Source organism: Ctenopharyngodon idella, chromosome 17, assembly GCF_019924925.1.
Source record: "Ctenopharyngodon idella isolate HZGC_01 chromosome 17, HZGC01, whole genome shotgun sequence".
NCBI lineage: Eukaryota > Metazoa > Chordata > Actinopteri > Cypriniformes > Xenocyprididae > Ctenopharyngodon > Ctenopharyngodon idella.
The window spans coordinates 5916083-6055825 of NC_067236.1; the positions used below are offsets into that span (position 1 = coordinate 5916083).

Sequence of the window (139743 nt, forward strand, 5' to 3'; positions counted from 1 at the left end):
TGCTGGACTGCCGGTAGGCTAATTATACATTATTGAAAGCTATTTTCTGCTCGTTAAAATGTAAAATGGAACTGTTATTGTCAAGTAAGCTTCATTTGTCCCCTGTTGCGAGACTGTGCGCGCTCTGTTCTTTGTTTCGTCAACATCATATTAAAAGACGTTTAGAATTTCGATTTTTGAAATTTATGAATCGATTCGAATCGTTTAGAAGATAGAATCGCGATTCATATATATTTTTTTTACCTCTTATTTTATAAAAGCACTTAAACTGATTGTTAAAATGTGTATTTTTTGAGCAAACAATGTGACACCTAAAATGGCCGTAAAAATGATTTATACAAAGTTGTACAATTGGATGTAACTACGCAGAAATGGTTAATAAGTCATTTTGCTTTTCACACGATCATTTTAAAAGTCAGCATGAATGAAAATTGGCCGTTTTTTTTTTTTTAAATGCATCTTAATGATCTTATTGTGAACAATTTATATATATATATATATATATATATATATATATATATATATATATTTTTTTTTATATATTTTTTTTTTTTTTTTTTTTTTTTTTTTTTATTGACCTTGTAATTTTAATATCATAACTCGATCTTCTGGTGAAAACATCAGACTTCTCTTTGGTGATATACTCCAGATTTTTCCAATCATTTAGACCCCACCTCTCCACAATGGACTGCAAACTCACATTCATTTTTTGACTGCGAACCCCACATCTCAAAATCCATTCAACAACTGATAGATAGAACCAATTCACTGCCCTACTTTTTTCCATAAACTGAAAAAAATGGTAACCTAAAAATGTGCTTCATGTGGCAACATCTAAATTAATTGGTTTTATTCAAATAAATGTTATTTGACATTTCTGAATCAACCTAAATATATTAGGTTACACCAACAAAACTAAATTTTAGGGTAAGATCAGGTAGAAATAGCTTTTTAACATAACAGTGGTAGGTTTCCACTTTTTACAGTGTAGTCTATTACACATTTGCATGTACATACAGGAGAAAAGTTGTCACTACTTCTGTTTCATTGTGACAACACTCATTGTTTGCATCTTGTGGCTATAGCCTACTGTTGAAACAGTGAATATTTTTGCTTTCTTTTTTTGTTTGTTTATTTGTTTACGAAGGTAGGGACAAGTGGAAATTAATTTTAGTGGTAATCAGCATAACACCACGAGTGCTGTCGATTGAGTTTAATTTCTGTTGAGCCAGAAATAATCTTTAAGGTCTTTTAAGCTCAGACATTATGGTTGTTTATGGACAGCACACATATCTCCAGTATCAACCTCTTCAGGTATCTATGATTAAATCAAATAGCTTACCTGAAAATAAACAATACAAATGTAGACACTAAACTGAAATGTCTTGAAGTGTCTGAAGGAAAATCTCAGCACTGTACTTGTAGAAGAGCTGTGGCAGATTCTGAGGGACAAGAATTTGCAATGTATGGATGTTTGTATTCAGTGTGTGCGCTCTTTCATTTTAAAGAGCGCTTGATTAGACAGAATCCGAAAGGGAAAGGATTAGAGGATTATGGCGTGTTTTCCCTAGAGACGATCGGCCACGCTAGACCAGGCTAACATCCGTCACAGCCAAATTAATATGGGGCTCAGAAAACAGACACCAACACTTCTCGTATCAGTGCTGAGGAGTGTGTCCTCTCCATGAACCCGGCTTACTGTCACACATCTCATATGCGCACAAAGGCGATCATAAAGAGGTCTGAAATGGCTTAAAGTCGACCCCAGATTATGAAAACCCCAGAAACCTTCTCGGTCTTTGTTGATGTGACACATTAGCACGTCATGATGTAAACACACACACACAAGGATAAAGATAGCACTAACACTGCACTAGACGGGCCTATGTGCACACGCAGTCGTTCCCATGCAGCTTTGTTTAAAACCACAGAAAACTTCTGTAGGTGCCGATAGCTAAAGAGAATTTATGAACATAAACAAGCATAAGAACAGGAATTTATTGGGTTATGATGACTGCGTAATATTTAAGGACTTTCATAAAAGAGGAAATGGGTTGTCTTTAAACACTAAGCACAAATTAAGGGCGTCCGAAAACTGGAAAATGCTGCCTTCGGAGGACACATTTCACGGTAAGGCATCAAGACATGTCCGAATCCAATGTTAGCTTCACTTCCTGTTTCCTGAGATACCTTCATCTGATCGATTTTTGAAGGCAGCAGATGTATCCTTCGCTGCTTTTGATATCCCACAATCCTGTGCATTCCATTCTGTGACAGTTGCACTAAAAAGAAGAAAGATGGCGTCCGAAAGTTGCATTTGCTGGTCAGTTTGTGTGTAAATGTACGTTTTTGACCAACATTTTCCACTTTTGATAGCGAGAAATTACTACTGTAGTAATTAAATATTTGTTTAGTTCTCACCAAAGCTTGTGTTATTTTGCTGTAGATCATTAAACAGTTACGCTGCCTCAGAAGTCACCTCAGTTTCGTGAGGTGCCTTCATGCACAAACGCTGCCTTACAAGTCATTGCCTGATAAGGCAGCGAGGCGACAAGTCAGCTGCCTAGGTTTTCGGATGCAGCCACGATTTTTAATGTAAAACTAGACCGGAGATTGGTTTTGTTTTGTTTTTGGGTCTCTAACCAGTAATGCTAGTCACGTAGGAAAAAGCTTCACCTGACAGTTCTCCACTCCAGCAGCTGAGAATGACAGAAAAAAGATGATAGAAAGCCAGCTGAGTCGAGGCTTAATGTAAGTTTTGTGGTTTTCGTGTAACCAAGAAGGTGAAACATCAATGAATGTGTCAGATTTATGGTCTACAAAGGTGTTACTTTAGTACTGTGAAAGCGTTGACATAATAATTGTTGCTTAAATGTTTGTTCATATCAAAATAATTATCTCCTGCACTCTTAAAAATAAAGGTTCCAAAAGGGTTTTTTTGGGGTTCCCCAAAGAATCTTACAGTGAACAATTATAAAAAAATAAAAAAATAAAAAAAGGTTGTGAAGTGTGAAGAACATTTTAATAATCTAAAGATTTTTTCCACTATAAAGAACCTTTTGTGCAATGGAAAGGTTCCGTGGATGTTAAAGGTTCTTCATGGAACCATAGATGCCAATTCATAATTTAAATGTACTCATTTTCATTTGTTCATACTGTGAGCCACATAAATATTTGTTAGAGTGAGAAATATGTGTATATTGTCTTCTGGTGCCATCTGCCAGTAACAAAGCAGAAGTAAAACATCCCATAATTTACAGCAGGGGCTCAACCAATAAGAAAATAACAGAAACTGGGTCACACAGAATCCATCTATGAAAGAATGCGTGTGGCCACAGTGTTACGTAAGAACTCAGAGTCAGACTTCCAGGCTGCTGAGAAACTTCTTTTTGTTGTTCAGGTATGAAAGGGTTGATCTGAAATGGCCATCTCGCCCTCCTCCCTCCACCTGCGCCTAATAAGTGTCACCTTCCTCTGTGTGTCTCAGGAAAAAAAGATGGTGCAACATTGTGGTAACACCCAGACAAAAGAGCGCTCACTCGTGTGCAGTGAAACTGTTAAGAAATGAATTGCCCTGACATGTCCTGGATTCACACAGTGTGATAAGGGGGAAATGACAAACTTTGAGTAACTGGCATTGCATCGAACAGTTATTTGAATCAGTTACTGTAAATCACATGGCCAGTTCCCTTGCACCTGGTACCACGAATCGATTCTTTTGGGCAGTTCGTTTCAATGAACCGATTCAAAACAACGTTTTAGTTATTCATTAACGTCACACCGCATTCAGGAAATCGCGCGCTCCCTGTGGTCTATACAATAAATACTACTTATTAAAATAAACTCTTTTCAGTTCAATGAGTCTGTGAGTAGCTAGTTAAAGTATCGAGAACAGCTCGGATCGAGATTGGCTGGTTTTGGTTCAACCGATTGAAAAGATCCGGTTCAAAAGAGAAGTTTGCTCACGAATCGGACTCCAACACTTCCTCGTTTCATTTTCTTCACTGTACAATGAGTAGTTCAGAACTAGGTGGAAGGATTTGCCGCGATTCTTGTTGTTTGCCTGTTACTCTTTAGACATGTACGTTTATAGTCTCATATTTCTGTGCTGTGTGGTAAGTAATGCCTTTAAACCTTATTCAATTTTATACTGTATATCTGAAAAAAATATAGGTCTACGCTCTACATCGACTAAAATCACTAGAGGATTACGGAAACGTATAGACTTGGTTTGTATCTTTGTCGATTGTATTCAAATCAGTATAAAAAATAGGCAATTTAAAGCCGATCTGGTTGAGAATAGTAGGCTATAAATTATACTAAACATTAGAAGTAGTTTCACTTTCGATTTCGTTTTATCGCTATCTGAGGTCGACACCCAACTGGTGGTTAACAAAACATGCTTGAAAATAATTTTAATAAGAAAACGTAACTTGAATTTCTTATTTTATCTGTTAAATGCATCTTCCGCGTTTCAGATATTCGTATCAGACGGCAGGCGCCTGCGTAAGAGAAGCGTCGACTGTACAGACGGGATTTACCAACATGAAGGGGAAACCTGCTGCCTCTGTCCCAAAGGTAAGATCTTGCAGGCTATAAAGTTTGTTATCGAGGTTCGTGTCTTATTCCGCATCAAAAGTGTAGAGTTAGATTTTGGATAGCGCTATGTAAGGCCAAGGTTTATGTAGGCTACTTTCAGCAGGGGTTTATTTTTCTCCAGTAATCGCCTAGATTACCCCTTTTATTACGTGGTTACTTACCAGTTAAATATACACATGGACTTCAAATATTGATTTGAGTTTAGATGGATTTATAGTAATTGCAATCGAAGTTACTTTTATGGACGACTTAAATAACATATTTAAGTACAGTACCTGCATTTACCTGCATTTTTTTAAAACACACTTTGTTTCCCCAGACTGCAGTGATATGAGATGAATGGAAGTAGAGCTAGTACTGTTAGAAATAAAAAGTTTAGCAGCCAGTAGATATTTGAATCAGGTATTTCAAAGAACCAATTATCTTGATTTAAAAGGAATTGGCGATAGGATATTGTCAAGATTATATGCAAACAATTGTATGTATTTGTATGTCACAGGTTACCGGGTCTCGCATCACTGCACAAGCAGAAATGGGACGACATGTCAGCTGTGTGATTCTGGCACCTATAAGGACCACCCGAACAGTGATCAGTTCTGCTGGTCTTGTAAAATCTGCGATCCTAATGGTAGGTCTTAACAACTTAGCCTTGTTAGTTTAGTCAGTTTAAAGGAACAAAATGTACGATTTTTTTTAAATAAAATATCTAAAAACCACTTGAACAATGTGATATATATTTGTTGACTTGTGAACTTGCATTATCCCAAATGTTGTATAAGTCTGTTTAGATACCTTTATCAACAGAAAACTAATCGTTATAAAGTTCAACACGGTTATTGTTTGAGTTTCTTCTTGAATTTCTTGAATTTCTTGATTTGCTGCAAGTGACATGTTTGTACCCAAAAAGTAAATCAAACAACACTATTTTGTCAAGTGGCTAACAATATAATCAGAAAGAGCTTTATTTGTAGTAAAGCATTTTCTCCACCATACAGTGTTTTAAATTAATTGCATGCCATTTAGCAGTCATCCAGCTTTTATTCTAATATCGTTCTAGCTTACTCCAATGTGCAACAAGTGTCTCATACCAGCCACTGAGCGAACACACAGAGTAACATTAACATAACTTTCAACACACTCTAATGTGTTTTTAGTATGATTGTTTTGACCAAGTAAAACAGCTCTGCATTTCCCCACAATTTTAATTCTTCAAATAAAGTGACCTGTATGAGTAGAAGTTCAGCACTTGCGGCTGTTTCATTAGAATGAAATAATAAAATTATGTGATTTTAAGTGATCAAATGTAACTGTAACATTGTTCAAGTTCAGGGAAGAAGGAGGTGGATGTTAAACGTAACGTTAATCATAAAATATGCATAAACAACAAAACGATAGGACATTGGCTTACTGTGGCATATAAGCGTAATAAAACCAGCAACGTAAAATGTCCCAGGCTCTCGGTCCCGCCCTGCTTCATACCACAGTAACGTTAATATAACTTTAATACATTAGCTCATCCATGAACATGATTTCTGCCTGAGTCCGTCGGTTTGCTTTCCAAGACACTAACTCCCATGATTCCCACACTCATTCATGGCATCATCAAGCTACGCCTTTATTGTTTTGAGTAAACGACCTCTAGTGGCGAAACTTTAATACTGTGCCTTTAATTGTTATTTTCTGCAAATGTTTTTGATTGCTTATTTGATGATGCAATGAGGAAAAGAATGGCCATTTTTTGCTATTATGCTATGTAATAACCATTCAAATTTAACAAATGGGCAGTAGCCAGTCAACCACTACTAAAATATTAGTCAAAATCTCTGATGCCAGAGGTGGGACTGTTTTCAGTGGGTAGCATGATGCTTCTTGAAGCTTGAATGGAAGGACAGACAAAAAGTCTAATTTGTGCTTTGTCTCCCTGCAATAGCAAACATGGAGACGAAGGTGAGATGTTCTCCATACTCCAACACTGTCTGCAGGTGCAAGGAGGATCATTACTGTAACAGGGGTGACAATTGCAAGACCTGTAAGCCTTGTGGCAAGTATGTAGTCAGCCAAAGACCCTTTTTTTTTTTCTCTCTCTCTCTGGACAGAATGACAGATGTGTGTGTGTGAAGAAAGTTATAATGTAAGCTGTAATGGAGACCAATGTTCCCTCTAAAAAGCCGTGTGTAGACGCACACTTCTTATGTTGCTCTCATGCAAATCATAAAAAGTCCATGCAGAAGCCAGTCTCTGAAATGTGTGGGGGAAAAGCATGTCCATTGATTTTCACTGTGAAACTGAAGCTGTGAGAATTAGCAGTGCTAATTCCTCAAAAAGTGGCTGCATCCATCCAGATTTCAGTGACTGTTTACAAAAATAAAAAACCCTGTCTTTTATTTATTCATTCATTCATTTATTTATTGAGATCATAACTTCTTTTTCCTCATGATCTCAGCATATTTTTTTTTTTTAAATCTTGAATAAACAAGACAGAAAATTTAACAAATTAAGTCCTGGCAAAATTGTCCCAAATATTTGAATATTAAATATTGTTATTTGTTCATGTGTAAAATGAAATATGCTTAAAGATGGAGTATGCGAGAGCTTCACATTTCTGATACACTGGGTGCCCGAAGGATATGCCCAATATGGATTTATTTTATAAATGGTTATTTAATTTATAAAGAGTTTGCTAAGCGAGAGCAAAAGTTAAAGGGAACATTGAGGACCCAGTTCCTCCAAGCTCTGTATTTTTTTTATAGTGTTCAGCATTTAATAAACTTTATATTTTGAACATTTGCTCTCAGCTCAGTATTCAGTCTTCTCTCTGTCTTTGTGTTTATCCAAAAGGTGTGAAAATGAAGTGAAAACAAAATGCACCGAAACCAACAACACAGTGTGCGAAGATGCCACTCCAAAATCAAGTGGTACGTATATCCACAAGCTACAAGCATCCACAGGCATATCTAAGGGATAATTTGTTAAAATGCCCCTGTTCCAAGTACCCTTCTGTATACACACACAGTATAGGCAGTGATTGAATATGTACTGCAAAGCTTATGCAGTATAAACAAAGTACAGTACAGGGGGTGGTAATTAACAATTATCTATGATTGCTTCTGTGTTTCAGAGACCGTAAATATTGTGGTGCCAATTGTGGTACTCATCATCGTCATCGGGGTTGGTGTGGTTCTCTTTATCATCTATAAATGGAGACAGAAAACGGACAAACCAGTCTCAGATACAGAGGTAATTTCTCTTTTTTTCTAAAGTACCACCTCGGTTGAGGTTCCAAGCGTGCCGTACCGATACTAAAATGTGATGAGTAAACACTGCAGATCACTGATTTGTCAGAGATTAGCAGCATCCACAGAGAGCCACTACCAGTGTCATTGGATTTGTGACAGGAGACACCAAACCTGCACGATTTAAATAATCCACAACAGCCACAGCAATATATGTTTGCTCAACTTTTTAAAATGACTTGCTTTAAAGGACCGCCGTACTCAACTTGAAAAAAAGAAATGTCTGTATCGTGGTCAGTAGACGAGGTGGCGGCACAACTATAACGATCAGTCTACAATCCCACCCACTTTAAAGCAGTACTAACTGCAGTGGAATAGCAAACCGAGCCAAGCAAGTCGTACCACGCAATGGAAAAGCACGTCGTCATGACTGTTTATTTGCGTGTCTTGCCAGTTCAACATTCAAGCGATTTTAAATGATTTAGGCGCAAGGATATGTGAACTAAATTCAGTACTTGTGCGCTGTTTTCTGTGTGCACACAGAGAGACAGCGTGCAAACACAGAATTGAGATCTCTTTCATTTCTTTTTGCACTTCAAAAGACAAATATAGGCTGCACAAAATTGTCAAAATGCCAGTCTTGGTTATGTCGTAAATGAATGTTAACAGTTGAGAAAAAATATCGGATGACTCGGGTTTGTATCATTGCATTGAATCCATGTATTCAGTCTTAAATTGACAGTCTGCTGTCTGTATCATTAATGTCTCTTGGCTAAAGATCTTTTATAGCTTTAACAAGGGAAGGATTGCTCTATATTTCATTTATACAGTCATGATGAGGGGTGTGCCGAAGGCAAAGACCTTATTCAGAAAGGCACGGATAATGGCTTCAAAAACCTCTAAAATAAACCTCTAAAATCTCTACGTATTTGAGTGTGAATCGAATGCGTGTGAACTTTATGAATGAAATGTTGCGTCTCTCCGAAATCAGAGCTTCACAGGATTAATATTGACTAAAATACTACATCATACACATGTTCTACTGTTCAGTATATTTAATTGATGTAAACCTTGCACGATATGAATGAATGGAATCAGCACGGCACAAACACAAATCAAATAGCCGCGCTCTGTCTCTGCACGTCTCTGAATAGGGGAAATAGTCTTGAAACAAATATTTTTCCATGCTGTTTTTTTTCCCCCACCTTAATTTACAACTATATTTAGATAGGCCTACAAATTACACACATTAATTCAATTGCTATAGACCCCGTTTTGTTCTAAAGTTCCTTATGTATAACTGTGCATAACTCGGGAGCCAAGCTAAGGCTCCAGACTCCTGGCGTGGGGGGCCCACTAGGAGACCCCCAAAAGCCCAGAGTATGGAGCCCCAACTCGGCTGTGCTCCCGAGATAGACCCAGTCAAACTTCCAGCTTCAACTCCAGAGTCAAGCCGACTTAAGGCTGCAGACCACCGGCCTCGACCCCCCAGCCACTAACACCTACCCATCCCACCCAGGGCTCTAATCAGACATTAGTAAAAGGAATTTTTTAAATACTTCCCCATCACTGAATAAATATATTGATGTTTTACTTCTTTAAAAAAAATCAATATTTTTATTTTTTATTTTGTGAATCAATCTTGATGTGGGCTTATTTGGAACACATGTGGGCTTAAATGGTGCCAAAATACTAATTAAGCCCATTGCCAGACTTCTGACTTTATTCATAAAATAAAATATCTTAATTTTATATTTTAAAATGTACATCAACTAATTAATACATTTTCAAATGAGAGAGAAATCTCGCATTTTAACAGATTTTCGTATATACCATGTCAATATATATGAAAAAACACCTAAACTTAGATTTTGGTGGGCTTAATAGGTACACTTACACAAATTTTTCAATTTCTGTACCCGAATGCTACTTTTAGAACCTGAAAAACTTACAGCACTGTTTATTTCATTTGTATATTTGTCCTATTGTATTTATTTGTGCTATTACTTGTAGTTTGTAGTTTATTTGTTATTATTTTATCACTGACTGTTCACTTACTGACTTTAATAATTTTTGAATTTTTGGCAAACAAAAAAAATGCTTGCTGATTGTTTGTCTTCCTTTTTCTCATGTAGGTTGAATGCCTGAAAGGTAAGTTTCCATGTAAATATGGTCGCATGAAAAGTAGATTATTAAAATGCATCAAATATCTGTATCACATCTGGCCCCAAGAAGTCCTCAAAATAAAAATATTTAAAAATAAACATATTTCCCATAAATGAAAGAGAAATATTTGATCAACTGCAAATTAACAAACTTGCCCCTTCTGAGTGAGTAATTCAAGTTTGTTTAATTCCAGCTATATGAGCTGGTTTTTAAGTTTTAGTACATTTTTAACTATTTAATTTTGATGTTTATTCAATGTATGACTTTGAATATTACGAAGTCGCACAAATCAATTTTAACATTTGCAATCCTTGGGACAATATATTTTAAAATTTCACATTAAAGGGGTCATGCCATGAGAAATCAAATTTGCCTTGATCTTTTGACATGTAAGACATGTAAAACATCCTGCAATTTTCATAGCTTAAAACATCCTCCTCTTTATAAACAAAGTATTCATTTTACCAAGCTGTGGGCTCTGTGAGATCACACAGGCAAATACATTTTGCATATGACTGCCTCTAGAGCAAGACATTGACGAATCATCAACATCGCCGCACCATAAGCCACGCCCACTGCCAGACACAGACACAGGTGTTGCGTCAATTATAATCGTCCATTATAATCACTGATGCTGTCTACACTGGATGCACATTCAATCTCTTACATTCTCCACATGCTGACAAGTCAAATGGAAGTGTAAACAGACATTCACTTTGACGTGTCCTGTTTAAACAGCTTGTTTGCGTCTCTGTACAGATGTCAGAAGGACATCTACGTGGGGTCCCAGATCACGTCAGAGGATTTTGTTTGTCCTAAGCATTCGACTGCAGGTTTTTTTGTATTGTAAACGAGAGAACTGTCAACTGTATTGGATCTGACAGCAGCCACATCACAAATCCTAAGTAAACAATTTGATAATGCTTTGTCGGTATTATATGGAAAATGCTGTCAAAACACGTGCAATATCAAGTTGGCGTTAATGTTTTTTATTCTATCACATTAGCCAATCATAACAGTGTGTGTGCAATAAACTTTAACATTATAAGTGAACCTCAAGGAACATTAAAATAAAAAAAATTTTCCATGTCATGACCCATTTAAATGAAGAAAAAGCAGAATTTAAGAATTTATTTTTTGTTGAAAAAGAAAAAAAGAACTGTTAAAAAAATACATTATTTTGTACTGTGTTCCTGGAAAGTGCCTGGAGGAACAAAAAAAGACATTTAAATCAGTTTAAATCAGTGGTTCCCAAACTGGGGGGCTCAGAATTATAAAAAGAGGGTACTGAAAGCCTAAGGGATGGTGTACATTCAGCAGATTATGCAAAAGAAACCTCTTCCTGGTGATACAAGACCCCACTGCAAAATTATCTCACTTGTGTGGCTACTTGCCATATAAGGTGCTGAACAAAATATAAATTTGATATTTTATTACCTCAAGATGACACAATACCTGCTTGAGCGGTCTGTTATCAGTTGTAGCGGTTGTTGTTGTGGAATAACAGATTGCTAGATGGCACGATTTGAAGAATCAGAATTGAGTATTGCGGGGAGCCGTGGATAGTTATAAATAATTGATGCATGTTCTGCACTTGAAAATATTTTTCTCTATAAAAGGGGGCCCGGCAAAAAAGTTTGGGAACCACTGGTTTAAAAAAATAGCAGCATAAGAAACTTAAATCTGTGATGTCTTCTTTTTTGTGTAGATGTAGACATTAACAAATACCTGACAGAAATTGTTGAACATCTGAGTTGGAAGGTGATGAAACGTGTTGCCCAGCACAGTAGCATGACTACAGCTACTATTGACAATCACGAGATTAGCCACCCCACTGATCTGAGAGAACGGACCTATGGACTTTTGCGGGATTGGTCCCAGATGCAAGGTTTATATAAAGCCTACCCAGCTCTCATCAAATCTCTTAATGCCATAAAGGAAAGAAGAACAGCAGATGAGATCAAGAAAATCGTTGAGAAAGGAGAGGCCAAAGCTCAGACATAGACGGAACAGATGTACAATAAATATGCACAATGTTAAAAATTGTCATAATAACATTTCCTACAATATTAATGTTAATACAGAGAGTACCCCCATATGTCTTTATTTTGTATTGTTCATTTGGATATAGTTAGTATTCTAAATTTATGATGGGATTAAGGCATAAAATGTGTTTAAAAAGGCATAAATTCCTGCTTAAAGGCACAATATGTAATTTTTCACCACTAAAAGTCGCCTATTCAAAACAAAGGCATAGCTTGATGATGCCGAGATTGAGCACGAAATCATGGGAGATGTCGTCAGCCCTTGGAAAGGAATCTAATGGGACTCAGGCAGAAATCATGTTCATGGATGAGATTATTAACGTTACTATAGTATGAAGCAGAGCAGGGCCGAGTGCTGTGGGAGTGGAACGAGGCCGCTGGAGCGAGACAATGAGAGACAAGGGCGACAAACGGCTTGAGAGCCGTGGAACTTTTATTATGTCACAGTCCCTGCTTCCACTTCTTCCGGTCAAGCGTATGAGGTAATGCAGCGCTGTTTTATCATACTAGATATATTTGAGTGTGTTGAAAATGATGCTATAATGTTACTCTCTGTGTTCGCTCGGCGGCTGCTGTGAGACACTTGTTGCACACTGCAGTAAGCTAGATCGATATTAGAATATCATATTAATAAATCCTGGATGGCTTGTGTTGCAATTAATTTTAAAACATTGTATGACAGAGAAAATGCTGCATTACTGTTACTAAAAATAAAGCTGCATCTGATTTTCTATGAGGCATGGTACAAATATGGCCCTTGCGGAAAATCAAGAAAACGAGATTCAAACAATAAGACTAAACATGTTTAGCTATATAACAATTAGTTTTCTGTCTATAAATATATCCAAACAGTTGTTCCCTTGTCTAATAAAACAATATATTAAAGTGTCTTTGGTGTTCCCATGGTTTCTACAAAATAAAACCGGAAATCAAATTTAACGCGGGTATGATATCATTGATAGGCGACAAACAGACATGGTCTGTGTCCTGGTTAAAATTGCTTATTTCTCTGGATTTAAACATTCTTGGAAACATCTGGGATAATGAATATAAGTACACACGTCAACAAAATATATAACACTCTTCTAGTGGTTTTTGGATATTTAAATCCAAAAATCTTATATATTGTGCCTTTAAATTATTGTGAGTAATGGTCAAGTGGGCATGTTGTTTTAGCGATCTTACAGGAGAGGGCGCCCGCGGAAGAGAGATGCGGGTGTGGAGGAGAGAGTTTTTGCGATGGTTGTGAATCCACGTTGAGTTGTTGTGTACTGAGAATAAGTTAACAACATTAAACGAACCCATCAAATTAAGCACGTCTGGAATTCATTTACGCATGCAACAGAAGCACTTTACCCTGTCAAATTTAACAATTATAAATAACAGCTGTATTGTGAAAAAAAGAAAAAAATGAAAACACTTTTTTTTTTATAGACAGTGGAAGTGCTAGATAAGGATTGTTTACTATAGATTTGGTAATTGACAGTTGATGACCAGCATGATGCCCCAAAATAGGTCAATTTAGACTGATCTGCAAACGAAGTCAAACAGAGTAATTTAATCTTATTTCCATGTCAAATTTCTTTTTTACTCAGTAAACCTCCACCCTGACTTTATTGTATTATAAGGTAATGTTGTTTTTAATGACTTCAAGTGTTATGCTTATATGCTTTCAGAATGAATTGCATCCTTGTTTAAGATGCTACAGTATGTAAGTGCTGAGTAACTTCACTTGAAATGATGAAAGGTGATGTTTCAAGTATGTAGCCCTGTTTGCTGGGGACATCAGCTGTACAAAATAAAGCAATTTTAACTGTTGTCAAATGTGGCATATTTAGAGCCACAGTGGCTCAAACTCAATCAAATTCCTTCAAATTCTAATTAGTCCAGCTCCAGCATATAGTGCAAAACGATTTTGCAATTGTTATTTCAGCTTTCTGATAAGGTTATCATCACGTTTCAATGGTTTTTATATGTAGATCATTAACAGTCCACCCTATAATAATAAAGAATCTCATAAAAAGCTTTGTCCTTATTCATACATATTACGTATAATAATCCTGAAATGTACTGTGGACCTTGTGCATGTTCATTTGCACGAAACAAAACCTTGTGAAGAACAGAAACTTATACGAGGAGGAGCCCATGTTGACTGACCTTGTTTTGAAGATAACATTGTTTTCTCCATTATGAATACATCCGTGAGCTCATACAAAGTGCAGATTGCCACTGCTGGAGAGAAAACAACATCTACCACTGCTGTCCATCACAATGGAGTAGGTATTTAAAATTAATTTATGGAAACATTGTGATTTACAATGTGGATATTTTAAATTTTAGGGAAATATGTGGATATTTAAGAATCAGAGATACCATAAAAAGTTTCATAAAAATACAAATTACATCCTTTTCTGTTTCTTATGTTACATTTAAGCTTTTAATGCTGTAATTTTTAGACTTATTGTAATACATTTTAATTTTATGGTTCCTTACCATGACTTGCCGCCTCCTCTTCTCTTTAACTGAGGATTTATTGTCAAACAGCTCCATATCCTCGGATCTAAATGTGTCAGCAGTAAATTACCTCATAAGGTCAATTTCTCTTTCTCTGTAACTCCAGTTCCCCACTGAGAAGCAGCCTTGAGAGGCTGGAGTGCCACTTCACCTGGGATCTGGGGCAACATCGAACTGAGCTTCAGGGGATGAAGAGGAACATGCTGGATGTGGACCAGGAGATGTGCACTTGGCCGGTTCACTATTACAACCTGCTGGCCTACATCCATCAGGCTCTTGGCTCCAGCACAAAGGCGCTGATGAACCTGGACAAAGCAGAAAGTGTGATCCAGGAGCAGGGAACAGAAGAGGCTGGAGTCCGGCTGCAGGTCAACAAAGCTAACCTGGCTTGGGTCTACTTCCATTTGGGAGAGATGGAGAAGAGCAAAAAATATCTAGAAGAGGTGGAGAGGCTTCAGCGAATGCATCCTGCTCCACCTGGATGCACTTTACACCCTGAAGTCAGTGGAGAAAAGGGCTGGATGCTGGTGAAGTTTAACAAGTCCAAGAAGCGCCAAGCGATTGATTACTTTAAAATGGCTTTAGAAGCACAACCAGATAGGAAGGAATGGGCCAAAGGACTTGCTGTAGCCATGAGCAGGGCGTATTTAAAGTCTGAACTCACTCCAGAGCTGGAGGCTGATATTCTAGAGGCGGTGAAAACAGCATCAGAGATAGACTCAAATGATTTGTTCCTTCAGTCCCTCTATATACTAAAAAAGTCTGAGGTGCAGGCCGAAACCAATGATGAGAAGGTACAAAGATTTCTAGATAGAACCCTTAGTACAGGAAACTTGGATGGTTTGGGTTATATTCTTGAATACTTTAAAATAATTTCTGTTGAGAGAGCTATTCAAGAGGGACAAAGGGTTCAGGAAAAGTTCCCCACTTCCACTAAAGTTTTGAAAATCCTGGCAGATGTGTACAGATGTAAAGTGTTCTCCATGAAGGAAGACAGTCGGGAAAGGCAGGCTTGGGCTCAGAAATGCATTGAGCTTTTTGAGGAGGTTGTCAGAAATTACCCAGATTGTGTCAGAGGAAGGCTTTCCCTTGCAGCACTGCACCGTTACGCACACAACACTGAGAGAGCCGATGAGATGTACTGGAAGCTCCTATCAGAGGAAGATGATCTCCCTCCTCATTCCCAACAGTTACTGTACTATAGTTACGCGTGCCATCTATATCAGTGTAGACAGTCCAGAGACCAATCAATCTGCTTTCACATGAAAGCAGCAGCAATCCAAAACACTTCACACGACAAACAGAAAAGCATAATGACTCTTAAAAAAACTGTGGAGAATGGCAGAAACTCTCGCTGTGAGTTGATTTCAGAATTTCTAAACATTGCTCTCAAAGAGGAGTAAATATTATCTTTATTTCACTTCATTTATGCAACATTAATAAATAACAATCACTCAAACACACAAAAAATCACTCAACCTACTATAAATAATGTCTCAATAGGTGTTATAGGTGTAATAGGTGTCTCAAAGCATTAAGTGTAAAAGTGCAGTCACATTTATCATTGTTTTGTGAATCTTCAGGGGTGAAAATCAGTCATTTCAATAAGAATCCATGTGATCAAAAGAATTTGCAATGGGTTCAAGTTGATCATTGATTCACTGTGTTGACCAAGAGAAAGCTGCTTGGTTAAAAAGCGCCTTGTGTGAACTGCTTAATACATCTTTAAAATAAAAATTGAAATAAATAAATAAATAAAATTGACCATGAAATTTCACCAACATTTTGGACTTTTATGTTGAAGTGTATTCTTAGTTCTCATTGTTTCTGTGTACACTTCCTGTGTTTGGTTCCTGTTTTGCCTTGTACCTTGTGTGTCGCCATAGTTACCTTCATTAGTTACCATGACATCAAATCACCAACACCTGTCCCTTGTCAGACCCTTGATAGCCTATCTATCTAAACCTGTGTGCTTCAGTTGTTGCTACTGTATGCAGTTCCTGCTGTTGTTCTCCTGCCTTCTGTGGATTACTCTTGTTTTGGATTGTCTGCCTAAATTTATGTTTTTGTTATTAAATGTTTGTGCTTGCATTTGGATTCTCTGCCTCGTCCCTGCTTACACTTTACATATATAACAACTATACATTTAATACCAATAGCAAGAAACAAGGTAACTTAGGAAAATTATATTTTTTTCATAGGTATATTAATGTTGCGGCTTTGCTTTTATAATTAAGAGTATTTTGTCAGTAGCATGTGAACAATGGTGTCTGTAACAATTTATATTCGATAATTCTTTAATTTTTCTGTATAGTGTAGTGAAGATCTATTTAAGAACATTTTTAAATGGCATTTTGTAAGGCACTTGGGGGGGTTAATAAAGGCCTTCTGAAGCGAAGGAATGCGTTTGTGTAAAAAAATATCCATATTTAACAAGTTATGAAGTAAAATATCTAGCTTCTGTCAGACCACCTTCCGTATTCAAGTTACGAAGAAAGTGTAAACTGGCGTCACGTCAGTTACACTTTTTCCATAAGTTGAATAGGGAAGGCGTATGACGTAGCGTAAGCTTTATAAACTGTAAGAGTTTTTACACTTTCTTCGTCCGTTGAAAGAAGAAAGTCATAGGCTGTACACTTAAGATGGCTTGAGGGTGAGTAAAGCTTGGGCTAATTTTCATTAAAAAGTGAACTAAACCTTTAACTGATTTTAAATATACACTGAATCTGATGAAGAGAGATCTAGCAGCAAAATCAGCTGGATACAACAAAACAAATGTTTTAAAGACAATGGGCCTCATTTATAAAATGTTGCGCAGAAACCGTCCTAAGTTTGATCTTACGATCATTTTTCAGATGTGTGTACGTGTGATTCATAGAATGAACGTACACACAGAAAACGAGCGTACGCCTCTCTTTCAGATGTGAAATCTATAAATCGCAAATGATCTTGAACTTAAGCGCAGCTGAATGGTTTCAGTTCCCTGCGTTGTAAACGACACCTAATTAATGTAATTTACATATAAAAGATCAACAGTCATCGTCCAAATCCTTGGTGAGCTGCAAGAATAGCTTAGATTTCCAAAAACCTGCAGTAATCTGACCAGGAAAAGTGCGTACATCTGCTCAGACCCTGACGTGGCACTAAGCACTTTTCCACGTCAAAGACCATTTTTATAAATATGAGCGTTGGCGTGGATTTAAGTGTACGCACACTCTAAGATCAAATCTTTATAAATGAGGCCCAATGAGTTTAACTTTGTAAACAGTAGCACATATTGAAAGCTGAAAAAATGTTTTGGTAACACTTTGCAGGTTGCATTTAGTTAACTACATTAGTTAACATGAACTAACAAGAAAAAAACATTTACTGATCTTAGTTAAAGGGCTAGTTCACCCAAAAATGAAAAATCTGTCATTACTCACCCTCATGTCGTTCCACAGTTGTAAGACCTTCGTTCATCTTCGAAACACAAATTAAGATATTTTTCATAAAGTCCGATGGCTCAGTGAGGCCTCCATTACCAGCAAGACAATCAACACTTTCATTTCCCAGAAAGCTATTAAAATTAAATTTAAAACAGTGACTACAGTGTTTCAACCTAATGTTATGAAGCAACGAAAATACTTTCTGTGTACCAAAAAAAAAAAAAAAAAAAAACGACTTTATTCAACAATATCTAGTGATGGGCGATTTCAAAACATTGCTTCATGAAGCTTTACGAATCTTGTTTCAAATTGGTGGTTCAGAGCGTGAATTAAACTGCCAAAATCAGGTGAACCACTGAAATTTCGAAACGTTTCAAAAAACTTATGACATAACAAAGCCTGTTTCATTTTTAACATATGGCAATTATGCAAATCAATTCAACCATCTGAACAGCCTGCTAGAAATACAGGTCACTCCCAGTTGTAAACAAAAATTCAGAAAAATATGATCTAATAATTATCCATGTCACTTAAAACCTGCATCTAAAGAGTTTATTCTTGAGGAAGAAGGCAGGCTCTAGACTTCATCACTGTCATTACATAAACTACACTTTATTGATGTAAAAACAAAACCTTAGACAGAATAGAAACTTCAGAGTAAAGAATCTGGAGCTGACGTGTTTAATACTTTGTTCAGGTAGATAAGAGCTTGATGATTATAAATACAGCATGATCTTTCAGCAACTCACATGAAGCTCAAATCAGCATTGCTAGAAGAAACATATCTCAGACCAGACCACCACTAACTGTTATTATGGAGTAAGTACTTTTCCAATTCAAATATGAAAAAATCTAGTCTTTAGTGATTTACCAGACTAAACTCAAGATTGTGTAAAAATGTTGTGGCTTAGTTGAAATTGTTGATTATCTGTCCCATGCCTGCTATGATATATTTGTACATAAACAAAAAGACAGCATTTGTAACTCTTCATTAATAGATCTTTTTTTTCTGAATGTGTCTATAACTCTAGTCTAAAACAACGCCTTAAGAAGCTGGAGTGCCACTTCACCTGGGATCTGGAGTACAGTACAAATGAACTCCAGGATTTACTGAGCAACCTGAATGATGTGGACCGGGAAACATGCACTTGGCCGGTTCACTATTACAACCTGCTGGCCTACATCCATCAGGCTCTTGGCTCCAGCACAGAGGCGTGGATAAACCTGGACAAAGCAGAAAGTGTGATCCAGGAGCAGGGAAGAGAAGAGGCTGGAGTCCGGCTGCAGGTCAACAAAGCTAACCTGGCTTGGGTCTACTTCCATTTGGGAGAGATGGAGAAGAGCAAAGAATATCTAGAAGAGGTGGAGAGGCTTCAGCGAATGCATCCTGCTCCACCTGGATGCACTTTACACCCTGAAGTCAGTGGAGAAAAGGGCTGGACGCTGGTAAAGCTTGACTTGTCAAAGAAGTGTCAGGCGATTGATTACTTTAAAATGGCTTTAAAAGCACAACCAGATAGGAAGGAATGGCACAAAGGTCTTGCCATGGTGATGAACAAGGATTGTGTACAGTCTAAATTCACTCCAGAACAGATTGTAGAGCAACTGAAAATCACACATGAGAAAGACCCAAATAGTTTGCTCCTTCATGCTCAATATTTACTAGAACTATGCGATCAGAAAAAGGTGTCACCAGAAAACATTGAAAGGGAGATGCAAGATTTACTAGAAAGAAATCTTGAAACTGGAAACCTGGAGGGTTTGCCTATTATTCTCAAGTATTATAGAAAAGAGATTTCTTTTGATAAAGCTATTCAAATAGCAGAGACAGTTAAAGAAATGTTCCCCTCTTCAGTTAAAGCATTGAATCTTTTGGCAGAATGCTACAAATCGAAGGTTTACAACATGGAAGACAGTGAGGAAAAGGAAATTTTTGCTAGGAAAGCCATTGAGCTCTTTGAGAAGGTTGTCAGACGTAACCCTCACTCATACAAAGTAAAGATGTCCCTTGCATCAATGCACAGATATGCACACAACAGGAAGAGAGCAGATGGGATTTACCAGCAGCTCCTGTCAGAGATAAATTATCTTTCTCCTGATAGGCAACAGTATATTTACTACAATTATGCCTATCATCTACATTACTGTGGACAGTCCGAAGAATCAATCAAATATCACATGAAAGTAGCAAAAATCCAAAGTGATTCAGTTCACAAACAGAAGAGCATAAAGATCCTTCAAAAAACTGTGAGAAAAGGTAGAAGCCCTCAGTGAGGAAATTCTGCTTATTCTGGAGAGAAATTAATATTTCTGATTAAAATGTCATATTTCATCAAAAAACAAACAAAAAAAACTTCCATTTGTATAAATTTGCCACAATTTTGAAAATTTTAGTGGAGGTGGGAAAATTTTCTCCCTCTTGAAAACCATTTTCTGTGGAATCTTTTCTATAATATCGAAAAATACCAGGCTTTTTTTTAGTTTACAAGATACAAGCTTCATTGGTTCTCTCTAAAATTTTTACCTCCTCATTGTTTTCAGCCTGCACCTCAGACACTTTTTTTGGGGGGCATATAGAGGGACTGAATGTACAAATCATTTGAGTCTGCAATTTTGTTTACAACAAGTAACATTTAAAGCATGTGATATTGATAATATTGTGTGGGCTTGACCTACTGTAATTTGATTGGCTGTTCAGATGGTTAAAGTGATTTGTATATTTACCATATAACAGTGAGGAAAGGAAGACTTTGCACTGTAAAAAATATTCCGTAGTTTTTACAAAATAATTTTGGCAGCTGTGGTTGCCAGAATAATTTTGTAAAAAACACAGAAAAACTGTAAACACATTTACAGAACAAACTGTCAATTTTACAGTATAAAACTGTAATTTACAAACAAGAAAATTTGAATGTAAACAAGTAAATTCAACAATGCACACTACTACTAAAATCTGTTTTGTACCTTTAACATATACTGACAACCACCATAATAATGCAGGTGGTAAAAGAGAAAGCCACATAAAGAATCAGAGTTCATCACAAATAGCTTTTCCACGAGCTGAAGTATATACTAATGTAAAGAGGGTGCAAAGAGTCATTCACGCAAACGCAAAACACCATCATGGTAACCCACAACACTTACATAATGCAATAAACATTCATTAAACAACAGAAGATGTAACATAAAACCCTAATGTACATAACTGATAACAAAAACTATTAAGAAACATGATTTTTTAAACAAAATACTTTCAAATGTGAAGTGTCACACAGGGAATTGTGGGAATATCAGTTTACAGTTTTTGACTGTAAATTATACATTGATTTGTTCTTTTTTACTTCTACAAATTGTAAAATTTACAGCATTTTACTGTGAAAATTACATAAAATGTCTGGTAAGAGCTTTTATAGTTTTTCCCTGTATATAGTACTGGAACTTACTGTTAACCTATTTACAATTTTTTTCCGTAGTGTTTTTACAATATTTCACTGTTAAAATCACATTCATTTTTTACAGTGCAGGAAAGAGTTAACTGATTTTAAATACACACTGAATCTGATGAAGAGAGATCTAGCAGCAAAATCAGCTGGATACAACAAAACAAATGAGAGTGAGTTTAACTTTGTAAACAGTAGAACAGGAGAGGCAGAAAACAATTTTTTGGTAACACTTTACAGGTTGCATTTAGTTAACTACATTAGTTAACATGAACTACAAATAAAAATACTTCTAAAGCATTCATTAACCTTATTTAATATGAACATTTAATACATTATTAAATTCAAAAGTTGTTTTTGTTAATACTATTTAATGGAACTGAGCTAACATGAACTACAAACTAACATTAACAATTCTTAATAAACACTGTAACAATAAACACTGTAGCAAATGTATTGTTAATGTTTAATTTTTAACATATGGCAATTATGCAAATAAATTCAACCATCTGAACAGCCAGCTAGAAATACAGTCACTCCAACATAATATCAAATGATTCAAGTTGTAAACAAATTCTGAAAAATATGATCTAATAATTATCCATGTCACTTAAAACCTGCATCTAAAGAGTTTATTCTTGAGGAAGAAGGCAGGCTCTAGACTTCATCACTGTCATTACATAAACTACACTTTATTGATGTATAAATGAAACCTTAGACAGAATAGAAAGTTCAGAGTAAAGAATCTGGAGCTGACGTGTTTAATGACTTTGTTCAGGTAGATAAGAGCTTGATGATTATAAATACAGCATGATACAGCATGATCTTTCAGCAACTCACATGAAGCTCAAATCAGCATTGCTAGAAGAAACATATCTCAGACCAGACCACCACTAACTGTTATTATGGAGTAAGTACTTTTCCAATTCAAATATGAAAAAATCTAGTCTTTAGTGATTTACCAGACTAAACTCAAGATTGTGTAAAAATGTTGTGGCTTAGTTGAAATTGTTGATTATCTGTCCCATGCCTGCTATGATATATTTGTACATAAACAAAAAGACAGCATTTGTAACTCTTCATTAATAGATCTTTTTTTTTTCTGAATGTCTATAACTCTAGTCTAAAACAACGCCTTAAGAAGCTGGAGTGCCACTTCACCTGGGATCTGGAGTACAGTACAAATGAACTCCAGGAATTACTGAGCAACCTGAATGATGTGGACCGGGAAACATGCACTTGGCTGGTTCACTATTACAACCTGCTGGCCTACATCCATCAGGCTCTTGGCTCCAGCACAGAGGCGCTGATGAACCTGGACAAAGCAGAAAGTGTGATCCAGGAGCAGGGAAGAGAAGAGGCTGGAGTCCGGCTGCAGGTCAACAAAGCTAACCTGGCTTGGGTCTACTTCCATTTGGGAAAGCTGGAGAAGAGCAAAGAATATCTAGAAGAGGTGGAGAGGCTTCAGCGAATGCATCCTGCTCCACCTGGATGCACTTTACACCCTGAAGTCAGTGGAGAAAAGGGCTGGACGCTGGTAAAGTTTGACTTGTCAAAAAGGCACCAGGCGATTGATTACTTTAAAATGGCTTTAGAAGCACAACCGGATAGGAAGGAATGGCACAAAGGTCTTGCCATGGTGATGAACATGGAATGTGTACAGTCTAAATTCACTCCAGAACAGATTGTAGAGCAACTGAAAATTGCACATGAGAAAGACCCAAGTAGTTTGCTCCTTCATGCTCAATATTTATTAAAACTGTGTGATCAGAAACCATCAGAGCATAAAAAAACTGTGTCATCAGAAGACATTGAAAGGGAGATGCGAGATTTACTAGAAAGAACTCTTGAAACTGGAAACCTGGAGGGTTTGCATATTATTCTCAGGTATTATAGAAAAGAGATTTCTTTTGATAAAGCTATTCAAATAGCAGAGACAGTTCAAGAAAAGTTCCCCTCTTCAGTTAAAGCATCAAAACCTTTGGCAAACTGCTACAAATGGAAGGTTTACAACATGGAAGACAGTGAGGAAAAGGAGATTTTTGCTAAGAAAGCCATTAAGCTCTTTGAGAAGGTTGTCAGACGTAACCCTCACTCATACAAGGTAAAGATATCCCTTGCATCAATGCACAGATATGCACACAACAGGAAGAGAGCAGATGAGATTTACCAGCAGCTCCTGTCAGAGATAAATGATCTTTCTCCTGATAGGCAACAGCATATTTACTACAATTATGCCTATCATCTATTTATCTGCAGACAGTATGAAGAATCAATCAAATATCACATGAAAGTAGCAAAAATCCCAAGTGATACAGTTGACAAACAGAAGAGCATAAAGATTCTTCAAAAAATTGTGGGAAAAGGTAGAAGCCATCAGTGTGAGGAAATTCTGCTTATTCTGGAGAGAATTAATATTTCTGATTAAAATGCCATGCTTCATCAAAAAACAAACAAACAAACATACAAACCTTCCATTTGTATAAATTTGCCACAATTCTGAAAATTTTAGTGAAGGTGGGAAAATTTTCTCCCTCTTGAAAACCATTTTCTGTGGAATCTTTTCTATAATACCGAAAAATACCAGGCTTTTTTTAGTTTACAAGTTCTAAGTTTCATTGGTTCTCTCTAAAATTTTTACCTTGTTTTCAGCCTGCACGTCAGACACTTTTTTTGGCATATAGAGGGACTGAATGTACAAATCATTTGATTCTGCAATTTTGTTTAGAACAAGTAATATTTAAAGCATTTGATATTGATAATATTATGTGTGGTTGACCTATTTTGATTGGCTGTTCAGATGGTTGAAGTGATTTGCATATTTACCATATAACAGTGAGGGAAGGAAGACTTTGGTTATGAAATCCATTGAGGTGTTTGAGGAGGTTTTCAGACATTACCCTAATCTTCTACATGAAAGAAATCTCAAAAATGAAAAACAAAAAGAGTATAAGTCTTTAAAAGTATTATGAGGAGGGGCAGAGACCCTCGCTTGTAGGGCAATTCAGCATTTTCTGGAGGGAATTAAGACTTCTATTATAATGTGCACGAACGCAACAGTCAAGTTATAAACAATGTCCCAAATCATACAACAATCATTATTGGAGGTTGTTCTCTTTAAATTTCACACTATGCAGAAACCACAATGAAGAAATGGTGAAGAAAATTAAGAAAAACATATAAAGGGATGTGATGGAAATTTTGAACTAATTAATAATGAACTAACATTTCTTTTCTTCTACAGGCCTAATAAGCTAACTTTGAAATAGAGAAATAGCAACTAGGACTGAGTGTTGTAACAAATGGGAAAATTCTGCTGTGCTGGCTAGACGGCATCCTTCTAAGGATAAAAAATAGTCTTTGAAAAATTGTTTTAACCTATTGAGTAATCTGAACTATTAACCTGGTGATATTTCTTGATGATCTTGTGATTCAGTTGTTCTAATCTAAATTTACTCCGCCAGTAAGCGGGACAGAGGAACTGAGATGTTTTTCTTAAATCTGAACCAACCATATTAAGACTGATGATAATGAGTAATAGATCATGCTATACTGACTGTGAAATGTACCTGAAATCCTATAAAACCTGCTGTATTCCTTTGTTTGGAGAGAGATTCTCTAGGATTGATGGGAACTCTCCCGGCCGTGATTAAAGCTTTGAAGGACAAAAACTGGAGTCTCAGGTTATTGCTGTGCAGCAAGTCAGGTTAGGGAACACTAGGTTTTTGAGGGTCAAGACATTGACCGAGATATTATTGAGTGTCGATTAGGAGACGCTCCGAAAGATCATATATTATTTGAGTATTGATTTGGAGACACTCCGAAAGATCAGGAAATTTATTGAGTGTCGATTAGGAGACGCCCCAGGAACAGGTAAACTTAAGTCAGGTGCGTCTTGGAAAATCTACCACAGGGACAAATATCTTAATTCTCAAGATATTGTATATTCATTTATATTTTGTTATGCAAATGGACTGTAGATTCCACAGTACCTGTTTATTGTTTCCATTGATGTAAAAAAAAAAAAAAAACACTTCTTGGAGCTGGATCATGTGCTTATTGCTTCTGATTATAACTATTGTTCACAGAAAACATGTTCACAACTGCCTTCCTTTGAGACTTTCATTTCTGAAATGTGGATATACAGATGTGTTGCTTACAGTACATGTTTCTATTTCAAATACAATAATAAACATTTAATTATAAAACACTGTTTTCTCCCATCCATTTTTGATTAGTTTTTTTAGTTTGTTGATTAGATTTACTTGACCTGCTCAGACCTGACCTGCTTGACCTGTTGATTTTGTAACTTTGTTTTCAGTGTGCAGTAACATAAAAATGAACGCCCTTTTCCCAGTGTCTCACAAGTTGAGTGCATTTCATACATGATTTTCTGTTTTTACATTTTCTTAAGGGAACTTTGTAGCTTGCCAGTGGAAAGACTGAAGATACATTCAGACAAATTGAATATTATCTACTGTAACAAACACAAACACAAGGTCACGTACAAATAAATGCGTATTGTTGAGAATCACAAGGTATTTGATGTATTTTCTAAAAATGTAAAACAAGAGATTAAAACTGTGTAATTTGTTCCCATTCTTGTCAAAAACTCATAATTCCCATCAAAGGCACAGAATTGTTCATGACCTTTATATGAAATACAGGCTATCTGATACTGCTTACATATAGTATCTTATATTATTATTGTTTCCTTGGCAATGATTTAGCCATATTTTTCATGAGAGTCCAAAGTCTATTCACCAAAGCATTATCTGAATGGTGAGCAGCTCACGCAAAATATTATCTCCTAAGTCCAAAGAAAGCTCTGCGGATTGAAATGTGTGTGTGTGAGACAGTGTGTTTGTCAAACACATTTGCAGTAACAAAAAAGCTGAAATGAAATCAGATGATGATTTTTAGCTATTGATGGTTTTATAATCATCATGAAACAACCTGAATCAATGATGTCATTTGAATATAATAATTGCTGTGCCAATAATACATTTAAATTTAAATTACAATTGCTGTTTTACTGCAACATGAGACAACACTGTATTTCAGAAATCAATAATTACTAACCAGATTTACTTTATTTCTGTCAGATATCTACAGAAGTTCTTATTGAAAGTTAAAAGAGGTTTAGATGACGATGTTCTTGTTTGAAGTCACCAACATTGTGATCAGTGTTTGCTTTAGTTGCGCAGTTTGACTCTTGATTAAAGGGCTGGTTACACAACACCATTTCAACTAAAAACAGAAAACTTATGTGTTTTGGCCGTTCATTTACATGATAATGGTGTTTTGCTGGCCTGAAAAAGCAAACTTTTGAGAATGGGTTTCAAAGTGGAAGTTTTTGAAAATGTTACTGTTAACCGCAAAAATCCTAATCTCTGAAAAAGGTGACGGCATGCACATGTGTATTATGTGTTCAGTCTATCCAGCGTACTTTTCAACGCGGAATTAAAGTGTTTTCTGTGAATGTGCGAGCCGTCTCTCACCTCTATCCCGCGACAAGTTTCACAGCATCCCTCCACCACCCCATCACCTCACTCTTGGCTGGTTTCTATCCCAGTTAAGCAGGGGGAGTACTCTGGGTTCGGGCCAAATTCTGAGCTCAGAGCCCTCCCCCGGACAGCACACTAAATACGCATAAATTACTATACAAATTACTTTATTTTGATTTCATGTACGTTTAAACTCGTGAATATGTGTATGTGTGTGTTTACTTTTTCACTAATTTTGTTGTACCTGTCACTTTTTCGTCAGCATCACAACTGTTATATAACTGTCTCCACCTTGTTGTGACCACCTCATTGTAATTTGTTTGCACATAATATAAATTTTAGTTAAATTTAAAGTATTACATTACGACCATGTGTTATTGTTTTATCTTAAAATTAATACTCAGATTTAACAAACCTATATTTTATAAATTGCCTATGTCACAGCCCTTGGCTTCCTTAATATGAGGCAGAGAGTCTCTAACGGGTGCAATCATTTTTATTATTCTGGAACCAGCAGATTAATATTTGTTTAAGCCTCTACAACTGATCCAGAATGCTGCACAAGACTGGTCTTTAACGAACCGAAGAGAGCGCATGTCACACCTCTCTTCATCAGTTTGCATTGGCTGCCAATAGCTGCTCGCATCCAATTCAAGGCTCTAATGTTTGCCTACAGAACATCCACTGGCTCTGCACCACTATACCTAAACTCACTACTTCAGACTTACGCGCCCTCCAGAAGCTTGCATTCTGCAAGTGAATGGTGCCTTATGGTGCCATCCCAAAGGGGCACAAAATCACTCTCGCGGACCTTCTCCTGGTCTGTTCCTGGTTGGTGGAATGACCTACCATGCTCTATCCGAGCAGCTGAGTCTTTAGCCATTTTCAAAAAACTGCTAAAGACATAACTTTTGACCCAGCACTTGACCCACTTGACTTTTGACCCAACACTTAACCCAGCAATATTAGCACTTTTTATTTTACTTTTCTTTTTTCGATTTTCTATTCTCTTTCTCCATCTATTTGCATATATATTTAAAAACAAACAAACAAACAAACAAACAAAAAAACTCGCTACGAACACTTTACTGATGAAACTGTGACTTGACACGGCACTTACATACTGTTGTACTCATGTTGATTTGATTGCTTCTACTATTCTCATTTGTAAGTTGCTTTGGAGAAAAGCGTCTGCTAAATTACTAAATGTAAATGTATAAGCACCGTGAAATAATAATAATAATAACTTTATTTTATATAGCGCCTTTAAAAGCAGCTTCTCAAAGTGCTGTACATAAGAACATAAAATCACAACAGAATATAACAACAATTTCAAAAAAAAGAAAAAAAAAAGAAAACTTTTTTCAGAAAAGAAAACGAGAAGTAAACACACAAATAGCTGGTTAATAAGCCTTTGGCATAACACAAATTTACAAATAAATCCTCATACCTTTCACAGTGCACCATCACGCATTTGTGTGTATGTATATATATATATATATATATATATATGCAATGCACATTAAATGACCTTTAAAGCTATTAAAAATAACACATAAAACAATAATTGGCTCAGTTAACATGTGAAACTTTCCTGGTACAGGATACACAACAAAACATTTTTCAGTAAAAGTCAATGTAGACATTTTACATCCTTAAAGATTTTCCGTCTCTTAAACATGGAACTAAAAAATACATACCTCGCTCCGCTCACCAAGGGTGCAAACTTTAGACTTGCTGCTTCCTGAGTTAGTTGCTAGCTTTATGCTAGCTTTAACAATGTGAAAAAAGGGAATTATATAACTACTTAAAGTTACAGAATGAACAGCACCAGGATTACACAACCTGTGTTAACTTACATATGTCACTGAGCTTCTGAGACCAGTGAAACCTGATGAATGAAACTGCTGATCAGCTATACAGGTTCCTGGGCTCACAGCCTCAAACCCAGTCACATGAATGACCTGACTGTGAATGAATTACCTCTAGCGGTTTCTATAGTGGCCACTTACAGCCTAAATGTCAAAATTAGTACAATAACTACATCATGTCAACATCTTTATAGAAAAATCCTAATACTGAACATGTTATTGCATTGTCATGAGTCATGTTTTCCCTTACGAAAATTAACCAACCGTTTTATTATAGTAAAAGTATAGTAACCATGTTTTTTTTGGCGGATTGATTATCAAAAATCTTAGATATTGTGCTTTTAAATTATTGTGAGTAATGCTCAAGCTGTTTTAGCGATCTTACAGGAGAGGGCGCCCGCAGATAAGATTATCATCACATTTCTGATAAGGTTATCATCACGTTTCAATGGTTTTTATACGTAGATCATTAACAGTCCACTCTATAATAATAAAGCATCTCATAAAAAGCTTTGTCCTTATTCATACATATTACGTATAATAATCCTGAAATCAGTGGCGTGCAGTGGTGTTCTGAAATGAGGAGGCACATTTTTTATTTATTTATGAATCAATATAAATTCATGTGCATTACTCTTAACGTTGACACATCTTCCTTGTTAAATGAACATTACTTTACATTACATTAAAAAAAAGAAGAAAAGAAACCAAATACAATTCTATTTTGTAATTTTACATTAACAATGTATTGTAATAAATGTTCTATTTATCAAAACCAAGTCAATCTCATCAAGTTAGTGTTTTAAGCATTTCTACGTTCATTCCAAAATAATAACTAAAGGCAATAATAATTTAAACAATATTTTATTTGTGTATTGATGTTTTTCTTTTTACTTCTCAACTATTTTGGATCATCAGTCATGTTCCGTAAACACCGTCTGTCACAGACACGCATTGTATTTTTAATTTCACCAAGCTGATTGCACTTAAAAAAAAAAAAAAAAAAAAACCGCATTCATCATGCTTTCAGTCCATTTCAAGTTTGATTTTGACATGACATAAAGCAGTGATATCTAACTGGGTGATCTGTTTACTTACTTTTCAGTTAGTCTTCCCATTGACGCCATCCTTTGTTCATTTAAACTGACGCGCGGAACGCACACGTAAACAAGAGGCGGGATTTATCGCACAAACCAATCATATCCAATTACATCCAATCATAGCGCGATGGAGACATTGCCTCCTCTCACGTGACTTTCCCCCATTCATTCTCAATTACCCCCCACAAAACCCACCGCACGCCGGGGGTCTAATGATTTTCTATGGTTTTCTATGAGTGGAAAGGGAGGCATGACTCTTGCTGTAACTTTACCTGCGGGTGTCGCTGTTGGGCAGTATTCCTTAAGAAATACGAGTGACTTGCGCTCTTTTTAATGTCATGATTTGTAATATTTGTGTTGTTTTATATGTAATATGGATTATTTTCTCAGCCTATTTTTTTAAGGAGGCACTGCCTCCCTTGCCTCCTCGGAGGAAACGCCCCTGCCTGAAATGTACTGTGGACCTTGTGCATGTTCATTTGCATGAAACAAAACCTTGTGAAGAACAGAAACTTAACATTGTTTTCTCCATCATAAATACATCCGTGAGCTCATACAAAGTGCAAATTACCACTGCTGGAGAGAAAACATCTTCAAAACCAGACCACTGCTGCCCATCATGATGGAGTAAGTGTTTAAAATTAATTTATGGAAACGTGATTTACGTGGATGTTTCAAATTTATGACGTGGATATTTAAGAATCAAAGATACTATAAACATTTTCATAAAAATACAAATTACATCCTTTTCTTTTTCCTATGTTTCATTCAAGCTTTTAATGCTGTAGTTTTTAGACTTACTGTAATACTTTTAATTTTAACCCATTTGTGCCTAAATTTTTCTAAATGGTTTCATGCATATTGTGTTAATAGTGTCCCATGTGAACATATTCTGCATTTATTTTCCCCAGGTTTTTGTTTTTTCTTAAAAATTGTATTTGAATGTGCGGCAACTATAGTTGCCGGTGGGCAAATATGTTGTAAGCACCCTTTCATTGTCAAATTTGAATAGGAGGAGAACATTTGGCATCTAACTCAAAATAACTGCTTTCAACAGATCAATCTCTATTCATAAACACATTTATTATGTATAAAAGTCGAAGAACATTCGATGCAAACCCAAAAAAGCTGCATCAAGCTTATAATCTCTTGAATATGAAAACACAAATCCATTTGTTTTAAAGTGGTGGAACACAGTGCAGAACAAAGTGCAGCCCATTAAGTTGCCCCAACCGGGCTTCACGAGTTCACACTTACAAATAATCAGATAGCTAATAGTATGCGTACCGGATAGTAATAGTATGCGTATTTTGTGTGCTGTCCGAGGAGAGGGCTCCAAGCTCGGTATTTGGCCCGAACCCAGATTACTCCCCCCGTATTTCTGGTTCACGAAAGTAACCAGGCGAGTGCGAGGAGACGGGGTGGTGGAGGGATGCTGAAAACGGTCAAAAAAACATAGGTGAGTCGACTGCCTTTATATATAGGTCTCCACTCATGCTGATTGGGTAGACATGTTGATTGCTGATTGATGACTGCTGGTTGGAGTGATGTGATGATTAGTTAGATCATTTGAATGTGTTCCTCCCGAACTTTGTTAATAAAACATCATATTGTGAATCAAAAAGTTAAATGAAAATAAATAAATAAAAATAAATAGAATGAAGAAAATGTTCGTTCTATTTACAACATCTATATGTGAAAACATCTATATGTGACCCTCTACCACAAGACCTGTTATATGTTGCATGGGTATATTTGTAGCCAACAATACATTGTATGGGTCAAAATTATTGATTTTTCTTTTATTCTCAAAATCATTAGGAAAGACCAGTTTGCCTTCGCCATGCTTCCTGGAAGCAGGAAGGAAGTGAATACCTTTTTTTGTTCTTGAAATCCTTTATTTGGTTGTTTTCTTGCATGTCATTGAGACATAAAACATGGATAAAACGGGTTAAGGTACCTTACCATGACTTGCCTCCTTTTTCTTCTCTCTTTAGCTGAGGATTTATTGTCAAACAGCTCCATATCCTCGGATCTAAATGTGTCAGCAGTAAATGACCTCGTAAGGCTAATTTCTCTTTCTCTGTAACTCCAGTTCCCCACTGAGAAGCAGCCTTGAGAGGCTGGAGTGCCACTTCACATGGGATCTGGGGCAACATCGAAATGAGCTTCTGGGGATGAAGAGGAACATGGAGGATGTGGACCAGGAAACGTGCACTTGGCCGGTTCACTATTACAACCTGCTGGCCTACATCCATCAGGCTCTTGGCTCCAACACAGAGGCGCTGATGTACCTGGACAAAGCAGAAAGTGTGATCCAGGAGCAAGGAACAGAAGAAGCTGGAGTCCGGCTGCAGATCAACAAAGCTAACCTGGCTTGGATCTACTTCCATTTGGGAGAGCTAGATAAGAGCAAAGGATATGTAGAAGAGGTGGAGAGGCTTCAGCAAATGCATCCTGCTCCACCTGGATGCACTCTACACCCTGAAGTCAGTGGAGAAAAGGGCTGGACACTGGTGAAGTTTAACAAATCCAAGAAGCGCCAAGCGATTGATTACTTTAAAATGGCTTTAAAAGCACAACCAGATAGAAAGGAATGGGCCAAAGGACTTGCTGTAGCCATGAGCAGGGCGTATATAAAGTCTGAACTCACTCCAGAGCTGGAGGCTGATATTCTAGAGGCAGTGAAAACAGCATCAGAGATAGACTCAAATGATTTGTTCCTTCAGTCCCTCTATATACTAAAAAAGTCTGAGGTGCAGGCCGAAACCAATGATGAGAAGGTACAAAGATTTCTAGATAAAACCCTTAGTACAGGAAACTTGGATGGTTTGGGTTATATTCTTGAATACTTTAAAATAATTTCTGTTGAGAGAGCTATTCAAGAGGGACAAAGGGTTCAGGAAAAGTTCCCCACTTCCACTAAAGTTTTGAAAATCCTGGCAGATGTGTACAGATGTAAAGTGTTCTCCATGAAGGAAGACAGTCGGGAAAGGCAGGCTTGGGCTCAGAAATGCATTAAGCTCTTTGAGGAGGTTGTCAGAAATTACCCAGATTGTGTCAGAGGAAGGCTTTCCCTTGCAGCACTGCACCATTACGCACACAACACTGAGAGAGCCGATGAGATATACCGGCAGCTCCTATCAGAGGAAGATGATCTCCCTCCTCATTCCCAACAGTTACTGTACTATAGTTACGCGTGCCATCTATATCAGTGTAGACAGTCCAGAGACCAATCAATCTGCTTTCACATGAAAGCAGCAGCAATCCAAAACACTTCACACGACAAACAGAAGAGCATAATGATTCTTAAAAAAACTGTGGAGAATGGCAGAAACTCTCGCTGTGAGTTGATTTCAGAATTTCTAAAGATTGCTCTCAAAGAGGAGTAAATATTATCTTTATTTCACTTCATTTATGCAACATTAATAAATAACAATCACTCAAACACACAAAAAAATCACTCAACCTACTATATATAATGTCTCAATAGGTGTTAAGCATTATGTGTAAAAGTGCAGTCACATTTATCATTGTTTTGTGAATTTTCGGGGGTGAAAATCAGTCATTTCAATAAGAATCCTTGTGATCAAAAGAATTTGCAATGGGGTCAAGTTGGTCATTGATTCACTGTGTTGACCAAGAGAAAGCTGCTTGGTTAAAAAGCGCCTTGTGTGAACTGCTTAATACATCTTTAAAATAAAAATTGAAATAAATAAATAAAATTGACCATGAAATTTCACCAACATTTTGCTAATGTGACCACATGCAGCTTAAATAAAGGGGGAGATTTATTTGTATATTGTACATGCATCATAAAATATGATTTCTTCATTTTTTTTATATTTTCTTTTTTAATATTTGCTTGATATATTGTCACGATCCCTGTATACTGTCTTGTGTTTTTCAGGATTTTTATGTTGAAGTGTATTCTTAGTTCTCATTGTTTCTGTGTACACTTCCTGTGTTTGGTTCCTGTTTTGTCTTGTACCTTGTGTGTCACCATAATTACCTTCATTAGTTACCATGACATCAAATCACCAACACCTGTCCCTTGTCAGACCCTTGATAGCCTATCTAAACCTGTGTGCTTCAGTTGTTGCTGCTATATGCGTGTTCCTGCTGTTGTTCTCCTGCCTTCTGTGGATTACTCGTGTTTTGGATTGTCTGCTTAAATTTATGCTTTTGTTATTAAATGTTTGTGCTTGCATTTGGATTCTCTGCCTTGTCCCTGCTTACACTTTACATATATAACAGCTATACATTTAATACCAATAGCAAGAAACAAGGTAACTTAGGAATTTTTTTTTTTTTCATAGGTATATTAATGTTGTGGCTTTACTTTTATAATTAAGAGTATTTTGTCAGTAGCATGTGAACAATGGTGTCTGTAACAATTTATACTCGATAATTCTTTAATTTTTCTGTATAGTGTAGTGAAGATCTATTTAAGAACATTTTTAAATGGCATTTTGTAAGGCACTTGCCATATTTTAAAACAACGTCAATCAAACAGTGTCACACTTCACCGTTATTCACCCCTGAATTTACAACCCCTGAAAGTACTAGATATAAATAGTTTTCCCTGTATTTGTAATTGCCACAATAACTGGATCAGCTGATGAGGAGTTATCTCTATCCAATGACACACTGTAAAACTGCAGCAATTTTCCATCCCATTGCTTGTAATAAATGCAGTTAAATGGAACTTGTGAAAACGTTTCATTTCCTGTTTCTGTTAATGTAGGAAAGAGTTAAAGGATTAGTTCACTTTCAAATGAAAATTAGCCAAAGCTTTACTCACCTTCAAGCCATCCTCGGTGTATATGACTTTCTTCTTTCTGATGAACACAATTGAAGATATTTTAATAAATATCCTTACGCAGGGGTTCTCAACCTTTTGCAAGCTGGGCCCCCCCCAAAGCTGGTTCATTGCAGTTGGGGCCCCAGTGACCCATATATTATATATATATATATATATATATAAATACGACCTCACGTTTTATACGTTTGCAACTGAAACTTCCGTCCGTCATAAAAATTAATTCAGATGGTTCGATTTTCTGCATTTTTCGCATCCGTAGCAAATATCTTGAGGGGTGTTTTTGACAATTGAGAGCCACCAAATGACGAATATGAAAAAACGAATACAACAGTTTCGGACTCAGTCAGGGTGCAAGGACCTTAAACTTCTGAGGCTTGCGCAGTTTCTCGAGGAGAAATCAAACAAATGCGCGCCGTTTTCTAAAGTCTATGAGCGCAGCACACACAAATAAACTAAATTGACATACTGCAGTTATAAATATAAAAACACCACATTTTGAAATATAACATTTGAATACAGTTCAGCAACATACATCACACGACCTGACGACCAAGAGAGCTGACAATTGATCACTTAATTTACCATCACCTCGCGATTGAAAATGTGACACTGATATGACAGTTCAACAAACAAGTTAATAATATTAAGTCACTTACATTTTAGACGAAATAATTACTGTTTTGGTCTATTTTAGCAGCGAAAATAGATCCGATGAATCCAAACAAAGATCACAACATAGCGCATCTCACAGCAACACTCAATCGTGTTTTGAATGATTCAGTGTTTTGAACAAATCGTTTGAGTCAAAGATTCAATGACCCATTCACAAACATCTGTCTCATTCTTGATGAACCGGCCGTTTGAACGAATCGTGAATGAACGACTCAATGACTCGCTTAATAAAACCGCTTATCACCTGCATTTGCGCTCACTATCGACAAACCAATCAAATTTGTTCAAAACTTTTTTTTAAAAAAATCAGTCCAAACACATTTTAATTTTATTCAGGAGTTATGTATAAACAAAACTATAACTTTTTATGACAGTAGTTTAGTGATTAAAAAAAAACTTGCAAATTTTTTTTTTTCAGGTTTTTTTTCCTCCCATCCTGTAGCCTACTCGCGCCCCCCTGGGAGAGTGTCCGCGCCCCACCGGTTGAGAACCACTGTCCTTACGCATCCGAGCTTTATAATGGCAGTGAACAGGGGTCACGATTATGAGCTGAAGAACGTGCTTCCATCATCCATCCATCATAAACACACTTCACACGGCTCTGGGGGGTTAATAAAGGCCTTCTGAAGCGAAGCAATGCGTTTGTGTAAAAAAATATCCATATTTAACAAGTTATGAAGTAAAATATCTAGCTTCTGTCAGACCACCTTCCGTATTCAAGTTACGAAGAAAGTGTAAACTGGCGTCACATCAGTTACACTTTTTCCATAAGTTGAATAGGGAAGGCGTATGACGTAGCGTAAGCTTTATAAACTGTAAGAGTTTTTACACTTTCTTCGTCTGTTGAAAGAAGAAAGTCATAGCTGTGTCTCATTTCAAAGGCTGCGTCCTCCGGAGATCGCATTTGAAGGTTGCATACGTCATTGAGGCTGTATCATTTCAGAAAAGTAAGTAGGACTCTCGAAGTAAATACGACCTTCGAATGCGCCCTTCTTTCACAGGAATTCGGAGGATGCATGAGGTGTAGGCCTATCCTTCGCTGCTGCAGATAGCCCACAATTCTTTGCGTCGCTGTTAACCGTCATTTATTTGAAAAAAAAAAATGGCAGCGTCGGCAGATGTACATGTACAAGCGAAAATGTGGTGTTTAAATGTAAGTAGTTTCAAGCTTGTTTTTGTTTGAAACTTCGTTCTTCTTAATATCCTCCTTTGTGTCTGTAACAGATATCTGTTGTACATACACCACAGCTCCTCAAGCATTAACCAAAATAAAACAAGTAAATACATTTTCTTTTCAAATTACTTTCCAAGTTTATAAATAATTATCATTCATTCGACTGTTGTGAGAGCGCAACGACACTGTCGTGAACGTGTTGGCATAGCAACGTAATACTTCCTGTTTCCTTTCCTGCCCGTGTGTCCTACAAAGGACGTCTCGTTTAATTCTGGTTAAGGACACTCCATATACTGCATCCTTCACAGGATGCGTCCTCTGGAGGATGCAGCCTTCGAAATTAAATGAAATGAGACACAGCTATTGGCTGTACACCTAAGATGGCTTGAGGGTGAGTAAAGCTTGGGCTAATTTTCATTAAAAAGTGAACTAAACCTTTAATTGATTTTAAATATACACTGAATCTGATGAAGAGAGATCTAGCAGCAAAATCAGCTGGATACAACAAAACAAATGTTTTAAAGACAATGGGCCTCATTTATAAAATGTTGCGCAGAAACCGTCCTAAGTTTGATCTTACGATCATTTTTCAGATGTGTGTACGTGTGATTCATAGAATGAACGTACACACAGAAAATGAACGTACGCCTCTCTTTCAGATGTGAAATCTATAAATCGCAAATGATCTTGAACTTAAGCGCAGCTGAATGGTTTCAGTTCCCTGCGTTGTAAACGACACCTAATTAATGTAATTTACATATAAAAGATCAACAGTCATCGTCCAAATCCTTGGCGAGCTGCAAGAATATCTTAGATTTCCAAAAACCTGCAGTAATCTGACCAGGAAAAGTGCGTACATCTGCTCAGACCCCGACGTGGCACTAAGCACTTTTCCACGTCAAAGACCATTTTTATAAATATGAGCGTTGGCGTGGATTTAATTGTACGCACACTCTAAGATCAAATCTTTATAAATGAGGCCCAATGAGTTTAACTTTGTAAACAGTAGCACATAGTGAAAGTGAAGCTGAAAATAATTTTTTGGTAACACTTTGCAGGTTGCATTTAGTTAACTACATTAGTTAACATGAACTAACAAGAAAAAATACTTATAAAACATTTACTTATCTTAGTTAAAGGGCTAGTTCACCCAAAAATGAAAAATCTGTCATTACTCACTCTCATGTCGTTCCACAGCCGTAAGACCTTCGTTCGTCTTCGAAACACAAATTAAGATATTTTTCATAAAATCCGATGGCTCAGTGAGGCCTCCATTACCAGCAAGACAATTAACACTTTCAATTCCCAGAAAGCTATTAAAATTATATTTAAAACAGTGACTACAGTGGTTCAACCTAATGTTATGAAGCAACGAAAATACTTTCTGTGTACCAAAAAAACAAAAAAAACAAAACGACTTTATTCAACAATATCTAGTGATGGGCGATTTCAAATGCTTCAAATGCAAATTGCTTCATGAAGCTTCGAAGCTTTACGAATCTTTTGTTTCGAATTGGTGGTTCAGAGTGTGAATTAAACTGTCAAAATCAGGTGAACCACTGAAATTTCGAAACGTTTTCGAAAAACTTATGATGTAACAAAGCCTCGTTTACTGAAATCACATGACTTTGGCAGTTTGAATAGTGCTCCGAACCACCGATTGGTAACCACTGATAATAGATTATTAAAATCAAAAGTTGTTTTTGTTAATACTATTTAATGGAACTGAGCTAACATGAACTAAAAACTAACATTAACAATTCTTAATAAACACTAACATTAAACAATGTAACAAATGTTTTGCTCTTTGTTAATGTTTCATTTTTAACATATGGCAATTATGCAAATCAATTCAACCCTCTGAACAGCCTGCTAGAAATACAGTCACTCCAAGTTGTAAACAAAAATTCAGAAAAATATGATCTAATAATTATCCATGTCACTTAAAACCTGCATCTAAAGAGTTTATTCTTGAGGAAGAAGGCAGGCTCTAGACTTCATCACTATCATTATGTAAACTACACTTTATTAATGTAAAAACAAAACCTTAGACAGAATAGAAAGTTCAGAGTAAAGAATCTGGAGCTGACGTGTTTAATACTTTGTTCAGGTAGATAAGAGCTTGATGATTATAAATACAGCATGATCTTTCAGCAACTCACATGAAGCTCAAATCAGCATTGCTAGAAGAAACATATCTCAGACCAGACCACCACTAACTGTTATTATGGAGTAAGTGCTTTTCCAATTCAAATATGAAAAAAATCTAGTCTTTAGTCATTTACCAGACTAAACTCAAGATTGTGTAAAAATGTTGTGGCTTAGTTGAAATTGTTGATTATCTGTCCCATGCCTATATTTGTACATAAACAAAAAGACATAATTTGTCTCATTTCATTTCATTAATAGATCTTTTTTTCTGAATGTCTGTAACTCTAGTCTAAAACAACGCCTTAAGAAGCTGGAGTGCCACTTCACCTGGGATCTGGAGTACAGTAAAAATGAACTCCAGGATTTACTGAGCAACCTGAATGATGTGGACCAGGAAACGTGCACTTGGCCGGTTCACTATTACAACCTGCTGGCCTACATCCATCAGGCTCTTGGCTCCAGCACAGAGGCGCTGAAGAACCTGGACAAAGCAGAAAGTGTGATCCAGGAGCAGGGAAGAGAAGAGGCTGGAGTCCGGCTGCAGGTCAACAAAGCTAACCTGGCTTGGGTCTACTTCCATTTGGGAGGGATGGAGAAGAGCAAAAAATATCTAGAAGAGGTGGAGAGGCTTCAGCGAATGCATCCTGCTCCACCTGGATGCACTTTACACCCTGAAGTCAGTGGAGAAAAGGGCTGGACGCTGGTGAAGTTTGACTTGTCAAAGAAGTGTCAGGCAATTGATTACTTTAAAATGGCTTTAAAAGCACAACCAGATAGGAAGGAATGGCACAGAGGTCTTGCCATGGTGATGAACAAGGATTGTGTACAGTCTAAATTCACTCCAGAACAGATTGTAGAGCAACTGAAAATCGCACATGAGAAAGACCCAAATAGTTTGCTCCTTCATGCTCAATATTTACTAGAACTGTGTGATCAGAAAAAGGTGTCATCAGAAAACATTGAAAGGGAGATGCAAGATTTACTAGAAAGAAATCTTGAAACTGGAAACCTGGAGGGTTTGCCTATTATTCTCAAGTATTATAGAAAAGAGATTTCTTTTGATAAAGCTATTCAAATAGCAGAGACAGTTAAAGAAAAGTTCCCCTCTTCAGTTAAAGCATTGAATCTTTTGGCAGAATGCTACAAATCGAAGGTTTACAACATGGAAGACAGTGAGGAAAAGGAAATTTTTGCTAGGAAAGCCATTGAGCTCTTTGAGGAAGTTGTCAGACGTAACCCTCACTCATACAAAGTAAAGATGTCCCTTGCATCAATGCACATATATGCACACAACAGGAAGAGAGCAGATGAGATTTACCAGCAGCTCCTGTCAGAGAGAAATGATCTTTCTCCTCATAGGCAACAGCATATTTACTACAATTATGCCTCTCATCTACATTACTGCAGACAGTATGAAGAATCAATCAAATATCACATGAAAGTAGCAAAAATCCAAAGTGATTCAGTTCACAAACAGAAGAGCATAAAGATTCTTCAAAAAACTGTGAGAAAAGGTAGAAGCCCTCAGTGTGAGGAAATTATGCTTATTCTGGAGAAAATTAATATTTCTGATTAAAATGTCATACTTCATCAAAAAACAAACAAACAAACAAAACTTCCATTTGTATACATTTGCCACAATTTTGAAAATTTTAGTGGAGGTGGGAAAATTTTCTTCCTCTTGAAAACCATTTTCTGTGGAATCTTTTCTATAATATCGAAAAATACCAGGCTTTTTTTAGCTTCATTGGTTCTCTCTAAAATTTTTACCTCCTCATTGTTTTCAGCCTGCACCTCAGACACTTTTTTGGGGGGGCATATAGAGGGACTGAATGTACAAATCATTTAAGTCTGCAATTTTGTTTACAACAAGTAACATTTAAAGCATGTGATATTGATAATATTGTGTGGGCTTGACCTACTGTAATTTGATTGGCTGTTCAGATGGTTAAAGTGATTTGCATATTTACCATATAACAGTGAGGAAAGGAAGATTTTGGCTATGAAATCCACTGAGCTGTTTGAGGAGGTTGTCAGACATTACCCTAATCTTTTGAATAAAAGAAATCCCAAAAATGACAGATCACAAACAAAAACAGTATAATAAGTCAATGCAATTCAGCATTTTCTGGAGGGAATTAAGACTTCTATTATAATGTGCACTAACGCAACAGTCAAGTTATAAACAATGTCCCAATGTCATAAAAACAATCATTATTGGAGGGTGTTCTCTTTAAATTTCACTTTATGCAGAAATCTTAATGAAGAAATTGTGAAAAAAAAAACTAGGAAAAACATATAAAGGGACAAATATCTTAATTCCCAAGATATTGTATATTTATTTATATTTTGTTATGCTAATGGACTGTAGCTTCCACAGTACCTGTTCATTGTTTCCACTGATGTGTAAAAAAAAAAATAAAACACTTCTTGGAGCTGAATCATGTGCTTATTGCTTCTGATTATAAATAGTGTTTAATAAAAACACCTGCTTTCCTTTGAGACTTTCATTTCTGAAATGTGGATATACAGATGTTGCTTACAGTACATGTTTCTGTTTCAAATACAATAATAAACATTTAATTATAAACACTGTTTTCTCCCATTCATTTTTGATTAGGTTTTTTTAGTTTGTTGATTAGATTTACTTGACCTGCTCAGACCTGACCTGCTTGACCTGTTGATTTTGCAACTTTGTGAGAAAAGGGTGTTAATTGTTGTTACTGCACTCTGAAAACAGTGTCTCACAAGTTGAGTGCATTTCAAACATGATTTTCTGTTTTTACATTTTCTTAAGGGAACTTTGTAGCTTGCCAGTGGAAAGTCTGAAGATACAGTAGATAATATTCAATTTGTCAGAATGTAACAAACACAAACACAAGGTCACGTACAAATAAATGCGTATTGTTGAGAATCACAAGGTATTTGATGTATTTTCTAAAAATGTAAAACAAGACAATAAAACTGTGTAATTTGTTCCCATTTTTGTCAAAAACCCATTATTCCCATCAAAGTCACAGAATTGTTTGTGACCTTTATATGAAATACAGGCTATCTGATACTGCTTAGCTTACATATCTAATATTATTGTTGTTTCCTTGGCAATGATTTAGCCATATTTTTCATGAGAGTCCAAAGTCTATTCACCAAAGCATTATCTGAATGGTGAGCACAGTCCAAAGAAACAGTCCAAGACTCACACAGTCCAAAGAAAGCTCTGCGGATTAAAAATGTGTGACAGTTTGTTTATCAAACACGTTTGCAGTAGCAAAAAAATTGAAATGAAATCAGACATTTAAATTACAATTCCTGTTTTACTGCAATATGAAACCATATCGTCTTTCAGAAGTCAATTAGAAGATTAAAGATAAAAAAAATAAAAAACATGAGCAGAAAATACACTTCAACGACAAACACAGATATGAGCAATCAGCGTATGAATCTCAACAATAGTGACTACAAAATATTCAGACAATCAGATCAACTCTGGACATCACAAAAAGCTACTAAAAGACAGAACAAATAACAGCAAAAATAAAAGCAAATAGTTAGAATTAAAGATAATAATAGGACAATTCAGCTGCATAATTTATTCATGCTGTGATGCATGCTGGGAGTTTTGTACTATTGTTCCCAGCATGCATTGCGCCATGACACTTTTGATTGTCACCATTGTTGAGATTCATGTGCTGACTCTTGATGTCTTTGTGTATCATCTTAGAATTTTTGTGTTTTTTTTTTTAATCTCACTGATTACTGCAATATAACATGATCTCATATTGCAGTAACAGGGTTTGTAATGTAAATATACTACACTGTAAAAAAAATTCTTGTTTAGTGCTTTTGTTTTTTTATTTTTAGATGCATTTACTAGATAAGTAAAATGACAAGATATTTTTTCTTGTTTTCTGAAAAAAAAAAAAAAAAAAAAAATCAAAATGAAGTGTTTTTTTTTTTTTTTTTTTAAACAAGCAAAATTATCTGCCAGTGGGGTAAGAAAAATAATCTTGTTTCTGTCAGATACATCAAAGTAATCAATTTATATTCAAGAATTCTTTCATTTTTCTGTATAGTGCAGTGAAGATCTTTATAGGAACCTTTTTAAATGGCATTTTGTAAGGGACTTGCCATATTTTATAACAGGGGTGTCCAGACTTTTTTAAAAGGGGGCCAGATTCGATGTTGTGGACACACCTGGGGGGTGGTTCCTTTTCTATTATATATATATATATATATATATATATATATATATATATATATATATATATATAACATGTTTTGTTTCTTGAAAGCATGACAGATTCGACAAAAGCTTGAGTTGACAGTAGAGTAGCTTGAGATAGGACACAGATGTAAATTTAATACACAAACAATATCTGTAAAACTTTTAACAACCTTGTTTTTAAAAGGTGAAATTTAAATATTATTACTGAGTTAGAGCTCTATTCTTATTTAAATTAAAAAGTACTCTAGATCACTGCAGATAAAACAACACATCGCACCTCACTGCATGGCAAAAGGTAAAAATACTGTTTCTATATCTAGAATGGCTTTATGGTATTAAAATACATTTAATACAAATTCGAATGCACAAAACTGCAAGTTTATGACTGTAATTTCTGTAATTTGGCCAATTTCAAAACACTGCTTCAGGAAGCTTCGGAGCGTTATGAATCAGCATGTCAAATCATGATTCGGATCGTGTGTCAAACCGCCAAACTGCTGAAATCACGTGACTTTGAACCGCTGATTCGACGCGAAGCTTCCTGAAGCAGTGTTTTGAAATCGGCCATCACTATAGAGTACCTCAGGGATGACGTGTTTTAGTAGGCAAAACCCGGAAGCGAGTTAGCATTTTAGGACTTCCGGTTCCATCGCCCCGAAGTCAATGGGTTTTTTGAATGGGTTTTTGCTAAATCGGCTGAAATAAGGTCTGTGGTTAACAAAGCCTCTAAATATTTACACGTTTTGATCTATGACATACAACACATCAGTTATAACTCGCTTGTGATTTTTTAAACCTTTATCGTGTCTTAAAAACAGCGGTTGCTAACAAATTGCTAAAAGGGACTACTTCCTTTGCCGGGGACTTTAGATGTCATCATGACAAACAGGACATTTGGACAGCATTTCTCATGAAAAAGTGGATAAGTATTCATACACAGCGCAGATCATAATCAGCGAGCATGTTTTTTAATAAAGTTGTTTTCTAAATAAAGTTTGAGGAAGCTTGGTGGTGGTGACGTTGATCTGTGACCATGGTGTGCTGTAATCCGTTTATTTGTTAGCTTTTTATATCTGACGACTTTTTTTAGGCTTCAAAATGTATAAATGTTGTGTTAACTTGTAAAGATTATCTTGATAGACAAAACGTGTAAGTGTCATAACCCTTTGTTAAACACAGAGCTTATTTTTTGCGATTTTCCAAAAGTCTATGGGAAAAATGCATAGGCTTTGGATCGAGGGAACCCGTGCGCCGCTAACTTCTGGGTTGGCCTACAAAAACACGTCATCCCTGAGGTACTCTAACAGCTCTTCTTGCCTTATGCGCCGTTTTTCCTCCTCCGTTTTCCCTCAAATAAGCAAGGAGTAAGCACCTTTGGCGAGAGAAATGATTGTAAATGAGCATGAGCCCCGTACAGTCTGCCATGCTGGTTTGTTTACACTCAGGCAGTTTGGCGTGACTTGCCTGGAACGCTACAAAGTCGTGAGTTGTTGTCTGAAGTCGTGACTTACGGGCTCAAAAACCTGTCTGGAACGCAGCATAAGCCTAGTCCTAGAATAAAATGGCCCTTTAAACCAGATTAACAGAAATCTGCTTTCTCTGTCATGGTTTAAAATAGTCCTAGACCTAGTCTAGTCCAGAGTTTAATAAACTGATTTCCTGGAGGAAGACTAGAGCTACTCCAGGACTAAATTGAAGCTTAAATTAAACCTACCAGGAGGCAGGTTTAACTTCAGATTAATGTTGTGTTTCAACGAAGACTCATGTATTACTTGGATATATATCGATATTGATATACACTGGATGTATATGTGTGTGTATATATATAATTTTTTTTGATGCTGTTCACTTTTAAACAATTTATTTTGATTTAACACCATTGTTTCTGGTTCAAATGTGATTGCTTCATGTTAAATTGACTTGAAATGGTTACTAGAACTCACTTGATGTTTTCATTTTGAAATAAAATGTTTCAGTCAAGTAACCCAATCAAACAGGACTTTCACTTCCCATCATGCTTTGAACTGGGCTGAAGTGGGAGAGTAAATGTTGAAAAAGTGTTATTTTATGCATTTTTTTTTTAGAAAGATGAGAATATGGAGAGACTTCTTACTGTTTAATGTTCTATTATGTAAAAGTTTTTCTTATGTTAGTGTTTTTTGGAGATTACCGTTGTGGTGAAGTGATGAGCTTGTGCTTGGGTTGAGGACCTGCTAACAAGAATTGCCTTTTTTTTTTTTTTTTTTTTAAATATATATATATATATATATATATATATATATATATATAATATGAAACAACCACTATTATAGTGCTTTGGATCAAACAGTATCATTTCTAGACTGCCAACACTGATTATCACATGTGTAAATAGTTTAGTTTGTTGCTATGTAAAGAACAAAACATATGATTATTATATAGGCTATATATAATAATTCATCTATTTAAAAAGAATTCATTACAAACAGATTTCCAGACATTTCTTTTTTTTTTTTTCACAGCTGATGTATTTTGCTTGCTTTAAAATAAATGTATCTTGTTTAGTTTTTATATTGGAGTCTTTTTTGCTGCCATTGTTTTTCTTGGATTTGCTTCTCAGTTCCATGCAATTTGAAGCTTTGAAGCTTGGTTCATTCCATGTTTTCTAGGCAACCTCTCTCATGCTAATTCAGATTAGCACAGTTGGTTTTAAATTAATCTGGTTTATTTTAATTCAAGACTCCATTGTCCAGGTTTTAGTAATCTATACTTAATCTGTGTTTCAGAAAGCCATTTTTTAAACCACGATTAACTATCCTGGCTTAATTTAAACCCTGTCCGGGAAACCGCCCCAGAGAGATTTGCAGCTTGTACCTGAGACCTCTACGCCGAACTCGAACACTTCTCACTGGCTGTTTAGTGGTCGTGTGATCGAGACTCTCAGCAAGTAAACACATTTGTGAGCCTGTGAGTCGCACAAGTAGTGCTCTTTCGTTCCGCTTTTGGCGCGTTAATGTTTCCCTGGACTGAAATATCTTTATGTCTATAGGTTTTGGCCTCTGTGGTGGACATTATATTTTAGTGATTTTCTCTGACATCATACATGTCACCGTTTTAATGTCACCGTTTTTCTGGATGTCCTGTAAAGAGCACATTCAGGGCTTTGCAGAGATACCAAATTTTTAGAGGTTTCGATATGACAACAACAACTTCTTGGTCTTTAAATATGACTGAAAATGAAAATTAGCACTCTTATGGAAATATGATAATATTTTGTAATTATCATTTAAATCGGATTAATTTTCAAATTGTTTGTTATAAATCAACATCTCAGGAAAATGTTATGGGGTTTCAAATCAAAATATGACTTTCTGTTACGAAACAGGAAATCGATTTCATACATGACCTCTGTAGAGACCAGGACTTAAATCATGTTTATCAGGCATTTTAGTAGATACAACAAGTAAATAGGGAAATAATTTATATATCAATATTCCTATTAATTAATAGATATGTAGCGTCTGGACCAATCAGGCACACAATTATTCATTATATTTAATGAATTACCCATAAACTCACTCTATCAAAGTTCTGTGAACCCATCCCCCTAAAACTGCAACTAGCATCCCAAACGTAGCTAACACACAGGCAGAACTAGGTGTCCTGTTACAGATACATGGTACTTTTACGATCAGAAAGAATTTTCTTTCTGAGAAGGACAAATAAACTCTCTTAATCCTATGTATTCTCTATATAACCACTTGGAAAATGTATAAACATGTATCCAATTTTCCCATCTCATGACTTTCCTTTTCATAGGCTTTATTCTATGTATTAATTCTCTCCTTTGAACTATTTTGGTATTAATGTTCCAGAGTTGCAAATGTGCAGTTAACTGAAATTACATGTTTGGTATCTACGGACTCCAACTTCCGTTTCCTATTTGGTAATTTATGTTACGTTACATGTTACTAACTCTGTGACACATTAGTATTATAAGAATCTAGAAGGTTCTTCTCTCATTCATCCAATCCAGTTTCTTATGCTAATATCCTGCCAAAGTCACAAAGACTCGTAAAGTTCCCTCCGAGGGGGCAACTCCTTATTGGCTCGGACACCTTAAGAGGGTGTGACATCTTCACCCCTTATATTCACTGATCACAAGATCAAGCTCTCTTCTCTTTTACTGACAAATGCTGATGTTAAGATGAATCTGTGAGAAGCTAGAAGCTTCTAAGGAACCCCCAAGCTTGTGCCAGGCTTCGGCCTAGACCTTCCATTCACCAAAGATCCTCTGAATCCAACTGGTTCTCTTTCATCAAGACAATATCAGCAAAGATTCAATGGGAGCCTCCACAAATCGCATCAGGACAATTTTAATTTAACTTGGAGAGACATGCAAAAATCAAACTTAGTCTCATTATCTGATACATTGAATATCCTTACCCCTTTTAAAGAAGGGCCTGTTAAAACTAAACTGATGGTTTGCTCAAGGCTGTTGATCTGCTGAATTTCAAACAATGCTGTAACTTCTTGCTTTCCTATACTCTGCTTCAACTCTCTCTTTCCCTTGGTAAACTGTACGCATGTATGTGTGTGAATGTTAGAGTAATTAAGTGTTTAGTCTAGTTAATAAAGTCTTGTTCATGTCACACGTAAAGTTGTCCGTGTTTCACGCTCATATACTGGAGTCCCTATTCATGCAGATCCTGACTACAGGCTCTGAGTAGTACTGTACAATAAGATTGTTATTTCCTATAACCTGGAAATGAACATTTCTTAGAATTAATAAACAATTAACAATGTGTGTTCATTGGACAACAGGTTAATTGATTGTAATATTAATTTTATTACATTAAGTTAATTTTATTAACCGATCCAAATATTTATAATTAATTAGAACTAGTTATGATTAATTATTCATATTTATTTTGAGCTAATTTGCTACAGATATTATTATGAAAATGTTGCCAATTATTACTCCCATTATTACACTTCTTTTTTCATTGCATGTTGCTCCAAGAACACATTAATATGCAAATTAGATACAGTGTATAGTTGTTTCGATTCATGTTTCGAAACCGTAGTTTGCACAGCCCTGTTTTATAATAATGTCAATCAAACAATGTCACACTTCACTTTTATTCACTCCCTTAATTTACGACATTTAACTAGCACAATATGAAGTACTAGGGGAGAGCGGGGCACAAAGTAACACTTTTTGACTTTCTCAGTTTGTGTAAATTCACTTGGGGTTCAGAGTATTTATTTTTCCCACATTAATTTCACACATGTCTAGTACAATTATGTGGTTTTGTTTCATTAATACAGTGTAGGCCTATTTTCTTGATTTACCCTAAAAGAATGGAAGTGAAATGTGACAACATGCCCCACAGGTGGGGTACATTGTAACATGACCATACAACAGCTTAAATATTATCTGATCTAATAAAAAAAAAAAAATATACAAGACAAACTAAAATATTTTGTCAATAAAATACAATTATTAACTTTTTCATATAAAATGACATTTTTTAATAATTAAAAATAAATAATTTTTTTTGCGTTTGACAACAAACACCGCAAAACACAGCTAAACAGCATAGTTCAAAACATAATAATTAATAATTTCTGAACATTGACTCTCAGTCTTTATTCATCTTTTTCTCATGGTTTCTCAATAGAACTCATAAAAGTATAGAATAGAATAGCATAATTCCATAGGGGCACATTGTAACGCAGTGTTACAACGTGCCCCATCTGAGCAACTGGGATTTAAACCCGGCTCGTGTCTTCTGCTGGTTAGATCAGCATTAAAGAACTATCTAAACTGTTAAATAACAGAAATAAGATTAAAATAATATCAGATTTGTCTAATTTTAAATAAACAAAAAATAGAGATGGAAAATTAACTTAAGAAATTTACTTTTGCTATGGTTAAATAAATGTTTAGTGATATCTTCCAAAGATTTTTTTATTTTGGCGCAATTTTTTCCTTAATATACAGGTGCATCTCAATAAATTAGAATATCATGAAAAAGTTTTTTTTTTTTTTTTCCTGTAATTTAATTCAAAAAGTAAAACGTTGTTTTCACAGTATTATAGGCTACTGTGTTCTCAACAGTTCCCTACTGTAGAATCTGAGTACAGCATATTACCGTAGATTTTGTCGTTTTCACAGCTTGTTACAGTATTATTAACAGTTTCCAACTGTATAAGCTGTGTACAGTTACTGTAGATTTTCAATGCATTCTGGGAAAATATTAGCCTACTGTATATCTAAATACAGTAGGCTAAATGACCGCAAAAAACAACCACACACCTCCTCACGCATGACAGACTCATCATGAAGATGAAAGCCCAAAAGAGTATGGAAGGTTAACTTTTCTTTTTTTTTTTTTTTTCACTTTATGTTTTATTCTGGTGTTATTTGCAAGATATAAAGCTACGTTTTAGTTAATACGTTTCCATAAAAATACGTGAGCAAGCGTTCATTTTCGTATTAAAGCGTATTAAATTACCATTCTCAGGGTATAAATACTGGGTTTAGGTCAGTAATCCCAACAGCAGTCATGGGGAAGTCTGCTGACTTGACAGTTGTCCAGAAGACGATCATTAAGACCCTCTACAATGAGGGTAAGCCACAGAGGGTCATTTCTGAAAGAGCTGGCTGTTCGCAGAGTTCTGTGCCAAAGCATATTCATGGAAAGTTGACTGAAGGAAAAAGTGTGGTAGGAAAAGGTGTACAAGTGAAAGGAATGACCGCAGGCTTGAGAAGATTGTCAGGCGAAGCCGATTTAAGAACTTAGAAGGAGTGGAGCTTCAAAAGGAGTGGACTGAAGCTGGAGTCAGTGCATCAAGAGCCACCGCACACAGACGTCTTCAGGAAATGGGCTAGAACTGTCACATTCCACGTACCAAAACACTTCGGAACCAAAGACAACGTCAGAAGCATCTTACCTGGGCTAAGGAGAAAAAGAACTGGACTGTTGCTCAGTGGTCCAAAATCCTTTTCAGATGAAAGTAAATTTTGCATTTCATTTGGAAATCAAGGTCCCAGAGTCTGGAGGAAGAGTGGAGAGGCACAGAAACCATGTTGCTTGAAGTCCAGTGTGAAGTTTCCACAGTGATGATTTTGGGTGCCATATCATCTGCTGGTGTTGGTCCACTGTGTTTTCTGAAGTCCACAGTCAACGCAGCCATCTACCAGGAAATTTTAGAGCAATTCATGCTTCCTTCTGCTGACAAGCTTTATGGAGATGCTGATTTCATTTTCAAGCTGGACTTGGCACCTGCCCACACTGCCAAAGGTGCCAAAAGCTGGTTCAATGACCATGGTGTTACTGTGCTTAATTGGCCAGCAAACTCGCCTGACCTGAACCCCACAGAGAATCTACGGGATATTGTCAAGAGGAAGATGAGAGACACCAGACCCAACAATGCAGATGACCTGAAGGCCGCTATCAAAGCAACCTGGGCTTCCATTACACCTGAGCAGTGCCACAGGCTAACTGCCTCCATGCCACACAGCATTGATGCAGTAATTCATGCAAAAGGAGGCCCAACCAAGTATTGAGTGCATAGAAATGAACATACTTTTCATACATACTCAGAAGCCTGACATTTGTTTAAAATATCCTTTTTTTATATATTGATCTTATGAAGATAGTGAATTGGTGGGTTTTTGTTAAATGTGAGCCAAAATCATCACAATTAAAAGAACCAAAGACTTGAAGTACTTCAGTCTGTGTGCATTGAATTTATTTAATACACGAGTTCCACAATTTGAGCTGAATACTGAAATAAATTAACTTTTCCACGACATTCTAATTTATTGAGATGCACCTGTAGTGTTGATATGGCAACTAGTAAATACACTAAGTTTCATCATGATGGCATGTGTGGAAAGTTTTAAGCCATGTATGTTACAACTAGCCCCATGTTACTTTGTGCCCTGTGCTCCCTTAGATATAAATAGTTTTCCCTGTATTTGTAATTGACAGAATAACTGGATCAGCTGATGAGGAGTTATCTCTATCCAATGACACACTGTAAAACTGCAGCAATTTTCCATCCCATTGCTTGTAATAAAAGCAGTTGTTAAATGGAACTTGTGAAAACGTTTCATTTCCTGTTTCTGTTAATGTAGGAAAGAGTTAACTGATTTTAAATACACACTGAATCTGATGAAGAGAGATCTAGCAGCAAAATCAGCTGGATACAACAAAATAAATGAGAGTGAGTTTAACTTTGTAAAAAGTAGAACAGGAGAGGCAGAAAACAATTTTTTGGTAACACTTTACAGGTTGCATTTAGTTAACTACATTAGTTAACATGAACTACAAATAAAAATACTTCTAAAGCATTCATTAACCTTATTTAATATGAACATTTAATACATTATTAAAATCAAAAGTTGTTTTTGTTAATACTATTTAATGGAACTGAGCTAACATGAACTACAAACTAACATTAACAATTCTTAATAAACACTAACAATAAACACTGTAACAAATGTATTGCTCATTGTCAATGTTTAATTTTTAACATATGGCAATTATGCAAATCAATTCAACCATCTGAACAGCCAGCTAGAAATACAGTCACTCCGACATAATATCAAATGATTCAAGTTGTAAACAAATTCTGAAAAATATAATCTAATAATTATCCATGTCACTTAAAACGTGCATCTAAAGAGTTTATTCTTGAGGAAGAAGGCAGGCTCTAGACTTCATCACTGCTGTTATATAAACTATAATTTATTGATGTAAAAATGAAACCTTAGACAGAATAGAAAGTTCAGAGTAAAGAATCTGGAGCTGACGTGTTTAATGACTTTGTTCAGGTAGATAAGAGCTTGATGATTATAAATACAGCATGATCTTTCAGCAACTCACATGAAGCTCAAATCAGCATTGCTAGAAGAAACATATCTCAGACCAGACCACCACTAACTGTTATTATGGAGTAAGTACTTTTCCAATTCAAATATGAAAAAAAATCTAGTCTTTCGTGATTTACCAGACTAAATTCAAGATTGTGTAAAAATGTTGTGGCTTAGTTGAAATTGTTGATTATCTGTCCCATGCCTATATTTGTACATAAACAAAAAGACATCATTTGTCTCATTTCATTAATAGAGCTTTTTTTTTTTTTTCTGAATGTCTATAACTCTAGTCTAAAACAACGCCTTAAGAAGCTGGAGTGCCACTTCACCTGGGATCTGGAGTACAGTAAAAATGAACTCCAGGATTTACTGAGCAACCTGAATGATGTGGACCAGGAAACGTGCACTTGGCCGGTTCACTATTACAACCTGCTGGGCTACATCCATCAGGCTCTTGGCTCCAGCACAGAGGCGCTGAAGAACCTGGACAAAGCAGAAAGTGTGATCCAGGAGCAGGGAACAGAAGAGGCTGGAGTCCGGCTGCAGGTCAACAAAGCTAACCTGGCTTGGGTCTACTTCCATTTGGGAGAGATGGAGAAGAGCAAAGAATATCTAGAAGAGGTGGAGAGGCTTCAGCGAATGCATCCTGCTCCACCTGAATGCACTTTACACCCTGAAGTGAGTGGAGAAAAGGGCTGGACGCTGGTGAAGTTTGACTTGTCAAAGAAGTGTCAGGCAATTGATTACTTTAAAATGGCTTTAAAAGCACAACCAGATAGGAAGGAATGGCACAAAGGTCTTGCCATGGTGATGAACAAGGATTGTGTACAGTCTAAATTCACTCCAGAACAGATTGTAGAGCAAGTGAAACTCGCACATGAGAAAGACCCAAGTAGTTTGCTCCTTCATGCTCAATATTTACTAGAACTGTGCTATCAGAAACCATCAGAGCATAAAAAAACAGTGTCATCAGAAAACATTGAAAGGGAGATGCGAGATTTACTAGAAAGAACTCTTGAAACTGGAAACCTGGAGGGTTTGCATATTATTCTCAGGTATTATAGAAAAGAGATTTCTTTTGATAAAGCTATTCAAATAGCAGAAACAGTTCAAGAAAAGTTCCCCTCTTCAGTTAAAGCATCAAAACTTTTGGCAAACTGCTACAAATGGAAGGTTTACAACATGGAAGGCAGTGAGGAAAAGGAAATTTTTGCTAGGAAAGCCATTAAGCTCTTTGAGAAGGTTGTCAGACGTAACCCTCACTCACTTGATGTAAAGATATACCTTGCATCAATGCACAAATATGCGAATGACAGAAAGAGAGCAGATGAGATTTACCAGCAGCTCCTGTCAGAGATAAATGATCTTTCTCCTCATAGGCAACAGTATATTTACTACAATTATACCTTTCATCTACTTGACTGCAGACAGTATGAAGAATCAATCAAATATCACATGAAAGTAGCAAAAATCCCAAATGATACAGTTCACAAACAGAAGAGCATAAAGATTCTTCAAAGAACTGTGAGAAAAGGTAGAAGCCCTCAGTGTGAGGAAATTCTGCTTATTCTGGAGAAAATTAATATTTCTGATTAAAATGTCATACTTCATCAAAAAACAAACAAACAAGCAAAAAAAAAAAAAAACTTCCATTTGTATAAATTTGCCACAATTCTAAAAATTTTAGTGAAGGTGGGAAAATTTTCTCCCTCTTGAAAACCATTCTCTGTGGAATATTTTCTATAATACTGAAAAATACCAAAAAAACAAACAAACAAAAAAAAACACTTCTTGGAGCTGGATCATGTGCTTATTGCATCTGGTTATTAATAGTGTTCAGAAAAAACACCTGCTTTCATTTCTGAAGACTTTCATTTCTGAAATGTGGATATACAGATGTTGCTTATAGTACATGTTTCTGTTTCAAATACAATAATAAAAATTTAATTATAAAACACTGTTTTCTCCCATTCATTTTTTGATTAGTTTTTTTTAGTTTGTTGATTAGATTTACTTGACCTGCTCAGACCTGACCTGCTTGACCTGTTGATTTTGCAACTTTGTGAGAAAAGGGTGTTAATTGTTGTTACTGCACTCTGAAAACAGTGTCTCACAAGTTGAGTGCATTTCAAACATGATTTTCTGTTTTTACATTTTCTTAAGGGAACTTTGTAGCTTGCCAGTGGAAAGTCTGAAGATACAGTAGATAATATTCAATTTGTCAGAATGTAACAAACACAAACACAAGGTCACGTACAAATAAATGCGTATTGTTGAGAATCACAAGGTATTTGATGTATTTTCTAAAAATGTAAAACAAGACAATAAAACTGTGTAATTTGTTCCCCTTATTGTCAAAAACCCATTATTCCTATCAAAGTCACAGAATTGTTCATGACCTTTATATGAAATACAGGCTATCTGATACTGCTTACATATAGTATTTAATATTATTGTTGTTTCCTTGGCAATGATGTAAGCATATTTTTCATGAGAGTCCAAAGTCTATTCAACAAAGCATTATCTGAATGGTGAGCAGCTCACACAGATTATTCACTCCTAAGTCCAAAGAAAGCTCTGCGGATTGAAAAAAAAAAAATAAATTGTGTGTGACAGTTTGTCAAACAGGTTTGCAGTAGCAAAAAAAACCTGAAATGAAATCAGATTATTTTTAGTTATTGATGGTTTTATAATCATCGTGAAATAACCTGAATCACTGATGTCATTAGAATATAATCATTGTCTAATCATTAATACATTTAAATTACAATCCCCGTTTTATTGCAATATAAAACCATATTGTCTTTCAGAAGTGACTTAGAAGATTAAAGATAAAAAAAAAAAAACATGCGCAGAAAATAACAAACTTTAACGACAAACACAGATATGAGCAATCAGCGTATGAATCTCAACAATGGTGACAACAAAATATTCAGACAATCAGATCAACTCTGGACATCACAAAAAGCTACTAAAAGACAGAACAAAAAAAAAACAGCAAAAATAAAAGCAAACAGTTCGAATTAAAGACAATAATAGGACAATTCAGCTGCATAATTTATTCATGCTGTGATGCATGCTGGGAGTTTTGTACTATTGTTCCCAGCATGCATTGTGGTATGACACTTTTGATTGTCACCATTGTTGAGATTCATGTGCTGACTCTTGATGTCTTTGTGTGTCACCTTAGAATGTTTTTAATCTTTTCACTGACTACTGCAATATAACATGATCCCCTGTTGCAATAACAGGGTTTGTAATGTAAATGTATTACACAGTAAAAAAACCCCACATTTTTCTTGTTTACTGTTTTTGTCAAATTTTTTAAAAGTTCTTAGATGCATTTACTAGGTAAGTAAAGTGACAAGATATTTTTTGTTTTCTGAAAAAAAGAAAGAAAAAAAAAATCATAATGAAGTGAGTTTTTGCTTGAAACAAGCAAAATTATCTGTCAGTGGGGTAAGAAAGATAATCTGTTTAAAATCTTGTTTCTGTCCCAAACATTAATTTCTAACCAGATTGACTTTATTTCTGTCAGATATCTATTGAGAATTAACAGAGGTTTAGATGATGATGTTCTGTTGAAAATGTTCAACCATCATTGCGTTCAGTGTTTGCTTTAGTTGTGCAGTTTGGCTCTTGACTAAAGGGCTGTTTACACAACACTGTTTTCAACTAAAAATGAAAAACTTTGTGTGTTTTGACCATTCATTTACGTGACAATGTTTTTTTTTTTGGTGGCCTGAAAAAAACAAACAAAAATCTGAATCTGTGAAAAAGGTGACAGCATGTACATGCGTATTATGTGTTCAGTCTATCCACCTTACTTTTTAAGTAAGGTGTTTTCTTGTGAATGTGCGAGACTGATTTATTATTCCGATTTATTAGCCACTATAGGAAAGTAATGAGAAGAATATCAAAGTGCAGTAAACTGAAAAAATAAGGCACTGGGACGCACTAGACGATTTTCAAATCCTAACCAATTTTAAAACTGTGGGAGACCACAGACATAATGACAGTTTCAACCAATTTTTAGCATTATAATCCTCTGAACGCACACACTAGATGATTCGACCGGACCTCGTGAAACGAGATCACATGGAGACTCGCAAGATCAAATGTGACTTGAGAAGGAAAAACAAATGGAGGACAATCAACGTTGTCAGCAGGCTCTCCTGTCACATGGGCAAAGACTTTAGATATAGAAAGACGGTTCACTCCTATTAGTAATGAATGGGAGAAACTGCAACGCGCAATGTGTCGGAATATGTCCAGCCTGTTAGGTCTGAGCAAATCGCTGATTGATAAAGTCATTATTGTGTCACTGCAGCTACAGTTAGAAGCTCCGGTTCTCATATAAACCTGAGACTCGCGCTTAGGACTGCACATGCGCGTTGGCTCACCTAGCCTGAAAAATACGCTTTTTTAACACTATTTGAGCATAAGAAACAACATTTATGGGACAGTTCATGTCAGATTTTGTTGCTGATTTGAAATATGTTATTTAATTGTGAGTTTGCCAAGCAGTTTATGAGATTTCAGGATTCCCCCATTCAAATAGATAAGACTTAGTCTTGGATGCCTGAAATAGCTGCCCGGAGGTGTTGCAAATATGGCGGCTGTGTGAACAGACTTTTCTTGAAAGAGACTTTGATATGGGTAATCTTCTTTCTCAATACTCCACTTTCATGGCATGTTTGTGGATGGCAAGTTTCAGCGACAGAGGCATGCAACATCCAGTAGGTGACGCTTGCTCATCAAACATGTTTGATATTTACGATTTGAGATCGGGAACGCTCCGTCTTGATCGGGAGCAGTTAAATAATCATAATGCACCCCCTCCCCCATCTCTCAATGGAAAAAAACGCCTGTTATTGTAATCTCATAATGAAACAAAACTCAAAATCTCATTGTGGAAACAAACCGACAGTCTTTGAAAACTGTAAAGGAATAAAACCATCCATCATCGAGATCTTGTAACAGAACAAAACCGACTGTCTTTAAAATCTTGTAATGAAACAAAACTGACCGTCTTTGAAATCTCGTAATGGAAAAAAAACAACCATCATTGAGATCTCATAATAGAACAAAACTGACCGTTTGAACGGTTTCAAAATCGACTATCATTGAAATCCAACCATGTTTTTTAAAACTCAAATGAACAAAGGAACAAAACTGACAATCATTAAGATCTTGTAAAGAAACAAAACCTACCATCACTGAACTCTCGTAACGAAACAAAACCGATCATCTTTGAAAGGAACAAATCTGACTGTCATTGAGATCTCACCAAGGAACAAAACCAACCGTCATTGAAATCTCGTAAAAAGAACAAAGAAACAAAACAGACCGCCATTGAATTTTCGCAACCAAACAAAACATACGTCATTGAAATCTTGTAATGGGACAAAACTGACACTGAAAATCGACAGTTTGAATCGTTTCAAACTCGACTGCCATTGAAATCTCATAACGGAATAAAACTGACCATCACTGAGATCTCTTAAATGGAACAAAACCGACCGTCATTGAGATCTCACAACTAAACAAAACCGACCATCATTGAAATCTCTTAACCTAATAAAACCAACAGTCATTGAAATCTCGTAATGGAACAAAACCAACTGTATTGAGATCTCGTAACTGAACAAAACTGACTGACAATGAAAACCAACTGTCATTGAAATCTCGTAGAGGAACAAAACTGATAGTCATTGAGATCTCGTAACCGAACAAAACCGGCTGTCACAGAAATCTCATGATCAAATAAAACAGGCTTCATTGAAATCTCGTAAATGAATGAAACTGCCATTGAAATCTCGTAACGGAACAAAACCGTCTGTCTTTAAAATCTCGTAAAAGAACAAAGAAACAAAACCGACCATCAGTGAAATCTCGTAACCGAACAAAACAGGCCATCACTGAAATCTTGTAATGGAACATAACCCGCCATGAAACAAAACTGTTTTTGAAATCTCGTAACAGAAGAAAACCGACAGTCATTGAAAACTGACAGTCTTTAAATTCGCGTAAACGAACAAAATCAACCATCATTGAAGTTTTCGTAAAGGAACAAAACTGAGCGTCATTGAAATCTTGTAAAGGAACAAAACCAACTGTCATTGAGATCTCGCAAAGGAACGAAACTGACTGCTATTGAGATCTCCTAAAGGAAGAAAACCGACCGTCATGGAAATCTCATAAAGAAACAAAACAGACTGTCATGGAAATCTCGTAGTGAAACAAAACTGACAGTCATTGAGATCTCATAAAGGAAGAAAACCGACCGTCATGGAAATCTATAAAGAAACAAAACAGACTGTCATTGAAATCTCGTAATGGAAGAAAACTGACACTGAAACCCGACTGTCTCGTCACAAAACAAAACAACCAGCTTGAATTGTTTCAAATTCAACTATCATTGAAATCTCATAACAAAATAAAACTGACCATCGTTGAGATCTCTTAATGGAACAAAACCGACCGTCATTGAGATCTCACAACTAAACAAAACAAGAGTAACACTGATATCTCGTACTGGAAAAAAACTGTTGTTAGTGAAATCTTATAGAGGAACAAAACCGACCGTCATTGAAATCTCATAACACAGCAAAACCAACTGTCATTGAAAACTGACAGTCATGAAATCTCGTAACCGAACAAATCCGACCATCACTAAAATCTCGTAAAGGAACAAAACCGACCGTCATTGAAATCTTGTAAAGGAACAAAACCTACTATCATTGAAATCTTGTGATGAAACAACACTGACAGTTGTTGAGATCTCGTAAAAGATCAAAGTGACCTTCATTGAAATCTCGCCACCAAACAAAAACGACCGTAACTGAAATGTTATAACTGATTTCTGCAATACAGTGTGATCTCATATTGTAGTAAAACAGGGTTTGTAATTCAAATGTATGGCACAACACAATTATTACATTCAAATGACATCAGTAATTCATGCTATTTCACAATGATTATAAAATCATCATCTGATTTCATTTCAGCTTTATTTGCTACTGCAAACGTGTTTGACAAACACACTATCACAGAAGCCAGTGAAGACAAAAATATTATGAAAGAGCCCAACTAATGGAAACACTCATCACCGTTACGGTGACTTTAAATGAAACAAACATTAGCGTTAAACTTCTGTTAATTCTCAATAAGAACTTCTGTAGATGAATGACAGAAATAAAGTTTATGAGGATTTGGAAGAGTATTTTGGCACAGAAATACTCCGTCATACGTCCAACTCGTGTTTTGAAACTTTGGCCATGTTTAGCATGAGAATCCAACTCCACTTTAACAATGTAAATAAGTCAGAATACATGAAATAGCATTATACCCCCCCTTTAAAGATAACCACCCTGCAACATTCTGGGAACGTTATTTTTTGGTTCTCAAAAAAAATAAAAAAATAAATAAATAAATAACCAAACGGGAACCAAATACTAACGTTAGAGGAATGTTCTGTTTTTGCTGGGGCCCAGCTAACAATTTTTGGTTGCCAGAATGTTCTTTTTTATGGTTTGTTTTTGGTTAGCCAGGAAACCAAAAGATAAATTTAACCGAGTAACCCTTCATATTCATAATCTATAATGTATAATGCTATTTAAATAATAGTTTCAGTATTTACAATATTAGTAAAAATTTTAAATTTAACATGTTACGCCTAAAATAAAATTGAAGACATCTGGGGCTGGTTGCAAAAACTTCTTAGAGTAGTGTAATGGAGTTTACTTATGACTGTATTACACTGGTTTAGGGTAGCTGTGTTCACCCTGGTGTGTCGGTCAGAACACAGGAGGCATGAATTTGAATCAACAGTCTTTAATTAGTTCAGCAATGCTCAGCACAATGAACAGCACAGCCAGACCACAGGGCATTGCTTGGCATTATCATTATTGTGAAGATATGTGAGGTTACTGTACAGGAGTAGGCATAGGTGTGGTCTGAAACAATAGCCTATGTGCACAAGCGTAGTGACGAACTTCCGTTGGCGCCAGAAGTCGGCATATCGGTTTCCGGTTTACTTGCGTAACGCTCAAAATGTCTGTTTTTACATGATGTCTCCAGGATTTGCCTAAAATAAGCATCAGCGATGTTTATCGCATCGTTGATGCCTGGTCCCCTGCTCCAACAAGCAAGCGGGACAAAGGTTTTAAACTCTACATATCTAGCTATTTGCATAACTACGAGGCTAAGTTGTTTAATCTAATGTGGTGTGCCATCAGATAGCAGCTAAGCTAGTTAGCGTGTTCATTTTTAGTGTAGCGTTAGTATAGAAGCTTTTTTTAAAAGCAGTCTGTTCGTTTTTTGGTGATAACTGTAATATCAATTGTATTAACTTTATCTCCTCAGTTTCTAATAAAGATCAGGGCACTGACAAGAGTCCATGCAGACTGATGTAGATGCAATTAAAACGTCTTTATTTATGCTCCAATAAACGTTGTCTCAAAATGACTTCTTGTAAGTTTTCCTTGTTCACATACATGTATAAACAGAGTCCATATCTTGAAGACACAGCATATGATCATAGTCCATAAAGCTTTAGCTGTTAATTTAACAGGTCTTTTCTCTTTCATACTCATTTTCAACACTAGGCAAACTTTGTAACCCCATCAGAATCCGTACACTCTTCATTTTACATTTTGCAAACAACTGTGAAAAAAAACATAATACTAAAAAAAAAAAAAACACCACAGTTTTTTGCAACCAATGCACTGGAATTACGTTTGACCCCATTGTGTGCACACATACTTTCATATGGCCATTGTAATGTTGCAACAACAAACATATTCCAGTCGATCAGTCCTGGCGAGACGAGCGTACAGTGTAAATCCAGCAACAAATGCAGCAAGTGAGAAGAAAGAGTCCAAACGAATCCAACGATTAAAGCTGAAATAATTTCCACGACGAATCCAGCCAGTGAAGCACAGTTTTTGACTGTGTAACAGCATGCAGACTGATGTAGATACAATTAAAACAAACGTCTTTATTTATACTCCAATAAACATTGTCATTGTACGCTACTCTCCTTATTTTGTGCAGCCAGCGCGCACGAAGGTTGGTGTCCTTCGGGAAGCGATAGAAGCTCAAATGGCTGTTAAGGCCAATTCACACCGCACCGACAAACGCCAACAAACTCGTCTGTTGGAGTTTGTTGGATAGGTGTGATACCCCTGTTGGCGTTGGTCGGAATCTGTTTTCACCCGACTGAACATGTTTAATCGGCGTTTGTTGGGTCGTGTAATATCTGAGCAGTGTGAACAGTTTTCCAACAAACGGCAACAAACTCTGACGTAATCTGACCTGGCCACGAACCGTTGCCATGACGATGAGGCAAGTTCCCCTGCAAAGACAGCTGTTTGATCGCGCCCGCGCCTCACGCACACACAACAAAGCACTGGAAACGTGACATCGCAGCTTGTTCATTATAAAAAATAAAATACAGTTTAAAAAAACAAACAAAAAAAAAAAAAAACATATAAAAAGGTCAAATAGTCTGTAGTGCAATCCGTGCCATTCAGCAAGAGCACTGCTCGACTTCACCGAAGGAGAGAGGTATAACCACCATGAGAGCAACGCAGGTTTACCTTCAGTTTCGTTTTAAATTAATTCGTTTTGGCTTGTTTAGCTACACGGTTATAGGCCTATGGGTCACATAAATAAAAAGGTTCGCGCTAAAAAAAAAAAAGTTTAAAAACCGGTGTATACCAACCGCAACGCAATAGGTTGCGATCAGATCGATGGCTACAGCGCTTCGGATTTCAGGTTAGTATTTTTATTTTGCCTCAATACTTTAATACAATGAAAACATATATGATACTATATTATTAATATAATAAACTTGCCTGCCAATATTGTCAACATGGTTACACGTAGGATATGTAGTTGTGGAATTTTCCCAGCCAGACTTGACTCGTTTGTCGGTGTTTGTTGGGCCAGTGTGAACATTAAAGTTTTTTTTTTTCTCAATAGAATTCTAAATCCAACGGCCAACTTGTTCGTTGGCGTTTGTCAGTGCGGTGTGAATTGGCCTTTACCGACTTGAAGCAGAGCAAAGTGGCACACAGCACAGCAGTGCTCCGTAGATCCACCCTCAGTTCTTTGAAACTTAGGTGAGTCACGCACATTATATCTCTTTTGTACCACAGCAGCATTCAATCTTGCTTGTTTACTATAGCGGATGAAGACAGGAAGGAAACCGGAAACCGGTATGCCGACTTCTGGCGCCAGCGGAAGTTCGTCACTACGCTTGTGCACGTAGCCAATTAGTAATAAACACAATTAGTAACATCAACAACTTATTAATCAATCAATAACCGGCATTTATACTATTAGCTATTCATTGTAAACATGAAATTCGCTGCAGTAATACCACTTTTCACCGTTAGATGGCGCATGGCGCTCATTAATGGAATTATTTGCTGGTCATCACACAATCCGATAATTAAACTTCTAACTAAGAATAACTACAGAGCGAAAGTATAAACATTCGAATCTACACACTGGAAAAATCAATCAGTAATGCTATTAATATACTGAAACCAAATGTAGTAAATATGCTACAAGTGAAATAAAGGGCTTAGGCAAGATGCTGCGTTTAACGTCACTGATCTTCACTTCACGAACTCACAATATCTTATGAATTATTCCTCATACAACACATTCAGTAAAGGACAATCGTGAATGAACTTACATGTTGTCATTAACGCACAACTTGAGCACATATCATCCTCAACCAAAGTCAAATTCAGTCCGTACTCTGACGAGACCTAAATGGGGTACTTCGTGCTATCAGGGCTGCGTTCAGCCCCGACAAAACGTTGCAAAACGTTGCGAAACGTTTTTTAAACGGAAACGGTGGTGCGTTGAACACCCTGTTCTGATGATGCAAGAGTTGCAACTATGGCAGCTGAGAAGGCCATTCTTTGTGTTCTTTTTGAAGAATTTTCGGAGCCTGATGAAATCGGTATAAATACGTGTTTAATACTGCAAAATACGCTCGATGTTACAGTCACTGCCCTTGCTGTCCAGAATAAAAGAGAACATCCCAATCGAGTGAAGGGATTTGTGGAAACTGTGGTTCCTAATTTTATTGTGATCCAACATTTGCCTCGCATTTCAGGATGAAAAGACAAACATTGAAGGATAATCCACTTCTTACCTCCGAGACTGTGTTATGATCTATATGACCTTATTATTTTTGTGAGTATTAGGCTTATCATTATTGATTATCACTATTGTGCTATGATATTGTAATATTTACCATTATATAATCAGATGAGAATAGAAAAGTTTATGAAAGTGTCACTCCAAAATACAATAGCAAAATATATAAATATGTATAGTATTTTTATGTTACAGTTATCACTTTACATGGACCCATCGTGCGAGCTGTCTCTTTAATACCGCGTGGTTTATATACATGTTGTTGCTGATTGGGCTAACATTTTTGACACACCCACCAAACAAGAGAAAACGTATCTCAAACTTGTTGCACACCGTTGCACACCAGTTCCAGGAAACATGTTGTTTAACCAGAAACCATAGCAAAACGTTGCGCACCGGTTTGAGCTTGAACGTGCCCCTGCTCAACCGGATCTGAAAGTTATTGACGCACGCAGTAACCCGTGCTCTGATTGGGTTAACTGACCAAACTATTCACGTTTTTTAAACAAGACTTTAAATTGGCTTTATGATAAGCCAGCATAAATTTCTTATAAACTTTTCAGTCTAGTTATTGTTTTTCTTGATTGCTAAAGCACAATTTATGAAACAATTCAACATTTTCTCACAACTATAACCTCAAACTTCCAGGTCAAAATAAAATGTCCTAGTCAAAATCAAACTTTGGCCTCAGATGACGCACAAAACGTAACAAATACACAGACTAGTAAATTCAGTATCCTCTGTACATTTCACCAAATTTCATTACAGTATTTGTCTTCTGACACAAAGACTATATCCCTAGGTAGTCATTTCTCAGTTCTGCAAAAATACAGTTATGCAAAAAAAAAAAAAAAAAAAAGGCTACAAAGTAAGTTGACAATCACAAGTTTGAGGGTGTACAACATGTGGTACAGTTTACTGTTAATCGAATAGTGAAATTTCCCTCATCTAAAAAAGCCTACTGGTACTGTGTAGTCTACTGTAATTGTACTGTATGTGTAAGTTTAAAACCCACGTAAATTATTCTTTCAGCTCTCTCTCAGATTTTGACTAGTGTGTCATCAGTTTTGCTTCCTAATATAGTCATTGTTAAAAGTTTTGAGAAATGTGTCATTTTGAGAACTGAACGAATGGTTTGGGAAACTGGGCCAACTGAATCACTTATAATGTGTTAGCAATCGAGAAAAACTAAAATACGTTTATATTCTTACCTAACTCTGCTATTAGTTTCTGTGATCGGGATCTTCTTATTGATTTCATGTTATTGTTTCGTCGGATGGCAAAAAGACCTTTATCCATGATGAAAGTGGAGCGGGCGGTAGATACATAGCCTATGCTTTATTTATAAGGTGTGTACTGAATTTGCTCCTCCAATATCACTGTTTTAGTAGTACATTAAGTCACATTAATCATTTTTCAAGTTAAGCGCTTGAATGTCCCACTTTGCAGGGCGCGCTTTGCCGCCAGTATAGCCTATAACATTCTCTTTGGACATGCGGCAGTATCGGACCCCTTGTGAGTGAGAATGGGTTGGAAATCAAGTCAATTAGCCTATTATCATGTTTCAGAGACATGCCTCTTGAAAGAGTGGGAGAAACAATAATTTTACAAAAGAAAACCTGTAAATTGACATTTCTTCGACTTTAATCTGTCCATTTTATATTTTGGTTTATAAAGATGCAAAACGTAATAAACAAAAAGGTCAATATTTATTTTGTGCACATGAAATGTGTGTATTCGGTTTTAATTTAAAATTTGGTATTCAACATAGCATTTAAAAATACAACCGTTCGTTTTTTGTTTTTCTCAACATGGTTAAAAAACGAAAAAGGAATGGACGCAAAAGTACACGGACCACGGACCTAACTTAAACATCTCAATCCTCCCTATAATTCATCTGCCCGTCCATGGTACTGGCTAGAGGAACTAAAGAGCAGTGGAAGCAGCACACGAAACTTACCGTGGTGTGGGCTGTGTGGGCTTACGGAACGAACGCGGCGCCAGTTCCGTTTTTTCCGTAAGTAGAATATGGAAGGCGTAGGACATACAGCATAAGCTTTTTGAAGAATATGGAAAGCGGAAGCACGTGCAAGGCAATCATTTGTGTTTATAAAGCATATACGTTTGTATTTTTTTTTTTAGAAAATGACCGATCGTCTCTCTAGATAAGACCCCTTAAAGCCCTTTGAAGCTGCACTGAAACTGTAATTTTGACCTTCAACCGTTTGGAGAGACCATTGAAGTCCACTATAAGGAGAATAATCCTGGAATGTTTTCATCAAAATTTCTTTTCGACCGAAGAAAGAAAGACATGAACATCTTGGATGACATGGGGGTGAGTAAATTATCAGGAAAATTTTATTTGAAAGTGGACTAATCCTTTAAACTACGCCAGAGTACGTACACACCTCATGCACCGGATGCCGTGCGCGCACTCAAGGCAGTTGGACATAGTGGTGTATTAGAGGTAAAAAATTATATAAATACTGTTCGGTTTCTCACACAAACCGATCGTTTCGTGTCTTATGACATCAATGTGTTGTCACGAGCCGCAGGGTTTAATTTGGATTTGTCTGTGCATGTTTTTTTTGACTCTTATAGATTGTGTTTCCATTGACATGCATTATACGACTGACAGACTGCAACGGTTGGAGTTAAAAATCATCATTTGTGTTCTACTGAAGAAACAAAGTCACCTACATCTTGGATGCCCCGGGGTAAGCAGATAAACATCAAATTTTAATTTTTGGGTGAACTATCCCTTTAAAGAGACAGCTCGCACAATGGGTATGAATGTAACAGGAAAGTAGCTGTTATACATATTTATATATTTTGCTATTGTATTTTGGAGTGACACTTTCATAAACTTTTCTATACTCCTCTCATATAGGTCATAACACAGTCTCGGAGGTAAGAAGTGGATTATTCTTCATCTGAAATGTTTTTTTCATCCTGAAATGCGAGGCAAACGTCATATCACAGTAATTAGGAACCACAGTTTCCACAAATCCCTTCACTCGATTGGGATGTTCTCTTTTATTCTGGACAGCAAGGGCAGTGACTGTAATATTGAGCGTATTTTGCAGTATTAAACTCGTATTTATACCGATTTCATCAGGCTCCGAAAATTCTTCAAAAAGAACACAAAGAATGGCCTTCTCAGTTGCCATAGTTGCAACTCTTGCATCATCAGAACAGGGTGTTCAACGCACCACCGTTTCCGTTTAAAAAACGTTTCGCAACGTTTTGTCAGGGCTGAACGCATCCCTGAAATGTACTGTGGATCTTGTGCATGTTCATTTGCACCAGTGTTGCCAAGTCCGCGATTTTCCCGCGGAATTGGGCTACTTTTACACTGTTGCCGCGGGTTAAATCGACCCAAAATAACGTGATATTTAGCCCCTGGAATGCGATTTTACCAGGGGAGCCCCGCCAAAAACGCGAATTTTACCCCCCAGAAAGCGATTTTTACCGTGGGACCTCCTGAAATGCGATTGGGCTAGTTTTGTTGTTAAAACCTGGCAACCCTGATTTGCACGAGACAAAACCTTGTGAGGAACAGAAACTTATATGAGGAGCCGCCCATGATGACTGACCTTGTTTTGGAGAGAACATTGTTTTCTCCGTTATAAATACAGCCGTGAGCTCATACGAAGTGCAGATCGCCACTGCTGGAGAGAAAACATCTACAAAACCAGACCACTGCTGCCCATCATGATGAAGTAAGTGTTTAAAATTAATTTATGGAGAAACATTGTGATTTACGATGTGAATATTTCAAATTTATGACGTAGATATTTAAGAATCAGAGATACCATAAACAGTTTCATAAAAATACAAATTGCATCCTTTTCTGTTTCGTATGTTTCCTTTAAGCTTTTAATGCTGTAATTTTTCACTGTAATACTTTTAATTTTAAGGTTCTTTGCAATGACTTGCCTCCTTTTCCTTCTCCCTTTACAGGATTTCCGCGGGGCATTAAAAAGCATTAAAAGTCATTAAATGGATTTTGCGAAAAGTAAGGCCTTAAATAGCATTAAAAAGCATTAAATTTTATTCCTACAGGCATTAATTTTTTTTAGATAGTTTTGAAGAAAAATAATACTACCAGTTTATTTTGAATATAGCCTTCATAATTAATAGTACATTGGTGTGATACACACACGGAACCAGTTTGGTAATTGCCTCCGGCCGGTGTTGTGTAATATTCGGTTCCTGTGAAAACCTGTTCCAGTGGGTGGAGTATACGTGAATATTCATGATATTTCCCTGTTGTGGGCGTGGCCTTGAGACAACGCGCATACGAATGGAACTGAAAATATTTGTGCTCAAATCAAACACGTTTAATGGATTATTTCGAAACTGTAATGAAGATTCAATGTTAAGCATTAACAGCAACAGTTGACATTTTCAAAATGATTAATATATTGTGTAATATGATAAATCGTCTGTGCTCTTTTGCCTGATTGATTAGGCTACAGACATTCGGATTTAGGTAAGGACACAGCAGAGGAAACAATGAGCGAATAACCTATTCTAATCTGGGATAGTACAGTTTATTACTTGTGCTCTATTAAAATGTTTATGAGCTAGCCTGTTGTGAGTCATCCTTAATTTCTTGTTTATTTCGCATATAGCCAGTGTTTCTGTTAACTACATAAACATACCTGAGGAGAATGTTTTATTAATCTTGCAGTCATCATAAACATTGAAATTTGTACTTTATTATATAATACAGTGAATAAACCTTTAAAGCATTGTTCTGATGACCCAGTCTTTCTTATATAGTCCAGCTGTTACCTCAAGAATATTATTTTCTATTATTTTTCAGAAGCTTTATTTTGCTTTCGTGATGCATATCATCATCATGTAAAGTCTGTTTCAGACTGGATGTGAGTGCTGAAGTCACTGGAAGCTCTGGCAGTGTGTGATCTGGACATACATGGAGGCTGTTCTCATTGAGTGCCAAGGGCCTGTTTTAATCATCTCAGACACCGAATATTCACTTAATTTTGCTTTGTTAGAGTTGATGAAAAGCATACAACTGTAAAAACAATCCAAATAAAACACTAAAAAAGATGACATATTTAATTTGTTTACATGCACATCACCATTAACCAACATCAGAGAACAGTGAACATGAAATTGTGTTGTTGAATTATTGAAATATTAACTTTATTAATCTCAGGGGGACTTCAAGTAAATATTTTAGTTCAACAGAGTTTGGCTGACAAAAACGTTTGGGAATCCCTGCCCTACAAAGCTGAAGTTCAGAAATGGTATAATTTTATGTGTACTTGTAAAATGAGAAGAAATACTTTTGAGTAATATTTTCAAATCTCAAACACGATTAACACAACATTATGGATTATTACATTTTGGATGATTTCATTTACCATTATAAAACACGACTTAAAAAGTAGGTTGTTTTTCAGTGCAACGTATGGTCAAAGAACAGACACGATGGATGCTTTATATAAATATAAATGTGTGTGTGTAAGAAATATTTAGTAATATAATATTTATTAGTAGTAGTTATTTCTCTAAACGGTATTTTACTCTTGACCAAATACAACCTGTTTTTGTTAATGAAAACAGAATGTGCTCTTTTGAGGGTCCATGTTAAAGCGATAGTTCATTAAAAATAAAAATTCTGATGCCCTCATCTTATTTTAAAGTTGTATGACTAATTTTTTAGTGGGACATATTTTGAAAAATGTATCAGTGTATTTTTCATACAATGGAAGTCAATGGGCACCAAAATTTGTTCTACTGGTTCTTCAGAATATCTTCTTCACAGAAGAAAAGAAGGGTGAGTAAATGATGACAAAATTTTCATTTTTGGATGGACTATACCTTTAATCTATTATAATCGATTAGTATTTGGAGACTAGTGATTCCCAAATAGGTGTGGAAAGATTTTGATGTTGCTTTGTTAAAGCTTTAAAAAAAAAAAAAAAAAAAAAAAAATTGTGACAGATACAAGTAAATGTGCAATTGTGTTACTTTAATTACAATTTTACATAATATCCAGTATAATATGAGAAAACAGTGTAGTGAAAAATGTGTAGTTTGGTGTTGATAAAGGAAGTTTGAGCCTTACTGACATGGCTGTGGAGGCTGGGAAACACTGGCTATAAAATAAATTCAGAATTACACAAATACTCACACCAGGCTAGCTTATATACATGTTATTAGGGCACAGATGTTTATTTCAGGTATTGTTGTTAACACTCTGCTGTCACCGAATGGCAAAAAGGTATAGTACAGGCTACTAACCAAAATATTCAATTAAATCGAAAACCTCACAAATAAAATAAAAAAATATTAAATAAAACAAAGACATCAAATAGTAATAATCTGTACTAGCCTAGACGAGCATGGGTTATTCGCTGATTGTTTGCTGTGTCTGTAATCAATCAGGCAAAACAGCACAGACGATTTATCATATTACACAATATATTAATAGTTTTGAAAATGTCAACTGTTGCAGTTATTGCTTAACATTGAATCTTCATTACCGTTTCGAAATAATCCATTAAACGTGTTTGATTTGAGCACTAATATTTTCAGTTCCATTTGTCTGCGCGTTGTCTCAAGGCCACGCCCACAACAGGGGAACTATCATGAATATTCACTTATACTCCACCCACTGGAACAGATTTTCACAGGAACCGAATATTACACAACACCGGTGCAAAATTGCTGTAACGCCATTTTGGACAGTGGCGGGCTGGGACCTGTAGCAAAGAATATACACTAACAAGAAGTGACACTCAATAGAACGTTCCATTGCAACACCGGTGTCATGAGAAATCGAGTCCCCCCCTAGAAATCGGGTCTCCTTTAGGACCCAGGCGGTAATGCCTGATCAAAAGTTGTTATCATAATCCATTTCACTATTGTATGAAGTTTATTACATTAAGTGCACAAACAACATGCTTGAAATGTAAAATGAATGCCTATATTGCATAATAAAACAAACTGGAAACACAACCATGACTAAAAATGTATTTTTTTATAACGATAAGGATTGTTGCAACAAACTGTTCTGTAAAAGTAACTTAGTATTAATTGTACGCAATAATAGCAATGTGGTATAGTATATAATATTACTATTATAAATAAATGCAAAGTTAGTACACACAAACATCATTCATTTGAAACATGTAATTGGGAACTATTTGGAAGCAGTTAAATAAACCATGTAATTTAAAAGACATTAATGGTTATAATAACGCATTTTAAACAATATGAGACAAGCTGAAATATAACGAACTGAAATCCAATCTTAATGATGACAACACAGAATAAAATACTATAACTAGTGATCATCAAATCCTTTTAACAGTTTATTTTACAGACTTTGTGTAAGCCTTCCACTTTTTTCACAAAACCTTTTTGCTCTCTAGAAACCCAGTCAGTTTGGGCTAAAATTCTTTAAAAGATCTAGTATTAGCATTAGGCTTATAAACACTGAATTAATACCAACATAAGAAATTAAATTAAGGACATGCATCAGAAAAAATGGGAATGTTGGGCAATAAATATATGAATATAACAGCTTGATTTTGCAGTGTTGTCTAATATCCGTTAAAGCAAAAGTGTCCAAAAATGGGAATTATGCGATAACGGACACAGCAATGCATCATGTATTATAAGATCATTATGTTTGTAGCGTGATCCATTAAAACATACAATATAGCCCATTTCAATTCAGACCTAGTGGAGTGATAGCCTACTATTATTACTATTACTCCACTAGGTCTGAAATATATTGTTCGCTGCAAACATGATGATCTTAAATTTATTAATTATTAATTTACTATTAATAAGTTGCATAAAATGGAAATACTCAATAAAGTAGGCTAACTACGTTACCTCAGATGGTTGAATGGTTGGATTCCACAACTGGTAAATTAAAACATAAGACAATAGCTACAACATTTACTGTAGGTGCCATAAAATTTACTGAAGATTTCCTTGGAAAAATGTTCTTTTGCGCTTCTGATTTGGAAGTGAAATTCGCCGTTTTTGGGTGCGTAAGATGTAGGGCTGCACGATTAATCGTATTTTAATCGCGATAACGATATCTGCTTCTCTCGATTGATTACAAATAATCGTCACGATATTGGCCCGCTCGTTATTTATCCTGAAAAGGTGTTTTTTCTTTGGGATATACGTGTGGTTGCCAGATGCAAAGAGCTTAAATCCCCCAAATAGAGCTTTTCCCTTAAAAAGATATACTGTCTTCCCGGTGTTTTACTTAATCTGTGCAATCTGGCAACTCTGTGCACGCGCTCCGTCTAAATGCGGAAGAAGCGCTGATGATCTGAAAACAAATATGTGCGCTGGAGTTTAGCGATCTCCACAGCGCAATTCTGCTTCAATGAAAGTGTCGTACAGCCAGTCTTTGTTTCTTCACAAGCCACTCGTACTATTTGTGTGACTAAATCTGCCATGATCAAACCTTCAGCGATAAATTGCAACAAATGCAACACGGTTCTCCACCTTACTGTTTGCAGAATGCACTTTTGCAACCTATGTGACAATTCAATCGGGAAAATGAACATAGTTTGGAATCATTGGAAATAATATTAGGAGTTTCGCTGTTTTATACGGAGCCCCACACATGACATGCAAGAAAAAATGTAAATCGTGCGCACGATTTAGACTACTATTTTTTCCCTGCATGTCATGTCCGGGGCTCCGTAGTTTTATCTTTTGAAGTTCCTAAAGGTTTTACCAGTTTTCATAATGTTAATCAGTTGAAAATTATATCGCCACTGGGACATTTTTTTTTTAAATATATCAAAGTACAATATAAAAATACATCTTTCTTTGCTTTACGAATTTGCAGGGCAATCTGAATCTGTGGTTTGTCTCATTTGCAAACTAATTGTGTTGCTTTAAAAATCTAATGTGAATACAGATTACAAAGCGTTCACCAAAACCATGTGTTTTGTATTGATTTACCATCTAACGAAGTTATCATAGTTGGTTAAATGAAGTCGGTGTGCCACCTACAGGCCTTTTGGGTGAAGTGTAGGTTGGTAAAGAACATGCAAAATGGCCATAACATTATCCTTTTTGATAGAAATAATCGTGATTAATAATCGTGATTATGATTTTGAGCAAAATAATCGTGATTATCAGTTTAACCATTATCGTGCAGCCCTAGTAAGATGTGAAGGATTCTCTAGATAAGACCCTTATTCCTCGTCTGGTATCGTTTAAAGCCCTTTGAAGCTGCACTGAAACTGTAATTTTTACCTTCAACCTTTTGGAGACCATTGAAGTCCACTATATGGAGAAAAATCCTGGAATGTTTTCCTCAAAAACCTGGACATGGACATCTTAGATGACATGGGGGTGAGTAAATTATCAGGAAATTTTAATTTAAAACTGGACTAATCCTTTAAGAGAATCCAGTTATTTAACGTTTGCAATTACAACAGGAAACACACTTTTTAAGGTGCACAATCTCCACCTCCAACATTGCCAAAAGACAATGAACAGAATTCTGCACAAAATATGACAGTATAAGTTAAATAAATATACACTATATACATAAATGTGCCAAAAATATATACAATCAGATATATAAAAAATGTAACAAGAGCAGAGAGCAACAATAATATAAAATATTAAGATTAATATACAAATAAAATATAGAATAAATATTCTAAATAGCACAACTTCTTCATCACACAAATGTGAAAACACACTAAAGAGAGAATCTAACGTTAACCCAACTGATGGAAATAAATAATAATTGAACTTGTAACAGTTTTGTTGCAAAGCACAATATTATGGTGAAATTAGATCTCGTGTTTGTTGAGTTAAAACCGAATTATTGTTGTAAGCATAGCCTTTTTGCTATGATGATGCTTGCTAACAAACTTAAGAGTTATACCCACCAATTAACATTAGCCCTTCATGAATGACATGGATACCGTAATAATCTTACAGAGAGAACATAGTTGCATACCTTTTATCTTTTGCTCATTTCTCCTCTTCTTTTTTTTCTAAATTGGGCACCTGATGGCTTTGACCTTTTCCTGTCCATCGCTGTGTTTATTTGGCACTCGACCATCAACAGATTTCCCATCCCCCCAACACTGTCACTCACGACCAGAAGTTAAGATTAAATCAATTCACCTTGGTGATCACATAATCGTTTTGTATTACCTATTTTTATTAGCCATTTCACACAATTCAGAAAAACAAATATTTGCAGGAACTATAGGCCTGTATTTATAATATTATGAAGGAAATGTGTGTTATTTGGAAGAAAGTCGAGGTGTGACTGACTTTAGTCCACTAATTCCATTAGAGTATTGCTCTATACCCGCTCCCCTTTCCCCTTCTCACACAGCTTCTGTGCATGGCACCTTCTCAGCAAGCAGGGGCGCCAAGCAGGGGCGCCAGGCGGCTGCCCGGTTCGCCCGTGCCAAAAACCGCTACTGCTTACAAAAGAAACATTTACTGTTTTTGTTCTATTTTAGCAGCGAAAATAGTTTCAAACAAAGATCACAGCAGAACCATAGCGCAACACTCAGTCTTGTTTTCGTTATGATTCAGCGTTTTCAATGAATCAGTTGAGTCAAAGATTAAATGACCCATTCATAAGCAACTGCCTCATTCAGCCATTGGAATGAATCGTTTAAATGAATGACTGACTTATTAAGACAGTTACTTTACGCCACCTACTGGTGGTTTAGTTTCATTTTTAAAAGTATAATTCCCCCCTTTATTAAAAAGCATTAAATTAGATTTGATGAAACCTGTAGAAACCCTGACTTTAATTGAGGATTTATTGTCAAACAGCTCCATATCCTTGGATCTAAATGTGTCAGCAGTAAATGTCCTCGTAAGGCTAACTTCTCTTTCTCTGTAACTCCAGTTCCCCACTGAAAAGCAGCCTTGAGAGGCTGGAGTGCCACTTCACATGGGATCTGGGGCAACATCGAAATGAGCTTCAGGGGATGAAGAGGCACATGCAGGATGTGGACCAGGAAATGTGCACTTGGCCGGTTCACTATTACAACCTGCTGGGCTACATCCATCAGGCTCTTGGCTCCAACACAGAGGCGCTGATGAACCTGGACAAAGCAGAAAGTGTGATCCAGGAGCAGGGAACAGAAGAGGCTGGAGTCCGGCTGCAGGTCAACAAAGCTAACCTGGCTTGGGTCTACTTCCATTTGGGAGAGCTGGAGAAGAGCAAAGAATATCTAGAAGAGGTGGAGAGGCTTCAGCGAATGCATCCTGCTCCACCTGGATGCACTTTACACCCTGACGTCAGTGGAGAAAAGGGCTGGACGCTGGTGAAGTTTGACTTGTCAAAGAAGTGTCAGGCGATTGATTACTTTAAAATGGCTTTAGAAGCACAACCAGATAGGAAGGAATGGCACAAAGGTCTTGCCGTGGTGATGAGCAAGGATTGTGTACAGTCTAAATTCACTCCAGAACAGATTGTAGAGCAACTGAAAATCGCATATGAGAAAGACCCAAGTTGTTTGTTCCTTCACGCTCTTTATTTACTAAAACTATGCGATCAGAAAAATGTGTCATCAAAAAACATTGAAAGGGAGATGCAAGATTTACTAGAAAGAATTCTTGAAACTGGAAACCTGGAGGGGTTGCACCCTATTCTCTGGTATTACAGAAAAGAGATTTCTTTTTGTAAAGCTAATCAAATAGCAGAGACCGTTCAAGAAAAGTTCCCCACTTCAGTTTCAGCATTGAAACTTTTGGCAAACAGCTACAAATGGATGGTTTACGACATGGAAGGAAATGAGGAAAAGGAAATTTTTGCTAGGAAAGCCATTAAGCTCTTTGAGGAAGTTGTCAGACATAACCCTTACTCATACAAAGTAAAGATGTCCCTTGCATCAATGCACAAATATGCACACAACAGGAAGAGATCAGATGAGATTTACCAGCAGCTCCTGTCAGAGATAAATTATCTTTCTCCTCAAAGGCAACAGAATATTTACTACAATTATACCTTTCATCTACTTGACTGCAGACAGTATGAAGAATCAATCAAATATCACATGAAAGTAGCAAAAATCCCAAGTGATTCAGTTCACAAACAGAAGAGCATAAAGATTCTTCAAAAAACTTTGAGAAAAGGTAGAAGCCCTCAGTGTGAGGAAATTATGCTTATTCTGGAGAGAATTAATATTTCTGATTAAAATGTCATACTTCATCAAAAAACAAACAAACCTTCCATTTGTATAAATTTGCCACAATTCTAAAAATTTTATTGGAGGTGGGAAAATTTTCTTTCTCTTGTAGCATCTGGACCAATCAGACACACACAAATTATTCATTATTTAACGAATAATCCAACAAACTCACTCTCCCAACAAAGGTGTGTGACCCATCCCCCAAAACTGCAACTACCATCCCAAATGCAGCCAACACCAGGTCTCTGGTTACAGGGGGTATTCCAGAAAGCAAGGTTAACTTACCATCACATATACCCTGAACTCTCGGCTGATTAACCCAAACTTTGCTTACTTGAGGTATGCTGGTTCCAAAAACGCGTCCAGGAGTAAGTTCAGCCAACCCAGAGTATGTTCCCGGTTAACACGCAAGACATTCTCAACAGAGCAATGAATCAATGATTCACCATGGAAACAGACGCTAAGAAAAATCACACCATTCTACTTCTTTCTTCTTTTGTTTAATGCCGATTTACATAACCAACTTGGTGCACATCACCACCTATTTGGTGGTTGTACCATAATTTTTTCAATCTTTTAATAAGTAATCTTCTATTCACTGAGAATAAGAATTATATTGTTTGTTTGCTAAGTATTTAATAAGATATCTCATATGTATTTTATTATAGAAATTATAGCATAGAAAACGTCTTGTTATAAAAAGGGAGAATAATGAAGATACATGTGTGAGATGATGACAAATACATATATTAGAATTGAATAAACATTTAAACATTACCACTTTATAATAAAATCACTGTTGTTATATATAACTGTAACAATTTGTTATATATATTGTTACATTAATATGACCATATTAATTATATAACATGCATCTGAATACCTCTTAAGCAAACTAACCCTGGAACATAACCTGCTCCGGAGCAGGTTAGGTTCACAGAGTAAGTTGCTATGGCTTTTTACCCTGAAAGTTACTTCCATTTTTGGAACTGAAAGCTGAGGTTATCTGCTTACTATACTCTATTATACACACACACACACACACACACACACACACACACACACACACACACACACACACGTATAACCACTTGAGAAATGTATCAACATGTATTTGATTTCTCTATGTGATCATTCCTTTATAGTGTTTTGCCTATGTATTAATCCTTGAATGCATGTGTTAGTATTACTTGATTAATCAAGATTGCATAAATATAATTCTTGATATCTACGAATTTGTTTTTTAATGAACTACATGATCATGTATATTACGTTGATACCTATGCAACATATTAGTATTATAAGAATCTTGAAAGTACTTCTCTTAAACACCCAATTAAATTACATATGCAAAAACCTGCTAAAGGACAAAGTTTCCCTCCAAAGGAACAACTTATTGGCTCACACCATCAGAGGGTGTGACATCATAGTACAGAAAAATACCAGGCAAACCCTCCAGGTTTTTGGTTTCATTGGTTCTTTCTAAAATTTTTACCTCATTGTTTTTGGCCTGTACCTCAGACATTTTTTTTTGGCATGTAGAGGGACTGAATGTACAAATCATTTGAGTCTGCAGTTTTGTTTACAACAAGTAACATTTAAAGCATGTGATATTGATAATATTGTGTGGGCTTGACCTACTGTAATTTGATTGGCTGTTCAGATGGTTAAAGAAACAGCTATGAAATCCATTGAGCTGTTTGAGGAGGTTGTCAGACATTACCCTAATCTTTTACATGAAAGAAATCCCAAAAATGACAGATCACAAACAAAGAGTATAAGTCTTTAAAAGTATTATGAGGAGGGGCAGAGACTCTCGCTGTAGGGCAATTCAGCATTTTCTGGAGGGAATTAAGACTTCTATTATAATGTGCACGAACGCAACAGTCAAGTTATAAACAATGTCCCAAAATCATACAACAATCATTATTGGAGGGTGTTCTCTTTAAATTTCACTCTATGCAGAAACCATAAAAGAAAATTAAGAAAAACATATAAAGGGACAAATATCTTAAATCCCAAGATATTGTATATTCATTTATATTTTGTTATGCTAATGGACTGTAGCTTCCACAGTACCTGTTCATTGTTTCCACTGATGTAAAAAAAAAAAAAAAAAAAAAAAAAAAAAAAAAAAAAAAAACACTTCTTGGAGCTGAATCATGTGCTTATTGCTTCTGATTATAACTATTGTTCACAGAAAACACGTTCACAACTGCCTTTTTTTTTGAGACTTTCATTTCTGAAATGTGGATATAGAAATGTGTTGCTTACAGTACATGTTTCTGTTTCAAATACAATAATAAACATTTAATTATAAACACTGTTTTCTCCCATCCATTTTTGATTAGTTTTTTTAGTTTGTTGATTAGATTTACTTGACCTGCTCAGACCTGACCTGCTTGACCTGTTGATTTTGTAACTTTGTTTTCAGTGTGCAGTAACATAAAAATGAACGCCCTTTTCTCAAAGTTGAGTGCATTTCAAACATGATTTTCTGTTTTTACATTTTCTTAAGGAAACTTTGTTGCTTGCCGGTGGAAAGTCTGAAGATACATTCTGACAAATTGAATATTATCTACTGTAACAAACACAAACACAAGGTCACGTACAAATAAATGCGTATTGTTGAGAATCACAAGGTATTTGATGTAATTTAAAAAAAATGTAAAACAAGAGATTAAAACTGTGTAATTTGTTCCCCTTCTTGTCAAAAACCATTATTCCCATCAAAGGCACAGAATTGTTTGTGACCTTTATATGAAATACAGGCCATCTGATACTGCTTACATATAGCATCTAATATTATTGTTGTTTCCTTAGCAATGATTTAGTCATATTTTTCATGAGAGTCCATAAAGTCTATTCACCAAAGCATTATCTGAATGGTGAGCAGCTCACACAGAATATTCACTCCTAAGTCCAAAGAAAGCTCTGCGGATTGATGCAGAATTAGGAAAGCTCACATTTAACTCATTTGCCATAATTAAAAAATTAAAACATTCAAAGAATTCAAAACTTATGACACTGAATAGAGTTACATTTGATCTGAGTGTTTTAAGGACAGTGAGCTTGGCTGTTTGTAAACAGTGTATGTAGCTGTATACACTACTGTTCAAAAGGTTGGGATTTTTTTAAAGAAATTTTTACTTTTATTCTGCAAGGACAAATTAAATTGATCAAAAGTGACAGTGAAGGCATTTATAACGTTACAAATTATTTCCATTTCTAAACAAATTTCTATTCATCAAAGAATCCTGAAAAAAAAAAAAAAAAAAAAAAAAAAAAAACTAGTTTCCACAAAAAATAATAAACAGCACATCTGTTTTTAACATATATTTCACAGTACTGCTCTTTTACTATATTTGTGACTCAGTGTGCATCCTTGGTGAGCATAAGAGGCTTCTTTCAAAAACACTTACGCCCGCTTTCACAGACAGGGCTTAGACTAAGCCAGGATAAGGCCTTAGTTCAATTAGGACATTTAAGTAGTTTTTATAAGCCCTAGAAAAAAAACATTACTGGTGTGAATCTTGAGACAAAACAATGGCACTGACATATTTTAAGAAATGTCAGCGCAAGTTGCTTTCAGTTAAAAGAGCTCAAACATGCATTTTAGTCTGGGACTAGCTTAAGCCTGGCCTGTGAAACCGGGGGTAAAATCTTACAATCTTACAACTTTTGAACGGTAGTGTACATTATAAATACATTGAGCTGTGAATGGAGCAGTATACATGTAACTACTGGGCAAAGGACAGCTGTTGGTTTGTCTGACCAGCCAATCAGATTCAATCTGCTTGAGAGACAAATATCAAATAAATGTCAAATACGGAATCAGTTTCTTTTGTAGCAAACTCATTAAAATATTTGGAACATTTTACATAAGTTACTATCAGTCTCAACGACAAAATTTCACCTTTAAAACACAAAATTATAAGTAAAATCCTGTATTTTGGGAGGTTTGAGCTTGTGTTATGGCAGTCCATCTCACTGATGAGAGCTTTGGATCAGGAACATAAAAACTCTCATATAACCCTGTTTAACTCCGGAGGGGGCACTTTCATGTTTCTTGACAGCAATATTGCTGTACTTTTCTACTGCTTTAGAAATCTCCTGTACCTGGTTGTGAGTCAGTTTATGCAAGAGCTCCCTCTAGTGCAGCGGATGATCACTCTCACAGCAGCCAGAATCACAGCACTGCAGATCAGAGAGACTCCACTGAGGAAGAATGTAGCTGTGTAGGAGCCTGTCTGATCCACTAGCCAACCTGAGAGAGAGAGATTTCATAAAACACTCTGATTTGGTTAAATATACTGCGGGCACATACAAATGAACAAGCAACTGTATGTGTAAACAGTAACTGCGGTAACTTGTGTGTGATTGACTCTTGGCATGTATCGGAAAATAAGAATCTGTGTGTTTGTAAGCGTGAAAGAGAGAGTGTGTAAATTTTCTCTGACCTCCGATAGGTGGGCTGATGAGGTAGGGGATGGCGTGGAGGAAGTAAACAACTCCCAGAGCTGAGGTCAGGTGGGTAGAGCTGACAGTGTCAGAGGTCACCACAGGAATAAGTGCCACGTAAGCTCCATCAAAGTAGCCGTAGATGAGAGAAAAGGGGACGAGCAGGGAAAATCCATTCAGCAGAGGCAGAAAGAGACAACTTAGCCCTTCTGACCCCACAGCCAGCATGTAACTCACCACCCTATATGGCCTTAAACACCTGAACATAAACACACACAGATACAGATCAAACCGCAGAGTTAGACGGTTCCATTAACAGTATTTTTAGTACGTTCTAGGAATTAATAAAAAAAAAAAAAAAAAAAGAGAAGATAGTTTTAACAATAATAAATACATTTTTAGAAAATATGTGTTTGTATTGTACCAGCTTTTAATGACATTTCAGTGCTATTGTCCTTTTTCAGTCTATTTAACATTAAAGTGGTCAGGAAAAGGAAGTTGCAATCATCTTTTCTTCCCTATTGTTACGTATATATTTGAGTGAAATGGCTTCTAGTACGAGAAAAAAAAAATGTAGGAACTTGATTTTGTCCATCGGGAATTGATTGGATCAATGGATTGCTGTCGTTTGTTATTTCTGTGATCTCATATATGAGTGAGAGGTTGCTCGAGGGGAGAAGATAAAGTTTTACTTCAGCAATAAAAAAATGAAACACAAATGTGATGTTTAACTAAAGTCATTTTTGCTTATTCGTATAGTTGAACTGGATTTTCAAAGGTCAGCAGCAAAGACGTTGGCAGATAAAGTGAGATTAAATACATAAAGAATAATTGTGTTATTTAACATATTTTAACATTTCACTGTTTTTATTCATTTTCAGGAATACCGAATCAGTTTTTGTGCAAGTGAGATGAGTAAATGAATGTCCACATTTAGTCTAGAAATACAAAGTTCTGTCATGAAACTCTAGATGGCGCAGACTGACAGGTCCGTGACTCAATCTGCTAGCATTTGCTGTATCATTTGCTGTAGCAGTCTGTAGCGTGCTTTCAGAAATCCTCCACCTTCCCCAGCTCCACCTGTCTAGATCTGCTATGGGGGTTATTCATGCATGTAATATGTGCAGTAGTCTCAGCCTCAGACGTCATGCCCATCAGAAAGTCACGTCACCGTTGGCTGAACGTCTGATGCATATGGCACACTTAACTGTGAAACACTTCAGGATTTTTGAAGTCGTCATCTGGTTGGTTGAATTCTACAGGATGTCCGGGAGATGTATGTGTCGCGTTCTTTAACGGTCCGCCTGGAAACAAATGCTGTGACGCCAAACCACCTCTTAGAAGAAGAACGTCGCCGTGTTTACAACTGTGACAAGGAGTGCTTATCAGGATCGATTAAATGCTGGATTTTCAAAAGTATGTGAAGTTCGCGGCTCCATTGTTGCAGTAAACTTGCACATCATTCTTGAATTAATAATTTATTAGATGCACGTCAGTCTTTTTATTGTTGGGACATTGACTTTACATTTTCACGCCCCTAAACATGACGCGGAACAAAACGAACTGTGATTGGTTGCGTTACATGTCAGTCAAACGTCCTCTTGGGTGGTCCTTGGCCAATGAAAGCTGCGATAGAGTCCAGACATTCTGCCATCAGTCTGAAGGTCTGGCTATACGAGACTATATATGAAGCAGCAGCAGCATGTATTACATACTCACATCAGCATGTCTGTGAATGTATTGGCTAATGTATAAATTAAAAAGTAATGCATTACTAGTTACTTGGGGAAAGTAATCTGATTACGTAACTCGTGTTACTTGTAATGCATTACCCCCAACCCTGTACATTAGTAGACATGAATGTGATTTTAAAGACAGATTACAGTACCACAAATTTAAGTCGACGTCTACCTCCACAGGTTCTGTGAAGTGAACCGACATCTAGTGTAGATGTAGCTCTTAAATTTCTGTAATATTGAAATTTGTGAGAAAAGAAAAAACATTCACAACAAACTCTTACTTACTTTCTATCAGCAATCCAACCAAAAGTGATAGTTCCGACAATCCTGACACTCCAAGTATGGACATGAGTAATGCTGCCTGTTGAGGGCTGACGCCTGCACTCAGTGAATAGGGCACAAGATACACAAATGGTACACTGCAACCATATGCAAGGAACAGGTAGGACACCAACAGCAACAGGAAGTCTGGTATCAACAGGAAGGAATATTCTCTCAATACGGGTTTCCTTATGATAGACCATACATTTTCCTTGGACTCCTTCAGTAAGTTTGTGTTTACCACCTTTGATTGCGCCAGAGTGGTGTGGTTAGCGTTTGCTTCGGATTTTGTTTCTGGGATAGCTGTATTCTCTTGATTGGTGGGCAAACAGCCACCATCTGATTGTACTAAAGCTGAGCCCGAGATGTTCCATTCATCTGTGTTTCTGCTCACTGTCTCGGAGTCTTCAGAAAGATCCTGTCTATAGTTTAGTTCCTCATCGGAGTGTGTATGCTTTGCATCAGAGGGCCCTGACTTATCTGCCTCCATCTGTTCTTTTCCATCCCTCTGCATATTCTCAGCTTGTTCTTTTCCCCCTCTCTCTTTAATCATTTTATCTGTATCCATATGATTTACCTCCACTGATCTCCATTCCTGTGCACTCAATTCAACACTGAGGACTGTATCAGCAAGTTTCATATTCAGCAAATCAACCCTTTTGTCACTCTCCAAGTCCATCTCCTTCTGCCTCCCTCTTTGGCCTTCCAAAGGTCTCATAAGGGCTCCACAGACACATAGGTGGGACACCAAACCCCCAAGAATGAGCAGCGCACCCCTCCAGGAGAAGAACTCAATGAGGAGTTGCACAGCCGGTGCTAGTATGAAGGTTCCAATGCCGCTGCCTGACATGGCAATCCCGTAAGCCAGCGCTTTTCTCTCGCTGAAGTAAGAACCCACCATGGCGATTGCAGGAGTGTAACTAAGGGCAAATCCCACACCTGTGCAGAAAATCAGGATGGTTAGTATTCAAGACTATGGATATGAATGGCTAGTTTGTTACACTATTTAACTTTTTTTGTTCAAAATTAATAACATTTAAATAATGATTCAATACATCATCAATCCTTATTCCAAAAAAATGTCTTTTTGTCTTATCCTGATTCAAAGTTGAATATAAGCCTATTATAAGTGTTTATATTTTAGACCTGAAAGGATGGTTTTGTTTACATGCGTCACTGCGTCACAGTTGTATGATGTGTGTATGATGTGGGAGTGGCATAGGATAGTTGTCACAACGAGCAAGAAAGGTTGACATGGAGCATGCGACATCTCAAACCTCTGGGGAATCACCCATTTTAAAATAACGCTGAACAGAGGAGAGTCTACTGGCAAAAAAAGAACTCATAATAAAACGAGAAACAACGTTGGCTTGGCTTTTTGGCGATGTTGAGAACTGGAAAACTGGAAAATGATGATTATCAGTGCAGTTGAAATAGAAGTCTCTGTTTGAGTTTAAAATATTAAGAATGTTGTGTATGCTGCTGTATGTGCATCTGTATCAAACCTGTAAGAACACCCAGTGTAAGATACAGGAACTCTACGCTGGTGGCCAGTGAGCTGAGCAGCAGACCAGCAGAGGAAAGAAGTCCACCAATAATGACAGCTATACGAGAAGAGAGGCGGTTCCCTATGTAACTACCCAGTGGTGCTATAATGAGAAAGAAAGAGAAAAAGAATGAGGTGGATTGCATGATAGTGGAAATGCATATTATTTTCATGTTATGGCTGATAAATGGAAAATTCAGCACTATTTTGTATGTAGAAATAAAAAAAATACAACACTAAACACTAAAATGTATCATTTTAAAAGTTTCAATTGAATTTATGAAAAATAAAATTTGTTTACATTTAACAATTCAATTTACATTTATTTGTATAGCGCTTTTCACAATACATATCGTTTCTAAGCAGCTTTACAGAAAATGCAGTGTTATTAAATTATTTAAGATTCACTTTAAATGAGAGATTACAGTAATCTAATAGTAAAACTAGAGGAAATGAGCATTAATAATTAAATATTGACTGATAAATTTACATTATCAACCTATACCAATAAATAAAAAAATAGTATCAGCCCACCAACAGATATGGTACAGATATATCATGCAGAAACATTATTTAACTCATTATTTATCACTGAATCAACCTAATATATTAAATTACACCAGAAAAAAAAATTGTGCTGGATGAAAATAATAAATAGTGTTAGATAAAAATAGCTCTGTAAGATCACTTTTACAGGTAGCATTAACTCTTACATATGTGACTTTTTTTTAATTAAACTCTACCACTTGTGTGCATTTATGTGGGTCTTTATCTTCATGATTAATGAATATTGTTTATGTATACATCACAATCAATCTATCTGCTTAAATCTAACTAATCTAATCTAACTGCTTAAACTAAGTAAAGAATCAGTGGGAAAAGAGATTCCAAAAGATATACCCAAGACCCCCACATAAATATGAAAATGTGTTTCTGTGAACATTCTGGCAGCCAGATAAATCTGGTTTAGGGTGGACTATGCACTGTAAACCTGTCAACACAGACTTTTTTTTTTTTTTTTGAAAACAAAGTTCTCCTAAAATCAATATAGTTGAGCTGCCACCTATAAGTCACAGAGTTTTGCTATAGGGTGAACACTGGGGGATTTTTTTATTCGAGCCTTAAATGGGTCTTACCACACAACATTGTAGTGCAATCCAGCAGAGAGTGTATCCATGCAGTTGCAGAATAATCTCTGGAAAAGTATGACTGGAATTCCACAAAAAAGATGGAAACACACCTGCAACCAGCATGAAAATGGGCAGATTTGAGAAAGCAATATGCTAAAGGTCTTCTGGTGCTTACTGCAGCATTTATTTTAGTCCTTTTAAGTACAACATTTTCTATCAACATCCAAAACTGGATATTTTCCTTGGGTTGTTGTCCTGCTTATTTAATGATTTAATAATAGAAGACATGAGTAATTGTGTCTTGGCTAGTGGCTAATCTTTCAAAAACCATCAGAATTCAACTTGGTTGAGTCTAGAGGCCATTTCAGCAGCCTTTAGTTTAATTTAGTCTCACATTAAAGAGGACCTATTATGCTTTTTTACATTTTCAACTTTTTTTAGTGTATTGTTGCCGTGTTTGAGAATGAAAAAAATCTGCAAAGTTCCAAAGCACAAAGTCCACTTCAGAGGGAGTTATTCTCTATATCAGTTAGCACTGTTTCTTAACTCCCTGAAACACCTCGATTGTAGTCTTGAGTTTTCTTCCGGGAACCTACATATCACAATATTCCTCATTTAAATAATTCCCGCAGAAGGGCGAGGAGTGGTAGAGTTGTTAGTAGTGTGTTGAAACTCGCTGTTATGGTAAAGGGCGTGATTCTGAAACACGCTGGAAGCAGTTGACCAATCACAACACACTGGTCCAGCCGACCAATCAAAGCACAACGCACATTTTGGATAGAGGGGCTTCATTGAGACAAACTAAACAGAGCGTTACAGACAGACTGGGAAGAGAGGTGCTGCAACAATGTAAAATATGTGAAGAATAATGTGTTTTTGAACATTCAAGCATGAAAACCTATTCTAGCAGACGCCAAAAACAAAATCTTTACCATAATATGGCCTCTTTAAACTGACAAAACAGAGGTGACGTGAGGGTATCACCTTGATTCCTGGTAAGGTAAGAAGTGCATATAAAAAACGTGACTTGGGGGAGTCATGAACTGACCTAGTGACCGCACGTGTGCAAACGGTGGTGAGAAAACATCCAGCCACGATCATCCAGCCCCATCCGCCATCCGGAGAGGCCGCTGAATGTGGATTTTTTTCACTCATCTCTAGACTTCTGTTGGACAAGATGCTTCCTCTCTTCATCCTCTCCCTCACTCGCTCACTCCTTTCAGCCTCTTGTTTCCTTTTCTGTCCAGTTTCAGCTGGTTTTGCTCTCTCCGGCTCTGTTTGGGACATATTTACTTGCTGTTTTTCTCTCATTACTTCTGGTCCTTTTTGCTTTTAACTATAAGGAGCTTTTTAAATGCCATCAAGCAAAATCTGCAGCAGAAACAGAACATTTTTCAATGTTAGCCACCTTCTCAAACTGTATGTGCACTCTAAATCAGTCTGTATGTAAAAAACAAAACAAAATCTCTATTGTTGTAATAAAAGTGAAACTGCTTGACATTGTGGTGTTTTGGACTAAATACTAAAATGTATCAAATATGTCTCTGAGATAAAAAGGATAGTTTAGACAGAAAATTAACATTCTTGTCATCATTTACTCCTTGTGAATGTGTGAACACACAACTCAGGATTTATCACTCTATGACTGACTGGTTAGTGAGTGAGAGACCTTGCAAAAATCTTACAAAGAAATTAAAGCAAAACTGTCCCAGGCTGAGACTGTCCTGCTACATATACACTCTGAAGAGGTTTTCATGACACAAACAGTGACCAAGTTACTACACACTAGTCTGATTCAAATGGAGGCGAGGAACACAGTGTGTCTTTATCAATGCCAAGAAAGAGGGCCAAAAACTACTTCATGGGGCAAAAGTAGTAACCTTATTGCAAAAATTATTAGACATGGAACAAAGCTTCATTCAACCAACCAACTCCTGACAATAACCATTACCAGAGTTAGATTTTGTCCTGGACGTCACTTACCTCAATCTATGTCTGGTAAACCAGACCACAGTCAGACCTGATGCGATGACTTGCAGTCTTTAAATTAAAGACTTAACAGTCTGCCTCACTGAAGAAACATCTTCTACATAACAAAAGGTCACAATAACATTCAAAAGTTTGGAGTCAGTAAAATGTTTTTTTTTTTTTTTTTTTAATTGATCATTTTATTCAGCATTAAATTGACCACAAGTGACAGTGAAGAAAAGATTTCTACTTAAAGTTCTTTTGAACTTTCTATTCATCAAAAAATCCAAAAACTGTATAACGGTTTCCACAAAAATATTAAGCAGCTGTTTTTAACTGAGATAATGTTGACAACGCACACACTCTCTCTCCATATATTAGTTATAGATACAATAATCAATAACTAAAGGCACTTTGCACTATCCTGTAAATGAAACAAAAGAATTAGCCATTTAAGTTGTAACCAGAAAAGGGTCAGATGAGTGAACATGTAAAAATCTAGGTACAAGAATAAATAATTATAAATTAGCAGATGAGAAGAGTTATAACAGTTGTGTACAATCACCTGGGGAGTTTTTCTGAACAACATACAAACAACAAGATACATGACTGAGCGTTTGAAGTGGTCAAAGAGAAACAAACTTACTCTGAAACACATTTCCCAGTGTACAGAATCTAGAGCAGACGAGGAACAAAAACAAGTACTGCTCTCCTCCAAAGTGTGGTACATATTGGCGCACATGGCTCTGCATCACTGCACGGTGTGCGCGCTTGGACAGATCAGCAGGGCGGAAACTACAGCCAGCCAACGCGAGGTGGAAGTAGAGGGGGCTGCTAGTTGCAGTCCTGGGTCGGATATTTGCCATGTTTTCCCTCTCACCCACCCTGTGTGTATATTATTATACAATGACTTTCAGGGGGTCGACTGTTTTAACGGAATTTCAATAGCAAGTTCTCTTGACACAATCTGTTCGTCCCGAGCAAACCAAACGCTCTTTTGGTTAAATTTTCACTAGTACATTTAGCTGTCAAATAAACAAACAAACAAACAAACCTATACGATAACGTTCCTTGAGATACATTTAAAATTTAAATCTATAATAAAGTTCTAAGTAGTATTCTTTTTTGGCCATGATGATCCTAAAAAGTATCGAGTGCTGTTGCTACCTACCTCATTAGCAAAAGTGTGCTTAAGTGTTTAGAGCCAGGTGAAAATAGCCTACGCCCTGAATGAATTGTAAACTAACTTTTGTGGTTACTGAAGTGTTTGAAACCCGTAAAGAGAAACATTTATATGTAAAAAGAATATGTAGCCTGCCCTAGCCACCCCCACCGTTTGTTTTGAGTTCTTGGCATTCAATCCCAAGCTTAATTGACGGGATCAGACAGGAGGTTACAGGAGAAAAGCGATTTGCTCATGCATATTAGCCTACCCTAGGGGGCAAGATGATCACTCATTTGCTTTTGAAAAACATTTATCTGGTAAGTGTGAGGGGGTAGTGAATGGTTTGATTGTTCTTGACATTTTTGTCCTTGTTCCTTCTCTCGGGTTCAGTTTAGTGTAATCTACTGAATAACTGTAAAATTGTAGGCCATTTATCAAGGGTTAAGACAAAATAAAAAAAGAAAAGGTGGCTTAGAGATTTTTTAAGATTTGCACTCAAAGATGGATATCACAAACCTGTGCATTTGTTAAAGTGTAAGCATTTAAAATGTGTGACGGAATAATTAAAAAGGACACAAAAATGGCCATTTCTCAATGGGTTCACTTAAAAGGGATGGTTCACCCAAAAATTTTGTCATCACTTTCTCACCCTAAGTTGTTCCAAACCTGTATGAGTTTCTTTCTTCTGTTAAACACAAAAGAAGATATTTTAAAGAATCTTGGTAATCAAACAGTTGACGGTAGCCACTGACATCCATAGTAGAAAAAAAATTACTATGAAAATCAATGGCTGCCATCAGCTGTCTTGTCTACCAAAATATCTTGTTGTAGATATTTTCCAAAACTCCAAAACTCACACAGGTTGGAACAACATGAGTGTGAAGTTACAAACGTTATTTAAATTAATTAAAAAGTGAATAGAGTACCTCAGGGGTGACGTGTTTTTGTAGGCAAAACCCGGAAGCGAGTTAGCATTTTAGGACTTCCGGTTCCATCGCCCCGAAGTCAATGGGTTTTTTGAATGGGTTTTTGCTAAATCGCCTGAAATAAGGTCTGTGGTTAACAAAGCCTCTAAATATTTTCACGTTTTGATCTATGACATAAAACACACCAGTTACAACCCACTTGTGATTTTTTTTAAACCTTTATTGTGTCTTAAAAACAGCGGTTGCTAACAAGTTGCTAAAAGGGACTACTTCCTTTGGCAGGGACTTTAGACTTCATGACAAACAGGACATTTGGACAGCATTTCTCATGAAAAAGTGGATAAGTATTCATACAAAGCGCAGATCATAATCGGCGAGCATGTTTTTAAATAAAGTTGTTTTTTAAATAAAGTTTGAGGAAGCTTGGTGGTGGAGACGTTGATCCGCGACCATGGTGTGCTGTAGTCCGTTTATAGCCTACTGTTAGCTTTTTATATCTGACGACTTTATTTAGGCTTCAAAATGTATAAATGTTGTGTTAACTTGTAAAGATTATCTTGATAGACAAAACGTGTAAGTGTCATAACCTTTTGTTAAACACAGAGCTTATTTTTTGCGATTTTCCAAAAGTCTATGGGAAAAATGCATAGGCTTTGGATCGAGGGAACCCGTGCGCTGCTAACTTCCGGGTTGGCCTACAAAAACACGTCATCCCTGAGGTACTCTATAGAGAAGAAAACAGAAATTTGTGCGCCGAACTGATTACGTCAGAGGAAGCAGTTACGGAAAGCTACAAAGAGCGTTGTCGGAAACAGCCGCACTTATGGCCTGTGTCCGAAATCGTCCCCTATACCCTCAAGTAGGGCACTATTTGAGCGAACAGCCATTTTTAGTGATGTCCGAAAACTTGGTGGACATTATCGAGTGCACCCATTCAATCCCACAATGCACCGTAATAATGAGTGTAAAACTGATGTACACTCGATGGCTAGAGAATCACGTGCCTAATAAATTCCCACGTCTCGCCAGAAAATGGCGCCCGCAGCTTTCATCCATCCGTCCATTCATTAATTTTGCAAACCGCTAGTCCGTGGTGTACAACGTAATATAATACAGGTATAAATTCCTTTTTAATTGATTATTAAATTGTTTGTCTAAGGTTCATACATGATTTCCATGACAGAATTCAAGATAGATCCTTTCATCTTATTACTGGAGCTACCAGTTTGCTAAGTTTCAAATGATTATTAAGCAACAAGCACAAACTTTGCAAAAGCGGCAGCTCTTCCGATGCACTCAGTGTCCGAATTCACTCACTTGTTTTCAGTCACTCGTTCAAGTGAACTGTATTAGTGAACTAATGTAGGGAATAGTGAATGACGGTATAGGGGCCGATTTCGGATTTATTTGAACTTATATTGTGTGTGATAATGTTGCATTACGCACACGGTTCACGTGTTGCGTACTTAAAAGTGTGTTAAAAGTGCGGATACATGTGTTAATGCATAGGATGTCAAATGTTTGATTATAATCAGGTATTTTATTCTGTTTTCTTTAAAGATTATCAACCTAATTTGTACTTAAGCGAACTTTTGCTACTGAAATGGCTAACTACTTTTTCAAAACACTTATCAAACTTCAAACTAAGTTCATGTGTTGGAAAGCTGCTCTAATCAATTGTAAAATTGAATGGAATGGATGTGAATGGAAATCAACACACTACAAACCAACTAAGACTGTAACAAGTTTATTGAAGATTTAAAGGGTTAGTTCACCCAAAAATGACAATTATGTCATTAATTACTCACCCCCATGTCGTTCCACACCTGTAAGACCTTCGTTCATCTTCAGAACACAAATTAAGATATTTTTGATAAAATCTGATGAGGCCTCCATTGCCAGCAAGATAATTAACACTTTCAGATGCCCAGAAAGCTACTAAAGACGTATTTAAAACAGTTCATGTACATGCTCCGAACCACTGATTCGAAACAAAAGATTCGTAAAGCTTCGAAGCTTCATGAAGCAGTGTTTTGAAATCATCCATCACTAGATATTGTTGAATAAAGTCATTCTTTTGTTTTTTTGGTGCACAAAAAGTATTCTCGTCACTTCATAACATTAAGGTTGAACCACTGTAGTCACATGAACTGTTTTAAATATGTTTTTAGTAGCTTTCTGGGCATTGAAAGTGTTAATTGTTTTGCCGTCGGATTTCATCAAAAATATCTTAATTTGTCTTCCGAAGATGAACGAAGGTCTTACGGGTGTGGAACGACATGAGGGAGAGTAATAAATGACAGAATTTTCATTTTTGGGTGAACTAACCCTTTAAAGTAAAGGCCATTTTTGAGTTGATCCCCTTTTTTGAGTTAGAGGCTGAACTGATGTGGGAAATGTGAGTAAATGATGACAATTTTCATTTTGGATGAACTATGCCTTTAAGAGACCATTAAACAATTAATACTGAATAAAACACACAAAATGCATTAATGTTTTAAAACTTTTATTATTCTTTAAAATTTCCTTTCTTGAGTCTATGCATAATAGCATCAATTAAACCCAGTGAATCACACAGATATCAAGTCTCTCATATTTTCTTAATAAAGCCACAAATGTCAACACAGGCTTCAGATATCTGGGAGGTGAAAAACAAAGATAAGAATATTTACATGTTTGTACAATCTGATACAACAGCACAACATATCCATTAGAGTAGCATCAAACAAAAAAATGCAAAGGATCATTTGTTTAAAATTATCAGTAGGAATTAAAAGAAAACAGACACAGAAAAATCCTGGAGAGAAAAGAACAATGTTTCAAATACCCCTTTCACTCTGAATAACAGGGTTACTGACAAAATTGGCAAACAGGACATAAGCAGCTAGTTTCTAAGAGACACATGACTCGATCAACCAAACTGCTTTCAGCAAACAACATTCAGTGCTGACTTTACTGCATAGCAAGAAGAGTGAATGTCACCTTTCAGAGGAAGAGAACATTAAAATGACCTCTCGACTACCTTCTGCGATACAGACTAATACACTCTGTGGTGTTTTTTCTTCAATATACAAAATTGCTGTAACTTGCAGCTAGTTTTGCTGCTTACTAGTATGATAACAAGTTACTTCAAACCTAACCAATCTCTGAGGGCCTCACCCATGTTTGCAAAACATGAAGCTGTGACTAATACACAATGGATAACAGCTTTGTTTAGGTATAGCATAGAAATATGCAGTGCAATGACATAGGCTTGAACACCTTGAAGCATGTTCACACTTGTATCTTACTAGGATTGTGCAACAAGAAAAATTAACCAACAATATTATAAATGTACAATCTTTATGAATGTTAATTATCCATATGGCATACTGCTGTTGTATTGATATATAGTGTTAGGTAAACAAACAGAGCTTCTAAATGTAGAATGAGGGGTTTAAACTGGATCATGTAAATCCTTATAACAATACAAATAAAAAATAAAAATAATAATGAAAATAAAATCACACAACTGTGAATTGCAGCCCAAAATAATTTTATGCCAAACATACAAGGCCAACCAAAGCAATAATTAAATATTATAAAGGAATAAACACTTTTTTAACCAGGCAATTTTAACCCCCCAAACATCTCACATAAAACATGAAAAACCTAGAAATGTATTTTCTGAAAATGAAAACATTGCAGTTGATGTGAGGTCCCCAAAATCTAATTCTGATTTTTCTTAGAAATTTCAGTTTAAATAAAAAAAGAAGAAAACATAAAAACACAACCTAAAAACAGCCACATGAGTTAAAAGAAGAAAGAGATCACATAGAAGGCATGAAAGACAGCAAGGAGGACTGAAGAACAGAATTTAACTAGTAATGGGGTAGTGTTTTTATTTTTGATTACATATTGAATTTCATCTTAATATTTTAATGCTAGGTGACTTCTGGGAGAAGTAATATGGTGCGTGGCCTAGCAAAGCAGGAATGCTTGTATTGGCAGGCTGTCTGGTTTGACTCCTCCCACTTCTCAGTTTGGCACTACAATGGAAACACAATGGGTGAGTCTTTGAACTGCCTAAACATATTTGATATTTGAATGGTGAAGAAAGGGGGGTTGTGGGTAATTGCTGTCATACTGACTTAATCTTGGTGGTTTGTCATCTCTCGGCTACTTTGAATACTGTTAGCGCCATTTTTTTTTAACCATAGACAAGAGAAAGGCAACCAAAGAGGAGGTATATGCATATAACTGTGTGCATTCTGACAAAGATGAATGAAGTAGCTTTGGTTTAGATAGGAGAAAGAATGGGAAAAGGCAGGATGGAAAAAGAACAGGCAAAGCTGGGCAAAGAGGACAAAAACATGTGGGATGTTAGGGGAACTTTCTATCTGAAGTGTCAAATTAGCCACTTGGTCCCACAGAATTCCCTCTCCAAACTAAAAGTGAGACACCCTGAGCTTTCTGTGTATCCTTTTAAAATTAAAGGCTTCATGTGAATCAGCGCAAATATATACATTTTAACTATTCTGATAGAATTTTAACAGTGAACTGATTCTGAACTGTTTAAAATTATTGTTTTGTATAAACACTTGGAAAACTGTTAACTGTAACAAAGAGGAAGAGTGAAAGGAGAGGCAACCAGAAAAGGCTGCTCTAAGCTAAGAATAGTGTCTTTTCTTTACTTAGACGATCTGTGTCCCCAACAGCCAGGACACATTTAACACATCACCTGAGGCTTAAATCTGAATTAGAATAGAGTGTTAAACATCATTTGGGGTCTGAACAGCAGTTTAACACAAAAAGGTCCATCATTTGACTGAGCCTCAAGACAAAAAACGGTTAATGCTGAACACACTATCACCTGGTGCAAGTCAAGAACAGCAAAACTTTAACACAGCAGGTTTTTGCCATCAGTAAACTCTACCTGGTCACTACACAATGATATTTACAAACAGTACAAAAGGAGAATAACAACAACAGGAAAAAACTTAACAATTAGGTTCCATTAGTCGTCAGTCTGAGGGAGACTAAGTTACTCATAAAAATATTCATTCAAATCTTATTTTAAGGGTTATTTACAGGTTAATTTCTATAATGGCTTCTTTCAAATTTCCCAGTGTTCCCAGTATTCCAGTGTTCCTGTTGGAGCTTCCATGTTGAAGTCGTAAAGCAGCTTCTGGATAATCAGAGATGATGACTTCTTTCATTTATGCATCTTCAGATGACTTCAGCAGTTCTAGAAAAGCACCAACGGCTCCAAAGTATCCCTGAAATGCACATACACACATATAAATGCGCATATAAACAAACAATATGTGAAAACAAACAATTTCATTGAACTACTGCCATATAAAATTAGTGATTCTGAGAGACTGTCGCTGTTATACACTACCGTTGGAAACAGTAAAGACTTTTACTTTGTTACAAAAGATTTATATTTATATAAATGCTGTTATTTTGACTTTTTTTTATTCATCAAAGAAACCAAAGAAAATGTATCACAGTTTCCACAAAATTATGAAGAAGCACAACTGTTTTCAACACTGATAGTAAATAAGAGTTGTTTCTTGAGCACCAGATCAGCATTTTAGAGTACTGGCTGCTAAAAATGCCAGTAAGGGAATAAGTTACATTTTAAAATATATTAAAATAGAAAAAAAGTTGCTTTAAATTGTAATAATATTTCACAATATTACTGTTTATCTGTATTTCTGATCAAATGAATGCAGACTTGGTGAGCAGAATGTTTTCTTTCAGAGACATTAAAATAATCTTACTAACCCCAAACATTTGAACTTAAGTGTATTTCACAAATGAGAAAATAAAAGCAATAGAATAAGAACAACTGATTAAAACTCAGACATAATTACCTCATGTTCCAGGAAAAGGGCCCTCAGCTGGCCCTTAGACCAGAAGTCCATAGCATAGGCAAGAAGCTTCGTTGACACTGTGTTTATACGCAGAAAGTTCCCCACAAAAACAACCCGTTCAATTTTCTACAGGACAAAACACAATCACATCACTTAGTTATAACCATAGAATCTGTGGATGTTTTACACATTTTTTGCACTCATTTTGGAATAAAATTTACAGAAGTTCGTGGAACAGATTTAAACAGGGTTAATTTTGATTTCATGACTACTTTAATTTTACCACATTTACTTTGTTAGCGCACATTACTAGTCTTGTGGTGAACAATGAATTTGTGCAAGTTAATACACACAAAAAAATTGTTTGTCATGGTAATCTTTAATTGAAATCTGAAAATTTGCTTCCGCTTTGGAATGGCGTTCCTTCTCTGATGACGTCAGTTTGACGGCTTGGGTTGAATATCCTTAACCACTCCCCCCAACCGTCAGTGTGCTATGAGCGAGGGATGGAGAGGAGGTGCGCTAAAATAAAAACCTGCCCTCTATTCAATATTCTGTTTCACTTGGAAATACGTCACAACACTGAAGTAAAGCTGGTTGCAACTCCCGGTTCACAGGGACTTTAAACTGAGTGCTGAATTCTTTCTGCGGGTGTATATTCCATGTGGGCCGTTTAAAACTTGCACTGAATTACCAGCAGGTTGATTCCTGCAGCACTTCTTCTGCACCAGCAGGGGGAGCCCTGACACAAGCAATTCCTTTTATGGACTTTTTATAAGAGCTGCCTAAATCATAGTTTGACAGATTCAAAGCATTTTGCCATCATCAACTTGTCATAGATACTAGCCAATGTGATAAAAGTCCTGTATTCTCCAGGTATTGTTGGGAGTTTCTGCTCTGATGGTGTTCTGTACACACTGAAAGCCCTGTACAATGCTGCTTGATCACCAGGCTACAAGGCAACACTGTAGAGAAGCCCAGAGTGGCCAGACAGACGCTCACAGCTGCTGCTGACTGCTGACACCCACACACCCACACACCCACACCCACACACAGACAAAAACACAACACACCTCGTTGACTGCACACATGCGTGCGATGGAGCCAATGTTGTTGGTTATGGTGACGAGTGTTGCTCGGGCCAAATCCTCTTTAGAAATACTGTCCCTCTTCTCTTTGCTCATCATGTGACCAAAACTATAACAAAAACACAAGCACATATTTATGTACCGAACAGACACTTACAGAAAGCCAGTTTATCTACTTATGGCATAATAACATAGAGATGGATACCTCTACAGTCCAGTGCCACTTCTGCTATAATTTACAGTACAAAATGATAATACAGACAATGCAACTAAGTCTGTAGATTAGGAGTTTGGAGTTTATTGCTGAAGCAAAAAGCAATTATATATAAAATTAAAACAATATAATTAAATATAATTAAAAGTATATAATTAACACACATATTCACATATAAATATGATTTTTTCCCCCCAATTTTACTTTATATAAACAGATATAAAAATGGATCAAAATGGATCAGTAAGATTTCTGAAAGAAGTCTCTTATACTATTCAAGACATTTATTTGATTAAAAACTACTGTAAAAACAGTAATATTATTAAAAAATATTAACATTTTAAATCACCGTTTTCTATTTGAATATATTTTAAAATTTAATATATTCCTGTAATGGCAAAGCTGAATTTTAAGCATCATTACTCCAGTCTTCAGGGTCACATGATCCTTCAGAAATCATTCTAATATGCTGATTTGCTGCTCAAGAAACATTTCTTATTATGATCAATGTTGAAAACAGTTGTGCTGCTTAATATTTTTAACATTTTTTTTTAATCAGAATTTTTTGATAATTAGAAATGTCAAAAGAACAGCATTTATTTGAAATCTTTTGCAATATTATAAACGTCTTTACTGTTACTTTTAAACAATGTAAAGCAACCTTGCTTAAAAAAAAACAAAAAAACAACAACAACAAAAAAAAAATTAATAATTTTACTGACAGCAACTTTTTGAAAAGTAATGTATATTAAAATAACCCAGGAATGGGATCTTACTCGTGTCACATGAAACAGGCAGACCTACATGCGAGACCCCATAGCATCACGTTTCACTTGTGGATCTGTCACCTGACACCACGCACACAAACACAGAGTCTTTTGTACCTTGAAGCCACCGCAGACCCCTGTAGGCCGAAACGCTGGTAGTCCCCTCCATAGATGTCCTTCACCAGTTTGTCCACGTTGGTGCTGTCCCCTTTACTGGCCATCTCAAGGGCCTCCTCAAATGTCTCACAACCCGTTAACAAGCAACACAACCCCAAAAATGTCCCTCCTCCAAGACTACAGGAGAAAAAGAGTGAGAAAGAAACATTGAGTCAAAACACGGTTACAAGGTACATCTGAAGGCACATCCAGATTTTGCAGAGTTGGGCACACATATTTTGTTGAAAATTTAATCCTAACCTTATCCCTACCCCTAAACCCAAACCTATCAATGAGCTCTCTGTAAAATCAGAGGGAAATGATATGTGAATCACACTGATGTAAAAGCACCTAACCCTGGTTGTAAGCCTAAACTTGACATAAACTTGTCACTCAAATCTGACTGGTTGATTGGAAAGTTGTTCTAGGACCAACAAAGATGTTGATCCAGGAACATATTGCACTTGGTGAAATCAGGTTCTGGCATCTGAAGAGCCCACACGTGCGTTCACACATGCAGACATTTTGACCTTTGAACTATTTTAAACTATGTGCCTATAGCCAAGGTCGCAAACATACCAGATCACATGTGGTCATTGCCACACAAAGCAAGGTCTAGTTTGAATATAATATAATATAATATAATGTCAAAAGTTTGGAATAATTTAGATTATTTTGTAATGTTTTTGAAAAAAGTCTCTCATACTCACCAAGGCTACATTTATTTAATTAAAAATACAGTAAAAACAGTAATATTGTCAAATATTAAAATTTTTATATATTTTAAAATTTAATTTATTCTTATGATGGCAAAACTTTTTTTCAGCAGTCATTACTACAGTCTTCAGTATCACATGATCCTTCAGAAATCATTGAATATGCTGATTTGGTGCTCAAGAATAATTTCTTATTATCAATGTTGAAAACAGTTATATGTGGAAACTGAAACACTCATTCAAAGGTAAGTAAAATAAAATAAAAAATAATAATAATACTTGTATGCAGCAAGGATGCATTGATCAAAACTGACATTTAAAAACTTTTTATTTAAAAAAAAAAAGATTTCCATTTCAAATTATGATTTCTGAAGGATCATATGACACTGAAGACTGGAGTAACGGCTGCTGAAAATTCAGCTTTGCCATCACAGGAATACATTACATTTTAAAATATCAAAAATATAGAAAACAGTTATATTAAATTGTAATAATATTTCACAGTATTACTGCTTTTCTGTATTGTTCGTCACATACAAGCAGCCATGGTGAGCATAAAAGACTTCCAAAAAAAATGCGTTAACACTTTACAATGAGGTTCATTAATTAACTACATTAGTTAACATGAATAATGAACTGCACTTATACAGCATTTATTAATCTTTGTTAATGTTAATTTCAACATTTACTAATACATTTTGAAAATCTTGTTAACATTAGTTAATGCACTGTGAACTAGCATGAACAAACAATGAACAACTGTATTTTCATTAACTAACGTTAACGAAGATTAATAAATACAGTAATAAATGTATTGCTCATGGTTAGTTCATATTAGTTAATACATAACTAATATTTAACTAATGAACCTTATTGTAAAGTGTTACCAAAAATGTTAATAATTCCAAACTTTTGACCTGTAGTGTAAATGAATGTGCTAAATGTTCAGAATTACTACACTGATTTTAGCAAAAGTGATAGGGAAATACAAAGAGGGATTTGTAAAATGTTGAAGAGTGAAAGTAATAGTTCCTGATCCTCCTTCAAGTGTGACAGATTTGCCCAAGAGCTTTGACTTCTGCTGACAAATCTCCTCCCTCCTGTCAGTCATTGCTGAAAGGCTGTTCCATTCTGGTACAACCACATTTAAAATGCTCATCCAATGACTGACAGTCAGTGAACTTGACTACCTACTCTGTTGTCAATCATGGATTTGTTTTCTTCTGAAGATGACTCAGTCTCATGTTTCAAAGGGAAAAATTAACACAGCAGGAGTTGATTTTGCATTCTTGTGCTTCTAACAGGCTTTGATTCTGTGTCCTTGAGGGATGAGGAAACAATCAGGTTCATGTGGTTTAGGAAATGGCCATACTAAAAAACATCCCTGTTTGAATTTCTTTTGGAAACGGAAAAAAATAAAAAAATAAAAATAAAAAAATCGCATAGTTATTGAGTGTGTAACACATTTGAAGTGGATCCTGTAGCTCAACTGGTAAAGCACAGCAGTAACCATGAGTACACCAGGGAAAACATATAAAATGTATACTTTAAATGCACTCAAAGTTGCTTTAAATAAATAATAAATAAACAAAAGAGTCTGCCAAACAATGTAAATGTTAAACTAGTATATATGGTCCTGAACAAAGCCTGGCTGTGTTACTGACACTCATATTTCTAGGTTTCTGCTACATGGTACACGTTGCTCAGCTGTGCTGACCTGGTGCCTGTCACACGTTTGTAGTTGTCCTTGGAGTACACTGCCAGAATACTGACGCCCGAGCCAATGTTGACCAGCAACATGGGAAAAAGGTTGTCAAGACAACAGGGTCTCTTGATGCAGTTCTGTGTGTCGGAGGGGTTCTCAAAGTAATAGCATTCAGGATGACCGTTAAAACCGACCGAGTCTATGTACAGCAGCCCCTGGATCAGACAGTCCAGCTCATCCAACTTTAGCAGCTCTAGGTCTGCCATCTACAAAGAAAAAAAAAAAATCATGACTACTCACTGCTCTGCATGTAATAGATTTTTCCCTTAAATACAATTCTTGATGATACATTTCAAATTAAAATTAAAAATAACAGGCTTCGACTTTCAATTGAGTAGTTTGGACTTTCTTACCAGTACGAGATGCTTAATGTGTTTAAAAGTATGTTAGTTTAAAAGTAACATCCTAAATTGACATTAAAGACTTGTTACAAAAGATTTCTACAGAAAATAGAAAAGTTATTAATTGTAATAATAGTTCTATTTATTACTGTTTTTACTGTATTTTTGATTAAATAAATGCAGCCTTGGTGAACATGAGACTTTTTTTAAAAAAACATTACAAGTCTTACCACAAACTGTTGAACAGTAGTGTACACACACACACAAACATACACCTTTATTTAACATATTTACTTTTTATAAAACAACAAAGCTATACAAAAAAAAAAAAAAAATTACCCCATTGTTGAATTATTATGTTTTGTTTTAAATAAATCTAACAAAACTGTGTCTGATGGGTAAAAAACAGTTAGGACACCGAAGTTAGGAAATTTTGCTGATTGCTTGCTTGGCTTCTATTTTTGGCATGACACAGTAACCCCACTGTGAAATCTCACTGGTCCAAAATCCTACCCCACATAGCTGTATATTAAACATTTGATTTCATTGTCAAAACCGTTTGAAAGCCAAGCTGCGGCCTTCTCCTTACCGTTCTGAAGTCATTCTCAAACTTGTACGCCCCACCACCGGTGGCACATAGTGTGGTATGCAGGCTGGAGAAGTGCTTATCTCTGCCCATCTGTATGAATCTATGCATGGCAGCAGTGGGGAAGCGGATGAAGTGCAGGTTCCCTGTGCGACCGCAGATGGTCAGGTTGCGCAGCTCCAGGTGCACATCACGGACGCCGGTTTTGCCGTAGGCTGTGTTGGAGGTGAGGTACCTGCGTATGCTCTTCAGATTCTCCACCTCCTCCTGCTCCTCCTCTGCGGTGATGTCTTTTGGCTCGAAGTAAACAAGCTTTACTAAAGTACCACCAATATCCATCCCAAACCATGGAAAGGCTAGAAAGAGACAAAGAGACTGATCAACATGATTGTGTAAATTGTGTTCCAAAGATTAATTCGACAAACTGGATTGGCAACTAAAAACTACTAAAAACCCTCAACTCCACAACATAATGAAGAAAATGTCAGTTAAAACATTTTAAAGACAACTTGACCATACTTTTGTACGCTACTTTTCAAAAGGTAAAGAACTTAATACTTTTATTTAGAGAGAACGCATTAGATTTAAATAGTGACAGTAAATATATTTATAATGTTGCAAAAGATTACTTTTTTGTTTTGAACTTTCTATTCATCAAAATCACAGTTTCCACAAAAACATTAAGCAGCACAACTGTTCAAGCACAACAAAGCATCATATTAGAATGATTTCTGAAGGATCATGTGACACTGAAGACTGGAGTAATGATGCTGAAAATTCAGCTTTGCCATTACAGGAAAAAAATTACTTTTTTAAAATTATAAAAATAGATTATTTTATACTCTAAAAATATTTTACAACATTACTACTTTAGTGTATTTTGTGATCAAATTAGATGCAGCCTTGGTAAGCATAAAAGACATCTTTCCAAAAAAAAAAAAAAAAAAAAAAAAAAAAACACTTTTGAACCTAAGTAAGCTAATTCAAACATTGCAAGCAGGCCAACCAAAGAGAGGCAGTGACGAGCAACACTGCAGCAGCTAATGAGGAGTCAAGGTAGTTACCATGGCAACAGCTGCGAGGCTGCAAATGGCTGTTCTAGGATGCTTAGCAGGTGAGAAACACAGACAGACACACACCAAGGCAACGGAACCAGTACAAACATTCACAGATGCACAGGTCTGTTTCTATAATTTTTTAACTAAATTTAAAAGATCAGTAGTCAGAAATCTCAAACCCGACTTGAATTACCAATCAGTGTCTACCAAGCAGAGAGAGCAAAGTCTTATCTTATTAGATAATAGGTACATTATTACTGTTAGGACTCTTACATAAGATGTTCACTGGACAGACAGCAGAGAAATCAGAAAAAAATTTGGGCAGGTCAAGGACACAGATATGAACCTGAATAACCTGGTACATGCAGATGTGTGGTCAGATCAGATTGATCGATCAGATTTATGACTGACCTGCCACTTATAATAATGTTGTCAGCTGGTGCTGCACAGGTGATTTGTCTTTGACCAGAATGCTCTCTGCTACAACATCATCTCATATGATCCTCACACTTCCTTTCCCCCTAATATAGATGTGGGCGTATGCTGGGAGGTTTATTTTGGACATCACTCTTATTTCAAAGCATGCAAATCAAGTGGATGAGAGCCCAACTAAATAAATATCAATGTGCTTAGCTTTCATAGTTTTAAAAAAAAAAAAAGTTGCATAAAAGAAAATGCATGCTATTTAAAGGAATCAATGCAGAAGAAAAAGTAATATCCTAGCCACAGTAGCCAGGAAATAACAGTGTTGCTTCTTCAATGATCTGAATGACCCGAGCCAGAAGCAGCAGGTGAACAGGGGTGTGAGAGTCGTGTGACATAATGACATCAAACAACTCATGTGGGTGAAAGGTCTGTTGGCATCTCCCAGTCAGCAGAGGCATGGAAAGGGAGAGAGACTAAGAGAGAGGGAAAGGGAGAGAGACTAAGAGAGAGAGAAAGAAAATTGGCAGGCAAGTGTGTCCATGTGAGGAGCTGGGAAAGGCGGAGAAGTGGCAAGAGAGAGAGGAGAGGGGCTGACAGAGAGAAACTGGTAGGCAAGCCAAGCGACTGTCTTTGTAAAAGAGAAGCGGGCTATGCAAAAGAGCGAGAATGAAGACCACTGAGTACATGACACCATCAAACTAGAACAGTAGAAACGTGTCAAACACTTTTGCAGCCAAATTTAACACTCATAGAAGATCTAGAGTCTCTCACTATAATGTCATGTACTGCAAAAGCAGATAAAATATACATTCTAATGCAAAAACTGTGATTTAAATAAATCTAATTATGATATAAAATAATAAAAATAAAATATATTATGCTATATTATATTATAATATTATATATAATAATATATTAATAGGGATTTTTTATTCCTAAATATCTAATGTCTTTCCACTTTGTGTGCATGTGTTGTACTAATCTGAACAAAAACACTGAAAAGAATGTAAGAGAACAGAGACAGTCCTATATTGTCAGCTTACAGAAGCCATTACCAGCAGAGAGAGAAATATTGCCTAATCAAAAAAAAAAAAAAGTTTTTAACAGGTTGATACAGTACTTTACAATACTGTTATCTGGTAAGAATACTTGTGACACCATTTACATGGGTTGAGCACAAATAAAAGAACAATAAACAACTGCTACAACAAAGGTGTTACCACACACACAAAACATGGCTGGAGCTGAGGAATGTAGACAAGCTGGCCCGGCATGCAGTCTGAAATAACTAAGACTTGCTAAACTGCATGAACATTTTAAAAAGAATTCATTTTTCTGCTGCCGTTACCTTTGGCAACAGAAACTAAACCTGACATGATGTTCTACAACATTTTTGCACTTTAGTAAATAGAAAAAAAATCAAATCCATTTACAGTGTTACAATCACCATAATGTGCTGCAAGTATAACTTTTTTAAACCTGTCAGAGCAGTTCCAAGGAAGCAAGATATATTTTTAACATCACACAAGGATGAGGTGATGTCTTACCTGGCTTCTTTGAACACTTCAACTTCATCCTGCTGGTAGCCCTAATATATTCAAGTGCAAACAATAGCCCAACCAGTAGGATAGCCCACCAGCAGATAGAATTAAATTAGTAATTCAGTTCGGCTTGTAATGGCATTATAAATACGCTCTCAAAGTTGAAATCTTGGCGTCGTTTAGCAAAGTGAATAAATACGGAAAAAATCGAAATACTGAAGGGTGGGGGCGTTTCTGTCTGGCCCTTTAACACGGCCATGCGAAGACAAAAGTCAAGCTGTGATTGGTCGAAACGCGTCGAGCCTTTCCATCAGGAGCGATTTCAACACACCTCCTGACTTCACACCGACCAATCAGAGAACCAGAAGAACAGTCTCAAAGGTTTCATCAAAACAAAAGACACTCTTCGGTGTACAGGTCAGACATAGCACAGAAATAATGACAGTTTGTTCTAGGGTTGGGAAATGAGAATCATTTTTTATTTGTTTATAATTTTTTATTTATTTAAATACCGAACCCGAATGATTTTCATGCAAGTTTGAGAAGTGATAAATGACACGAACAGAACACCGTATTAAAATAATCTGACTGATTCTTACACTACTTTGTATAACTTTTTCAAATAACATCAAATGAAAGTAAACCCTTTAAAGTATTTTGACAATTCCTGCACTACATTTCACTATAACACAGCTACTGAATCTACAGCGAGACCAGTGTGGTCTGATTTTCTAACGAATGACTCGGTTCATTCGGTTCTTTTTATTGAAACAAAACTTTGATGAATCAGTCAGAGCGGTTACTGATTTACCTGACTTATTTAAAGAACTGAAAATCATTACATTCTTCATGCCCCACTCCAAATGACCCAACTACTGTTACTGTTATACTTAAAAGTCTGTCAGCATGCATTTTGCATGAACGGTAGTAAATTATTTTGTAGTCAATCTTTAATTGTCTCACAATTTGGCAGCATACTTTTGAGGGACGTAAATGAAATAAGAATTCCACTTTCTCCCCAAAACCTTGAATGTTGCCTACTAAATATAACCGATATATTTCTTTTTTCCACTTTGGACCCTTGTTCAAAGATCCTGAGTTACCTGAGGTAAAATTGTGCAACGATACCTCAAGTCGATGACATTTAAGTCCATGCCATATGTAAATGTCAGTTACTGTCTCAAAAAAAAAAAAAAAAAAAAAATAGGGCAAAGTGTATATTGTGACATTACACTGGCAAAATTTCTTTTTAATCGTGACGAATATTACCATTGCTATCGCAATAATGAGTTAAATATTGACTCGAACACGTCCTTACCGAGAGGTCTGTGTGTGTCTTACAGCATTATTACTCATCAGACATTGTGGAGATCAAATGTACAGATATTATCTGAAGAACACTGAAGGTGTCTGTAACTATAAACTTACGCGGTCTGTTTTTCTTTGCCGATTCCAATCGCCTCCGCAGCCGACACCTTTTCGCCGGGGACCCGTTGGTTTGAGGGTCGTGATGAAGATGATGGTAATTATCGTCCGTCGGACTGTACGGGCTACAGCTCCCGTTGCTCAGCTGTCGCCGGATTGGCTTGTGCATGCCGTTTGTGTAGCAAGGACCCGAACCTTTCTGATCCATCACTGATTTGGCTTTATCCATATCTAAATGCACAGCAAAGGTCTACAGCGCACGACTCTGGTAAGGTTGGAGGCGAGCCTATAAAAACACACAGACACGCGCTGGATATGTCGCGCTCTCGAGATAAGAAAAGGCTCGTGGCTAATGACCTACACCAAATGCACGGATTTAATCTAAAAACGACTATAACAACAGCAGCAGCGATAATAAAATCGCGTGTTTACAAGCGTCAAATCCAAAACGATAAGATCAATACACTAACACACGCTGCGGTCGAGGTCATTGTCGGTCATATTTCTGCTCTGTAGTCCTGGCGCTGCGGCAGCCACCCCGTCAAACAACCGGCTCATGACGTCACCAGGAATGGCTCCTCGAGCCAGTTTTACAGCTCAGCGCGAGCAGAGCATTGCGCCATGCGCGCGCGCACACACACACACACACACACACACACCATCTTCTAATATTATCGCTAACAAAAGATCAAAGCACAGGACGATCGTTCCTCACAAGTCATTTGACAAGGTCTTTAAATATCTCATTTTTATGCGGTATTATTATGGTGTACGGCATGTTCGCCTGCGTCACTCATGTTGTGTTAGAAAAAAAAATATTGAGCAGCAATTGAAAGCGATTTCTCTCAGCATGAATGTGTTTGGGGTGAATGAGGTCAAAGGGGAGTTTCAGTTCAGTAGTTCTCGGGTGTCAAGTATCATGGAAAGGACATTGGGAAGACAGAGAAGAGGGAGGGTTCAAAGGAGTGAATTTTAAACCAAAATAACACTTATGGAAGAAATACAGGCTAATCTTTCCAGTCGTTTAATATAAACTAGGGTAGTTAGCTGAATTTAACCAAATACAGACATATTTATATCTTCTGCGTATCTTCTGCTGAATTCAGTATTTTATTTTACTACCCACTTTAAGACACATCAATCTAACACACTGTTTTTTTCCTGATATAAAAAAAGACATGTCAAACCTTTATCTACTTATAATAATAAATGTTGCAATTCTGCAATAAATGAAAAAGGTTTAATGACAAAAAAAAACCCCATACTTCTATTCTTTATTTTCAAATGTTCAAATGTTGTTTTACTGGAATCACAAATAAAAAAGGTTTTGATTCTAGGGTTTAATTCATCACGGGACAAAATCATTTTTACTTAGAGCACAAACATCTTTACATTTTTAAAATTAAGATGAAAATGTATTTTATTTTCCTTTGTGATTGCTCTCAATTGGCTTGGCCACCTAATGAAGAATTACAGTAAAAGACAGTTGACTGAGTGGCAGAGAAATACCACATTAACCAGAGACAAAAGAAGTCCATTTTAAGTCTCCAGTCACCACAGTGTTAACTGACTTTGGTCAGTTCAGTTAGCTTTAGAACAGTAGAATAATTGCATCATCAAATTATTTATTCTCTCACTGTGAACACTTCTGGAAAGTACTGTGGGTGGTATTTTTCAGAATAGATACATGCCAAAATAGCTACAGGACGGAGAGGGGCCAAATCATTTAGGAAACCGCCGTTAATGTTACATCAGTGACCTCAACAACTACTTGGAAAGATATGAGAGAACTGGACATCTGTCAAAATGCAACTAAAAAAGTTCTATAAAGCAATGCAAACATCAGTGTTTTCTTGGATCCAATCAATAGAATTCAGAAATGAAAATGTTTAAAAATGTAATTTATTAAACATTTTATCTAAGCATATAGACTTTAAAACATTACTAAAAATGAATACTATCATATCACAAACAAAAATTCAAGTGGATTCTTAAGACATTAAGACATTATGAAATTTGTTATAAGTTCTTATCTGCTGTGACATCCGCAAGTCTTCCTGAAATGCAATGTATGTTTCTACAATTTTGAGTAAACCACCAGTCACTCTTAAATCCAGTGTTTCCTTAATATACAAACATTTATTTTCTGTTCTAGATTTACATTGCCTGATGATATGTTTTGCCACTATTTTGTTTGTCGCTTTCTATTCCACCTTATTTTAAAATGAGGTAGACACAATGCTGTTGTTTTTGACATGACTGTTTACCAAGGTATTTCATTGCTGTCCCATGCATAGGCTTTCCCTGTTTTGTCTATGTTTAGAGTGTCTATTATGTTCATAAGGCACTGGACAGAGTATTCAGTGCTGAACAGCTTGTCCTTCTGTACGTTTCGATGGTAGGGCCGAGACAAATCCGTATTCACGGTTCCAGGATGCAGGGATACACACACAATTTTAGATCGTCCTCGACCCAGCTCAATAGACAGGTTTCTGGTGGCCATGTTTAAGGCAGCTTTAGACATCCTATAGCTGTACCAGCCTCCAAGAGCTGAAAACAAAATATAAACAAACAGAGAGGTAAGCATAAGGTTAAGACAGAAATAGTCCAGATGTGGCTTTTTCATCTGAAGTCACTTGTAGCTATAATTGTATATGAGTAGGTTTTAATAATTTAGGCCCTGCTCTGAAATGCAGCATCATATTCTGTTTTATTTGACAAACAGACTAAAATGGGGACAGAAAAGTTTCTTTGCATCAGTATGCAAAAAATGATCAGACAAATGATACATTTGTTTAGTTATTTTCATATTTGTAGGCCATAAACAGCTAATTGGTAGCACAAACTACAAACTAAAACTAAACTAAAAATGTGTATTTTTTGTGAAATGACGTTCAGCTGTTCTTTTTAATAGTTAATAGTTAACTTATTTTTGGCCCATGAATCATCAATCTTGGTAAACACTGCAGTAGTCACGCACAGACACAGAAATGCACCTTTAACTTCACCAAACTGACTGCTCACTAAAAGAAAAAACCCTCAGATCATGTTTTCAAGTCATTTCAAGTTTGATTTAGATGTGACATAAGGCAGTTATATCCAAGTGGGGGAGTTGTTTACTTACTTTTTAATTGGTCTTCCCATTAACGCCATTGTTAATTTAGACCGTTTAGCGAATGCGGAACATGCTCATGTGACTTTCCCCCATTCATTCTCAATTACACCCACCAAACTCACTGCATGCTTTAAGGCAGGGAAACTCTAGCCCTCGATGCCCACTTTCATGCAGAGTTTTGCTCCAACCCTAATCAAACCCACCTGAACCAGCTAAACAATAAAGTTATAGGCAGGTGGCTATGTTCAGACCGTCAATCCAAATCCGATTTTTATGCATATCCGATTGAAATTTGATCCGATTTAGCAAGTGTGAGAAAAAAAAAAAAAAAAAAAAAAAAATTCACATGAAATGCAATTTTTACAAATCCGTTTCGAGCTACATTCATATGTGGTTTGAAAAAGCATTTCTGGTTTCAGTGTGACTGCTCTCTCTGGCAACATCACTGCCATAGAAACCAATGCAGACATTCCGCAAACCGAAAGGGCGGCATAGAAACAAAAATCGGATCAGAACAGTTGCTGAACAGTCCAATCGGATACTCTGCAGGACAGGTAAGTGGAGCTCGAGGGCCAGAGCTGAGAATCTCTGCTTTAAAGATGCAGTAAGCGATTTCTGAGAAACGTTGTTGAAAGTGGATCGGACCAAATGCCACAACAAGCTTGTAGCCAATCAGCAGTAGGGGGCTTGACCACACATGACGGGGGAGGGGAGAAAGTGAGCAAGAGGGAGTTTTGAAGAAAGACTGTAGAAAGAGAGATGCCTGAGAGACATTACAAAAGAGAAAAAGTCAGAGGAATATCACTGGGAAAAAAGGGGGTTATGATCAGGCAAGAGGTTTAGGACCTGTGTTAAGATTAGAAAAGCTTTCCAGTGCTGGAGAGACCGAAGTAGGAAGGCCTGAAAACAGACGCAGAGGTTGCGTTGTTTCTGTTCCATGCGCGAATAACACTGGTTTTGTTATGTTTCACAGAACCAAGATATGCTGTTGTTGTAATGCTAGCTATACTAACAGTACAGTTGAGTGTCACTAGCTATGTTTCCATCAAAGTTGCGAATTTAACTGGAATATCGTATAAAATATTTGCGAATGAAGCAGCATTTCCATCCCATGAACAAAATGGTCACTTCCTGGGAAATTGGTGCAAAATATCTCTAATAAAAATGGCAGTTGCAGTAATCAGGAAAGAAACTGTGGCTCTATTTTCCTACATCATAAATGACTTGCGTCTCAGAGCACGCAGATGAAACGCAATAAAAGGCATCATGTTATCTTGCATTCGGATGCCTGGTGTTTGGGAACACAATCGTGTGAGACACTTCTGGGAGGAAATTAAACCAAATCATTTTGATGATAGACTTTGGATCAGGCATTTCAGAATGATCAAACCAACATTTAATATGCTGTGCAATGAAATTGGTTACATAGCTATTGTTTGTCTGGAGCTGGTGACTAACAATGACGTCTTGCTTGTATATACTCGTGTACTGTACGTTTGCTTTTTGTTCTTGTCATTCATTCATCATCTTTGCTTTCACAAAGCATTATTTTGATTCAATTCAGCTATGATAAAGAGACAAAAACTTTTGCATTGCGTGTTGCATGCATTTGGGGGCAGAGCAATGAAGGGAGGAGTGAGTTTGTTTGGGTTTTTCAAATATCAACAGTGTTTCTTTAACTGCTGGTGTCGCTGTTGGACAATGTCACTTTAGAAAAGTTTATGATTTTTACAGTTTTTAATGTCATATGTTGTAATACTGCCGTTGTTTTATTTTTGTACTGTGGATTATTTTCTCATCAAATTGTATTGACTCCCTTACCTCCATGAAGTTAATGCCCCTGTAAACCTAATAGAGAAAGACTTGTTCTTGAACTGTTTTGCATAGGGATACAAACCATTGTCTCCTATAGATCCCACTCTAGCAGTCATGTTCACAATGATGCCACTGTGCTGTTTCTCTTTCTCTAGGGGCTGTTGGCCAAACGCCCCTGTTCCCTTCTGAAGCAAGGGGACAAAATATTTGGCCATCACCAGAGGACCCACCGTATTTGTGGCCAAAGTGGAAATGGTTCCCTGTTAAAACAAATAGCCAAAGCGTTAGAAAAAAATGATGCATGTCCACAACATTTGCCCAACAAAGTAACCTATTATTTCAATACTGGTAAAAAGGTCCATTGGTCACCTGAGCGGACACGTCCCGTAAACTTGTTTCTCCTTTACCGGACGGATGAAGCATAGCTGAAGAATTAATGATCAAATCCACTTTCCCAAAGGCAGATTTGACACTTTCAGCTGCTCTCTTGACGTCATCTTCCCTGTTGACATCCAGTTTCAGTACAGTCATCCTCCCCGCGTGCTGCGCGCTCAGCGCTGATAGATGTTGTGCGGCGTCCGGATTTCTGCATGTTGCTATAATGGCTGCTGGAGATTTGTTTAAGAGTAGATATCTGCAGAACTCTAAGCCCAGACCTCTGCTCGCTCCCTGCACGAGCGCCACAGCAGCCATTACTCCTCACGAAAATAAGACGCACGTGAATTTGTATTGACTGCCCTCTATGGGCGGCAGAAGGACGCTTACACAACAAACTAGTTTTGTAACTTACATTATCATGCGTGTTTCCGTACTAGATGTCGGCAGTAATTTCAATTCAGATGGCATAAAAAACTACAACAACAACAAATGGAAATGTTTTTTGTGGGTATTGGGCCTACATGTAGTCTGTCAATTAGCCTACGATTCTAGCTAGCCTATATTAAAAATAACAATAACATTTTATATATATATATATATATATATATATCTGTAATACCATACTGCCACTAGATGTCTGAATAGCCCTTTATATATATAAAGGGCTATTTAGACATCTAGTGGCAGTATGGATATATATATATATATCCATACTGCCACTATATATATATACAGGTTTGGAAGGGTTACTTTAAAAATGTATTCCGTTACAGTTACAAATTACTTAAAAAAAAAAAAAAGTATTCAGTAACTTAATCCAAGTACCACAATATGAAAGCAATGTAATCTAATTACTTTTGGATTAGGCTACTTCAAGGTCACACACTCTCACACACACACACACACACACACACACACACACACACACACACACACACATATATATATATATATATATATATATATATATATATATATATATATATATATAGTTTTTAAATTTTACACGTTCCATACTTTTGAATAGGTCTCAACAATAAAATATTTTACAAATCTGATAAATTATCTATTGCAATATTGTTGTTTAGAGCTTAAAAATATAAAAGTCAGATCATAAACAAACTGAACAAGCTCGGATCAAACATTTCTGTTTGTGTTTGTTCTGCTTTAATTTTAATGTTTAGCATTTTGGTTACTTTTAAAACCTATTAAAACTAAGCAATCATGTCTCAGATTTCCATGAATTGAAAGCAGTGGCGTGCACAGACCTCCGCGAGGGCAGGGGCGCAATCGCGTTCCGGTGGGGAGAAATGGGAACGCGGGGGCACCGCGATGCGACCGCAAAGGGCACTTTCACTTTTGCGATCAAAGAGGCAGGGGCTCAAGCCACCCCTGACCCCCACCCCGTGCACGCCACTGATTGAAAGCGTTTTTTCCACGCGGGAAGCATCGTTTCAACTAGCAGCAGTGATTCAATCTGCGTCTGAGGAGATTGTAGATGGGCAAAAATATTATGGCAAAATAATTATTATGGCAAAATAATGATTTATTTAGTTTTAAATGAAACGATTGTAATCCTGATAGTATCCTCCCTTTTTTCAAAATGTAACTAATCTGATTACTACGTTTTTTGACGTAACTGTAACGAACCACAGTTACTGGATTTTTGTATCCTGATTACGTAACGCCGTTACATGTATTCCGTTACTCCCCAACCCTATATATATATATATATATATAACAAGAAATACATTTGCAAATTTAGGCTTACTATATTATTATCAGTAGTAGATGTTGCATAGTCATAGAACGGCCCTGCAAGTTTAGTCAATTAAAAGACTCTTTAAAATGCATTAATGTTATTGCATTAGACTCAGCGATGCCTCCATTGCCAGCAAGATATAAACACTTTCAGATGCCCAGAAAGCTACTAAAGACATATTTAAAAGAGTTCATTTGACTACAGTGGTTAAACCTTAATGTTATTATAGCGACTTATTCAACAATATCTAGTGATGGGCGATTTCAAAACACTGCTTCATGAAGCTTTGAAGTTTTACGAATCTTTTGTTTCGAATCAGTGGTTCGGAGCCCATATCAAACTGCCAAAGTCACGCTGCCCAGTGGTGAACCATTGAAATTTTGAAACATTTATGACATAACGAAGCCTCGTTTACTGAAATCACGGGACTTTGGCAGTTTGATACACGCTCCAACCATTGATTCGAAACAAAAGATTCGTAAAGCTTCGAAGCTTCATGAAGCAGTAGGTGCGTCCGAATTTGCGTACTTATGCACTATTCTGTGACGTTTTTAAGTACAAATAGTGCGAGTAGTGTGTTCACAATGAAAATTCCAAAAAGAAAAAGTGCACTTTAAATACCCAGATGATGCACTAAATTAATGGAAAAAACAAAGTGTGGAATGTTGGACACTTTATGCACTTATGCAGCTGTCGCAGCTTTAATTACGTTGTGGAGGCGGAGGGGGGATCAGACTCCAATGTTTAATGACAAAATAAACGTATAAAATTCACACACTACATGGATGAGTACATAATGCATAAGTGCATAGTGTATAGAGCGTCATTTGGGATGCAACTAGTGTTTTGAAATTGCCCATCACTAGATATTGTTACAGTTTTTCTCAGTTGCTTTCTTAATCTGAATCATTCTTAAAATTTGCAAAACAGTATGTTCATTTCTCAAAACAATTTGTACAAACAGCACAACATATTGGATTACCTGCAAAAGCCTGTAACCTGCTCAAAATCCTTAGTTCATCTCTCAAAAGCAAGTATTTATGTCAATGAACATATCAGTGCCATCAGAATGACAAGTCCTTGTGTCGTTGTTCTCGAACAATATAATCAAAATGCTTAGCCATGTTGTCAATATAACAGTGATGAATATTTCAGATGTAAACTATGGCTACAGTTTGCACTTTGTATGGCATATATCAATTTTAACAGTACAAATGGACACATTACTGTATATGGGAGATTGATTGCAAAAGACTGGACAGGATTCACAGTTTTGTATTTACTGTTGGTCAGTCAACAAATTACTGTAAAATGTCCTTGTGATAAATGAAAAAGACAAGACGATATACATACACTGTATATATGTATTCATGTGTATGTGTGTGATATAGTATGTATCTGTATAACGTTCATTTAGCAAGTGTGATATGCTACTGTAAGTGTAAAAATGCTACTGTAATATTAAGATTATAGCATGCATACCATATTAGAGTGCAGTGCACATTGCTGAAATACATACCTGTAATGTCTATGAAATACTTGAATGATTGAGGAAAAGGTTTTTCTCCAAACATTCAGCTGCACCTTTAGACCTGCATAAGCCATTGTAAGGTCATGATTGAGAACATTGTTTACAATATTGGTCCTTATTTCACCAGAAACGTGCCTACGCCCCCTTTGCTTTATCTACCTCTTCCTCTGTTTTGCCTCCCTACCCTTCTACCACACATCCTTACTTCTCTTCTTCTTTCCAGCTGTTGACCCCTTTTGTTTACATGATGTTCTTCCATTATCAGACATTGTAACTCTTGTGTTGTACTCTGTCTATATATGCTTTCCAGTTGAAGATTCATGACATGTATCTTTGAGCTGTTTTAGAGAACTGGTTGGGCCATTGGTTGATCTAATGCTTTACATTCCCCTGAATACATTAGTGAAATTCAGGATTCACCTGCAAAATTCATCAATTCAGGACACATTTACAAAAGTCTAATAGAAATGTATAGATAATATACTTGTATATATGCATTGTGATAACTAGGTCAACCATTTTGCATTTAATGACTTGTGCGATGAACTAATGACTAGATGTTTTGAAGGGTAAGACTATTCAACAGAGAACCATATAATACATTTTGAGCAACATGATATTAGCAATTGATAATGTAGGAAATAGCAGACAGTTATTACAGTACATGTACAGTACAGTACATAATCAATTGCCTGAATGTACTAAAGCATTTGCAATTTGTTCAAAAATATGAAAAACTGCTTTTAGGATGTGCACAAGTGACTAGATGATGTGGTGGTTGAACAAGTAGTTATGAGAATTTCAGTTCTGATCTGATCTGAAAAATGTGCCAAAGCGACTGAGAAAAACTGTAAGTATAAAGTCGTTATTTTGTTTTTTTGGCCCACAAAAAAATATTCTCGTCGCTTCTTAACATTAAAGTTGAACCACTGTAGTCACATGAACTGTTTTAAATAGGTCTTTAGTAGCTTTCTGGGCATTTGAAAGTGTTAATTGTCTTGCTGTCAATGGAGGCCTCACTGTGCCATCGGATTTGATCAAAAATATCTTAATTTGTGTTCCGAAGATGAATGAAGGTCTTACGGGTGTGGAACGAAATTAGGGTGAGTAATTAATGACATAATTTTCATTTTTGGGTGAACTTACCCTTTAAGCAGCTGGTCCGGTGTCATTTTAGTCAATGTATGCTTTCAGTTGCTCTCTCAAGTGCACACAGGTGACGGTGTAGTTCAAATGTGTCTCATGCGCGCAGCTGTGGTTTCGTGAATTCAGTGGATGTTTTGGTAGGCTATATATAGTGCCTTTCCTATTTGTATATATATTTGCCACTAGGAGGCGACAGTGCAGCTTGTTTCTAAAACTTTAGGATAGTGACTAAAACTTTAGGATAGTACTTTGCAACAATAGAAGAGTTATGTTATTCCGTCTGGTTTCTGTGGAATAATGTTCTTGGTGTGTGTGTGTGTGTGTGTGTGTGTGTGTGTGTGTGTGTGTGTGTGTGTTTTAAATGCTAAAAAATTACTTTCTTGGGGGTTGTAGGCACAACTTTCCAGAACTGGACCTACAGATATTGCACAAAATGGGTCAGACATAGAGACCTTCAGAGCGAATAATAACACACATTGTTTTTATGATTTAGAGCATTGATTTTCTATTTCCATTACTAGTTCCATCCCCTTTTTTCAGTTACAGTGTCTTATATGGTTAGCCTACCGTTTTTATTTAAAACGAAATAGTGGTGATAAGGAATGGCAAAATAATTATTTGATTAATTGATAATTAATTATTGACCACAATATTCACTCACAAAATTTTAAATGTTTTCTACTGTTTTCTAGTGGGCCAGGCTGTAACACTAATTACACAGTTTAGGGATATATTGTTAATTTGTAACAGACAAAAATGTGAAATTTACATCAGAGACAAAACGTTGATATTAACGTTGTTATTAGCTATATCAATGACATCAATTATCACGATTATAAACTGTCATCGCGAGAAATGAGTTATTTTATCTTAACTTCTCTCTCAGTTTTTGTCGGAACATGGTGTGCGAAAATGACAAACCAATGATCTCCTCTAAAAATAGAGAAATTAGCCGCGCGTCAGTGACAGAACGCAAATCGGATGCGCATCAGTCATTGCGCAGCTGTGATCTCGTGCCATCATCGGGCGCTCTGAAAAGTTCCTGGATAAAAGGAGCACGGCATGGTGCTGGGCGATACCAACAGAACTATTGTCGCGCAAATCCACGGACAAACTATGAAGCCCTTGATGGCCGAGGAGCGCGCGCGAGAGACAGGTGCAAGTATGGGAACCTCTAACGCTATGATGATCTCCGAGATCCTCATCCCTCGACTATTCAAAATTGCGCACGAGTCTGGAGAAGTGGCAGTGGCTGCGGGCTCCGGTTCCTTGGAAATGAAGCCCTCCAGCTCCCCGATCCTACTTGAAATGATGGAGGTGGCAAACGGCACGCGCTGCGCGGAGCAGATCCTCAGCTACGGAGAGGTCGAGAAGGTGCTGATCGGTGGGGTGCTGACCATGCTCACTCTCATAACCATCTGCGGGAACCTGCTCGTGGTTATCTCCGTGTGTTTTGTGAAAAAGCTACGGCAGCCCTCCAACTATTTGATCGTGTCTCTCGCGCTCGCGGACCTCTCCGTTGCGCTCGCGGTGATGCCGTTCGTCAGCATCACGGACCTGATCGGTGGCCGATGGATTTTTGGCAAGTTCTTCTGTAACGTGTTCATAGCCATGGATGTGATGTGCTGCACCGCGTCCATCATGACCCTTTGCGTTATTAGCATCGACCGGTGAGTTTTCTTAACATTGGACTGATTATGTTAATCATAATCATGATCAGTTTATTGATGCATGATAAATGATATGGCAACACTTTACAATAACATTCAGTTTGTTATCATAAGTGAATCCATTAGGTATCATTAACTAACAATCAACAATAATCTGAATAAGTTTTTTAAGCAAGTTAATATTACTTTATACACATACTAATACATTTTTATCATTAAATCCAAATATAATTTATAGTACATTTATGTTTTAAATTGGGTATAAATTAAATTAAATTTATGTGCTTTGACCCTCTTATGAGATGACATGCAATGATGCAGAAAACCATTCTTTGGGTCATGCTTGTTTTGATCAGACTAGTCAAAAGTTGTATCAAGTCTATACCAAGCAGCTAAAAATTGATGGCAAATCACACAAATTTTAGTTTTCCATGTCTTTTCATCCATATTTTCCCTCTATCACAGGTACCTGGGCATCACCAGACCTCTAACATACCCGGTGAGGCAGAACGGATGGTGTATGGCCAAAATGGTGCTTTCTGTGTGGCTGCTCTCTGCGTCAATCACTTTGCCACCTCTCTTTGGCTGGGCGCAGAACGTGAACGATGACCGTGTGTGTCTGATCAGCCAGGACTTTGGCTACACTATTTACTCTACAGCTGTAGCGTTTTACATCCCCATGACTGTCATGTTGGTCATGTATTACCGCATCTACCGTGCCGCCAAGCTCAGCGCTGCCAAACACACCATCACTGGCTTCCCTCGTGCAGGACAGGAAGAGGAAGAAGAGGATGTGGTAGGGGCCGATGATACAGAAGAACCCATGGGTGTGGATTGCGTAACCGTCGCGATCAAGCTTCAGAGGGAAGTGGAAGAGTGCGCGCGTCTACCTCGAATCCTGCGAGGAGTGGGCAAGAGGAGCTTGGACCGCAGGAGCATTTCCATATTCAAGCGGGAACAGAAGGCGGCAGCCACGCTCGGGGTGGTGGTAGGAGCGTTCACCGTCTGCTGGCTTCCGTTCTTTCTCCTCTCCACGGCCCGGCCCTTCATCTGCGGGACAGAGTGTAGCTGTGTCCCGCTGTGGGTGGAGAGAACGCTGTTGTGGTTGGGCTACGCCAACTCACTCATCAACCCCTTTATCTATGCTTTCTTCAACCGCGACCTGCGCACCACCTACCGAAGCCTGCTCAGCTGCCGTTACCGTAATATTAACCGGAGATTGTCGGCTGCCGGCATGCATGAGGCCCTACGACTGGTGGAAAGACCAGAGGTGGTTGTCTCTGGGTGACCCGAACTGTGCACATAACATACGAAGAGTTCAGAGGTTGACATTTGCATAGGAACTCACAAGCCTAAATGGTCATGATGGCATTTAGGATGTGTCATGTTTGGAAGGTGTCATGATGTACTGACAGTACCTACAAGTCAAAACAGTGGTCACTTCAGACAGAGGCGTGCATTATGGTCAATGCAGTTGCATTTTGTCATCTTGAAGAACACACTATCACTGGCTTTTCTTTAGTAGAACAGCAGAGAAAATACACATAGCTGATGAATCAAAGTCCAGCTTCTGTCAATTTCAGACAATCTAAAAGAACAGAAAACAAAACCCTTTTCACAGACTGTGATATATTTTCACAGTTATCAACATTACAAATCTAGTAAAGCTTTTTCATATTTTAAAAATGTATATACATTTAAAATGGTATACTTTGTGTTATATTACCTTGGCAGTAAATTACAAAAAAAAAAAAAAAAAAAAAAATGCTGTTGCCTCCCACTCACCACTATAGAAGTTTACACACTTCCACTTCTGAGAACCCTGGAAATGTGAAAGGGGTTCATATATATATATATGAATTCCATGATTTTTTTTCTGAATTTATTTAAAGGACGTGTGTAATACTGCACCAGTATCGTGATATCTTATCCCTCAAGGGATTTGAGGGAATCGAGATATACAGATCAATAGTAGGGAGAAATCCGTTTAGATTTATCCATTCTTGAAAACAGAAAAGCACCCACCTCATTTCTGCTTTAAAAACGTTTATCGAGCTGTGAGAAACTTGTTTGTCAACTGTCAGCACCTGTTAGCTCACTAAGTGTGATTAATCTGTCTGTTTCTTGTGACTTTATGATAAACTAGCCATTTCTACTTTCAGTCTGCACATGCTCAATCCTTATAAAACCACAGATTTCATGCATTGATGGAAAGTGCATTAAAGCACAGATCCAATGTCAACTAAGCTTCTTTCTGCAGCTGTGGTTAAGCCAGAAGGAACAGGAGGTGATCTGAAGGAACAGGAGGTAATCTGATCACCGATCAGTAATTAAAGGGATTCTGATGAGATTGACTCGGGTCTCTTTTTTTGCAGGCAGCTATTTATAGTTTGATTCTGCATGGATCTTATGCAATTAGCTTTTATGTCACTAGTATTTATTTAGCATACGTCACTGAAGAATTCATGCCGTTCACTCTTTTGAATTACTTGTGCATAAAAATAAAGTAATGACTTTGTGCGGTGCTTTCTAAAGTGTGTAAATATCAAAAGCAGATGTGCCAAAATGTAAAGATGCCTATCCGATGTGTTTTTATTGTTGTACATGTTTTAATGTCACTTCTTGTGCATATTTTCCCTATATGAGTTGGAATAAAGGATGAATAAACTGGGATTTTTGTGAACTATCCAGAACATTGCCAAATCTATATAAAATTGAACTGCTGCCTACACTCATAACAAAGTTTTCCCATTAGGATTCCGTTTTTATGACTTGACTTCACCTTGAATATTGAATTCATCCAGGCAGCGCTCAGGGTGAGAGAAGGATGGCGGGAGAAAGAAAAGAAAGAGAAGTGAAGTGCGGGGGAGGTGTTCCTGTTCACTTAGAATCACTAAAGCACTTGTTATGACTCAAATCTAATTAGTTGCCCAGTCCTTGAGGTCCTGCTGGGAATTCTATTTTAAGGAGCCATACCTGTGACAGCTACCTGCCACTGGTGAAAGATTCACAAGAGGCTGCCCTGCCGATGATGATGAAGATGATGATGATGGTCCTAATTACACACCGTTGTTTCACTCAACATGAATCTACTCTGGTCTGTGAGTACTGTATGAGCTCCTGCTGAGACAAAGAAATAATTTCTGCCCGCTGCAGCTCAAGAAGTAAAATAACATAAAGGCTGATTCCGCAGTGGTAGATGGACTGGGGGACTGTAAAATTATAGGTCAGAATAATTCCATCACATTTCACCCCACTGAGAAAATTCTTTCAGCTGTAAGAGTGAGAGAAGAGAATTTTGAGTGGGCTATAATCACCTGTCTCTTTCTTTGTGTCTTTTTATTACTTTCCTAATTTCACTGATTTTTATTTCCTCTTTTCCTCCGGCATTAAAATGTTCTCTCCATTCATCATGACAGCTGATCAATGATGAGATTTATTCCAGATTATTGACTCACCTGAGTCCATTTCTCCTTATGAACACTAATTAATTATAGAATTTTTTGTTGCATAAATTAATTACATTTGGAACCTGGAGATTAATTATGAAAATCACATTAGACCCAGCTAAATTATCCTGCTAAAAATGTCTGTAAAGCTCACACTTTGTCAACTTTTTAAAGTATAGCACTCGGAGCACAATAAATAATAATAATCACAATAATACAATTTCCTGTTGCTTTCCTCTCGTCTTGCTGTAGATGCTGTTAGTGGATTGTTGAATTGCTCTTTAAGTGATTTCTGTGCTAGAAAAATAGATACATCTGCATCCTTCATCAGTCTACGTTCCATTTACATATGAAGTGCCTCGGAAGTATACTGGTCACAGAAATCGCTCAGATTACCTGCTGAAAGAAAGCAAGAGAGATGAGGGCACAGAGAACCAGAAAAATAACAAGAGGCTTGATCTGTGAGCATTCTGCGTACTTAAGACTGATTAGCTCGTACTTGTGTTTCACTATGCTTTAAAAAAAGTAATAAATATTCAAGCTGGCTTATTTCACTATAGCAGTAATCATAGACACTAATAATGATTACAGAATTTGCATTATATACAACATTATTTAACAATCAGTGGCATTCAGAAAACAAAAATAATGACATCTGCTATGTTCTGATTGGGCTGTTTACTAAAAGGACTTGTTACTGCTTATCCAAAATGTTACCTGTTACTCATCGGTGCCCTGTGAGGATGACTTTTACACACCACTCCACTCAGATCTGTCTCATTGCTTCTGTCTTCTGTCACTCTTTTTTTTTTTTTAACAGAGTGGAAAGCTGTTCAGTGTCGAATGGCAGGGCTTTTTTCGCCACACTGATAATGTGATAACCTAAGGATTTGCTCAATTGTCAGCGCAGGTAATTATTATAATGGTTAATGCAATTATATTTATATAATAGATTATAATAATAGTTGAGTGACTGTCTGTACATTTGGCTTCCTTCAAGATATGTTCCTCTGGAATAAGAACCCGGAAGGCAATTCTATATATCGACAATTTCTGAAGGGTCACTCAGTCCTAGTTTCCCATAATTCCAGGATTTTTTTTTTATAGTTATAATCAAGATCATCAACAAAAGTGGATTTTAACAATAACTTATAAACCTTTAAAGACAGACCTATGATGAGCTTTAAGGTTGTTAAAGGATTAGTTCACTTTTAAATAAACTTTTGCTGATAATTTACACACCCCCATGTCATCCAAGATGTTCATGTCTTTCTTTCTTCAGTCGAAAAAAAATTAAGGTTTTTGATGAAAACATTCCAGGATTTTTCTCCATATAATGGACTTCAATGGACGCCAAACGGTTCAAGGTCCAAATGACAGTTTCAGTGCAGCTTCAAAGGGCCTTAGGAATAAGGGTCTTATCTAGCGAAACGGTCGGTCATTTTCGAAAAAAATACAACTGTATATGCTTTATATAAACAAACGTTCGCCTTCTAAGTGCCTCCGCCAAAACCGCATTTCTGTATTCTCCAAAAGCTTACGCTGTATGTCCTACGCCTTCCCTATTCAACTTACGGGAAAAATGTAACTGGCGCTGCGTTCGTTCCGTAAGTTGAATAGGGAAGGCGTAGGACATACAGCATAAGCTTTTTGGAGAATACAGTAACGTTTGTTTATATAAAGCATAGTTGTATTTTTTTTTAAAATGACCGATTGTTTCGCTAGATAAGACCCTTATTCATCGTCTGGTATCGTTTAAAGCCCTTTGAAGCTGCACTGAAACTGTCGTTTGGACCTTGAACCGTTTGGTGTCCATTGAAGTCCACTATAAGGAGAAAAATCCTGGAATGTTTTCATCAAAAACCTTAATTTTTTTTCGACTGAAGAAAGAAAGACATGGACATCTTGGATGACATGGGGGTGAGTAAATTATCAGCAAAAGTTTATTTAAAAGTGAACTAATCCTTTAAAGGGTTAGTTCACCCAAAAATGAAAATAATGTCATTTATTACTCACCCTCATGCCGTTCCACACCCGTAAGACCTTCATTAATCTTCGGAACATAAATTAAAATATTTTTTGTTGAAATCCGATGGCTGAGTGAGGCCTCCATAGCCAGCAATGACATTTCCTCTCTCAAGATCCATTAATGTACTAAAAACATATTTAAATCAGTTCATGTGAGTACAGTGGCTTAATATTAATATTGTAAAGTGACGAGAATATTTTTGGTGCGCCAAAAAAAAAACAAAATAATGACTTATATAGTGATAGCCGATTTCAAAACACTGCTCCAGGAAGCTTCGGAGCGTTATGAATCAGCGTATCGAATCATGATTCGAATCGCGTGTCAAACCGCCAAACTGCTGAAATCACATGACTTTGGCGCTCCGAACCGCTGATTCGACACGCTGATTCATAACGCTCCGAAGCTTCCTGACGCAATGTTTTGAAATCGGCCATCATATAAGTCGTTATTTTGTTTTTTTTGGCGCACCAAAAATATTCTCGTCGCTTTATAATATTAATATTGAACCACTGCACTCACATGAACTGATTTAAATATGTTTTTAGTACATTAATGGATCTTGAGAGAGGAAATGTCATTGCTGGCTATGTAGGCCTCACTGAGCCATCGGATTTAATCAAAAAAAAATATGAGGAGTATGTTATATTGGGAAGAAGTACTAACTTGGTTAAGGTAAATATGGAGATTTATTGTATTACACAAAAAGCCATAGAAAAACAAAAAGCTCACAGGAAATAAAGCATGCATTGACCACAATGTAATTAGTTATTAATATTTTGTTGGTTTTCTCTTGTATTTGATTACAGCAGCCATTCTTTTGGTCATTGACTCAATAAACTTTGCACATATCAAGTCAATTCACCTTTATTTATATAGCATTTTATACAATACAGATTGTTCCAAAGTAGCTTTACAGTGATAAGAGGAAAATGATTTAAAGGATTAGTTCACCTTGAAATGAAAATTAGCCCAAGCTTTACTCACCCTCAAGCCATCCTAGGTGTATATGACTTCCCTCTTTCTGGTGAACATAATCGCAGAAATATCAATAAATATCCTGACACATCCAAGCTTTATAATGGCAGTGATAGGGATCAATGAATAATGAACGCTAGTTTACACTTTTTTTGTAACTTCAATACGGAAGGCGTTCTGGCGGAAGCTACATATTTTACTTTATAACTTGTGTAAATATGGATATTTTTTTACACAAACACATCGATTCGCTTCAGAAGGACTTTATTAACCCGGAGCCGTGTGGAGTACATGTTTATGATGGATGGATGTGGATGGAAGAACTTTATTCAGCTCATACTCATTGATCCCTATCACTGCCATTATAAAGCTTGGATGTGTCAGGATATTTATTAATATTTCTGTGATTATGTTCATCAGAAAGAGGAAAGTCATATACACCTAGGATGGCTTGAGGGTGAGTAAAGCTTGGGGTAATTTTCATTTCAAAGTGAACTAATCCTTTAATGATGCAAGCAGAGTTCATTTCAGCTGTACAGCAGTTCTTATAAGAAAATAGTGTCACAGAGTCAGTTCAGTGTGGATTCAGTTCCATTGTAAAGATCATCAATTATACTTAATGTGTCATGCTTAACTTCCAGTCCTCCTTATGTTCTTCCCAAAGTTGAGCTTCGGTGGAAGACCTGCATGATTTATCATAATTCAGATTTATAATTTCCCAAAGGTTTAAGGTCAGGAGACTGAGGAAGTTGAAGACTTCAAAATGCAGAGCATGAACACTTCCATTGTGCACAATTTTGTTGCTTGTGTGGTGTGTTTTGGATCGTTATGTTGGAAAAACACACATTTGATCAGATCCATTACATTCTGCTACATTGGCCCTGTCCCAAATGGCACCCTAAACAGTCACGGCCTTCCTACGAATCTGCACTTTCGTGACGCTTCATTTTATCAATGGTGGTCAATTCTAAGCTCAAGAAAAGCTAAAATTGGGTTAAAGACAGAAAATGCCTTTTCCACAATAAGAAAACTTTATTTCATTTAATGTGAAAATTTAATTATATCTCAGTATGGGCGTTTTCACAATTCTTATGCAAGAATAAAGCAGCCAAATACATGACAAGCCTGAGCTTTGACTATTTCTTACTAAAATAAATATTTTATATGTGTAACTATAGAGATTTTAAGTAACTAGAACTTTTTGTACACCACGTACATAATAAACCACTGAAATCGGTTGATAAATGTTAACATTATTTTTGTTTTTATCCAGAAAAACCGCAGCTCGCCCATTTACTTGCATTTGTTAACAGCGCAGTCTTGCCCCACACAATATGGCGGACTCGTTGATGTATCGCAGCAACAGTCCAAAGAGGCCAATAGGGTGTCTAGTGTTTATTATAATGTCTATGGTAGAAAGCATGGCTTGACTGCATTTGTGCTATGTCCTGGTTGAGAAATGTTCCATTTCAAGCTCAATTTAAAGTAAGGATTTGTTTTCTTTCCTGTTATTTAAACTTGCCTGTTGATGTTTGTTGCCAAGAAGTTATTGAACTTGTTTGTTGATATATGCTGAGCAATTGTATGTAAGCTGTGTTGGGTTTGATGCTAAAAGGTTGATACAGTTTATTTGTATGTATTTTAGAAGGACCCTTTATCGGTGGTTTTAACACCGCATGTTGCAAGCTAAATATGGATTTAAAGCCCAGATGGATGTAAGCTTGTGGCTTTTGGCTTACTTATGGCTGTACCTGATTCGGAAGAGTCTGGAGCTTGAGAACTGTTATTGTGTGATGTGAATTCATCACCAATAGTTGGATTATTCATCAGCAACTTCAACTTTGGACATTGTTTGATGAACTTTATACCCTCAAATAAGACTCCCACACACACATCCATTTTCACATGATTGAACTGTGCAACCTAATGCCCAATTTCTGCAATGCATCTATTCATTACATTGGTTTGCATAATGTGATTGATTGTCTTCTTCTTGTATTTCCTTTTTGTGTGGTGATAATTATTTTTGTTTTCATGGGTGTATAAAAGAATAGTTGATTCATTTGGTGAGCATCTTTTCCTTCTGCTGTTAGGCAAACTGAATCCCCCTTTATTAAGTTTTATAACTAGTTTTGTGTTAGGAAAACATGAGACTGTTATACTTTTTCACTAAAACCCACAAAATAACAATTAAGGCCTGCCACATAGTGCTTTATTGAATTATGGGCTAGGAATAATGAGTGCAAGCTTGGTATGACCACTAGACCACTACCTTATCTTGTACCTTTGTCAGATTTCCAAATACTCTTATGCTTCAAATCAAAGTTTGTAATGTTGTGATTCACCTTGTAGTTGGTTGGTTTGGTTTGGTTCAATGCTTAGAACTCTTTTTAACTGAGACTGAAACTCCTAAGAGAAAAATTAATGGGAAAAATACTTCTGCAACCAAGGCCACTAAAAAAAAAAAAAAGTGGATGAGCACTCTATTACCAAGTTTTCTGTGACTTTGACATTTTAATTTCCCCCTTATAAATGTTGGAATGAACAACATGGCATGTGAAAGTTTCTATGACTGTACAAAGCATATGAATATTAACGAGGCAAGCCTTATGGTTGTTTGTTCGTTTCACTATGCGGTCTTTATATTGTTTTCTAGGTAGACAATCGCTTGACAGACATATTTGACTTGCTTATTAGCCTCAGGTTTTTAAGATAGTGATTTTTAAAAACAAAGCACAAAATTATCACAATTGACCAGTAACTCTCACATTTTTGATGTGTGATAAACTGTTTATTGTTCTATTTTCTAGAGAATGTTATATTAAAGCGCCTATTTGTAAATGTGAGTCTGCCCTCTGCATGCCGACACCTGCCCAGATACATGTGATATTGGCACTCAGTGGGTAGGACAATGTAAAAAAAACAAAACAAAAGCCTTTTCAGACAGTGCAATGAGTATTTAAGCCTCTATGGTCAGTTCCTCTCTGTGAGGCTGATTACAGAGGGCTGTGCTCCCCACAGCCATCCCATAATCTCACAGCATGGTTACAGGAAGAACACATACACATCCAAACACACCCCCACGCACACTCTCATTTGCTCTGTGATACATTTCAGAAACATATGACTATATTGAATGTATGTAAGATGGGAAAGCTGGAGTAAAAAAAGGTAATTGAGGGTTGATTTAGTGGGTTTGAAAGAGGAAGAAAAATGCTATAGAGTGTTTACAACTGAATGTGAGTTATAGCGGCACTCTGATTGAAGACAAGGGTGATAAACGAGGTGAAGTCAAAGAGAAATACAGTACAGCCATTACACAACAATGGCTATAGAACAACTGCAATAAAATACTACACTGTAAAAAAAAAAAAAAAAAACATTTTTCAAAGATGTAAAAAAAAAAACTGATTAATGTAGCATGTTTCACAAGAAAATGCTATTCTAGTCTTTCTACTTCAAAATTGCATGTTTAATTCAATGTGTTACTTGGCGTCTCTTTGTAATTATTCATGACATTTACTAGCAATTTCTGAGTGAAAATTGTTTCAGAGTAAATCCTATATTTTTTTCTTATGGCAAGCACATGCAAAACTCACCACCATGATGCTATAGAGCCCACCTCCAAGACTTGTCCCAAGATATGGCTCAAGTGGTCTCTGCTTCAGTCAAGTCTATGGGATTTTTCAGGTGAAACTCTTTTTCAGGTCTAATTTCATAGTGGATGTTTTGAGGTATCATTCACGTCCACAGCACAAATAGTGACCACCCAAAATGTAATACTTCAATGCTTTTTTTAAAATCCGTAACCCTACACTGTAAAAAAAAAAAAAAAAAAATTTTAGGTTTTACGGGACAGCACTTAGTTTACAGTTCAAAACTGTATAATTTAAAGGTTTATATTGTAATAATTACAGTTCATAACTGTTTATTTTACACATTGTAAAAAATTTGTTAAATTGATGGTAAAAAAAAACGTATTTCATTGTCACGCAGGGAATTGTGGGAATGTCAATTTACGTTTTTTCTCTGTAAATATACAATGACTTGTTATTTTTCCTGTCCAAAAACTGTAAATTTAATGGTATTTTACTGTAAAATTACATTAAATGTACCGTTAGATCTATTAGTTATTTACTGTGTATATAGTACGGAAACTTTCCGTAAACCAATTAACTGTTTTTCACCGTAGCATTTTTACAGTCTTTTACCGTTAAAATCAAGGTAATTTTTTACAGTGACATTGTCTCATGCCCTAGCAAATAATACTGACAATATATGCTATAGCACACAGACTGTGAGTCTTATTATAGTACCATCTTCCTTTATATATGTAGAAAAGATTATTGACAGAAAATAACAGTGTGTGTGGGATATCCAGGTGGAAGAGAAGGGGAGAACAAACAGAAACAGGAGGAGGCTAGAGAAGTGTATTTATAACTAATGCTTAAATCAGATAATGGCGAGGTTATTTTTACAACACAGGAGGACTCTTCTGAAAGGTCATATATCATTTAGGGAATGCAGTCTAAAATAATATAATATTCCATGTATCTGGATCAAATCAGGCATATAACTACACACATGCCCATATGTTCTTCAGATGTTCCCATGAATCTAATTGATGCACTGATGCATATATTCCTTATATATTCCACTAGGAATGTATATCTGAAACCCTTTTCTAGCCCTTTTTCTGTTCTGACAGACATGTTACATCTGTCCTAGCAAAATTTTGCAGATCTGATTGTACGCATAACATCTTTAATAAATCACATTAGAGAATCAGTATCTGAGAAACAGATACACAAACAGCACTTCAGGAACCCTCTTTAGAATTATCAGACCTTAGCCTGCAGTACAACTTTCCAATTGGTTTGATAATACCTCAAAATGATTTACACACACACACAAACCTTTTCACACACAGTCCTCTACATAAATCTGCAATAACACCAAATCTGTGCCTGAGAACACAGAGACAGAAATGTACACACAAAAGCTCATGATGCGAGAAGACGAAATTGCAGAGCACACAACAGTTATATCATCAAAACTTTGACTTATTTGAGAGAAATTTAAAGTAAGGTCACAACCACAAAGGATAAGTGCCTAAAAAAATTCTGTGTATGACATTATGATGACTTTAATTTGGTATAATCCAAAATAAAATGTTAATTTTAAATAAAAAACATAGGCACATGACAAAAAAGAACCTAAAGTCCAAGATATTATTATAAGATAATTTAAAAAGTACACATATTTGCTATCAATATCTTTTAAGTCAGAACTAGGCAGCTAGTTTTATTAAAAGCATTATATAATGTGTAATATGCATTAAGGTTCAGGTTTAGAGAAGACTATTAAAATGATTTATTGGCTTACACACACATACACACACAGCCTGGAAGTAAATGGATCTAAAGAGATGGGTTTCTTTCTGAAGCCAAGTGGATTAACTTAATTAGTCTAGTCAGCAGCGTAACTATACAACAGAGACATTACGGCTTTAGTCCTACTGTTTTCTGTACTTTAAGACTGAATGTTTATGGAAATCCTTCACTATGAAACTTATGGGTTCTTGGGAGAATTTAAATGTCTGCGATTTTGATTAACGAGTGGTGTGGTAATGAGATTGGGATATGCTGAAAATTAGGTTTAGGTTTACATCTCTTTCCACAAATCTTTCCTTTCACTCGCCCCTTAACATTTTAATCTCTTTGCCTTGTTTTTCTCTATTCCTTCTCTTCTATATTCTCTCATTTCTAATTTATGCCTCTTTCTGCCAAAATCTGTGGTTGCAATCTTGATTAAGATTATGGATTTTTGACTTGAACCAAACCAGTTTATGGACTTAAACCAAACCAGTGGCACAACACAATCTGACTTTGATGGAAAGTTCACTTATTTCAATGTACTATATAAGACTATACACAGAAATCAATTCACACATATGTAATATCATGTGGAAAATAACATATTTTCATAAATTGCATTAGTTAAGTTTCACAGCTGAAGAAGGCAGACACAAAGATGTAATCAACAAGACTTTTAAAGAAGATTCTTCAGAGGATGACAACTCAGGAACGTAAGGCAAAGTAAAGAATCCACACAACTTAACTTGATATTTAGGGCCCGAGCACCGATGGTGTGAGGACCCTATTGGAATTGCTCAGTCAATTATTATTCTTCTCCAAAATGAATCGCATTTTTGAGGGCCTAAACATGCTCGAAAACTCATGAAACTTTGCACACGCGTCAGAAGTGGTGAAAAATTACGTCAGATATGGGTTTCTGAATTAGGTGTGGCAAAATAGCTTGATAGCGCCATCTACAAAATTTCAATTAAGCGCCCTTCGCGCTAAGTTTCACGTACAGGTATGAAATTTCGTAGACACATGCGACTACTGAAAATCTGAAAACCCAACAGGAAATGCGATATTTTAAATATATTTTGAACTTCACATGATTCATTAGAGTCCTGACCTGAAGACATCTACAATGCAATATTCAGTTACAGTCATAGCGCCTCCTGCGGGCAACAGGAAATTACATGTTTTACACTGTGATTAACTCCTCTGAGATTTAATCAGATCAAAATCATATTTTGTCAGTCTAATCTTAAGGCCTTAGCAATGTTAACTTGCGAAGGTCTTGAGTTTTCGCTGAAGGGCGTGTCCATGGTGGCCTGACAAAGTCTGACGTTTCGCCATGAAAGAGGAAGCTGTTGTAACTCAGGCATACAGTGTCCGATCTGCCCCAAACTTCACGTGTGATAAGAGTCCTGGCCTGAAGACATCTATATGCCAATATTTAGTTAGTCATAGTGCCACCTGCTGGCAACAGGAAATAGCATGCTTTGCACTGTAATTCACTCCCAGAAACACATTTAAATATGCCATGAAGTACCAAACATGCTAGAAACACATTAAATTATGCAACACTTGGCTAAGAGCTAATGTATGCGATTAACGCCACGAAACAGGAAGGTGTTGTAACTCAGGCATACAATGTTCGATCTGCTCCAAACTTCACGTTTGATAATAGTCCTAGCCTGAAGACATCTACTTGGCAATATTCAGTAATAGTCAAAGCGCCACCTGCTGGCAGCAGGAACTGTGGTGCATCTAAATGACTTATGCCATATTTGCCATATTTCTCCTCTATTTATCCACTTAAATTATTTTCGCCCACTGTTCAGGTGCGAAATTCCTTTCATCGCTGCTTGCAGCTTTAATTAGTATTTGTGTCTATCTTGCAGGTCTTCTGGACAGATGAGGATCCCGAGGCTGCCAGGCAGATGAAGAGGAAGAGGAAGAGGATGAGGAAGGCAGATGAGCGACGAGACCAGACAACGGTGTGAGAGTGGTTTAAATAACAGTTCTTGACTGGAGACAGCAGGTGCAGATGGTTAGTATTCTGGAGAAATGCAATGAGTGAAAGGAGCTGAGGAGTCTGGCGCTGATTGATTGGAGTCATGACATTACGTAAATTGATAAAAAATGAAAGTAAGAACATTTATAATATTACAAAAGATTTACATTTCAAATAAAAGCTGTTCTTTTGAACTTTTTATTCATCAAAGAGTCCTGAAAAAAATGTAGGCCTATTACAATTTCCAGAGAAAATATTAAGAAGCACAACTGCTCCCAACAACTGTATCTTGAGCATCAAATCAGCATATTAGAATGATTTCTGAAAGATCATGTGTCACTGAAGACTGGAGTAATGATGCTGAAAAATCAGCTTTGTCATCACAGGAATAAATTATATTTTAAAATATATTAAAATGAAAACTGTCATTTTAAGTTATTTTCTAATATTTCACAATATTTTTATTTATCAGTTCAGTCATGTGAAAAAGAAAGTACATCCTCTTGAATTCTGTGGTTTTACATATCAAGTTCTACATTTAGGTAAATACAACCTCAGATGAACAACAACACATGACATGTCATGTCGTGTCATGGTTCATTTAACAAAAACTAGGCCAAATTGGAGAAACCATTTGTGACAAACTAAGTACACCCTTACTTCTTCTACACCCTTACCAAGACTTCTGGAACATTGTCCTTTGGACAGACCAAAGTGGAGATGTTTGACCATAATGCACAGCACCATGTTAGCACAAGTTTAGTTAGGCCAAAGACTATAGAATAACACAAGACGAGTCACTCGTATTATTATGAATGAGAGAAAGTGCAACGGGCAATATGGCGGAATAAGTCCCGCCTTCTAAATAAGAGCCAATCGCCGATTGGTAAAGTCATCGCGTCATTGCAGCGGCCGTTAGAAGCTCTGGTTCCTATAGAAACAATCAGACGCGCACCTCCGAAATGAGACACAAGAGACGTGCATTTAGGACCGAGCATGCACATTAGCTTGATTCAGCCTGGAAAATACAATTTTTTTGTCATGAATCGAGCGTTTAGAAACAAAATGTATGAGACAGTTGTCAGATTTCACTGGTGATTTCAAATATGAAATTGAATCAAAAGCTTGGCAAACAGCTTTGGAGAATTTAATGTTTCCCCATTCAAAGAGATAGGAGCTGCACTTGGATGCCCAAGAAGCGTTTCAAAGATGGCCGCCAAGTGAAATGACTTGTCTTAAAGGGACTTTGGTTAGGGTAATATTAGTTTGGCGAATAGCATATCAGCACAAACACCTCATACCAATTGTCCATCACGCTGGTGGAGGGTTGATTATTTTTGGCTTGTTTTCAGCCACAGGACCTGGGCACCTGGGCACCTTGCAATCATTGAGTCAACGAACTCTTTCTCTATACCAAAGTATTCTAGAGTCAAATGTGAGGCCATCTGTCCGACAGCTAAAGCTTGGCTGACACTGGGTCATGCAACAGGACAATGATCCAAAGTACACCAGCAAATCTACACCAGAATGGCTGAAAAAGAAAAGAATCAAGGATGTTGCAATGGCCCAGTCAATATCCAGACCTCAACCTGACTGAAATGTTGCATCGGGACCTTAAGAGAGCTGTGCATAAAAAAATCCCCGCAAATCTCAATGAACTGAAGCAATGTTGTAAAGAAGAGCTGGCCCAAAAAGCTGCTAAAAGTGGCTCTACAAGCTATTGAATCATAGCCTGTGTGATCAAAAACATCCTTCCCTGAATTAACTCCGTGAATCAGAGTGGCTACTGAATCAACATGACTCATTTATTAAACTATGAGTTATCATTACTTTCAATGATCCATCTCAAGATAAAGCAAGTTTTGTGTTCTTAAGAAACATAAAGGAGAACACACACACATACACACACATACTTGTATATATGGTTTACAGGGACTCTCCATAGACATAATGGTTTTTATACTGTACAAACTGTATATTCTATCCCCCTACACTACCCCTAAACCTACCCATCACTGAAAACATTCTGCATTTTTTGAATTTAAAAAAAACATAGTTTAGTATGTTTTTTAAGCTATTCAGTTTACGAGGACACAGGAAGTGTCCTCATAAACCATGTTTATGTTGTAATACCCATGTCATTGTACACATTTATGTCCTCATAAACCATGTATACAAGAACACACCCACACCCACACACACACACTGGGTTTCCATTTTTACATGGACATTCCATAGACATAATGATTTTATCCCCTAACCCTAAACCTACTCCTAAACCTCCTAAAACCTACCTACAGTCCTTAAGAGAACTACGGGATTTGTGAACATTGATTTGTGGCCAGGATTAACTTTTAAGGGGATTCCCTGAGGGGCTGATAGTTTGAGACCCTTTTGACCTAGAAATCATTACACCATACGAGATCGACCAGCCCAATTTTTGACACTCAAATCTGGTAAGATACTTAAAAAAGAATGTAATTTCATAGCTTTTATTGAGTGACCTTAAAAGGGCCAATATAAGACAGAAATAGTGCTTTTGTGCCTGCTGTGTGTCCTATTCACGCTCTGCAGAGCATGGCAAACAAGCATGTGAACACAGCAATCAGACAAAATGCTCAACATTAACTGCAAAATGACAGCAACACATCTGAATAATAAAAAAGACAGGAAAAAAAGGAGAAAAAACATCGGTCTCTCTCATGCTCTTTATTTAGTTGTAAAAATGAAAAAAGAAAAAAAAAAGTAGCGGCGTCATGTTAACTTAAAGGTCAAAGCATCAGTGGTAATAAGGGTGGCGACCTTTATTACAGACGGACAGATCTGAGCAGACAGCCATTACTGATCTCCTGCACCACTCCTGCTCCAGGCGTTTTGTCTATGAAATGTCACACGCCATTCCTTTGGCCACATTTTCAGAAGAAACCATGCTGACAATCCCACAATTAAGGTTAAACAGTTATTTTATAAATTTCTATGAAAAATAGTTATAGCACTTCTTAAAGTGATACGTCATACCTGGTTTTTCCCTTTTTGCTAAATTTTCTTTTAAATGATAAATTCAGTTTGTGACAGCTTTATCTGGGTTTAACACGTCTGGATTTGTGCAACAGTAATTCCCATTTAGAAGGCTTTATTCTCCGCAATAATGAGTAACACTGAATTTTTACAGTCAAACAAATGCAATTAGATCACACCATTAGAGTCTCGTTTTAACTGGCCAGACGGAAATCTGTGTTTTTGTTGTCTGGCTGCCATTTTAGTTGAACTGCCTTTTAAATCGTTTTAAAGATTAATGTCTTTGTGGTCAGAGAACAAAAGCAAAACCTTGGCCAAATGGTCAAGTACCACCCTGAGAAAAAAGCTGAATTATTCTTTTGTACTTCCTGTTCTTCCCAGAAAGAACAGAGTTAGACTTTAATTAGGTCCAACAGCTGATTCCAGTTCAAGAGGATTTTTTTTTTTTTTTTTTTTTGTAGCAGAGGTGGTAAAATAGGTTTGAAGGTGTTGTTTTGTTCTCGTCTGGGCTTATACAGCTTCTTTGATTTGAGGTTTCTTCTTTTACAGATTCAGCTACAACATAAAAAAATGTTCAAAGTTTCAGTAAGTTTTTTTTTTTTTTAGCATCACTTAAAAATAAAGGTTCCAAAAGAGGGTTTTTTACAGTGATGCCATAGAACCATTTTTGGTTCCCCAAAGAACCTTTCAGTTCTTAGAACTACTTTTTTTTCTTAGTATGAAGAACATTTTAAAAATCTAAAGAACCTTTTCCACAATAAAGAAGCTTTTGTTCAATGGAAAGTTTAAAGGTTCACTGAACCCTCAGTGTCAATAAAGACCCTCTGTTTTTATGAGTGAAGGATGCAAAGACATATTTATTTCTAATTCCATTTCATATAAATGCCTTTGAACTTTCTATTCATCAAGGAATCCTGAATAAAATGTATTACAGTTTCCACTTTCCACAAAAATATTAAGCAGCAAAACAGTTTTCAGCACTGATAATAAGAAATGTTACTTGAGCAACAAATCAGCATATTATGATTTCTGAAGGATCATGTGACACTAAAGACTGCTGAAAATTAAGCCTTGCCATCACAGGAATAAATTTTGCTCTGATCTGATCAGACTCTTTTAAAATAGTGGTAGCAAATTCATTTTAAGTACTGAACCATACAAGTCACGGCAGGGAAGAGAAAAGAAAGCAGAAAAAGGTGGAGGAGGAAGACTTATCGAACAACAACTGAATGAAGTGAGGTGGAAAATGAAAGGTGACACAGAGTTTGTTGCCTTTCTGGGTCATCTTAGTTTGCAGTGACGACCCTAGCTGGTTCGTACATTAAGAGTTTTGAAATTTGTATTAGAAAAAGTTCTTTAAACCAAAATAACATTGTCACCATTGCAATTAGAAACATTATGCAATTCTAAAATAGATTCATATGTTGGGCTGCTGGTGTGACATAATTTAAAAAAAAAACAGTATGTATCCTACATTAATCAGGGGTCATTAGACCCAACTCACAACATACTACATGATAAATCCATTATGTTTGTAGACGATAAATACAGTGTCACTCGCAGAGTCACTCAAAACTGTAGGGTGCTGGAGGTGTGAAAAGTGTGTAACAGCAGGTGCTAAATGCTTTTGAAAAAAAAAAAAACACAAATGTGTCACTGCTGTTTCTGATGCATGAAAAAATTAAAAGCAACCTAAGCACTTCAGTAGCTGTGACCAGCTGTGCCTAGGCTAAAAAAATTCTCACATATGCTTTTATACAGGCCTATAAAATAATAGAGTTACACGCACAGCAAATGTAGCACACAAAAGTGTAAGATCTGGTTGAAACAGAATTAATTAATTATTTTTCTATCTTGTAAACATGCGCAAGACGGACGTCCTTGACATGCCCTGCCTCTGCTTTAATAGTGGTTATAAGAAATCCAACTTTTAAAAAATCAATGAATAAAGAAAAAAAAAAAAAAAAAAAACATATTTCGAGACTCTTCTATATTTTCCATTTCTTCACACTGCCTCTCATGAACGCCCTGCCTAACTATTTTTGCCTGTTTCACTGCTCGTCATTTAATATCTTTAAATATACTGATTTTGTTTGTTTTTTGCATGTACAACTAAGATGTGGCAGGATATAACACTTAATTTAAACAGTACTCATTAAAGTCACTCCAGCACTAGAGATCAAATCCTGGTGCTTTAGCAAAGATGGTGCTTTATTGTGACTGCTGAGCATCAATTTAACTTAGGACCGTAACCACCATAGACATTGAGGGGGACAAGTCCTCCCCCCCCCAAGAATTAGAAACGTCCAAATCAGTCTTTGTCAGGTGAGTTCATGTTTTTTTTCTTTCACTTCCTTTCATTGGAAAAATGGTACACGTTTGTTGTGTGAAAAGCTGCAATAATACGTCCCACAATAGAAAATGTCAAAAGGCAAGATTTTGCCAGTTTCCAACTTGAAAAGGCTGTGTGGACAGTATATAGAGGCAATAACAGAGCCGCCGGATGGCCTGGATTGCAGCAGGGAGACAAAAAAAAAAAAAAAAAAAAAAAAATCACTTTCGCCAAGATATATCCTTTTATATATGGTTGCTCTCTACATTTTCACAAAGGTAAGTTAGAGATTTCTGTTTTCTAAAGTAGGAAACATTATATTAACACATTATTTTTTTGGATTATATGTGCTATGAAGCAACAATCAATTAAATTTATTAGTGGAATTTAAAGCTGCTGTCATAAGTTTTGCCTCTTTGTCGCCATCTCTGTTTGAAACCTGCAATTGCAGTTATATGCAGAATTATTATCGTTACGTGGGTTGTGCATCGGCACGGCTCCTCAGCGCGGATGAATCTAATGTTTGCTGTCAGTCAACACATCGGTGGATACTGTACTTCAGAATCACAGATTCAACGTCTTAGAAGTGTGACCAAAATAAGAATTTTTACTGGAAAATGTCATCTGAACAAGTAAGTAACATGTCTGCCACTTTTCTGACCAACTGAGGGAAAAAGCATTACGCATACAATAAATCACGCTACCAGTGGTGATTAAATCTAACGATCGCTTAGCTCAGATCATGCCAAACCTTGCAAATTACTATTACTATTATACTTTGTTCTCAAATTGTTAATGTTAACAACATATGAATTGCGTGACTGTGTATTTAGTGTATATTAGCGTTACCTGTAGATTTCAATTTCTGTAGCCACTCCGCAGTCCAACGTCTTTTGCTTTTGACTACAGGTTAATCTCCAGTTGTCACTGATGATTGTCATTTGGACCTTTCTGGATTACAATCCGCCATCAAAATGATAAGTTTTATTATTTCAGCTGCTGTGAGAAAAGGCTATAAATGATCCGCCACCAGCAGCATCCTCACATGATATAGCTACTAGCTGGGACTCCTTCTTTATGTAAACAGACGTGACGTAGTGACGCAAAGATGAATGGCTGCATGCTCGAATTTCCTGCAGAAACCCACCAGTACCACTCTTATTATAAAACATTATTACAAGCTTACCATTGTAAATCGAGCTAAGGTAAGGAGATGGTTTTGAACACTGGCTGGTTGTGTACTTGCTCAAAAATTGATTTTGGATCATCAACCAGAAAAAGTTACGGACTGCAGCTTTAAACTGAATCCCTTTACTTTAATATGTCTATATTTTTTAATTCTTACAATTTTGCTAAGGCTTTTTACATTTTTATACTATATTTTTGCTCGGTATATACTGGATTATAATTTTCTGACTACTTTTACAGCTGTTGCCCTATGTTATACCTAAAAACCTTGTGTCATTGCAGGTCAACCTGCTTAAAGATTATGGAGACTGACCCCAACTGAACACCATCCCTACATCAGGGCAACACCAGCATTAACACACAGGGTCTCAATCAGCTCCCTAGTTCAGTAGTTAGGGCACTGATCAGGGTGTCACCCATTGTAAGGACTGTCTCATTCGCAAATAAAAAATATCAGTTCTGCTCTTCATTAATATCAGTGACGATATTGTATAAAGAGGATGTTGTCATGTTGCCAGAAATAGTTATCAGTGTCCTAATGTGTAATGAGACAGGGTCCTTGCCAGTGCCTGAATTTGTGTACACAATATACTGATTCAAGAGCTCAGGATCTGATTGAGACACACACAAAAACACTAAGTAATGAAGTAAGGAAAAACACTATGCAGCCAGCTGAGACTGTGATACACCACGCTGGAGAATGTGATTGGCTTCACATTGAGAAGACGCAGAAGGCTGGAGGAGATGGTGATCTGCATGTGCAGAAGTAAACCGACAGCTGCAGCATAGACTTGATAAGTACAGGGTGTCTGATGTTTGTTTTGGAGATGATGATGATGATGATGATGATGTTAATGTACTATACACGTCTCCCAAACCAGGGAACCTTAATGGCATTACATTATTACAGAGTAGCAGTGATTATTGACTGTTTTGAGATTTTCAGAGAAACCATCCAATCTGAAAGCGCATGCTTGAATCTTTTGTAGAACTGTAGTGTAGAAATGTGCTGATGTATCGCACCTAGAATACTATATATAGTTTTTTTTATATGTATAAACTATATATAAACTTTGTTTACTTCCACTGTGCACATGTACAGTTTAAGAATACATTATGTGCTGATGCTTTATCCAGTCAAACATGAACATGTACAATTACATTTTTCAAAATGTGGTGTTCTTTATTGTCTTCTTATAATCAACACTTCAACAGCTAAATGAAGTATGCAAAACAAATGTTGTACACATAAGGTAAGTGATTTGTAGTGGGGTTTTTTTGTTGTTGTTGTTTTTTTTTGTTTTTTTTTAAATGAATTCACAGGTATATGCACTTATACTGGAAACAAGATAGTTAATAATATCCATGAGCCATAAACCAGATATTTGACTTTATCTATAAATGAGGATGGATGCAGCAATGTGGGGTCGGCACTCCAAGTTATTACGGGCTGGTTGTATGGATAGTGTGCGCAAACACTCAAGGAATTTTTTCTTGATACATACAGTGCTGCTTGAATGTTTGTGAACCCTTTAGAATTTTCTATATTTCTGCAAAAATATGACCCAAAACATCATCAGATATTCACAGAAGTCCTAAAAGCAGACAATGAGAACCCAATCAGACGAATGAAACTGTTTGTTTGGTCTGTCTCAGCGGTCTAACAGCGCTCATCAATGCCAAAATGATTGAGATGGCCAATCAAATAAAAGTATGCGGGGTTTACCATTCACAGAAGCAAAGCCTCAATTCCAGCACGAAGTGTCAGTTTAAAGGTGCAGTAGGTGATCTAAGAAATGCTAACTTTAGCCTGCTAGCATCCCACCCTCCCTACAAATTGCCATCCAAAGCTACGCCTCCTCCAAAACACATAAAAGTGCACAGACCAGAAGCAATGTTGCCAGGGTTTTCCCACACAATTGGGATATTTTGAAAATGCAGATGCGGGAAAAATTACAGAGCTGATTAGATGATTAGACACTGTCACTAAGCTAATTCGTAAAGGTACACAAACTACATAAGCTACATTATGTGTTACTATCAAAACACATCAAAATCGAATCATACCATGTACCTACCTACACTCTAAAAATGCCGTTTAAAAACAACCCTATTTGGGGGGTTGTTTTTTTAATCAGTGCTGGGTCAGTCAATTTGATATTGGTTTTTATTTTTAAATAATAAAAATGCACTCTAAAATCTCTATACATATAGGACAGGAGCAGTTCATATAATCAATGGCAAGTCAGTCTTTTACAGTCATAAAACACTCCAAAACATTTAGTAGCCTAAATGTTTTAGGACGTGGCAGGAAACAGCAGCCAATGGGAATCTGTGGAAAGAAAGCTGGTATCAGTAGGCTGTTCCAGTTCATTAAATGGCAATCTTGTATATTCGTTTTTGAAAAGTTACATAAAAAACAGCTTTACCTTGTGCCATCTGTCTCATCTATCAACAGTAAAACGCATAGCGCACTAGATCAATAGCGCTCCTATTATAGTCAGTGGAGCGCACGGTAACTTTGTTACACATGACAGCGATGTCGCGTCGTGTTTTAGCCCTGGTTGCGCATTCGTTTGACGGCCGTGAAATTTCCATGGTGGCGCCGGCGCGTCGTTCACTTTGAGTGTAGATCCGGTGTATGCTGAGTTTGCAGAAGGTTAGCGTTCTAAGTAGACTGTGAGGTACATGTAAACAAAAAAGGTAAAATGCGAGACTACAGACGTTTTCCTCTATGTACATTAATAATTTGATAAGAATACAATGTAATACAAACCTTGATTCCATTCAGGAATTTCCCCTGAATAAGTTTTCTCTCAGAACAGAAAACAAAATGACCGTTAAGTTCCAGTTTTAACCGGTTTGGCACAGACTACCCAACACTGGGTTACATTTACCCATCGCTGGGTAGGTATGTGAGGGGGTTCATTGACATTAAAAATGACCCAGCACCTGGGTAAAAAATAAATAAATAAATAAATAAATAAAATAACCCATCGTTTATAGAGTGACCCAGAGCATGGGTAAAAAATAATAAAAAATAACCCAATAAAATTACCCAGCAGGCTGAACCCTGCAAGAAATACTGGAACCATGGCATAATTTTTTCCACAGGTGATTTATATTTACAAAAACACATTTAGACCGCTTAACACAGTGAAGAGCTCAAAAGAATATCACTGGAATGAAGGTTTATGACTGGTCAAACGCTTTAGGACCTGCGTTTATATTAAGCCCGGAACACACCAAGCTGACAGATGGCGGTCGGGCAGTTTTTGTTCGTCGGCCGACTAAGTTTTCTCAATGTGTTCCGCACCGCCGGATGAAGTTGGTCCTCTTCGGATTTTTTTCGGCCGATTCAGCGTCGGAGCTCATCAGCCAGTTGGGCCATCTGATCATTCTCATTGGCTGTTCGGCTACTGCCACCTGCTGGTACGGAAAGGCATTTCTTCTTACGCAAGCGCAGAATGGACATGCTACTTGGCCGTCGGATGTCGAGGGTCGGTTTGGTGTGTCAGGGCAACTCTGGACCCAGACGCTGCCGACGTGAGCCAACCCCGCAGTCTA

The 139743-nt window shown here is 36.6% G+C and overlaps 12 protein-coding genes across 18 annotated transcripts; 9 read left to right on the top strand and 3 right to left on the bottom strand.

Moving 5' to 3' along the window:
- Positions 1-3891: 3891 nt before the first annotated feature.
- On the top strand, positions 3892-13356 carry fas (Fas cell surface death receptor). Its single transcript, XM_051869355.1, has 8 exons — positions 3892-4115; positions 4479-4578; positions 5099-5227; positions 6530-6644; positions 7438-7514; positions 7718-7836; positions 9968-9983; positions 11707-13356. Exons 1-8 carry the CDS (start codon positions 4080-4082, stop codon positions 12000-12002), a joined length of 888 nt encoding a protein of 295 aa, XP_051725315.1. The 5' UTR covers positions 3892-4079; the 3' UTR covers positions 12003-13356.
- Positions 13357-14052: 696 nt separating this feature from the next.
- LOC127499170 (interferon-induced protein with tetratricopeptide repeats 1-like) lies at positions 14053-16654 on the top strand. 2 transcript variants are annotated; one of them, XM_051869352.1, is made up of 2 exons: positions 14053-14323; positions 14664-16654. In XM_051869352.1, the coding sequence occupies exon 2, from the start codon at positions 14746-14748 to the stop codon at positions 15958-15960; it is 1215 nt and encodes a 404-aa protein (XP_051725312.1). In that variant the 5' UTR covers positions 14053-14323; positions 14664-14745; the 3' UTR covers positions 15961-16654. The 2 variants fall into 2 exon arrangements, with proteins under 2 accessions (XP_051725312.1, XP_051725311.1); XM_051869351.1 differs by having other exon boundaries at positions 14053-14319.
- A 2065-nt stretch (positions 16655-18719) lies between these two features.
- LOC127499171 (interferon-induced protein with tetratricopeptide repeats 1-like) lies at positions 18720-20265 on the top strand. Its single transcript, XM_051869353.1, has 2 exons — positions 18720-18804; positions 19017-20265. Exons 1-2 carry the CDS (start codon positions 18800-18802, stop codon positions 20257-20259), a joined length of 1248 nt encoding a protein of 415 aa, XP_051725313.1. The 5' UTR covers positions 18720-18799; the 3' UTR covers positions 20260-20265.
- LOC127499168 (interferon-induced protein with tetratricopeptide repeats 1-like) lies at positions 18720-25095 on the top strand. Of its 2 annotated transcripts, none has more exons than XM_051869350.1 (2): positions 18720-18804; positions 22548-25095. In XM_051869350.1, exons 1-2 carry the CDS (start codon positions 18800-18802, stop codon positions 23851-23853), a joined length of 1311 nt encoding a protein of 436 aa, XP_051725310.1. In that variant the 5' UTR covers positions 18720-18799; the 3' UTR covers positions 23854-25095. The 2 variants fall into 2 exon arrangements, with proteins under 2 accessions (XP_051725310.1, XP_051725309.1); XM_051869349.1 differs by lacking the exon at positions 18720-18804 and adding an exon at positions 20333-22335.
- A 5307-nt stretch (positions 25096-30402) lies between these two features.
- On the top strand, positions 30403-33988 carry LOC127499166 (interferon-induced protein with tetratricopeptide repeats 1-like). 3 transcript variants are annotated; one of them, XM_051869345.1, is made up of 2 exons: positions 30403-30530; positions 31999-33988. In XM_051869345.1, the coding sequence occupies exons 1-2, from the start codon at positions 30523-30525 to the stop codon at positions 33293-33295; spliced, it is 1305 nt and encodes a 434-aa protein (XP_051725305.1). In that variant the 5' UTR covers positions 30403-30522; the 3' UTR covers positions 33296-33988. The 3 variants fall into 3 exon arrangements, with proteins under 3 accessions (XP_051725305.1, XP_051725306.1, XP_051725304.1); XM_051869346.1 differs by having other exon boundaries at positions 30475-31362; XM_051869344.1 differs by lacking the exon at positions 30403-30530 and adding an exon at positions 30865-31770.
- A 4739-nt stretch (positions 33989-38727) lies between these two features.
- On the top strand, positions 38728-53774 carry LOC127499094 (interferon-induced protein with tetratricopeptide repeats 1-like). Of its 2 annotated transcripts, none has more exons than XM_051869211.1 (2): positions 38728-38806; positions 52110-53774. In XM_051869211.1, exons 1-2 carry the CDS (start codon positions 38802-38804, stop codon positions 53413-53415), a joined length of 1311 nt encoding a protein of 436 aa, XP_051725171.1. In that variant the 5' UTR covers positions 38728-38801; the 3' UTR covers positions 53416-53774. The 2 variants fall into 2 exon arrangements, with proteins under 2 accessions (XP_051725171.1, XP_051725170.1); XM_051869210.1 differs by lacking the exon at positions 38728-38806 and adding an exon at positions 51796-51899.
- Positions 38745-41694, top strand: LOC127499095 (interferon-induced protein with tetratricopeptide repeats 1-like). The gene is made up of 2 exons (XM_051869212.1): positions 38745-38806; positions 39014-41694. The coding sequence occupies exons 1-2, from the start codon at positions 38802-38804 to the stop codon at positions 40299-40301; spliced, it is 1293 nt and encodes a 430-aa protein (XP_051725172.1). The 5' UTR covers positions 38745-38801; the 3' UTR covers positions 40302-41694.
- A 6449-nt stretch (positions 53775-60223) lies between the features above and the next one.
- LOC127498733 (interferon-induced protein with tetratricopeptide repeats 1-like) lies at positions 60224-77344 on the top strand. The gene is made up of 7 exons (XM_051868396.1): positions 60224-61599; positions 61807-61946; positions 64832-65017; positions 65143-65335; positions 65602-65717; positions 65891-66722; positions 73907-77344. Exons 6-7 carry the CDS (start codon positions 66715-66717, stop codon positions 75198-75200), a joined length of 1302 nt encoding a protein of 433 aa, XP_051724356.1. The 5' UTR covers positions 60224-61599; positions 61807-61946; positions 64832-65017; positions 65143-65335; positions 65602-65717; positions 65891-66714; the 3' UTR covers positions 75201-77344.
- slc16a12a (solute carrier family 16 member 12a) lies at positions 77298-87160 on the bottom strand. Its single transcript, XM_051868395.1, is given in 9 exon segments — positions 77298-79461; positions 79655-79914; positions 81680-81725; positions 81728-82654; positions 83221-83364; positions 84398-84501; positions 85440-85762; positions 86375-86477; positions 87006-87160. Coding segments are annotated over 7 exon segments (1881 nt in total). The 5' UTR covers positions 85703-85762; positions 86375-86477; positions 87006-87160; the 3' UTR covers positions 77298-79324.
- Positions 87161-90939: 3779 nt separating this feature from the next.
- pank1a (pantothenate kinase 1a) lies at positions 90940-104969 on the bottom strand. Of its 2 annotated transcripts, none has more exons than XM_051868349.1 (7): positions 104398-104969; positions 99948-100300; positions 98970-99223; positions 96498-96674; positions 95385-95508; positions 94312-94437; positions 90940-93708 (listed from the first exon to the last, which is right to left on the bottom strand). In XM_051868349.1, the coding sequence occupies exons 1-7, from the start codon at positions 104621-104623 to the stop codon at positions 93649-93651; spliced, it is 1320 nt and encodes a 439-aa protein (XP_051724309.1). In that variant the 5' UTR covers positions 104624-104969; the 3' UTR covers positions 90940-93648. The 2 variants fall into 2 exon arrangements, with proteins under 2 accessions (XP_051724309.1, XP_051724310.1); XM_051868350.1 differs by lacking the exon at positions 104398-104969 and adding an exon at positions 102976-103175.
- Positions 104970-106278: 1309 nt separating this feature from the next.
- On the bottom strand, positions 106279-110086 carry zgc:65997 (uncharacterized protein LOC794398 homolog). Its single transcript, XM_051868351.1, has 3 exons — positions 109694-110086; positions 109407-109584; positions 106279-106944 (listed from the first exon to the last, which is right to left on the bottom strand). Exons 1-3 carry the CDS (start codon positions 110015-110017, stop codon positions 106658-106660), a joined length of 789 nt encoding a protein of 262 aa, XP_051724311.1. The 5' UTR covers positions 110018-110086; the 3' UTR covers positions 106279-106657.
- Positions 110087-110949: 863 nt separating this feature from the next.
- htr7a (5-hydroxytryptamine (serotonin) receptor 7a) lies at positions 110950-118484 on the top strand. Its single transcript, XM_051869229.1, has 2 exons — positions 110950-115811; positions 116277-118484. Exons 1-2 carry the CDS (start codon positions 115204-115206, stop codon positions 117097-117099), a joined length of 1431 nt encoding a protein of 476 aa, XP_051725189.1. The 5' UTR covers positions 110950-115203; the 3' UTR covers positions 117100-118484.
- Positions 118485-139743: the final 21259 nt, after the last annotated feature.

Coding starts and splice junctions, on each gene's coding strand:
- htr7a (XM_051869229.1), top strand. CDS start 115,204: ATGGTGCTGGGCGATACCAACAGAACTATTGTCGCGCAAATCCACGGA. Junction 115,812..116,276: donor TGCGTTATTAGCATCGACCG/GTGAGTTTTCTT, acceptor CCTCTATCACAG/GTACCTGGGCATCACCAGAC.
- LOC127499166 (XM_051869344.1), top strand. CDS start 31,649: ATGGGTATATTTGTAGCCAACAATACATTGTATGGGTCAAAATTATTG. Junction 31,771..31,998: donor TTCCTGGAAGCAGGAAGGAA/GTGAATACCTTT, acceptor CTGTAACTCCAG/TTCCCCACTGAGAAGCAGCC.
- pank1a (XM_051868349.1), bottom strand. CDS start 104,623: ATGGATAAAGCCAAATCAGTGATGGATCAGAAAGGTTCGGGTCCTTGC. Junction 100,301..104,397: donor GGCAAAGAAAAACAGACCGC/GTAAGTTTATAG, acceptor GTCTCTTTCTAG/CCTTTCCATGGTTTGGGATG. Junction 94,438..95,384: donor GCATGTGTGCAGTCAACGAG/GTGTGTTGTGTT, acceptor TTTGTCCTGTAG/AAAATTGAACGGGTTGTTTT.
- fas (XM_051869355.1), top strand. CDS start 4,080: ATGTACGTTTATAGTCTCATATTTCTGTGCTGTGTG. Junction 6,645..7,437: donor ACCTGTAAGCCTTGTGGCAA/GTATGTAGTCAG, acceptor TTTATCCAAAAG/GTGTGAAAATGAAGTGAAAA. Junction 7,515..7,717: donor TGCCACTCCAAAATCAAGTG/GTACGTATATCC, acceptor TCTGTGTTTCAG/AGACCGTAAATATTGTGGTG.
- zgc:65997 (XM_051868351.1), bottom strand. CDS start 110,017: ATGGCTGCTGTGGCGCTCGTGCAGGGAGCGAGCAGAGGTCTGGGCTTA. Junction 109,585..109,693: donor TACGGGACGTGTCCGCTCAG/GTGACCAATGGA, acceptor TTGTTTTAACAG/GGAACCATTTCCACTTTGGC. Junction 106,945..109,406: donor GGGATCTATAGGAGACAATG/GTTTGTATCCCT, acceptor TTTTGTTTTCAG/CTCTTGGAGGCTGGTACAGC.